The sequence below is a fragment of the Canis lupus genome, chromosome 17 (genome assembly GCF_048164855.1).
Source record: "Canis lupus baileyi chromosome 17, mCanLup2.hap1, whole genome shotgun sequence".
NCBI lineage: Eukaryota > Metazoa > Chordata > Mammalia > Carnivora > Canidae > Canis > Canis lupus.
In genome coordinates, this window is record NC_132854.1 from 21601113 (window position 1) to 21745291 (window position 144179).

Below are 144179 nucleotides of genomic sequence, written 5' to 3' on the forward strand. Positions count from 1 at the left end.
CAAAAATAAAAATTTTTTTTAAAGATTCTGTTTGAGAGAGAGAGAATGTGCACTTGTGAGTGGGGCAGAGAGAGAATCTCAAGCAGACCCCACATGGAGCATGGAGCCCAGCACAGGGCTCTATCTCATGCCCTTGTGATTAAGACCTGAGCTGAAATCAAGTGTCAGACACTTAATCGACTGAGCCACCCAGGTGCCCCAAGAAAATTATTTTATAGAATTTTTTTTTATAAATTTGTATTTATTTATGATAGCCACACAGAGAGAGAGAGAGGCAGAGACACAGGCAGAGGGAGAAGCAGGCTCCATGCACTGGGAGCCCGACGTGGGATTAGATTCCGGGTCTCCAGGATCGCCCCCTGGGTCAAAGGCAGGCGCTAAACCGCTGCACCACCCAGGGATCCCCTATAGAATGTTTTTGTGATGTTCTTATGAGATTTTATGACTCTTGGTTTTAAAGAAGGCACAAACACTCTTTTAAGAATAGTCTTTATATTTACAGATTAAGATAGTGGAAGTATTTTTAAAGAGCCATGAGAACCTGCAATTAAGAAAACCATTTTCCAAGCCTGATTGATACATACTCAAGGGATTTCTAGATACGCTGAAAATGCTTATCAAGTGCCTACTTAGCCCAGAGGAAAATTTGCAATGCACTCCTGTAGTGTTCCAATTTACAGAAGAATGCTTAACATTCTCACTGGCTAAACATTCAGGTGAGTGGTGTTTAATCTTCTATATGTAAAGAGTTAGATATCCTTATGACAACAAAATGATCTGAAGTCTACACTAATTTACTCTAAGAAATTTTTCTTTAAACATTCTTCCTGGACAGAAATTTGAAAAAATAAGGTTCCAATACTGTGTATTCACTATATTCAAACATTTGATTATATGCTGTTCTATAAGCTTCTCTACAAGTGTAGTGTGTTAATCTCTCTCTTGATTTAATTATACCATTTAAGGTGCATTAGCTAATGTAACTGGTAATATCCTCAGTAGTACTTATTTTGGTTCAGAGTATTTTGAAATCTTTAACCCCTTTTACTTGATTGGCTGACACCAAGTGTTCTCTTCTTCACTTGATAATCTAAGTATTAATGATTATAGCAATGAAAAGAAGGTATCAAAGTATTTTAGGTTAATTTGTCTATATTTTTGTATGTTACTTAATTCACAAAGATTAGAATTTAATAAAGTCCTTTTAAATTAAATCCACTTTAATTCACCAAACTTTTAGAGAAACTCAAAGATAAAAACAAATGAAAAACAAAATTCTAATACAAATCCTATAATGCCCAGGTATGTATAGCAGTTTTCAGTTTATTGCCATTTCAATCCAAATTGCTGCCTTTGCAATGAGGTACTTCCATTGGAAAATGATTACTCTTAGTTTCATATTTAAATGTTTGAAGTAATGCCTGGGTATTTATATCTTCAAGAGTTATAATTATGCATGTTGCAAACAAATAATACAGTTTCCATTACACTCATTAATAAGATTACATATTAGAGGTTTTTCTGGTAACATTAACATAGCAAGTAGGAAGATTTTGTAGTCTCCACATATCTTTTCAATCACTTGACCTCATGGCCAGAGAAGTTTAACTAGTTTTCTGAAAGTGTTAAGAATTATACTTCTTCCAGTTTAACTTTTTTCCCCTACATTTCACTCTCTCCAAAAGTACAAAGAACAAATCCTTTCATGGGATTAGCGTTTGAAAGTGCTAATAGGAAACAGGAAGATGTAATGCCTCATACTAAAGTCATTTAAAAAAGAGGCAACACAACCAATGGAATTAAGTTTTAAAATGAAATTCACCTGTGCCCTAAAGTATTGGAACCAATGTATTAAGATAGCTAAAAATTGAACCACTAGAATTTAGAAATACTACTGCAACATTAATTAAGAGACTTCTGTAGAGAACAGTTACTAATGAATGTAGAGAAGTATAGACAGTTACAGAATACACGAATCACTATGTAACATATATAGGAGTTTTGGAATCAAAGAGAACCGCAGAGTAGGAGAACACTGGGTTGGTCTGGTCCCAGGAATACAGCTAGAAATCAAGTCATTCTAAATACTCCAGAAATTAACCTGAAGACGGACAGAACCACCTCCACAACTAAAAGAAAAAGAGGCCACATCAAAGGTAGGAAGGCCAGGGACTTAGTTTAAGAAGCAAATCCCCAGCGCTGCAGAGAGGAGGGAGCTATGGTCACAGAGAAAGGCAGGAGAACCAAGCACACAGTGTAACACACAAGAAGGACATTTTCCCAAATCCAATGGCTTGGAAAACAAGAGGGGCTGAATTTCAAGAATTCTTGTAATGAGCGAGTCTCACATCCTGGAATTTTTTTGTTGTTGTTGTTTTAATTTTTTTAATGATTGTATTTATTTATTCATGGAAGACATCCTGGAGTTTTAAAGTCAGCAAGCTTGGCTGGGATAGAGTCCTGAAAGTACTGCCCTGTTCCTGGAAAGAAAGCAAACCACCTGGGGGCAGATACCTTGGCGAATGGAAACAGCAATCTGAGGAAGGGGGGTTGGGGGGGGTGAGAGGTGGGGGCAGGCAGGGAATTACAGTGGGGAGATTATGCACTCTTCTGGGAGAGTATCCCTGGGATGGAAACTGGCTGGCGCTACTTCCCCTTCTAGACGTCAGTATAAACGCAGAGCCACTTAAGGGAAGCAACGCAGCACCCTGACTGCCTCACTTATTGATGCCAAGCCCCTCCCCCCACACTCCCCTGGAACTTCCCTTCTCAATCAAGCTTACTTCATTCCCAGTGCAGCAGGGCCCTCCCCTATTTGACCATCACAAGCCCCTGCCTACGCCACATCACCCAACCAGAGTTCTGCAGAGCCTCAGTTCTGGGAGAGTTGGTGTCAGGTCTCCTTTCACAAATGGACCAGAGCACAGTTAAAACTCACCACATTCTGGCCAGGGACAAAACACTGTCCATAATACACAATAAGAGCCTCTACAGACAACTGGCCTGAAGGACAAAGCAGCCACAAAACAACAGTAGAGCTCATGCAGCACACACTGGAGATACTCCTTAAAGCACCAGGCCCTGAGAATTTCCTGACCTTGTCTTATAAGGCCATTACTTTCAGAAGCAGGAGACATAACTGGCTTTTCTAACTAAAAAATGCCAAGATGGAGGAAATTACCATAAATAAAAGAACTAGGTAAGGTTATGGCCAGAGATTTAACCAAACAGATATAAGTAACATGCCTGATGGTGAATTTAAAGCAACAATCATAAAGATACTCACTGGGCTTGAGAAAAGAGGACATCAGGAAGACCCTTACCACCGAGATAAGAAATTAAAGAATCAGATGAAGAATGCAATAAAAAAGATTGGAAACAGGCTTGATGTAATGAACAGTGTACTGGAAGAAGCAGAGGAACAAGTTAGTAACCTAGAAGACAAAATAGAAGATAACGAAGGTAACAAAAGAAAGAAAAATTATGGAATATGAGAATATTCTTAGGAAACTCAGTGACTCCATCAAACATAGTAAAATTCATATTATAAATGTTCCAAAAGAAGAGAGAAAAGGCAACAAAATTTATGTCAGGAAATTATAGCACCAGACTTCCCTCATCTGGGGGAAGAGGCAGACATCCAGATCCAGGAGTCAATGAGAACTTCCATCAAAATCAATAAAAGCATGCCAACACCAAGACATACTGTAATTATACTTGCAAAATACAGTAATAATGAAAAAAAAGTCTTAAAATCAGCAAAACAATAGAAATCCTTAACTTACAAAGGAAAATCCATAAGGCTAGCTGGAGATTTTTAAACAGAAAATAGGCAAGCCAGAAGGGGAAGGATATATTCAAAGTGCTTAAAGGGGAAAAAAAAAATCTATAGGCTAGAATACTCTATCCAACAAGGCTGTATAATTCAGAATAAACGAGAGAAGTTTCCCAAATGAAAACTAAAAGGAGTTTAAGATTACTAACCCAGCCCTGCAAAAAATATGTAAAGAGGACTTTGAGTGCAAAGGAGAACAAAAGTGATAGAGGATCAAAAAAAAAAAAAAAAATCCAGCAACAAGAATAAAATTGCAATACATATCAACAATCACTTTAAATGGACTAAATGCTCCAATCAAAAGGTATAGGGTGTCAAAATGGATTAAAAAAAAAAAAACATCTAAATGCTGCCTACAAGAGACTCATTTTAGACCTAAAGACAACTGCAGATTGAGCCCGAGAGGATAGAAAAATATTTGTCACTCAAATGAATGTCAGAAGAATAGCAATACTTAGAGTAGCAATACTTATATTGAACAAACTGGACCTTTTAAATGTTCTTCAATTGTTTTTAATCTGCTTTGGTAGCAGGGTAGTACTAGTAGCCTCATGGAATTATTCTGAATATGTTCCCTCTATTCCATTATTTGTAAGATTTTGATAAATCTTGTCTTTAATATTTGGTAGAATTCACTAATGAAACCATATGGTCTTAGGCTTTTCTACTGTAAGATACTGGATTCCAAATTCAACTTTTTATTATTGGTCTAAGAAGATTTCCTATTTCTCAGATTCAAGATTCAATTGTGGTCTAGGGGGCAAGATGGCGGGGGAGTAGGGTCCCCAAGTCACCTGGCCCCATCGACTTACCTAGATAACTTTCAAACCATCCAAACCATCCTGAACACCTATGAATTGGACCTGAGATTTAAAGAGAGAAGAGCCGGAATGCTACATTGAGAAGAGTTTTTTGCTTCTAACAAGGTAGGAAGGTGGAAAAAAAATAAATAAAAAAGAATCTAGTGTGGGCGGGCCCCAGGAGGAGCCGGGCTAAGGGGGGCGGTGAGAGCCTCCAGGACAGGAAGGCCCAGCCCTGGGGAAGCAGGAACTTTAAAAATCCACACCGGATTCTTCCTGGACAGAAAGGTGCTCAGCAGAGAACTTGGGCAGATTTGCAGGAGGGGCAGTGGAGCCTCCAGTCTCCCAGGGTCACTAACAGAGGAAGGTGTGCCTGGGGGAGAGCAGGCCACACACCGCGGGACCACCTCGGTAAAGGGCTGGAGCGTCCCGCGGGGCCTCTGGAGAAGCCAGTCGGTCAGGCGGGGGCTCCGGGCGGAGGGGGCTGCACCTGCTGCCTTCAGGGGCTGTGGCCCCGGGAGCATGATGCCAGTAGCACAGGCCCAGGATCCCAGGGCACCAGGGGACACAGCCCAGGATCCTGTGCTCCCTTTGGGACAGGTGGCGGTAGGGAGGGCACAGGATAGCGAGGGCTCTCCTCCCGCTGGTCTCCCCCAAGCTGTGCAGATCAGTGTACCCCGGCCCTGGAGCATCTAGGCCAGTGTGAACTGGAGTAGTTACTGGGGGGGCTGACTCCAGAGCTGGAAACCCAGCCACTGCCAGTGTTGTTGTTCCTCCTGGTGTCACCCTGTTCCTGGGACAGAGCAGGCAGCCAAGGAACCGGGGCCTCACGCGGTAAACAGCTCCCACTGAGCCCGACACCCGCTGGGGGGCGGGGCATCTCTCCAGGTGCACACACCTGAAAGTCAGCACAGCAGCCCCTCCCCCAGAAGACCAGCTGGAAGAGCAGGGGAAGAGCAAGTTCTTGACCAAACACCCTGGAAAGTTCCAGGGGGAGGTGAAGGATTTATACTATAAAGAACTAGAGGGTCCCCCCTTTTTCCCTAGTATAACTCGTTTTTGTATCAGACTAAAATTTTCCAATTTTCTCTTTTCCCACCTTAACTACAATATTTTACCAGCTCTTCAGTTTTAAGTTTCTTCCTTTTTGATGCTCATATTTCTACAATTACATGTCTTAGATATATTTTCCACTTATAGATTCCCTTCAACATATTCAATTTAATTTTGGGAGATATACAAGAGAAGTTTTTTTGTTTTGTGTTTTTCTTTTTCTCTGCCTCATTTTGTTCTACAATGGCAAAAGTTAATACTTTCTAAAACATGACCAGCATACACCCTGAATCCAGTGGTATACCATGCTGGTTCATTCTGTGAGGTTATATTCTCTCTTCATTCCCATTCTGCCCCCTCTTTTATCTCATTAATGTTTTGGTGGTCAATGTTGGGGCTTTCTACAAGTATTGCTGGTTTATATAAATTTGGAACTGAGCTGCTTCTAACATACAGAACTTATTGCACTCAGAACCAACAGCATCACCCTCTAGCACCCCTCAGGTAGACTATATTCTCCCTCCACTACAACTTCTTTAACATCACCATCTCCCAGTCTCCCTCCACTTTTTTTTCTTTTTCTTTTATCTTTTTTCCTCTTTACTTTTTCTTTTTTTTCTTTTTTCTTCTTTGAGATTCTTGGCCTTTTATTTTTTACTACTTTGTTTTAAAATTTTTCACTTTATTGTTCCTTTTATTTTCTTCTTACCTTTGACCTTTGGTTTCAATTTCTAGTCTCTGACCTCATCAGAATCATCTAGGGTGAAATTTACTTAGGTCATGGTTGATATTCTTTACTCAGCGCATTCATACAGCCACTCTGCACTGAGCAAAATGACTAGAAGGAAGAATTCACCACAAAAGAAAGAAACAGAAACAGTAATCTCTGCCACAGAGCTACAGAATATGGATTAAAATTTGATGTCACAAATCCAATTCAGAAACACAATTATAAAGCTAATGGTGGCTCTAGAAAAAAGCATAAAGGATTCTAGAGACTTCATGACTGCAGAATTTAGATTTAATCAGGCCAAAATTAAAAATTAATTAAATGAGATGCAATCCAAACTGGATTTCCTAACAAGGGTTAATGAGGTGGAAGAAAGAGGAGCAACATAGAAGACAAGTTGACAGCAAGGAAGGAAACTGAGGGAAAAAGAGAAAAACAATTAAGAGACCATGAGGAAAGGTTAAGATAAATGAATGAGGGGGATCCCTGGGTGGTACAGCAGTATGGTGCCTGCCTTTGACCCAGGGTGCCATCCTGGAGACCCGGGATCAAGTCCCGCATCGGGCTCCCTGCATGGAGCCTGCTTCTCCCTCTGCCTGTGTTTCTGCCTCTGTCTCTCTCTCTCTATTGTGAATAAATAAATAAAATCTTTAAAAAAAAGATAAATAAATGATAGCCTCAGAAGGAAAAATCTACGTATAACTGGGGTTCCAGAAAACACCGAGAGGGACAGAGGGCCAGAAAGCATATTTGAACAAATCATAGCTGAGATCTTCCCTAATTTGGGGATGAAACAGGCATTCAGATCCAGGACATAGGAGTTCCCCCCACCAAAATCAATAGAAACTGTTCAATACCTCGAATTTAAAAGTGAAACTTGCAAATTCCAAAGATAAAGAGAAAATCCTTAAAGCAGCAAGAGACAAGAGATTCTTAACTTATATGGGGAGAAATATCAGACTAACAGCAGACCTCTCCACAGAAACCTGGCAGGCCAGAAAGGGCTGGCAGGATATAGTCAGGGAACTAAATGAGAAGAACCTGCAGCCAAGAATACTTTATCCAGCAAGGCTCTCATTCAGAATAGAAGGAGAGATAAAGAGCTTCTAAGATAGGCACAAACTGAAAGAATCTGTGACCACCAAACCAGCTCTGCAAGAAATATTAAGGGGGACCCTGTAAAAGAATGAGGAAGCCCAAAGAAATAATCCACAAAAACAGGGACTGAATAGGTATTACAATGACACTAAATTCATATATTTCAATAGTTACTCTGAACATGAATGAGCTAAATGATCCCATCAAAATATGCAGGGTTTCAGACCGGATAAAAAAGCACGACTCATCTATTTGCTATCTACCAGAGACTCATTTTAGACATAAGAACACCTCTAGCCTGAAAATGAAAGGTTGGAGAAACATGTACCATTCAAATGATCCTCAGAAGAAAGCTGGGATAGCAAGCAATCCTCATATCAGATAAATTAAAGTTTATCCCAAAAACTGTAGTAAGAGATGAAGAGGGACACTATATTATATGTAAAAGGTCTAGGCAACAAGACGACCTAACAATCATGAATATTTATGCTGCTAATGTGGGAGCTGTCAAGTATATCAATTAATAACCAAAGTAAAGACATACTTAGATAATAATACACTAATAGTAGGAGACTTCAACGCAGCACTTTTATAAATGACAGATCCTCTAAGCACAACATCATCAAAGAAACAAAAAGAAACAAGGGCTTTAAATGATACACTGGGCCAGATGGATTTCACAGATATATACAGAACTTTGCATCCAAACGCAACTGAATACACATTCTTCTCAAGTACATGTGGAGCTTTTTCTCCAGAATAGACCACATACTGGGTCACAAATCAGGTCTTAACCAATACCAAAGATTAGGATGGTCCCCTGCATGTTTTCAGACCATAATGCTTTGAAACTAGAACTCAATCACAAGAAGTTTGGAAGAAACTAAAACACGTGGAGGTTAAAAAGCATCCCGCTAAAAGAGGAATAAGTCAACCAGGAACTTAGAGAAGTATTAAAAAGATTCATGGAAACTAATGAAAATGAAGATACAACCGTTCAAAATCTTTGGGATACAGCAAAAGCAGTCCTGAGAGGGAAATACATCGCAATACAAGCATCCCTCAAAGAATTGGAAAAAACTCAAATACACAAGCAAAACTTGCACCTAAAGGAACTGGAGAAAGAACAGCAAATAAAACCTACATTAAGAAGAAGAAGAGAGTTAATACAGATTCGAGCAGAACTCAATGAAATAGAGACCAGAAGAACTGTGGAATAAATCAACAAAACTAGGAGTTGGTTCTTTGAAAGAATAAGATAAATAAACCATTAGACAGCCTTATTAAACAGGAAAAAGACAAATTAATAAAATCATGACTGAAAGAGGAGAGATCACAACCGATACCAAGGAAATATAAACTATTTTAAAAACGTATTATGAGCAGCTATACACCAATAAATTAGACAATCTAGAAGAAAAAACACATTTCTGGAAAACCACAAATTAACAAAACTGGAACAGAAAGAAATAGAAAACCTGAACAGGCCAATAACCAGGGAGGAAATTGAAGCAGTCATCAAAAACCTCCCAAGACACAAAAGTCCAGGGCCAGATGGCTTCCCTGGGGAATTCTATCAAACTGTTTAAAGAAGAAACAAAACCTATTCTACTAAAGCGTTTCCGAAGGATAGAAAGGGACAGAATACTTCCAAACTTGTTTTGTGAGGCAAGTATCACCTTAATTCCAAAACCAGACAAAGACCCCACCAAAAAGGAGAATTATAGACCAATATCCCTGATGAACATGGATGCAAAAATTCTCAACAAGATACTAGCCAATAGGATCCAACAGTACATTAAGAAGATTATTCACCATGACCAAGTGGGATTTATCTCCCGGGTTGCAAGGTTGGTTCAACACTCATAAAGCAATCAAGGTGATAGATCATATCAACAAGAGAAAAACCAAGAACCATATGATCCTCTCAATAGATGCAGAGAAAGCATTTGACAAAATACAGCATCCATTCCTGATCAAAACTCTTCAGAGTGTAGGGATAGAGGGAACATTCCTCAGCATCTTAAAAGCCATCTGTGAAAAGCCCACAGCAAATATCATTCTCAATGGGGGGACACTGAGAGCCTTTGTCCTAAGATCAGGAACACAACAGGGATGTCCACTCTCACCACTGCTATTCAACATAGTACTAGAGATCCTAGCCTCAGCAATCAGGCAACAAAAAGAAAGAAAAGGCATTCAAATTGGCAAAAAAGAAGTCAAGCTCTCCCTCTTTAACAATGATATGATACTGTACCTAGAAAACCCAAAAGACTTCACCCCAAGATTGCTAGAACTCATACAGTAATTTGGCAATGTGGCAGGATACAAAATCAATGCCCAGAAATCAATGGCATTTCCATACATCAACAATGAGACAAATGAAAGAGAAATTAAGGAGTCAATCCCATTTACAATTGCACCCAAAAGCATAAGATACCTAGGAATAAACCTAACCAGAGAGGTAAAGGATCTATACCCTAAAAAACTCTAGAACACTTCTGAAAGAAAGGAGAAAGACATAAAGAGATGGAAAAGATGGAAAAATATTCCAAACTTATGGAAGAATTAATATTGTGAAAATGTCTATACTACCCAGTGCAATTTGCATGTTCAATGCAACCTCTATCAAAATACTATGGATTTTCTTCAGAGAGTTGGAACAAATCATCTTAAGATTTGTGTGGAATCAGAAAAGACCCCGAATAGCCAGGGGAATATTGGAAAAGAAAAACAGAGCTGGGGGCATCACAATGCCAGATTTCAGGTTGTACTACAAAGCTGTGATCATCAATACAGTGCGGTACTGGCACAAAAACAGACACATAGATCAATGGAACAGAACAGAGAACCCAAAAATGGACCCTCAATTCTATGGTCAACTAATATTCGATAAAGCAGGAAAGACTCTCCACTGGAAAAAGGACAGTCTCTTCAATAAATGGTGCTGAGAAAATTGGACAGCTACATGCAGAAGAATGAAACTAGACCATTCTCTCACACCATACACAAAGATAAAATGGATGAAAGATCTAAATGTGAGACAAGATTCCATCAAAATCCTAGAGGAGAACACAGGCAACACCCTTTTTGAACTCGGCCACAGCAACTTCTTGCAAGATACATCCACGAAGGCAAGAGAAACAAAAGCAAAAATGAAGTATTGGGACTTCATCAAGATAAAAAGCTTCTGCAGAGCAAAAGAAACAGTCAACAAAACTAAAAGACAACCTACAGAATGGGAGAAGATATTTGCAAATGACATATCAGATAAAGGGCTAGTATCCAAGATCTATAAGGAACTTACTAAACTCAACAGCAAAGAAACAAGCTAATTATTAAATGGGTAAAAGACATGAACAGAAATCTCACAGAGGAAGACATAGACATGGCCAACACACACATGAGAAAATGCTTTGCATCACTTGTCATCAGGGAAATACAAATCAACACCACAATGAGATACCACCTCACACCAGTGAGAATGGGGAAAATTAACAAGACAGGAAACAACAAATGTTGGAGAGGATGTGGAGAAAGGGGAACCCTCCTGCACTGTTGGTGGGAATGTGAACTGGTACAGCCACTCCAGAAAACTTTGTGGAGGTTCCTCAAAGAGTTAAAAATAGAGCTACCCTATGACCCAGCAATTAGACTGCTGGGGATTTACCCCAAAGATACAGATGCAGAGAAAAGCCGAAATACCTGCACCCCAATGTTTATAGCAGCAATGTCCACAATAGCCAAACTGTGGAAGGAGCCTCAGTGTCTATCGAAAGATAAATGGATAAAGGAGATGTGGTCTATATATACATTGGAATATTACTCAGCCATAAGAAATGACGAATACCCACCATTTGCTTTGACATGGATGGACCTGGAGGGTGTTATGCTGAGTGAAGTCAATCAGAGAAGGACAATCATTATATGGTCTCACTTGTACAGGGAATATAAAAAATAGTGAAAAGGATTATAGGGGAAAGGAGAGAAAATGAGTGGGAAAAATCAGAGAGGTTGACAAAAGGAGAGACTCCCAACTCTGGGAAACAAACAAGGGGTAGTGGAAGAGGAGGTGGGTGGAGGGATGGGGTGACTGGGTGATGGGCACTGAAGGGGGGGCAGTTGGGATGATCACTGGGTGTTATACTATATGTCAGCAAATTGAACTCCAATTAAAAAGTATACATATAAAAAAAGATTCAATTGTGGCAAGAGCTCTGGGTTTAAGACCAGGTAAGGATTTTTAAAAGCTAAGCAAGTGATTCTGATGCAACCAAGCCAAAGGGACTTCTGAGATTTAATCCCTACTACCTACCTCCCAAGTGAGAGTTCCCTATCTTCCTTAAAGGATTGATAGTGCTAATTTTTTGGAGAGTACAATTTTGATGTGGATTGGCTTATCTGCAATTTGTTGACATAATTTGTTTCAAGTATTAAAGTATACTAATAAATGTTGTAGTTTGGTCTATGGCCACAAGGAGTGCAAACTCCAATTACTTCAAGATTTAAGAAAACAAAGACCCACATAAACCTCTACCCTACTACACAGGGCTTGGAATGTAAAGCTAATAGCTGGTTCTAGGGATCAGCTACTAGGTGACCTTGTCAGACTACAGAGGCTCTCTAATCACATCTATGCTTCTTGGTAAAGTCCATTCTAATCCTCTCTCTAAACTGGTTTCTCTAAGTTTCTCAGTTGATAGTCCCTCATGTAACTTGCCCATATATACAATTTGATTGGTCAAGCTGATTCTTGTATTAGGTCAGTTTCATTAGATCATATGCACAGCTCCAGTGTACTCTACTGGTGGCAAGGCCCACAGCCACCTGGATGTCATGCACATGAGTAGGGAAGATTTCCCCAGAAGCCACCACAGGTGACTCTGTGAGGACACCAAGTTCTCGTAAACATAAGACGGTTGTCCAAGGCTTTCAGAATAGCACTGGATATCCAATTATTTGGATCTTGCTTCATCCCTCCTCCCCCCCCCCCATCATTCTATTGGGTTTCTTGTTCCAGTGTTTTATTAACAATTGGAAACAAACCCAGGAAAACGGAGGTGAGGCCATTCTAGACGCCTGAGTGGTTAAGGAAATAGGTTTATCATTTTGTCCCTTTTTAAAATTCATCTTAGCAAAATATTTTTCTTAAAAATATTCAAACTGCCAAATCTCAGCAGGGAAGAGGGAACCCAGGGAAGCAGTAGGCCTCTGTACCAGCTTTTGCAGGAATAGCTCAAAGGAGCTACCATTGCCCCTTCATATATAGGCAACCAGCAGCCAGAACCCTCCTTCCTGGCCTCAAGACTTCCTTTTGGGTGCCATAAGCTCCCCATACTCCAATTAGGACTTATGAATATGTCAGAACTTCTCGTTTAGGCTTAAAATCTATAGTCTGGGAGCTCTTTATGAGTGTTTACCTGATCACTTTTATTGCATGGCATTAATCACCTGTTTATAATTGGAATAAACTTCTCAAAGTACATATAACACTGGTAAGTGGTCAGTAAAACACCAAGTCCAGCAATAGTTTACTCTTATGCTAGTTTGTGACATGAAGATAAAACTAATTGACCTTTGAAAAAAATGGAGTCATGGGTGCCAATCCCCACATGAAGTCAGAAATCCACATATGACTTCTAACACTCTCCTCCTTCCCCTTGGAAGGAAGAAAAAAAAAAAAAACCAAACTTATAGGCTACTGTTGACTAGAAACCTTACTGATATTCTAACAGCTGTTATATGTATTACCGCATTCTTACAATAAGCTAGAGAAAAATAAAATACAGTAAAAATGTGCATGACTTTATTTGCATCTATGAAAAAACCTATACATTTATGTATAAAGCATACATTTTTTTTTACCTAAAATTTTAAAATTTGTGGTTATTTAGTCCTTTTTGTAGTACAGTGGTAAAAATATTCTATCCACTAGTAAGTCCTAATTCTTAAACTTTTGTTCTTTGGGTGGGGGGAGAGATGCAGGTGGAGTGAGGTGAGGAATAGGGAGGCAGAGTGGGAGAGAGAATCTTAAGCAGACTCCGTATCCATTGTGGAGCCCCTTTCAAGCCCCAGTCTCAAAGTACATATTGTAATCTGAGCCAAAGTCAAGAATTGAATGTTTCAGCAATGTTTGCAATTAACATGACTATTAGTAAAACTGGTTTTACTGGAATATTTTCCATGAGATTACGAGACTGTTGTTTCTTTTGGGAGCATGAATGTAACTGAGTAGTCTGGTCTTCTCCTGAAAGGTGGGAATTTTGTTAATTCAGGTTATTCAATTATGTGCAAAACAAAGGCTGTAAACTGACAGTCGGCAAATCAACTCTGCACATCATCTCCCAAATTTCTGCTTATTTCTGAGAAAAACTCATTCTTAAATCATGAACAATCTTTCTCCTGAGATCTGCACTACCATATCTATAGCATGCACAACCCATAAAATTTCTTACAACTTTATTGTAAATTATTGCCTGCTTCATTATTTTGTACATGTGAATCTTCAACTTTTTCATCTAAAGACCTGCCAGTAGCAGTTACAAGATCCTGAAGTTTAGGAGGACATACTGTCATATTGATGTATCATTTAAGTTTTCCCACTTCACATTAAAGTCTAATATGAAAATAGACTAAATGCAGTTTTTATTTTTTTAAATGCAATCTTTTTAACCATTTAGTTTGAAATTTTTCATTAAGAGATTATATACTGTAATGCTATAATTTTGCCAAGTTGTAGAATTGTCTATTTACCAAATGTCTTTGCAGCGCGATAGTTCCAAGATAATCATTAACTCAATTAAAAAATCATTAAAGTGCTTTAAGTTTAATTACTGATTTACAAGAAATACAGGACACTGAAGAACACATGATAAAGGAGTTTGAATAATCATCAAAATCCAGACAATGGGAAATGGAAAGATAAAGGATTTATTCTTTAACCACACATACACACACACACACACACACAAAATAAAAGGAGAGAAAAAGATCTATAAGATACTTTAAAAAAAAAAAAAGGTTTTATTTATTCATGAGACAGAGAGAGAGGCAGGCAGAGACACAGGCAGAGGGAGAAGCAGGCTCCCCATGGGGAGCCTGATGTGGGACTTGATCCTAGGACCCCAGGATCACGACCTGAACTGAAGGCAGATGCTCAACCACTGAGCCACTCTGGCATCCCCATAAAAGACTTAATAAGCAAGTTTACCAATTTTAATTGATAGACTGCATTTGTACCCTTATTTGAAACAAATTCAAAGTTGTTTAAGATGTGAAAATTCAAAAATTGCATATTTTTTAAACTGCATATTTGAGGATTAATCCAAGTCTATACCTACCTCAAAAATTTTCATCAACATTGATCAAAATTAACATCTTCTTATTTTCCCAAAGGATAAGTTTTAGTATTCAATAAGATCTTACCTAAGAGCTCTGAAATTCCATTACAAAATCAGGTAAGTGATCTAACAGAGGTTTCCTACTACTGTAATATTTGCTAAATGCATCAAACAAGTTACTTCACTAAGTTTGTTTTATCTGCTACTTGGGAAAATTTCTACTCATGTCCAACACCATCTGGTCTGGAAGGTGTTCCAAGCAGTAAACTGCTGCAGGGAGCTACTCATCTTTCCTATGGAGGATATTTTAAAAGACAAGGAAAAAGACAGACATAGTACATAATTTACTAGCTATTTCATGTTTGCAGCCAGCCAGAGTTTCTATACACCTAGATACATATATACATGTATCTAGGTGTATAGAAACAATTATATATATATATATAATTCTTTACCATATAGTTAGGTTATATAGCTCCAATAAAAGGTTCAGCTGAATGTTCTAATGTTTTTAAGCCATAACAAAAGCTATATAGAAATCTGAAAAGAACATCAAAATTCAAACTCTACTCTTTAAAATTCAGAATGGGGATCCAAATTCTAATTTACTTGCCTAGGGTCACAGCCAGGACTAGATTCCAAATTTTAATCCTAGAGCATAATTTTCCAACATGGTGTTGCTTATTTTAAGGCTCTAAATGTGATCTATCATCTGATTTTGGCTAGGAAAGAACAGAGGAAAACAAATTCCAGAACAGCTATGTATTAAATACTATTTCTAGTAAAATGGCACCTGGGTAGCTTTAGAAAGTGCTAGATTTCAAGGGGGGGAGGGGAAGCTAACTTTATATATAACCCATTAACTACCTTGTAAAATCACACAGTTCACTGCCATAAAAATCAGAATAATTAATTACCACAACTCAGTGGTGTTATCTTAACCAGGTCACTACACTTAACCAGGTCACTACACTTCTCTGGGAATCAACTTCATCAAGTTTATAAGATGTACCTTAATCATCTATATGATTCTAGGTCAAACTCTGATTCTGTACTCTATCATTTTTTTTTGTTTGTTTGTTTGTTTTGTTTTTGTTTTTAGGTTATTTTTCATTCTAAGAATTTTTAAATAAAATTCTTCTGTAAACTGCAATACTGCAATACTGCAAGACATAACTGGATTTCTACAACAGCCTTCTCATAAAGCTGCAAGTATGACCTTTTTTTTTTTTGAAATACAATCACACATTTAAAATCTTTCTGTAGTCACCCTACCACCTGTTGAATCAAATCCAAATCCTTTAAGGTCATATGAAATATGGTATCTTAGCTTTCCACCTGCTTGCCTTTACTTTTTGTTCATATGCCACATCATACAAACTGTAATAGCTTACTATCAGTTTACACTGTAAGTAGCCTAAAACAGGTAAAGTTCTTTAGTAGTCTCTGTTAAATATAAGATATAAACAGAGATTATAGGACATAACCTGGAAGTTCACTGTACTTGTGCAATTTAGACTCAAATTTTAGCCTATTTTACTGTTTAAAAAGTAACAAAGCCAATTAGTATTTCCTAAGTAGACAAAATCCTCCCAGTATCCATAAGATCCATTATAGACTAACCTGGAAGGTGAATATAGCTTCTTCCCTTTGTCTAATTGTCATGGTATGGCATTCTTGTGAATTATATATCTTTATATATGGGTTTGTCTTTTCCAAAGATTTAACAGAATACAAGTTCATTAAAAAACAAACAAACAAACAAACAAAAAAAAAAAACTATAGGGATCCCTGGGTGGCTCAGTGGTTTGGCACCTGCCTCTGACTTAGTGCGTGATCCCGGAGATCCGGGATTGAGTCCCATGTCGGGCTCCCTGCATGAAGCCGGTTTCTTCCTCTGGCTGCGTCTCTGCCTCTCTCTCTGGGTCTCTCATGAATAGATAGATAAAATCTTAAAAAAAAAAAATCTATGCTAAATGATGTTCTATGTGTCAAGACAAAGCAGTGAACAAATGTCCCTACCCCATGTGCCCATACTTTGTGGGAGGATATGGACAGTCCATCAATAAATGTATCAGATCAAAGCAAAAAAACAAAACAAAACAGCATAAGGAAGATCGTTATTTCAGAAGTCAGCAAAGGCTTCTGATAAGTTGGTATCTCCTTTTAATGCAGAATGCGGAAGGAGAATGTGGAAGCCGTTTATGTAGATATCTGGAGAAAGATCAGAGAAAAGAGAGCAAAGGCTCTGGGTTTAGGTAAGGTGCTCATTAGGAGAGCAAGAAAGGGGGCTAAGCATGGCCTCAGTGGTGTTGGACAAGCAGAAAGGGCAGGTGAGAGATCAGAGGGAGTGTGGAGATGGGTTTTGGGATAAAAGTAGAGCATATCCTACAGGACTCCACAGCAGTGAGTTTTAAGCAAAGCACCCTATTAAGCGTCTTACATAACTTCTCTTCATAGCAATTCTAGGAAGCAGATATCCTCTATTAGAAAACAAAACAAAACAGGTTAAACAGAAGTTTCAAACCTAGTAAGAGGTGGTACTGAAATTTGGCCTTATGGTCTACAGGACTTCAAGTTATTAAACTGCTCTATAGGTGTCATGTATGTGTACATATTTTCAAAAATCAACCTTAAGCTAATATGCAGGACTAAGACTGATGTACATTTTTAAACCTTGCAAACAACTTGGTTTCTGCTGAATAAGAACTTAGACCTACTACAAAGATAGTGTAGGCCCAGAAATGAAGATTTTAACCAGATAAGGGATAAACTTTCAAAGTTTTTCTATCATGCTATTCTCTACTGTAAAACTGATATTTGGCAAAACTAAAAGTTGAACTTAGGTTTTAGTAAATCAATTAAATGGAGTCTAGTTCATCATGAATTTGCTGGGTGCATTTTTGAAGCACACCACCCTTTTGTTATACTTTTTAGTGAGCTTCTAAAAATGCAGTGGTGCTGTATTTTTAGGCTCCCATTTAAGTATACTCCTTTGTTTTTAGGAGACTTTGGGCAAAGAAGTTACTATTGCCCTTAAGATGGTCTTAAAAGGAAAATATGAACCAGCACAATCTTAAGGAATTATAATTAAACTGCTACTTATAACCTTCCTACCGTTCTAGATAAAATAGAATGTATAAAATGAAAGCATAAGTTCCTGAAGGATATTAAAACTCCGTTTAATGCACCAGTCATAAATTTTAAGTGGATCACTTGGAATTCATCTTTTGTGTTGCAAATATAAGGAGTGCAGTGCACCACAACACTGTTCACTTATAGTGCAATTGTTACATAACCAGCAAACTTAATGTCTTTGCTATGAAAGTACTAATATATACAAAATCATTTACTCTTTATATATATTCCCAATACCAAAAAATATGGGTGATTTACCACTTACCCATTACTATTTTAGTTTCAAATAATCAAAATTGTTTATAATTTTCAAAATATTTAACTGGAGATCTTTTACAAACAAGTACAAAACAAAAGCAATTGTTGCCAGTCATCCAGATATTTTCAATCCAGAAATATTCAATATTTCTTATATATTGCCATCTACTGAAACACATCTTAGAAACATTACTCCATGGTCAATTTTATCCCCATGAAATAAATTTTTGCTTATTATTGGCTGGTGAAGAGTGAGGTAGGTGGGAGTACTACTAACATCTAGTAGGAGATAAGATAGGGATGCTATTAAACATCCTATAAACAGCCCACCCAAAACAAAGAAAGTACCCGATAATGCTGAGGTTTAGAAACTTCAGGTTAACTTGGGAATTGTGCTAGTGCAGCAGGCATAGAGCTAATTACTACAAATACAAAGAACATGGATTTAGGAGTTCCAGGGACCTGGCTTCTTTCCTGGGCTCCATTATTTACTAATAATGCAATCTTAGGCAAATTGCTTAACTGTTCTGTTGCAAAACCACTAATTCCACTTCAGTTATTGTGAGGAACATAGGAGGTATTAACTACATGCAAAGTTGCTAGGGCAGTGACCAGGAATCAACAGATGTAGAACCAAAAGGTTACTGTCACAGTATAGACGGACCAAAGGAGACAGGACAACTTAACATAGTATCTTGGATGGTATCCTGGTACAGAAGGATATTAGGTAAAAGCTGAGAAAATGTAAAGTTATGGGCTTTGGCTAATAGTCATGTAGCAGTATTGGTTAATTTTGATGTACCATACTAATGTACAATGTTAATAAAACTGGTGTGAGGGTCCTGGGTGGCTCAGGTTATGATTCCAGGGTCCTGGGATAGAGTCCAGAGTTGGGCTTCCTGCTCAGTGGGGAGTCGGCTTCTCCTTCTCTCCCTGCCACAACTCCTGCTTATGCTCTGTCAAATCTTTAAACAAGACCAACAAGGAAGAAGTGGTGTGAGATATATGGAACAGAGTATGTACTAACTTCATGCTTCCTAAATCTCAATCTATTCTGAAATTTAAATATGAAAAGTATGATATTTCCTTCTGATCTACATAGTCTTCACCCTCAAGAAATTTTCCCTTTACCAACTCCTACTACTTAGGTAAGGTCAAACTCTGAACAGTATTTAACCAACTAAAGACTATCAGAAGGAGACAAGATGTGACACATTTCAGAGCTTTTAACTCTATCAAAAGCTAAATCCTTGAACATTTAGGATAGAGCAACTTTACGGAAGAATAGTTCTCAAAAGAGGTTCTAAAACATTACAGAATTGTCAAGATAAATGAAAAGGGCCACACTACTGGAGAGTAACCAAAACCTCATGAAAATATATAAGATGTATTGTGGTTGTTGAAACGGAATGCCATGAGTGGGGTGGGGTGGGGGGCTTCCTGTACTACTATCCTAAGACTGTAACACATTTACTGGATATTGTTTTTGCTAGTTCAAACTTCACTTTTCTTTAACACATTAGAGAGTTCAGGCTGGAAAGAGACTGCCTCTGAAGGCTACAGACAAGTATATATATATATAATAAATCTTTCTCAAAACATTACAAAAATTATGTTAGTAAAGGACTGGTCCCTACTTTAATTCATATTAAGGAGATAAAATGTGTGATGTACTATGAATTGACCTAGCTTCACTTTTCCAGGGAGCTCAAGGAATTGGGTGACAATATAAAGGGATAACGTAAGATTTTTCTTATTGTATTTGTCTACATTAAAAAGCCAGTGTCCAAAGTACTGGCTGAAAGTTGGCATATAGACTTTTTTTTTTTTTTTTTAACATTCATTAAATCAGGTCCCTAATCTTTGTAGCCCCTTTAAAGGCAGTTTACAAAATAGAGAAATAAATACAAAGCCACTTGCCAGAATGCACAGAAAAGTAGTGATAGGGGCTTTGAATTGAATTGTGTCAGTGACAAAATAGGTAGCATCCTAACCCCAGGTGCTTGGTATTTGAAATTAGGGTCTTTGAAGATGTGCAAAGTGAGGTCATTATGATGAGCCCTAATCCAATAGGGCTGGTATCCTTACAACAGACACATAGGGAAGAAAGCCACATGACAACTGAGGCAGAAACTAGAAAGACAAATGTACAATTGAAGGAATACCAAGGATTGCCAACAACCACCAGAAGCTAGGAGGAAACAGCTAAGGCTTCCCTTGAGCCTTCAGAGGTAGTGGAGGCCTGCTGACTCTGACTATGGACTGCTGGCTGCCAGCACTGAGACAGCAAGTCTGTTGTTTTAAGCCACTTAGTTTGTGGCACTTTGGCAACTTCTAGGAACGTAACACAGTAAGAAATCCAGAAACATTGGCTGCCATTACTGTGTCACTAGAACCATAAAGGCAGCCAAATATGGAGAAGGGATTAACAAATGCCAACAGGTAAGGAATCCAACTGTAGTAACCAAAAGAAGAGAGAAAGCACAGTGAGCCCCCACTGTACCTGGTGTCCAGAGGAGACTGATCTTTAACTTGGGTTCAAATCTACATGCCAGCACTGCCACAGCTCGGAGATTCATTAACTTAATTTCAAAATACACATTCCCTTACAGCCTCTAGGAACCTGTTCACAAATACCCGCAGCAGCCTAAAATTGATATTTTGGCTTTTAAAGAAGACAGGTGCCATGATTTTCCATCAGGTAAAATCTAGCAATTTCCTTCACTCAGAAAGTGAACCTGAAGACATCAAGACTGTTTCCAATTATCATATGAAAGGTTTTGAATTCTTAAGTATTGAAGTATTTCCCTTCACTCCCCTAAAACATAAGAGGCAAAATTCTGAATTTTGCCATCATGTGCTTATCTGAATTGTTTAAATGGGAAAAGAGTAAGGTCATTATTAGATTCTTCAGTATAAATAAAAAGTGTCCTCTCTCAAAATTTATTAGCATTTTGAATATTAAAAAGAGCATACATTAGTAACAAATACAAGACTGGGGCCACCAAGATGTGTCCACTTGACCTAAGCCATTTACTCATCACTGTACCTAGAGGAGGGAATCACAGTATAACTGGTGGGCATTTTGCAAATGAAAGGCTGTTATTAAATGGAGAACCTAATTCCTAGATCACCCCAAGCTGTAGCTCCAGAAAGGGAGAAGAGTTGCAATTTATTTAAAAGAGAGAGCCAGCTGTTGTCTGGATATCTTAAGTCCTCTCAAGTAAGGGATGGGCAGAGCTAGCTAGGGAGAGATAGGGGGCTATATGATTAGGCATGCAAGGGCTAGGTCTTCAGTCTCACAGAAATCCCAGATGTGGAAAAGAGCTGAGGCACACAAAACCAGAGATAAGGGGATATAATGGGACTAACAAGACTACCTCCTTTGTCTTAAATGTCAGAGATAAGATCTCTAACAGCTACAGCTGGATCACTGAAAATTACCAAACTTCAAAAAGAAAGTAAACATAGTGCTATCAGTGATAGAGATGTCAAGAAGATTTAAGTCTCCCAGTCAATTGTCAATTAAAGACAACCAGTGAAAGCCCATTCCGGAACCCCACCCCCACCCCCCACCCCACCCCCGCCCTCTTGAGAGCCTTTTTCTTTCCTTTCTGGTCTCACCTTCGCTTAATGACCTTTCACTTCACTTCACCTTTTTGTGTCTGGGGAGATTCATTCTTCCACTCGTGAGACAAGAATCCTGCAATCCTGTAACACTATGAATCACCTGTTTATAGAGATGCCAGAAGCAAAACTTTTTAGAACGAATCCTCCAATCCACTCACTAGTTTGCATATCTGAAGAAAGGAAGCGCTCAGGTAAAATGCCCTAATGTGTAACTTTTAGAGGGTTAGCAGAGTCTACGAACTTCTCTCCTAATGGCCTGTTAGTATTAAGATGTCAAAAACTTCTATTTGTTGAAATATTGCTTATCCACACTAAGTGCAGCTAATGTTCTATGCCAAGTTCCTACCCCCTGGAACTTAGGTAACAAATTTCTCATCTTCCCCAGGAAGAGGAGTCTGGGAGAGGAGCTTGGCCCCTGAATCCTAGCAGTGTGGAGAACAAGGTGCGCAAGGGCCGTGCTGGGCCCCTGGCTGCATTGGGGAGCCAAGGCTTATTGTTGAGACGGAAGCAAGTTGCTGTACAAATTCCAGATATTCTTACACTTACCACAAGTAACGCCGAAGACTTCAGCGAGAGTCTGGCACCCAGTGTGAGCAGAGCCAAACGCACGAAGCTGGAGCAGCTTTAGCAAAAGCTGGGCCATGAGAGCAATTGGGCACTGGAAAAGGAACCCTGCCACTGTGTGGCTTCCTGATGTCGCGGCAGTCTAGGCCCCCGGTGGGTACAAACCATGTCTACGCTCCGCCACTCACCCCAGACCCCTGTTCCCTGGCCCGCCCGGGCGGGGTCCTTGGAAGAGGTCAGGAGCACCTGCGCTGGGTCGTGGGAAGGTGGGTTTCAGGGTGGCCACCGTCCCCCAACCAGGGTCAGAGCTGTGGTCGTGCAGCCCATGAGCTAAAACACAGCATCTCTCTCCACTTCACCCCCTCAGGCCGTCAGTTAATAGACCCCGGGGAGGGGCTTCCGCCACGGTCGGGCCCACGGGCTGCACGTGGAGGCCGCATTCGCCTTGGTCACAGATGCACCATGTGCCTGGCACATGAGGCACATGAGGTCTTTGTCTCAGCGCATCCAAGTGAAGCGAGGCCCGCCGAGGTGGAGAGCAGATGCAGGGTGCCTGGGGCGGACAACGTTAGGGCAGGTAGCCAGGTACTTCATGGGGCCCGCACACACCTGGTGTGCATCCCGGTGATGACCATCACCACCCAAGCTCACAGTAAGTGCTTGGCCAGCTCAGACTTCGTGGGTTTAAACGTCATAATCAACTCTGGGACCAGCCAAACTACTTAAGCATAATTAACTGGGACACTGGTTGAACTCCTTGACCATTCTGTGCCTCGATATCCTCTCTCCTGGTGATGTGGAGGTAATGGTAGTTCCCACTTCATAGAATCTTTTCTGGGAATTATACAAACTAACCAGCATTTAGTCACTGAGTCTGGAACATGAGTGCTTAAATGATGTTGTGGTAATAAATGGTGCTATTTTTTCACACATTCCTCCCCATAAAGAGCACATAAATCCTTATCAGACCCACAAGAGCACTATCTAGAGATCACAGTCCATAGGGCTCTAAACCACCACAGGGCTGGCTGCTAAGGAAATCGGTGTGATGTCCCAAAGGAGATGAGACTGGGGGACAGATGAGAGTAAGGGAAGCATCCTAACTGCAGGGAAAATTGAAGGTGAGATACATTGCAGGAGGAGAACCAGAAGTTGGGGTTCTGTCTATAAGGCTCTGAGAGACCAATATGTTGGTCTAAGACACCAATAATCTACTTGCAAGTGGCTTGCTAGCCCATTTTTTCATGGATGAGAACTTTGCAGTCATTTTTAAACAAATATAGTATAATACCTTTTAAAAAAGGATGATGCTTATGTGATTTGCTTATAAATTAGAAAGAGGTGTAAGTGGAAGCTCATTATTTATCTTGTTGCAAAAAAGCTTCTATATGTGGTTGTTTCAGAGAATACATATTAAAAAGCTGTGACCCCAGAGACATGGTAGTGGAGGAAACAGAAATAGTTGTTCCTAACACTGAAAAGTTTGTCACTTAGTAGGTCCTTTAAAAAAAAAAAAGATCATTTCTTCTGGTGGTAGTAAAACGTGACCTCACTTCTGTTCAAGACATTTTCTTCATATTTATGCAGTTGACTACTGCTTACAGAGATAAGATACAACTCAGCGATACATGAGAGCTTGTCTCACAGAGTTGAAAAATGAATCGGACAACATAGACTGAGCAAAGCAGTAGAGGCCTATTAAGAGATACAGAGAAAGTGCTCAGAAATCAGAGGCATCCCTACAGGGTTGCCCATTGAGGGCTTTTATGGTCTCTCTTTTATAGGAAATTGACCAGGGAACTTGGTAAGTTTCTTGTCAATATTAAGGTGGATATTTAGAACAAAGGTGGACTTGTAACTACCATAATAACAAACAAGATATTTTTGTAGAAATCATAAACCCAAACAAGGTGTTCCCTTCTCTCTGATTGGTATCTTTTCCATAATATTTCTCTACATCTGGGATTTCTGTGACTCTAGTAAGGTAGCCCATGGCCTTGAGATTCTTGTGCCTTCTTGGTTTGAGCAGGGACTATTGATAACATCTTAATGATTTATTTCTGTGATTACTTAGTGGTCATTAAAAGGGAGACATTCCCTAACATTTTGGAGCTAGGGAACCAGGTTTATTTTTTCTGTTTTTACTGTCTTAGCTCTGTTTAGTGGGTATGGGTAGGAGCCTGACTTTGGGGCCTTTCCCTTATCTTTTGCTGCCTAGCCCTGTCTCCCCGTAACTCATTCCTACATCATCGGGACCAGTTTCAGTCACCCAACAGACTATTTAATTTTTGTTCCATGCTGCACACTGAATGAATACATGGCGCATCCTCACTATGTGGAAGGAAAAAAAAGCTCCTTTTTTTCTGAAAACAAAGAGTGATATTGGGTTTTTTTGAAAAAACAGATGTCATGTCAGTTCAGGCTGCTCTAACAAAGTGGCACAGAGTGAGTGGCTTATAAACTACTGAAATGTATTTCTCATAGTCCAGGAGGCTGGAAGTCCAACATCACAGCACTGTCCTGGTCAGGCAAGGACTCTTTTCTAGGCTGCAGACTTCCAGTTTAAAGCTCAGATGGCAAAACAAACAAACAAACAAACAAACAAACAAAAAAAGTGTGGCAGTTCTGTTGTATCCTGCACTAATCCAATTCATCAGGTCAGAGCTCAAAGCCCCACTTCATAATGCCATAACATCAGATATTAGGATTTCACCATATGAATTGTGAGGGACACAAATATTCAGACCATGAAAGCAAGTAAGCTTAATGGCCATTTTGATAGTTTATATAACATTTCAAAGAATTTTTCACCAGGCTGTCTTCTCCATCTGTACCTCTGTAGTTCTCTATGTCTCCACACTCTAAGTAACTTGGAGGCCTAAGCAAATCCTGTTTCTTACCTTTATCACTAGATAGATTGTTTTTAAAATATTTTATTTATTTATTCATGAGAGACACACAGAGAGAGAGAGGCAGAGACACAGGCAGAGGGAAAAGCAGGCTCCATGCAGGGAGCCTGACCTGGAACTCGATCCCTGGTCTCCAGGATCACATCCTGGGCTGAACCACTGAGCCACTTGGGCTGCCCAAGCCCATAGTTTGTATTAAGGATTCACACTTAGTCTTGTATAGATCTATGAATCTTGGCAAATGGATAATATCGTATATCCAACATTACAGTATTATACAGAAAAATTTCACTGTCCTAAAAGTTCCTTATGTTCCATGTATTCATTCCATCCAAGCCCTGGTAACCACTGATTTTTAAAAAATATTCTTTATTATTTTGACTTTCCTGTAAGTTAGAATCATAGTATGAGCCTTTAAGATGGACTTCTTTTGCTTAATAGTATGCATTTAAAGTTCCTCCATGTCTTTTCATAGCTTGATAGCTCGTTTCTTTTTAGCACTGAATAATATTCCATTGCATAGATGTACCATAGTTTCCTTAACTATTCACCTTCTAAAGGACAGCTTGGTTAGTTCTAAGTTTTGGTAACTATGAATATATGAGTAGATTTTATATGGCCATAAGCTTTCAACTCCTGTGAGTAAAAACACAATTGCTGGGCCATGTAGTAAGATTATGTTTAGCTTTGTAAGAAACTAAAGAAGTCCAAAATGACTACTCCATTGTGCCTCTCTACCAGCAGTGAATGAAAATTCCTATGGCTCCACATTGTCACCAGTGTTTTGTGTTGTCAGTGTTTTGTATTCTAGCCATTCTAATAGACGTATAATGGTATTGAGTTGTTTTAAGCTGTCATCTCTTAATGACATAAATGTTGGGATCCCTGGGTGGCGCAGCGGTTTGGCGCCTGCCTTTGGCCCAGGGCGTGATCCTGGAGACCCGGGATCGAATCCCACGTCGGGCTCCTGGTGCATGGAGCCTGCTTCTCCCTCTGCCTGTGTCTCTGCCTCTCTCTCTCTGTGTGACTATCATGAATAAATAAATAAAATCTTTAAAAAAAAAATGACATAAATGTTGAATGTCTTCTCATTTGCTTTTTTTTTTTTTTTTCTATCCGTGTGTCTTCTTTGACAGGATGTTTGATCTTTGGTCCTTCTCACTGAGTTTTTAGAGTTTTCTGTATACTTTGGATACAAGTCCTTTTATCAGTTTTTCAAATTTTTTTTCTCAGTGTATGGCTTGTCTTTTCATTTTCTTAACAGTGTCCTTCACAGAGCAGAAGCTTTTCATTTTAACGAAGTCCAATTTTTTTTTCCCATGGAGAGTGCATTTGATATTGTATGTAAACTCAAAAGCATCTAGGCTTTCTCCAGTGCTATCTCCTGGAAGTTTTTAAAGTTTGCATTTTAAATATATGTCTATAATACAATTTGATTTTTTAAGAAGGGTGTGTTATCCATGTCTACATTCTTTGTTCTCCTTGTAGATGTAGAGTCTTTATAGCACCACTGAAAAACCATATTTTCTCCATTTAATTGCTTTTGCTTCTTGATCAAGGACCAGTTGATAATATTTGTGTAGGTCTAATTATGAGCTCCCTATTCTATTTCATTGGTCTATTTGTTCTTTTGCCAATACCACACTATCTCGATAAATGTAGTTTTATGGTAAGTCTTGAATTCCTGTGAAGTGGCCAGGGACCAAATAAAGCAGTGCTTTGTTAACCATAATGAAGAGTTGGAATTTTACTTTAAACATGAAGGAAAGCCATTTAAGAGAGTTAAGTGGAAATTGCCATGATCTAATTTATTTGTTAATATGCTTATTTATCATTTAAAAAAATACTCTGGATAATGTTTGGAGATTGGATAGTGGAGCCAAGAATTTAGAGTCAGACTGGTTAGGAGGCTTTGAAGCAAGTGAGAACTCCTAGAAGAGTCAGATGTCAGATTAGCTAGACATAAATATCTCCTTTCAAATTTCCTCCTGATTCAATAAGCATGGAGTCTGAACTGAAAATAGGAGCTGTGCAGAAAAGATCTGTTCATAAATTCAAGAATCCAAAGGTAAAATCTGACAGGTTCTGATAGTGTAATATTAAGAGGGAGATGTCAGGCTTAGATCATCTCTAATAGCCTGTAGTTTAACCATGTGCTCTCTTCTTTGGTGCATTTACAAGATGCTTGAGCTTAAAGAAATGATCTGAAGTTAGTTGAGGAAGATGAGCATAATTAAATGGCCCTTTTATTCTGGTTTATCCTAAAAGATATTACTGCTCTTTGAATCAAATGTCTAATTAGTTTCTTCCTTGTGTATTTGATAGGCCCGGTAGCAATATCTGCCTATCTAGAAGGTTGAGTCTTTCAATTTTTAGCTAAATTGAAAGCTAAATTAACCTCCTCATGTTTTAGGACAGGTTCTTTATCTACCCTTTCCATGCTGCCTACCCCATTCTTCCCCTACAGTATTTTTAACAACTTAGTTTTACCACAGTTAAAATCATAAAACAAATTGAATAAAACAGGAGACTGAGGAGAAATATGAAAAGTTAAGTTTTGCAAAAAGAACAATAAACGGTAGATTGGTGTTTAAGGATGCAGGGTTGGAAATGGTAGTTTTGTGTTTGAATATCAGCCCCACCAATTGACTGTTGACCTGAACACTTTTATTTTCAGTTATCTTCTTATACATCAATTTCTTTACTGTGTAAAATGATAATAAAACTAACAACTTCATCCTAATGTTGCTTTGGGAATTGAATCCTTCCTACAAATCTCAGTATTCTTTATGCCAAGGAAGGACAAGAAACTGATTATGGGTAATCTCTAGAAGTCTATTCCACAGCAAATGATGTAGAGGTACCTTTAGTTAGATAGGACAGATTTAACAACCATACTAAAGACAATAGGGACTAAGGCCCTCCAAGAGTCTTCCTTAAGAGGAGATGGATGCAAGCAACATTTGGTATGCATGATGCAATCCACATCCTACTAAGTAATGACTTACATGCAGATGTTCTGGAGTTCTTGGAATCATCAAGGCTCTATTGATTTTAAATCTAACCCATCTGGCTACTGTTTACCCTATCCCCACACAACTGCTACCCAGAATCTCCAGACCCCTTTAACTGAATTTAACAGAAGACAGGCAAAGAGACAAGTTCTAAAAGGAGACCTATGCCATGTGGATTTTAAAAGGCTTTTATTTTTTAGGCTTAATATCAATAGGAGTTGACACATCATTCACTAAAGGCTGAGGATGGGAAGTAATTATTCAAGCAAAATCCATAAGGCATTTTTTCCTCCATAAGTTGGAGAAACATTTCATAGACTATAAAGGATTCCTGGTATTTCTGGAGGAATTCTACAAATATTTCCCCCATGCTGATATGATTGTTTTGAGAATGATAACAGTAACACAACAAAAACTATTGGACAATGACAATACATCCAATTTGTGAAGTCCTTTCCCATCCATGTTTAGTACTTGTATTAATTTGCTAGGACTGTTGTAACAAAATGCCATAGACAGGGTGGCTTAAATTTATTTTTTATAGTTCTGAAAGATAGAAGTCTAAGGTGTTGGCAGGTTTGGTTTTTCCCAAGATTTCTCTCCCTGGCTTGCATACAGCCACCTTCTTGCTGGGTCATCAAATGGACTTTACTCTGTATGTGCATGCCCCTTGGTGTTTTTTCTTTTATAATAAGGACATCAATCATAATGGATCAGGGCCCCACCATTAGCTACATTCTGTAGTACCAGGGATTAAGTCTTCAACATATGAATTTTGGGAAGACACAGTCCAGCCCATAAGAGTGCCTAAACATGCCAGCTTGATATGGTGTTGATATGGTATTTTTGCATTGGCCAAGGAACATAATGCCATCAACCAGCCATGTAACAGTGAGTAACAATGAGACCTATCCCTTGAAAATAGCATTTGTTGCCCTGGTAGGAAAGCTGAAGACTAAATCTGCAGTGACTTCAACCTTTAAGGGTAATGGCAGCCCAGAGTTTAGAATACTTGAAAATTAAGGTAAGTGTTCCTCAGAAGCCTCACCTAGGTTGATAATTTAGAGAAGACTCCTTAGTTTCTCTTGGCTCTTGTCTTTCCATCTGAGTTTCATTGTTAGTATTTCTGATTTTATTCCAGAAATCTTAAAGCATGTTTCTGGCCAACTTGAAAAAAGATTCGTAGGAACTGTCTGCAAACTATATCTATTTGAAATGAAATAGCAAAACTAAATGACAGTAAGAATAATTCCCACATTTGCTGCTTGTTCCAAGTATTCTAAGAAAAATACATATTTACCAAGTCATAACAATAATAGATAGCATTTGTTAAGTAACTACTTTGTGTAAGGTTTTCTTTTTCAAGATCCTTACAAGTATTATCTTGTCTTTACAACAGCACTGTGCTTTAGATTGTGTTATTATCTTCATTTTATGATGAGAAAATTGTGTAGGAGAGAGATTTTAAAACTTGCCCAAAAGTAAAGAGTTAGCAAGAGTTAGTGTTGTAATTACCATTCAATCAGATTGGTTAAGAGTCATCATGCGTGGTTCATGCCTCCTTCCTGATTATGAAAGAAGTCATATTTATATTTAAGTTATTCTCATTTAGTTAAATACTAATTGCATGACATAGATTAACAAAAAGAAGCAATGAAAGCAACTTGCCCAAAACACCTCAGAATGTTTAGTATTGAATCTTCAAGAGACTGAGAATTTTGGAGTACAAATACATACTCATGAAAGAAGCTTAACATTTCCCATTTTGAATGCCTGGGATGAAATATGCTTTGAAAACTGGGGGAAAAAGTCAAAGATCTTAAACCAAAGAAATACTGAGGAAATATCTCTATAAAATAAAAAGAACACTGGTATGTTTGTATTTCCCCCTAGACTCCTCTTGTGCTATGGTTATTACTTTAATCTAAATCACCTTCTTCCCCAGCACACTTGTAATGTCAATCGATATGGCTTCCCTTGCTACCAAAAGTCCAGCAGAACTGATTTCCCAATTCCAGTTTTTTAATCTTTCTAGTGATTGGCATAGCAATAGTAGCACAGACTGATTTATATTAAATGAATGTTTGGAGATCATTTTAAATAAGTCTTCCATTTCTGAAAAAAAATAAAAACAAATGAGGAGATGTACAAGTTAATATGGTGAAAACATGTACCCATGTACATGCTTCAAAAGCAAACTCCTCTTAGTTATTTTCTTTTCTGAACTTAGATTAAATTCATGACACTAATGACTGCATCATATTGAAAAGGACACAATTCAGTGGAAGGCACTTGAATTCTATAAAAATCATCAGAAACTGGAATTTTTCCTACATTCACAATATTCCTATAGTAACGAAAATCTTTTTTTATATATACTTTAAAACTAGAAACATTAAAAGGCTCATCCTCTTAAGTGATATGTAGTAGTTATTTTTATGTTTATTCTCAGCAAATTCATATAGGAGAAAAACTGAACCACACATACTAAAGTAGAAAAAATAAGTCAAGCACCAGGCTAAGAAGGCAAAAAGAAATCCTTAGGAGACCTGAGCACATGCAGCAACTACAGAATCATCTTAGAACTAGGAAAGACTTTGAGGTCCTCTATGTGTATGTCCTTCAGTGCTGTGTCCTGTTGTTTTGATTTTTATTATGAACTCCTACTCAGTTGATACAGGTGAAAAACAAACCTGAGTAACCTGATTTGTCATGAGCAAATCGAACTGGCATGACAACACTGGAACTATTTCTCTTAAATGTTTTTAGAAATCCTAAGTAAAATTATTTTGTGTTGCCAATTAATATGTTGCTGATATGCTTATATTCTTTTGTTGTGTTACAATTCCTTCATGTATATAATAGACAGCTGACTCGTGATTTGCTAAGGCCTTTTTCATTAATACTCATCCTCCCATCTCCTTAGAATTTAAGTGTGTCATTCTTCATGAGCCTGCTTTTTGTAAATAATATGATTAGCAGAGCCAGGGTAAGTACAATCCACTTGATACAAACAACATAGCATTAACTGCTGTAAGTTATTATTTATATAGTTTTTCTTTTTATGTATGGTTTTTTATTAATCTTTCATTTTTATTTTTTCCATGACTGTCCCCTCTTCCTTTCCTGAGCCCTCTTCTTTACTAAAAAGGTACCACTCTTTCCTTTGGGTAAATTGTATGTGATACTATATAATATAGTGTGGCTATACTATATTTAGTCTTTTACTTGTTTATTGGCTTTCATCTTTACTTATTTTTCTTTACTATGAATACTTGTTCATTAAATACCTTTGAAAAAAATCTGTATCTATGTGTACTTAATTTCAGGACTTGAGACTTTACCCTCCTTCCAAGCTATCACAAACCTAAAATATTTATTATCTGGCCCTTTATGGAAAAAATTGCTAATTCTTGTTTAGGATCTCATAGTTCGGTTTAAAAAAAAAGTTCTTTTGTTCTTAAAGTGAAATTTGAGATGAAATTAGGTTTTTAAGGTCCAGAATGGCTTTTTTTGGAGGGTTTTTAATGGGGTTCTTGTTATTTTTAGTTATTGCTGGTGTGTGTGTGTGTGTGTGTGTGTGTGAGAGAGAGAGAGAGAGAGAGAGAGAGAGAGAATGCTTTTTTGGTTTGAATTTTAGATCTTAATACTGCTCATTGGTCTCCTTATGTACTCTTTATAGTTTTTTATTTTGTTTTGTTTTTACTCAGTTCTCATTAAACAGTTTAGTTTCACTAAGTGGATATGCTGATTATTCGACTTGATTATCCTTTCTTTAGCTGTTGGGCCTCCGTGGGTAGGCTGTTATTTTTCTTCTAGGCTCCTAGAAACTCAAGTTTGTTTGTGAGAGTGTCTTCTTGCCGTGGAACCCCTGAAAGGACCAAGACAAGAGAGTCTGATTATGTAGGCTTGCATCATGGGGCAGCTGTTAGTGCTCTGCTGAGCCCCCTGAACGAAACCTTGCTGTTCTCCAAAATCCCCATATTCTTATAGTGGCAAAGCAGGAAAGTCTGAGCTCACAAGCTCAACAACTACTTAAGGTTTGTTTTGTTTTTTAATGAGATGTTAAGGCGAAGGAATAGTCACACATATTCCTTTACTTCAGCCTGGGGAACCAAAGGTCAGACTCATTGTTGGATACTCTCTTCCTGCCCATTTCCAACACCTTGAAGCTCTTCTCCACTAGTTTAACCCATGCCTCAGCTGCATGCACCTGTCCAAAGATCATAGTATTTGTTGTAGGATAAAAGTACCATAGAATTGGGATCAGAGGAAAATGGAACCAAGTTCTAGAATCCCTATATATATGTCAAAAGATTTATGTATGTTGTTTCAATTTAATACCTACAGCATTATTTTAGAAAGAAATGTCAGAAAAAAAAAAAAAAGAAATGTCAAGATTTATATAACAAAAACAGAGAAGTTGAGGTTAGAAAATCTAGGACTTTCCCTAGGTATTAATGACAATATAAATAACCCAAGCCCCTTAACAATTTTTTTTAAAGATTTTATTTATTTATTCATGAGAGACACACAGAGAGGCAGAGACACAGGCCGAGGGAGAAGCAGGCTCCATGCAGGAAGCTCGATGTGGGACTCAATCCTGGGACTCCAGGATCACACCCTTAGTCAAAGGCAGATGCTCAACCACTGAGCCACCCAGGCGTCCCACCCCCTAACAATTTATTTTCTACTATGTTACTTCTCACCAAGAGAGATCATTTAGTTTCATACAATCCTTTGCTTCTATAAAAATTCCAGAATCCATTTTCAGAGATTTATTTGTCATTTTTCTTTGTATAGCAGAAGAGCTTGTTTAAATATTGCATCAATTAATATATCAGTTTTGTCATGTATATGAAAAAAGTGAGGAATTACATTTGACATAAAGAATGCAATATGCCAAAAATGGAAATAATGGATTATGTTGATCTAAATTCTTACTTAAGAGAATTAGATTAGTAAGCTTTACTGTTAAGATTAGAATAGAATTTATTTCCAACTAATTCTATCTTCAAGCAACTTTTTTACCAAGGAAGGTAAAGTATGAGTAGAGGGTCTTATACTCTAAAGAGAGAACTCAGTGGAAGAAAATATCAGTTCTCTTTAAGACAGCACCTCCCCTCTGCTATCATGCACAGTATACATTTCATTTTGTGGTTGCACACTTTTAAGCCCAAATAACTTATGTATCAAAATGTAAGCCTGAAATGTTATAAGAATGCCTTTATATGAATTAGATCCATTTTAAGACCAAATACCCAAAGATGGAGAGAGTGAGAAAAAGATCCCATGTAATAGATTTGTCATTTTTATGCTCTAGTTCAAAGCTATATGATTTTCTCTATCGCCATCAATTATCTTTCAAAGGCTGTCAAATATGTTCTCTTTTCCTTCCTGCGCAGCTAGAAAATAGAAATAAGAAATGTGATTTTTAAAGGTAGATAAGTTATCAAAGCAGAAATACCTTTGAATTAGATCATTCTTCCATAGCATAATGAATTTGAAATCTCCAGTGGAGTTTTATAAGAAGCATTTAGCAATACTCAGGGAACGTTAAACATTGGGTATCAGTGGGACTTTTGCTATAGTCCACATTTTATACAGCAGCCCTAATGTTAACTTTGAGGTGAGCAGTTCAGTGTCTGATTACACAGTGAGGAAGGATTTCTGTCTTGATAGTAGGTGAGCACCTCTAGTGGCTGTTCTTTCACATTCATCAAAGGCAACATCATTTTGTCAGGCATAGTTTCAGGCAGGACAGGATACGGCTTTCAGAATCACAGAGGTAATAGCCAGATACTTTAGATACTTTTCTGTTCAGTTTGGATATGTCCAAAGCATCAACTCGCTGGTTAAGTGATTCTACATAGAGAGATTTTACAAAATGTACGAAAGGGATAGAGCGGACTCTTCAACCTTTAATGCATAGAAAACACATTTCCCAATGCAGAGGGAATCAAGCCATGGAAATGATTTTTCTCTATTACATGTCACATATTGTTCCCCAAATGATTTAAGATATCTTACAAGGATGAATAAAATGAAAAGATGAGTGCCATTTCACACACAGAAAAGTGATGTAGGAACAAAGCAGAATAAAAAAATGTCAAAATAACCCACAAGTCTACTGTAGATAAACCACAAAAACAGATCTGACTTATAAATTTAAAAGCTTGTAAGTTACAAAATTTACAACAGCCATGAGATTCAAACAGCAATTGCGAAGGAGAAGTACACTATACTTCATACTTAAATCAGGTAACAGTTTCTCCTGGGGGTCCTCATGAAAAGGACACTGAGATGCAGATGAATCAGATGTACCCAGAATGTCACATTTTGCTCTTAGAGATGAGAGAATTTCTTTGTTACAGAACCTTAAACTTTTTGAGATAAAGCACTATTATGTAATTCATCCCATTTCCTATATAAAAAATTCCCACAGATTATCTTTATGGGAAAATATCTTTATCTGTAGTTAAATATGTAGCTGTATAGTTAAAAGAGATATTGCTAAATCCAATTTTAAAATTAATGTCATATTTAAAAAGCAGGAGGCACATATTACAATAAGATTGGATGTTATTAAATTCCATAATCAGATTTCTTTCTCTTAGGAATTCACCTTTAAATTCAGCCTCTTTTTTGGCCAACACACCCTTTCAGTACCAGTCATGTTTTTTTTTTTTTTTAATATCTCCCATATTATTTCTTATTCCACATAGCCATCAGTACTGCTGCCGTTCACGGTCTCATCATCTATCATGTGGGCCATTCCTCATTCTTACATTCCAGTTTTCCTATGTCTTGTTTATATGCCTTAAGCCAGCTTCCTTTCCACTTCCAGGTTGATTTTTCTAAATTGCTAATATGTTTATGGCCATTCTTTGTTCAATATTTCAGTTCCTATAATGATTTATTTGATTTATTTGACTGTATAATACATTCTTTTGTCTCCTTTTTAGAGCGTTTAGAGTATTAACTCCAAACACTCAGAAACTTTACTTTTTTTTCCAGCAGTCATCCCAAGCTACACGTGCTTCACAAAATTTGGCATTTTTCTTCTCACATTTTCTATGTCTTTGCACATCCTGTTGTCACTGTTTAAAGTGTCTTTCTTCACCTTAATTTCAGTATGATTACCACTTTTCCTGGAATCACTTCCCTGGTGCCAACAATGTGGGTTGGCTTATGTCTAGAGATGTTCTTTTAGTCCTCTGTGTTTTTCATCTCGATAATAACCCTTATCACTATTTAAGCACCTTACTTCTCTATTTCCCATGAGATGGTAAGCTTTCTAAAGGATAATAAGCATAATTTTTCATCCTCTAATTCAATTTCTGATAGATTTACTTATAGTTACTACTAATAAAAACAACTTTGTTGTTCATAGGGGTAGCCTGTGTTATAAAGCTTAGCACATTTAATTATTTCAGGAAATATATAAGATAGATAGTAATGTTATCTCCAGATGATAGGTAACAAAAGGAAAGATTGAGAGCTAGTCAATTTCTCAAAGGTCACCTACCTACTGCATCTAGTACAGAACTAGAACAACAACAAAAAAGGGTAAGAAAACTTAAGTAATTAATTTTTTAAAAAATTCCATATGAAATAAAATACATAATCAAGCTCAAAAACAAACCAAAATCTGAAAGTGGAGTATATTTTAACTATTTAAACAGGGGAGGATTAAATATTTAATTGCCACAAATATTTGCAAATCTGTACAAGCAAGATGAAATCAAACAATAGGAAAAGAAAACCCTCAAAAATGACCAAGGCAGTTAATAATGATATGAAAAATAAGATTGTATCAATAATTTCTTGTTAAAGTTTATTTAATATAGACAGTTCACTTTGCATGGTAAGTACCACATGGTGAAAATGGCCATGTAAGCTAAAACAGTCCAAAGTAATCGTACCCAACGGGAAAGTTTACAGTTCTGTGATCCTTAAATTATGTTGTCAGAACATTAAAAACTTACTGTAAGTTATAAATGTACAGAAAAATCAAATTAGTAAAATTATCATTTACTTAGTACATTGCAATTTAAAACATTGAAACATCGAAATTCATTGTTTTATTTCTTTTAAAAAAATCTACAAGGAGAAATTTGGACCTCATTCTTATCTTCTGCTTCACCTTTTTAAATTTATGATATAGAGTGAGCATCTTTCCGATGCCTTGGCAAATTGTCATTGTACTTTCTAATTTGGGATCAGTTTCCAGTGTTTCATTCTTTTCTCTTTCCATGTTGTGAAATGCCTCTGAGAACTCCTTTAGCATGAAATTTTTTGAGAGTGTTACTTCCTCTGGGAAATCTTCATCTTTGTCGTCCCAACCATTTTGTTCATATATATTAATATTTCTTTTCACTTCATTTACCTTATCATTCTAATTTCACTTAGTGTTCTTTCCATTTGTTTCTACACCTTCATCTTTGTTATCCAGTTTTCTTTTGAATGATCCATTTTTATAAAAGATCACATAGGTTTATTTCTGTGAGACAAGGAGGAAACCTAACTAAATGCTTTGCTTGCTGTTTGTGACCTGGATAACAGATATGTGGGGATCAATTACTGACAGACTTTGGAAGAAGTAATATAATGGCTGCTAATCATGATACACCTCTGTTGTTTCTGTAATGATTTGTGAACTGAAGAATGAGTACTGCAGATGACATCTAATGCAAGTACTCCTGGTTAATATAGCAGGGCAGCTGAAATTTGATCTATGTTCTTAGAGGAAGCTGACGTTATTTAGCTAAACTGTGGTAAATGAAACTATTGCATATCAGAACCATGCAAAATAAGAACTCATCTATTTACTATACTACATCTCATGCATATACAATAAATATTATCATGATAATCGTAAACAGGCACTGTTACAATCCTAATTCTACACATGATGAAACTGTAGCACAGAGCTATAGAATAAATTCATACAAGGTCACATAATTATCCATAATCAGGATTCAAATCCAGGACCTTGTTTTTGGATGCTGAGCTCTTAGTCTTAATACCTTATTACTCCTGGTATTCTAAATTAATGAATGAAATAATAGATATACTTAAAATAGAAAGTTTCCTGTCCTTTGCGATTTTTCACAACAATATTAATTAATGCTCTTTAAAGAGATGAATTGCTTTTAGAGCATCATTACCTGATAATGCTAGACATGAATAAATGCATACATGCACTTTTTTTTCAGAATAGATAAAATATATTAAACAAAACACTCTATAAGAGTGTTATTAATGCAAGTTGAACTTTTAGCATCACTCACTCCAACTGGATATTAAGTTCTTCTACGTGTATATAAACCATGTTGGGGTTTTTTTGTCTTATTTTTTATTTATCTTATTTTGCGGGTTGTTGGAAGTTGTGATGATAGCAAAGAGAAGAATCCCTTTGAAATTCTGATGAATCCATGAATGCTCTTCTCAGAGAGATAGACACACATTTAGTATTTTGTGTGTAATTTAAATGTGTGCATTGACCCCCTGAAATCTGTCCACAGACTTCCAAGGAGATAAGCTTACCTAGATCTTAGTTTTTTAACAGGCCAAAGGTTTATTTCTTTCTTCTGCTGTGTCACTTAGGGAATCTAGGCTGTCAGGGTCTCCAATATACTTGGATGCCATCGTCTCAACATGAGCCTTCACCATTGACCCTGGTGGAACAAAGTGCATGAGCTATCATGTACCATCTCAGACGTGTATTTGGTGCTGTGTTTAGACTCTATAATAAGGGCCTGCACTGATTATCATCCATGAATGCAACTCATGTTTATTGGGTGCAAAAATATATGAGTAATGTGTTCTCACTGCTAAGAATACACCAATAAACAGTTCATAGAAAGGCTCTGTTCTGACGTGTTTCTCAGACTGATGGGGGGAGAGAGACAAAAACAATAAAAATTAGATTCTTAATTCAGTGTGATAGCATGTTCACAGAAATGAATTGAAAGGTGATATAGAGTAGCTTTCAAGAAGAAGAGCCTATTTAGCACCTTTTTTTTGGTAGGGGGAGGGAATCTCTAAGGTCATAATATTTGAGTTGAGACCATACCTTTAGGCATGTGGGATAAAAATATACTAAGTAGAGAAAACAACAATATACTAAGTGAAAAAGGCCCAAAGATTAAGGAAGCTCATTTGCGCATTAGGGAATATCTGCATAAATTGGAAAGAATTAAAAATAATAGTAAAAGGACATTTTAAACCTACAGTCAGATCCTCAGAGATTCTAGAACAGGAATTGACAAAAGATGGTGAAGTAAGCTTACTAAAGTTAGTAAGTAGTTTATGAGATGAAATTAGATAATTATACAGGACATTTGAAACAATTGAAAAGAAGTGATTGATCTAGTAATACCCATATAATAAATCTTACAAACATCACTCTGATGACTTCTGGAAATGTTTAAAGTGACATTGAGGAAGCAGCAGTAATATCACTAGAAGGCTATTTTTTTGCAGTTCAGGGAGCCTACAGTAAGGTAATGGCAATAATGATGAAGGGGTGTGGATGCTCAGAGATTGATTTTGGACAGTCCTATCTGATTTACATTAGAGGAAAGAAAAAGCTGAACTCAAGTTATTGACAAGGTGTATTGATTTAAAATGTATGTGGACCACATTGCTGAAATAATATTCTCTACATTTTTATACTTTATTTTTTCAGATAAACTATGTATGAAAACATAAAGAAATTTCAGTATATATTGTGTTCCTCCAAACTTCGCTGAAATTATCCTTTCTAGGGTTTTAAAAGCTTTTTATGGTATGCTTTTTTTTTTTTTTTCGTTTAATCAGTATTGCTGTTGTCTTAAACATTATATAGTGTTCTGTTTGGAAATAACTTTCTTTACCTGTAATTTTACAGAACATTTCTTACTTTTGAAAGCAAGATACTTTTCTTTTTTTTTATTTTTTTATTTTTTTAAGATACTTTTCTAAATGTCAAATAACTCAGACAGTATTATATTCTTGTAGTTTCTTTAAATTATTGTTTTACCCAATATCTCATTTCTTAGCTTTTGTTTTTTTTTTCCTTACCCAAAAGTCTCACATATTTTATTTGTGCATATTCAGATATGGTTATTTTAAAGTTTTTTTAAAATTATTATTCATGAAAGACACAGAGAGAGAGAGAAAGAGAGAGAGGCAGAGACACAGGCAGTGGAGAAGCAGGGTCCCCTCAGGGAGCCTGAGGCAGGACTCTATCCCTGGACCCTGGGATCATGCCCTGAGCCAAAGACAGATGCTCAACCATTGAGCCACCCAGGTGTCCCAGATATGGTGATTTTAGAGAAATTTTAAATATCTCAGAATTTTTCCTATTTTTTATTCATTTTGACAAATTATAAACATGCCATTAATAAATTTCCCCCAAAATACGTCAGTGAAAAGATGTAAACTGCTTTTCATCTTCTATAAACTAAACCAGCAGTTCAGGCCAGAAATATTTGCCTAACAATTCAGTTCAGAATCTGTGTGACAGGCCCTATGCCAGGTGCCGTGAGAGGCTCCCTGTGCAGTCACTGTCATCTTTAAAATTCAATTTACATCATTAATGTAGGAATGACCTGTATTTTATTTTTTAAAAGCATGTTGATAGTCTATGGGTAAATTGACCTCATAGGATTTCTTTTTCCCAATATCATTTGTCATGGTCTCACCAGTGCCTATGAGTTTCAGTGATTTTTCTTGACTCATCCCAGTTGCTAAGTAACATGGAAAAGTACAGCTGCAGCTTCACTTCCTTCAAACTGCTGCTCCTAAATATGAATAAAACCATAGACATTCTATTTTTGTGTTCAGAACCCACCGCTTTCAAAGCTTCTGTGTCAGATTCTCTGAAGCATAATGGAGAAGGCAGTAAAATTACAGACCGAATAAGACTTCTGAGAAATATTTGCTTCTTTTTTTTTTTTCCAGATGGAATTAGATTATTTTTTCTTCTACCTCTGAGCTTCCATTAAAGTCCCATAATGGACCAATTGAACTAAGAACAAGAGGACTCTGCTTGACCTTGAACAAGTTACAAATTTCTCAAGTTTCTGTTTCTTAATCTGTAATGTATGAAGAGGTTAAATTCAGTGTTCATTTTTCCTCTTCCAACTGGATGATTCTATGAAACAATTCTGTGTTATATAATTAAACTGAATAGCTTTTTAAAAAAATTTTATTTATTTATGATAGTCAGAGAGAGAGAGAGAGAGGCAGAGACATAGGCAGAGGGAGAAGCAGGCTCCATGTACCAGGAGCCCGACGTGGGATTCGATCCCAGGTCTCCAGGATCGCGCCCTGGGCCAAAGGCAGGCGCTAAACCGCTGTGCCACCCAGGGATCCCGAATAGCATTATTTTTAAGTAAATTTTACAAATTGTGTTATTATTTTTGTGGTTCATCTTTAGCTTACACAGGATTAGTACTAAAGGTATTTTATTTTATTTATTTATTTTTTTTTCTAAAGGTATTTTAAAGAGAATTCTACTTCTAGACATTTGACAGTTCTTTGCATTCTCTATGGATAAGTGAAAATATTCACATAAAGATAACATGACATAATGACCCTTTGACAAAGTTCTAGGTCATTTCCCTTGTCAAAAATTCGCATTGTATGTGCCTGAGTTCAGCTTGCAGCTTGGGGAATGAAACAAGAATGTATGTTCCTTGCCTTCTATCTCTCTCAATTCCAAGTTCCTAATTGCTTTAGTAAGACCTCCAGGGGTGGGAAGAGTTTCTTTAGGGTATTTTGAGTTTTTCAGATATAATATATATCTTGTTCCATTGTAACTCTGAGTGCTTGTCTGTCTCCCTCCCTATGCCTTGACCTGCTGCAGAGAGAATGTTTTGTGTTTTTCATCTTTATGGTTCCAGGACCTAGCACAATTCCTGTTGTATTGCAGTTATTAAATACTCTCTTTTAAGCAGCAGAAGTAAAAAGTGCTTTAGGAAACCTCATGTATCCTTTGGCTAGTGAGGATATCGTTAGCAAATTACTTCTTTTCAGAACAAAATTTCATAGAAACTATATATCTAGATTCTGTATCCTCAGAAATAATATAAGAAATATGATTTTATGTGTTTCTATAGAGCTTATCTTCTTCACTCCAACTATAACAGGAAGTGTAAATTTAAAAAAGTAATCACTATCATTTCAGATGCATTGTTTCTGTTTCTGCCATTCATATACTGGGTGCATGGCACTGGGGGTAATTGGGAAGGGAGTTGACTTTTCTCTCCAAAGGATTTTTTATATTAATAGTGGCATTTATAAAAATGTATTTCAGGATAAAAATTACATATTAGAATAATACCTTAAGTTAATTTATAATTAAGTGGACTATTTAATAGTACCCTCTTCCCAAGTATATATGTATATATGTCTAAAAAGAATGAAGGACAAATCAAGAAGCTAGCTCTTAACTATAGAGAACAAACTGGTGGTTCCTAGGAGGGGAAGATGGGTGAAATAGGTGATGAGGATTAAAGAATACACTTAGCATGATGAGCAGTGAGTAATGTATTGAATTATTGAATTACTATATTGCATACCTAAAACTAATATAACACTGTATGTTAACTATACTGCAATTAAAATATAGAACTTAATTTTAAAAATCCTCTGTAAGACCAAAGAAAATAACTAGCATCATATAAAATTTAAACAATTTGCATTTTTTAATGATATCAGCAAAATCCCAGCCTTATTTTTGTCTTAAATTTATTAAATGTAATTTTTGAATGGAGTAGCATAAAAATATATTTTACTAGACAAAATAGGTAAAGGCAAGTACTACTTTATCATTGTACCAGTTAGGCTCAGTATTCAAAAATGTAAATTAAAATGTGAAGACCTAAATAATTTTTCATATTCTCGTTTGCTTATGCAAATCCATTATTATATTGAACAGTAGAATATAGATTTTTACCTGCTTTCATCATAATTGTTCTCTGTATTCCGTGACAACTTAATTAAATAGAGATGCCCCTAAGATTTATTTATTTTCAGTGTTAACTAGTGTCTCCTATAAGTGATTGGTTATTTTAAAATGCAATAATTTATGTAAAGTATTTTTTATATGTAGAAGCTTTTTTTTTTCTTTTTCGCAATTTAAGTATACTTACTAATTATTTTTCTAAGTATAAGTTTAATAGTGTGGAAGGATTTGTGTGAAATATATTACAAAATAGAGTTGATTCCAACCATGAGTCTATGGTCTGAGTTTGGAGGAATTTTTTATATTACTGAGGCCGAAGTATATTAATTGGAAGGAAAGAAAAAAAAAAGGAGTGGAAAGAAGGAAGGAAGGAAAGAATGAAAGAAAAAAAAAAGAAAAAGGAAAAAGAGAAACAAGGGATTTATTTTGAGGGGGAGCTGGGGGAAGAGAGAGAATCTTAAGCAGGCTCCATGCCCAGTGCATAGCCCCACTTGGAGCTTCTTCTCACAGCCCTGAGATCATGACCTGAGCCAAAATCAAGAGTTGGATGCTTAACTGATTCTAGGTGCCCCTATTTATTGTTTTTAGTGTCCAAAATGTGTATGAAGCAAAGCAGTGTGTTATCTTGGACACACATTTAACCTACATAGTATCACTTAACCTAAGGTTCTTGATTGGCTTCAGAAGAAGACATATTTATGAATATGCTGCCAGGAATGTGTCTCAAATTTTACGTTAATGTGCTTCCTACACATATTCTAGCTGCTTTGTCAGTGGGACCACTAAGAGCGGTTTTTTACACCAGCCACAGCTTAATTTGGATGTTTTCCTGTGTCTCGGTTAGCTGGCACATGGGCTGAGAAGTAATAGCTTAGGAGGGTAAATATGGTGTTCTACATCCAATTCCAATGGAGGAGTTCCCCAATACCACCAAACAACTCAGTTCTAACACCAGCTGAAGACAACATCAAATGTCTATGCCAGCTCATAGGTTATGACTGAGTTCTACCACACTGTCCTGCCATCACTCCCCATTTCATCTAGGGAGGGAGGTTATACCACTGAAAGTCCAGGGTATCATCTGTGCTTCTGACTAACTGGGAGGTTCCAACAACCCCTGCCTTGGGTTCAATCCATTTGTTAGAGCAGCTAACAGAAGTCAGAGAAACATTTTACTTACTAGATTGCTGGTTTATTATAAAAGAATATAGCTCAGGAGTAGCCAGAAGAAAGAGATACAGAGAACAAAGTACAAAGAAGGAACACAGGCTTCCATGCTTGCTCCAGGCATGCTATTTTCCCTGAATCTCACATGTTCACCAACTTGGAAGCTCTCCAAACACTATTCTTTTGAGTTTTTAATGGAGGCTTCATGTTATAGGTAAAATTGATTTAATCATTGGCCAACGGCAATTGATTCAGCCTTCCTCCCCAGATGTCAGGGGGTGGACTAAAAGTTCCAACCCTCTAATCATATAGTTGACTATTTTGGAAATCAACCCTAATACTTAGGTGAAGTCAACTGTAACATAGCAGAAGACACATTTATGTCTTTCATTGCTTAGGAGATTCAAGGTTTTTATGAATACCTTGTAAGATGTGAGGAGAAGACCAAATACATATTTCTTCCTATAAAATTGCAATATAGTCTTGACTAAGACAACTCAGTTCTGCTTCACATGGTCCTTTATGAAAACTAGTCTAGACATATTCTCATGGGAAGTGCAGAGGAGCAAGAGAACAGGGAGAAGTAATTGCTTTGTTTCAATGCAGATTATGCTCAGAGACCTTGTCTTTGCCAGCAATTTAACACTGTGTCACTGTGGGAAATTCACAGACCAAGAGTACACAAGATAACATCTCTTAATAAGCCAATAAAGAGCTAATATACTCCAAACCAATGATATATTAATCACACTGTTGTCCCAAGTAAGGGGAAGTGAAAGGAATACAGTCCAAATTTAGTTGAGGTGTACCTTTATGCTAGTTGGTACTCAGGAGAGATGGCTTTACCAACCAAGAGCAGAAATCTAATGGCCAGTGCAAAAGTACAAGTCCCATGTTGCTAGAGCATGCTGTTAGGGAACAAGAGTACAGTTATTGGTAGGAAAGATAATCTTCATGGGGCCTCTGCATGGTTTTTACCACTGCTGAAAATGAGTTGCCTTGTCATGGCAGGAGCTAATGCCCCAAGGTTTTTGAAGGGCTATTTAGACTAGCAAAGTGTAGCCTCGACCAGACTGAACATTAGGATAGTCCTCACAACCTCTGATTACATATAGTCTAAATTTTCCCTTGCCATAGTTGTTTCTTCATAGGTTCTTATCCATAGAAATCAACAATTTTCCTCAGAAATTGAGCTCATGAGTATTTACCAGTAACTACAGATGTTAAAAGACAACATCCTGACACAATAACTTTATTATTATACCAAAACAACTTTAATTATAAATACAAATTTGGTCTTAAAAACAATCTGGACGCCTGAGTGACTCAGTGGTTGAGCGTCTGCCTTCAGCTCAGAGTGTGATCCTGGAGTCTCAGGATCGAGTCCCACATGGGGTTCCCCACGGAGAACCTGTTTCTCTCTCTGCCTGTGTCTCTGTGTCTCTCTATCTCTCATGAATAAAATCTTTTAAAAAATGTTTTATTTTATATAAATTCAAGTTATTTAACATATAGTGTAGTATTGGTTTCATGAGTAGAATTTAGTAATTCATTACTTATGTACAATACCCAATGCTCATCCCAACAAAGTGCCCTCTTTAAAATACCCGTCACCTGGGTGCCTGGTGGCTCAGTGGTTGTGATTCTGGGGTCTTGGGATCTAGTTCTGTATCAGACTCCCTGCAGGGAGCCTGCTTCTGCCTCTGCCTATGTCACTGCCTCTCTCTGTCTCTCTCATCAATCAATAAATAAAATCTTGAAACAATTAAAATAAATAAAAATAATAAGTAAAATACCCATCACCCATTTAACCCATCCCCCAGCCACCTCCCCTCCAGCAACCCTCTGTTCTCTTGACTACAGAATCTCTTGGGGTTTGTATCAACTTAATTTTTGCCAAAAACAAGTACATTTGAATTGTGTCAAACCACTACATAATAATAAGCCAGAACATATCTATCCTCCTGATTGCATCAAGTTTGCTAATATTCTGTTTCCCAAACCAAGTCACGTGGTCAATACCAAAGTCATACTAGAAGTGGATTATAAATTTATAAGAAAAAAATGCATGGCCACAGAAAGATCATTAACTGGCACCATCAATATACTATACTACACCTTACAATGTGGAAGGAGGGCTGCTTTCATTGGAAACAGTAATCTTAGTAACACTTGGATGTTCAACATATTCATAATTATTGGAAAACACCCACATGTCTCCTTTTCAGTTGTTTGGCTTCTTTTCTTTCCTAAGCAATGCTTAGGATTGAATTCTTAAAATTTCCAGGACTCTTATGTCAAATATAATTTTTCTTTCATTTTATAACAGCTACCCACAAAATTAAAAACTTTTTTTTTCCAGACAACTTGTCTTGCACTATAGGATAAGAGGAATTCATTAAAGGTAGAACTAGCAGTGTATTTTTTGTTCTCAATACTTATCTTAACCCCATAATTTGAAGTTCAGAAAATTGAAATCAACTAAGAATTTCAAATCTCTCAATACCAGTGACTCCATCCAAACATCTGCACTGAGATATTTGGCCAAACTCTTGTCATGGCTTCTGGGGCAGCCTACAGTCATGTCCTTGGAATAGTCTAGACCCTCTTACATTTCCACCTGGGAAAGCTCAAGTCTGCCAAAATCATTTGCCGTTTGTTCCAGTCAAAATCTGATAACAGGCCTCTGATATCCCTTTTCTGACAGTATATACTTTGGTTTGTATAAACTTGCAATTAAAAGCCTTTTCTTAGTCCTTTTGGGTTCTGTATGTATCTTCTCAACTCAGGAATATCTTATTCAGTGGCTTGTTAGCCATTGCTTTGAAATATAAATGTCAAGAAGGATAAGGCCCCTTTCTCCTAGTCTTTGTGTAAGAGTAGGAACCTAATTTCTATAAGCACTGGTTAGTAGACATACTAACCTGATCTGAATAAATATGAAAGTCCATGATCAAGGCATTGGTAGATTTACTGCCTTGGGCAGACCCTCTTCTTGGTTTCAAGGTCTTATTATATCCTCATATGGTGGAGGGACAGCAAGATAACTCTTTATGATCCCTCTTATGAGGGCACTAATTCCATTCATGCCACCCTCATGACCTAATTACCTCCCAGAGATCCCACCTCTAATACCATCACAGTGGGTATTAGGATCTCAACATACTAATTTTGGGGAACATAAACATTCAGTCCATTATAACATTCCTGAATGTCTTTCAGTTCTTTCCCCTGAGCATTTTCTAGTGTTTCAGAGCCCTCTTATCTTTACTTCTGGTGAATTGAGTTTGGAGTACACTAAGTTCTCTACTGCTTCAGTAGTGAATAAAACCTGTCCTACCAACTTAAACTAGTACTGGGCTTTGTTTCACTTTGACACAATCCAAGGCAAAGATAAAATTATTAAGGGTATGACCTTTCCACTTGAGTGTACAGTCAAGATTTGAAATTTTTAACTTAGTTCCTTTTGAAATGTGTGCTGATGATTCAAAAAGTGTCTGGATTCTTTCTCATTTGTTTAATTTCTACTTTATTTCTTTAAAATTATTATACATAGCTATTTATATTCTATTTCTAATAATTCAAGTATCTGTGATCATTGCAGGTATGATTTTGTTGCTAATTTTCCTGTTGATTCTCATTTATAAATACTTTTTTAGTACATTTGCTTGTTGTATGTCTCTATTTCTTTTGTATGTCTCTATTTCTGATCTCATGTTTTTTGGAAAGTTGTCTGTAAATAATATCTAACTGATGATGCTTTTCTCTAAGAATGATTTTAGTGTCTTTTTTGTCAAGCACTTGAGTGGATTGCATACCCAAGTTTATGTTAAATTAGAATATTTGACTTTTGGTTGCTTTTTTTCTTTTATTAAGTTTTTAAAATGACTTTCTGTTTTTTTTAAAACTGCAAATACTATATACTCAAACCTGAAATCCATGTGTTAGCTACCCCTTTGCCATGAATTCTTATAGATTTCTTTTAACTTCCTGCCAGAACTGAGGTTGAGACAGTGTTCTCTATTGAATATCACTGCCGGATGTGGGTTTTTTTTTTGTTGTTGTTGTTTCATTTTATTTATTTATTTTTTAATAATAAATTTATTATTTATTGGTGTTCAATTTGCCAACATACAGAATAACACCCAGTGCTCATCCCGTCAAGTGCCCCCCTCAGTGCCCGCCACCCAGTCACCCCCACCCCCCGCCCTCCTCCCCTTCTAAGACCCCTAGTTTGTTTCCCAGAGTTAGGAGTCTCTCATGTTCTGTCTCCCTTTCTGATATTTCCTACCCAATTCTTCTCCCTTCCCCTCTATTCCCTTTCACTATTATTTATATTCCCCAAATGAATGAGACCATATAATGTTGAACAGCTATACACCAATAAATTAGGCAATCTAGAAGAAATGGACGCATTCCTGGAAAGCCACAAACTACCAAAACTGGAACAGGAAGAAATAGAAAACCTGAACAGGCCAATAACCAGGGAGGAAATTGAAGCAGTCGTCAAAAACCTCCCAAGACACAAAAGTCCAGGGCCAGATGGCTTCCCTGGGGAATTCTATAGAATGTTTAAAGAAGAAACCATACCTATTTTACTAAAGCTGTTTGGAAAGATAGAAAGAGATGGAGTACTTCCAAACTTGTTCTAGGAAGCCAGCATCAGCTTAATTCCAAAACCAGACAAAGACCCCACCAAAAAGGAGAATTATAGACCAATAAGCCTGATGAACATGGATGCAAAAATTCTCAACAAGATACTAGCCAATAGGATCCAATAGTACAGTAAGAAGATTATTCACCATGACCAAGTAGGATTTATTCCCGGGACACAAGGCTGGTTCAACACTCGTAAAACAAATCATATCAGCAAGAGAAAAACCAAGAACCATATGATCCTCTCATTAGATGCAGAGAAAGCATTTGACAAAATACAGCATCCATTCCTGACCAAAACTCTTCAGAGTGTAGGGATAGAGGGAACATTCCTCAACATCATAAAAGCCATCTATGAAAAGCCCACATCAAATATCATTCTCAATGGGGAAGCACTGGGACCCTTTCTCCTAAGATCAGGAACACAACAGGGATGTCCACTCTCACCACTGCTATTCAACATAGTACTAGAGATCCTAGCCTCAGAAATCAGGCAACAAAAAGAAAGAAAAGGCATTCAAATTGGCAAAAAAGAAGTCAAACTCTCCCTCTTTACCAATGACATGATACTGTACCTAGAAAACCCAAAAGACTCCACCCCAAGATTGCTAGAACTCATACAGTAATTGGCAATGTGGCAGGATACAAAATCAATGCCCAGAAATCAATGGCATTTCCATACATCAACAATGAGACTGAAGAAAGAGAAATTAAGGAGTCAATCCCATTTACAATTGCACCCAAAAGCATAAGATACCTAGGAATAAACCTAACCAAAGAGGTAAAGGATCTATACCCTAAAAACTATAGAACACTTCTGAAAGAAATCGAGGAAGACACAAAGAGATGGAAAAATATTTCATGCTCATGGATTGGCAGAATTAATATTGTGAAAATGTCAATGTTACCAGGGCAATTTACACGTTTAATGCAATCCCTATCAAAATACCATGGACTTTCTTCAGAGAGAACAAATTATTTTAAGATTTGTGTGGAATCAGAAAAGACCCCGAATAGCCAGGGGAATTAAAAAAAAATGTTTGTTTGTTTTAATTCACCCATTTTGCATTAACTTTTTCTAAGTCCTGTCCCTATGCAGTATGATCTATAGTAAGGCTTCCTATCCTGTGTGCGTTCAAGGATTTTCTTCCATTATCCATCCGTAAACCAAAACTCTAAGTTAAGATAATATATAGATAACAAGAGAATACCTAGTTTTTTAAAATATTTTATTTATTTATTCATGAGAGACACAGGCAGAGGGAGAAGCAAGCTTCATGCAGGGAGCCCGACGTGGGTCTCAATTCTGGGTCTCCAGGATCACACCCTGGGCTGAAGGTAGATGCTCAACCACTGAGCCACCCAGGGATCCCCAAGAATACCTAGTTTTCATGGTTCACTTACTTGCCAGTATTCATGATCATACATTTTGCTGACTTCAGAAATGTTCCTAATTTTCTTTCAATCCATTTTAATGATTTTAATATTTTGCTTTCTCTAACATTATTAGTACTTTGAGCAAGAATCTTCCAATATTTCTAGTTCATAGAAAAACCATAAATGGAGGTTTATTTTGTGTTTAGGAGGAGGGTGTTGGTTAATTTTTGCATAGTGTTTGTGCTGGTTACTTTATTTGCCTTTTCTATTTAGAAATGGAGATCCTTAAATTCTTTAGAAATATCTTCTTTTATTTCCTAGATAACTTACGTTTTTTTCTTTTTATTCTGTTCCCTTCCTTACACTTCTATTATTGAGATACTGGGCCTCTGGATTAATTCTCTTAAACCATGTCATCTAATTTTCATTTGCTTATTTCATCAACTTTATATGCCTTATTATTTGGAAGCAGCTCTATATTCTAATAATTGTATTGATTTTCAAAATTTATATAATAAATAAAAAGGGGGCACCTGGGTTGCTCAGTGGTTAAACTTCTGCCTTTGGCTAAGGTCGCGGTCCTGAGGTCCTGGGATTGAGTCCCACATCGGGCTCCAGCAGGAAGCCTGCTTCTCCTTCTGCCTATGTCTCTGCCTCTCTCTCTCTCTCTCTCTCTCTCTCTGTGTGTCTCTCATTAGTAAATACAAAAAATCTTTAAAAACAAAACAAAAAATTCTGTAATAGTTTTTAAGTGCTCCATCTTATTAATTACATGTTCCTTTTTGTAATATTCAGTTGAATGATACATAAATCCTCTTATTTTTCTTTTACTTCTGAAGATACTAATTAAGCTTTAAAGTTTTTAAATTTTTAAAAATTTTTAAAGACTAGTTCAAATTTCTGCTAAATTTCTTTATATCAATTTGGTTTTGATTCTGCGTTTCTATTAAAGACTTTTCTGTAACCCTTTGTTATTTTTGCTTGTTTGGTTCTATGTAAGAGTAGGACACTAAGGAGCTAGTTAGTATATCTGAATCATACCAGGATGTTTCCAGGTTTGTCTGTACATATTTATGTGACCTTACATTTGTTTGAACTCTCATACATGTACATTATTTGAGATCTCAGCTGATGGTTTTCCTATGGGAAAGATTAGAAATTCCTTCTGGAAGTGTCATGCTCATCTAATAAGGTTCATAGTCTGATTGTACTGATGTGCTAAAATACCTCTAACTTGCAAATCTTTAAGTCTTTTTTCCTCGACTAATTACATTTCCTCATATAAAGTGATATAATCCTGGAAGGCATAAACCATACTGTCAAAATTTGGGGAGTGAAAATGTAAAGGATTCTCAATCAGATCAATTTAATTTATGCTACAGTAAAAATGGTCCCAACATCTAAGTGATTTATACAGATATTTATTTGGATCTCATACTATTTATTCTTTCTTTTCAGATTTTATTTTTATTTATTTGAGAAAGAGAGAGAGGGAGTGAGCATGAGAGGGGGAAAAGGGCAAAGAGAGAAGGAGAGGGAGAAGCAGGCTCCCAACTCAGCAACTCAGCATTGCCACTAACTAGCTACATGACATTCAACAATTTGCTTAACTTCACTAAGATTAAATCCTATCTGAAAACAAGGCTGAGTATATTTAACATCTTAGGAAAGATGTGAAGATCAAATATTATTTATATATTTTTTGTATTTTTCATTATTGGTTCTTGGCACATAATTAGAACCTAATAAATGAAAGTTTTCCTAATATCTGGATACATTAAATCAACATATTTTAAATATAGTACTAAAATGAAAACTATAACAAAAATGTTCATTTATTCAATTAAAAAGTATGTTTGCATATAATACAGAAGTGGAAAGACTGAGATAGCAAAACTCATATGACCACATACCTCAGTCTCCTTTTCTTACCATGTCCGCTGGAAAGTTTTAAATAAAAACATATAGACTTGATTTAGATTTGCTAAAATTTCTCAGAAACAGAGGCAGACCTGGAGAAACCACAACATGATAGTATTACCATTTATTTTAGGCACCTCAAGATGCCATAACAAAATATAGTAGAATGGATAGCTTAAACAACAGGTATTTGTTTACTCTCAGTTCTGGAGGCTGGAAGTTCAAGATCAGGATGCCAGCTGGTCAGTTTCTGGCAAGAGCTGTCTTCCTGGATAGCACATGGCTGTGCCTTCTCATTGTGTGCACACCTGGCACAGAGAGAAAGAGAGGGAGAGCTAGAGAGAGAGGGAGGGAGAGAGAGCACAAGTAAGAAGCTCTCTGGTGTCCATACTTATAAAGGGCATTAATCTCATCAGACCAGGTCCCCATGCTTATGATCTGATTACTTCTTAAAGGCTCCATATTCAAATACTTGGGTGTTGGGGCTTCAACATATGAATTTGGTAGAGGGCACAAACATTCAGCCCATAAGAGCATCCAAGTATCTGGTGATGATGCCAATTTTTATAACCAAAGTCTCAAGATGAAGAGAGTTTAGTTTCCATGGGCTCATATAGAGTATTTTTTTAAGTCAGATTTTGACATACTAATGTATCATTCTTTTAAGAACTGTTAATAGCATTTTTGTGACTACTGTTTTCTCAAGAGCTTTGCAAAAAAGAAATAGAAGCCTATAATTAAACTATTATTTAATGTGAATTTTCAATTTCATGTTTCATTTTACCCTTAAAAATGCAGGTCTTTGTCGATACAAACTTTGGATTTTTTTTTTTCCAGTAATACTCTTATTATAGGGATGCCTGTGTGGCTCAGTGGTTGAACATCTGCCTTTGGCTCAATTCGTGATCCTGGAGTCCTGGGATCGAGTCTGGCATTGGGCTCCCCTAAGGGAGCCTGCTTCTCCCTCTGCCTATGTCTCTGCCTCTCTCTCTGTGTCTCTCATGAATAATAAATAAAATCTTAAAAAAATACTCTCATTATATCCTTGTATTTCAAAGGCTAACTTGAAAATAAAAATAAGGAAATTAATGGAAATAAGGAAATCCAAAATATCCAAAAATTGCTTTTTCTCATTTAACAGCAGCATTTTTTTGAAGGTAGAAGGAGAAAATTTGTCTTGTTTATTTAGAATCCAAAATTTTTTAGATCCTCATATACACACAAATTTGATACTGTATGAAACCACTGTATCATCAGTAGTTCATTAGAAAACATTATCTATAATTAATCTGAAAAATAAGTAATATGAATTCTAAATTAGTTTAAAATGAAAAACCTTTTTCATCTCAATTTATTTTGGTAATGGTATCTGAATATGCCATCAACTTTAATATTTTCGCCAATCCAGAGTTTTTATAATGATAATTTAACATTAGCTTTTTTTATTAAGACAATATGCTGAAAATTATTTTACTATATTTATTCAGACCTGTTTGACCTCTTATTAGCTTAATTTGATTTAATTGTTTTTAAAAACTTTTAGATTTAATTATCTTTTATGTAGGATTATATGGTCAGTATATACTTTGGGAGTTAAAAGTCCTTTTTCAGATTAAATACGTACACTAAAATGACTGATTTCTTTGATAGCAAGTTATATTCTGAATTAAACATTCTTTAAAAATGCTTATACTAATTCTTTTAAAGATTTTATTTATTTATTCATGAGAGACAGAGAGAGAGAGAGAGAGAGAGAGAGAGAGAGAGAGGCAGAAACACAGGCAGAGGGAGAAGCAGGCTCCATGCAGGAAGCCCGACATGGGACTCCATCCTGGGTCTCCAGAATCACGCCCTGGGCCAAAGGCAGGCACTAAACTGCTGAGCCACCCGGGCTACCCAACTTATACTAATTTTTAAAGTTAGTAATGAACAAGTGCACACGGCAATTCTTTTCAATGTCATTTATGCTGTAGTTCTATGTTTCTGTTCTGAAATTAATGTTTTCCTTTTTTTAGAGAAATTTATGATGTTTTTTTTTTAAATTTTTATTTATTTATGATAGTCACAGAGAGAGAGAGAGAGAGAGGCAGAGACACAGGCAGAGGGAGAAGCAGGCTCCATGCACCGGAAGCCCGACGTGAGACTCGATCCCGGGTCTCCAGGATCGCGCCCTGGGCCAAAGGCAGGCGCCAAACCGCTGCGCCACCCAAGGATCCCTAGAGAGAAATTTAAAATGGCACTTGCACATTCCAAAAGCACTACTTAGAATTTAACTAGATGTCTGTATTTATTTCTTGCACACTCTGATATATGGACAAATTAGAAGACAGATTTTTCAAATGAAAAATATCATTTCAAATATATAATTTTTATACAATTTTTAAATCTTTATCTTGTCCTTGTCTTTTCCTTCTCATTCTCCTTCTTCTTCTCTTACTTCTCTCTTTCTCTGTCTATAACCACACACTCACACACAGACAAGCATCCCTAGATTTTCCAGATGGATTGTATCATAACCTAACAGTGAAAATTGTCTTTTTGCATTGGATATGTACTACAGTCTATATAAACCAGTTAATTCTGTGACCTAGGAAAAATCTGTATCTCACGCATAAAGTATATTTTATAAATGTAAAGTCATAAACATGATTTTTATGACATTTAAATTACATGAGATAGTATTTACTGAGCTACCTAGCAATCAGAACATTTTAGCAATAAAACTTGAAATAATTGTTGAACCTGGGAAATTAATATAGTTAATTATACTGTTAGTTATACTGTTGTGCTGACTTGGGCATTTTAGAACATGTCCTAAATAAAAGTAAAAGCAAAAACTTCTAATCCAACAGTTGTATATATCACCAATTATGTTCTCACTTTCTCACTTCTTATATTTGATATGTCTCAAAAAAAAAAAAGTAAGTAGGCATTATCTGTAGTGGGACATGCAATAGGCATGAGAGATAAGGTTTATTCCTAAGTAGATATATGACCCTGAAGAATGACTTACCATTTAGAAATCTTTGTACTCTTATTGAGAATAAGAAAATGAGTAAAATAACTTCCCATAATTCTTCAGGTTAGGAAAATTATATTTATAAATTTTATAAAATTATCTACATTAAAAATATAATAATCCTAATTTAAGTGATATATCTTACAGACATTTCAAATAAAAATTAGTATGGCAAAAGTCCAAGTATAGCTTTTCACTCTAAATCTGTTGTGTGTGCTACATTCCATAATTCAATGAATGGCTCTAGAATGCATCTTTTTTTTTTGAGATTTTATTTATTTATTCACGAGAGACAGAGAGAAAGAGAGGCAGAGACATAGGCAGAGGGAGAAGCAGGCTCCATGCAGGGAGCCTGACGTGGGACTTGATTCCAGGTCTCCAGGATCACGCCCTCCCAGGTCTTCAGGATCACGCCCTGGGCTGAAGGCGGCACTAAACCGCAGAGCCACCCAGGCTGCACCTAGAATGCATCTTTTTATTCAGACCAAAACTCACATGGTCTTCATTAAATTCTGCCTTTCTTTCATGCCCCACATTTCAGTTTTTTGACAGATACATTTGGCTCAAACCATGAAATAATTACCTAAACCCACCCAATCTCACCATAATTACTATTTTCACCTTCACCAGTTTTTTGGTAGGATGTGACGATAGGTTTGATTAGTTTCTCCACCCAATTTCAATCTAATTTTCTCAAGATAAACAATATCATACTTTGAAATATTATATATAATGTAAAGCCTAGGCTCAGAATCCTTCAATGACTTCTCACCATACTTGGAATAAAATAATGTTTTAAATAAAATCTAAGTAATCTGGTCTACAAAGAATTCTTCAGTTTCATCTCTTACTCTTCACTAACAGTACTGCACTGCAGTGCCATGTCGAATACACCCCTGTTTTAAAATCTTTGCACTTCCTCTTCGCCCTGCCAAGCATGTTTTCATAAGGCTTGTTCTCTGGCTTCATTTACAGCTCTTCTGTGGGCCATTTTTTTTCTTTGAGGATTTCCAACTTCCAGAATTAACTGAACGGCCTCACAGGAGATGAAAAGGAAACATTCATGTGGGACAAGTTTTTTTAAAATTATTTATTTATTCATGAGAGATATATAGAGAGAGACAAAGACATAGGCAGAGGGAGAGGCAGGCTCCCTGCAAGGAGCCACATGTTTGGACTTGATCCCTAGACTCTGGGTTTACCACCTGAGCCGAGAGCAGACGCTTAACTGCTGAGCCACCCAGGCATCCCCATGTTGTACAACTTTTTGTCTCTTGTTGGGATAAGTTATTGTAATTTCTTAGGCTATACATAGGCAGTATAGATTATGTGATATTTTGTCTTAAATGCCTAGTCTCTAAACTAGACCACCTGAATGCCTCTATTTTTAATTGCAGACCAAAAAACCTTTTATAAATCTCTTCTGTATTGCTATACAGGTGTCTTTTGGTTGATATGATTTTATATTTCCACACCAGGATTTAAAGGAATTTTGGAAGTGTGGGAATGCCTGGGTGGCTCAGTAGTTTAAGGTCTAACTCTTGATTTCAGCTTAGATCATGATCTTAGGGTCGTGAGATCAAGCCCCACTTTCGGCTCCTCACTCTCTCCCTCTCCCTCTGCCTCTCCCTCCTCATGCGTTCTCTCAAATAAATAAATAAATCTTAAAAAAATTGTATGAAGTGCAAAGCAATGCTACTCTTCTCATTAAAGTATATTATTATTACTAATAAAAATTCTATATTACCTACATAATGAATTTGTTGCTATTTCAATATGTAAAATTATATAACAAATCAAAATGATTAATATGCATAATTAATTAATATTCAATGATTTATTTTAAATAATTACATATTTCTTCCTAAATATAAAATAAATATTCACAGATGTGAGACATGTAGTAAAATTTTTTGAGAGTTCTTAGCAATTTTGCATTGGTTAAAGGTTATATGAGACCAACATTTTTGAGAGTTAACTGCTCTAATATTCTTTCCTTTGGTGTCAAATGAATGACTGTTTAAAATTCACCTCACACAATAAATTTGGGTGTCTACAATAGCCAAACTGTGGAAGGAGCCTTGATGTCCATCGAAAGATGAATGGATAAAGAAGATGTGGTTTATGTATATAATGTAATATTACTCAGCCATTAGAAACAACAAATACCCACCATTTGCTTTGACATGGATAGAACTGGAGGGTATTATGCCGAGTGAAATAAGTCAATCAGAGAAAGACAAACATTATATGGTCTCATTCATTTGGGGGATATAAAAAATAGTGATAGGGAATAAAGGGGGAAGGAGAAAAAAAAGAGTGGGAAATATCAGAATGGGAGACAGAACATGAGAGAGTCTCCTAACTCTGGGAAACGAACTAGGGGTGGTGGAAGGGGAGATGGGCAGGGGGGCTGGGGTGACTGGGTGATGGGCACTGAGGGGGGCACTTGATGGGATGAGCACTGGGTGTTATTCTATATGTTGGCAAATTGAACACCAACAAAAAATAAATTTATAAAAAAAATTTGGGTGTCTAGAAGTGATAAATGTCTCCTCTCACTTTTAAAAGTCCAGAGTATATTTTCTCTTATGTACCTGTTGCCACATACTTAGTATTTGATAACTCTAAACTAGTCCCTGTCAAGGTAGAATGCTCAGTTTAATCAAGGATCATTCTTTATGGTCTGAAAGGGGTTAATCTAACATCATTGTAGAATTTAGTGATTGTGTAGAATTTAGTGATTCAACACTTACAAATGCAACACCCAGCATTCATCACAAGTGCCCTCCTCATCTCCAGCATCCATTTAACCCATCCCACCCCCCACCTCCTCTCCCGCAACCCTCAGTTTGTCCTCTATAGTTGAGAGTCTTAGAATGATGTCTTAAAAGTGCCTGTTGACAGTTAAGTGTCTCTCATGGTAGATTTATATACTAAGTGTAAATATATGTTATAATTAAAACAAAATCAAGGCACATTCAGAAAAAAACAAAAACAAAATTGAGATCGTTTTATATTAGATGGCACACTTCTGAAAATAATATTTTAGCCCAAAAGAACTAATCAGGTTACAATTTAAATGTAAAATAAGTGAAAGAAGAGGAAACATTGAAAAATAAAAACCAGACTCTATTCCTCAGTTATTTGTATGTATCTTTACAGCAGTGCTGCACAGATTTAACAACTATAGGTTCATTTCCAGGTAATGATATTTGGTATTCATCCATCTTTGCTGCTTCTTTTCATATTGATTTTACTATTTGCATTTTTATGAAAATTTAGGATTACCTTGTCTGTTTCCATACAGTCACACACACACACACACACACACACACACACACACACACCAGTATTTCAATTTCCTTGAGTCTATAGATTAATTCCAGTTCTTACATTAATTCCTAAAAAAGGGCAAAACTCATGTAAAAAAATTAACATTTTTAAAGTAATCTTTTAAATACCTATTGCCATTTTATATTGCTGACATTGAACCTCTATTATAATAGACAATAACGTTAACAGTGTTTGTTCCTGTTGACTGTCAGTCAATACAGGAACACTACATTTTCAATAATTATATCATCATTTCTATACCATCAACTGTTAAAACTTGCCTTTTGAAAATTGATTCTTGATATGTCTGGTCTTCATGAAATATTTAGATGTTTTAATCTTCTAAACCTGGACTTTTATCATGCATTTTCCTGTCTTTAGGCTTTATTCTAATTCTCATCTTTGTTGAACTGAAAGGTTGTTTAATTCCTTTTAGAAAACAAACTCATGGTTAATTTGTACCATGAAAAAACAAACTCATGTATATTCTGACTTCTACATGCAGTAGGTTATTGTATGCTTTATATTCTGAAGAAAAATGAATAATTCCTTATAAATTTTTATAATGTTCATATAATAACAATTGCTCTTATTTTTTTTTGTTTCCATTTTTATAGTTTTCTAAACTTGGAATATTGTTCTTTTTTTCAGAAATCAAATAAAAGTAAATTCTAATTTCATTGGTTTACCTAAAATTTGGCCTTTTTAAAGTATTCTTTCAATTTAATGTAACTATTGACATTGCATTAATTCATTATCAGAAGCTTAGATGCATTGTAGAAAACATGAATGAAAGTTTTATTTTCCCAAATATTTTGGATCAATGTAAACATTTTATTAATGACCTCTATTGTAAGGACTTTTTCATCATAAATTAATGTCATCTCAGAAACAATTGTAATTTAATAAGCTTGATCTCACTGTTCGTTCACTGCTTACTAAGACAATATAAACTGGCATCTTAAAGTAATATATATCAGAAAGGGAGACAGAACATAAAGACTCCTAACTCTGGGAAACGAACTAGGGGTGGTGGAAGGGGAGGAGGGCGGGGCGTGGGGGTGAATGGGTGATGGGCACTGAGGGGGGCACTTGACGGGATGAGCACTGGGTGTTATTCTGTATGTTGGCAAATTGAATACCAATATTATATACCTGTCCTGAAGGAACAGTTTTACCACATGCTGGCAAGAAATGTATGCCCTTACCAATGAAGGAATAGTACCCTAAATCTACCAAATTGATATGGTATGGAATTCAATTAATTATTGTCAAAATTTTATTGGGAGGCACATTTAATGTGATAATATATGATGTGTCATTTAAAAATTTTATTTTATCATATATTTTTTTATAGTTAGTGCACAAAGGGAAACGGACAGAAGGAGAGGGAGAGAATCTTAAGCAGATTGTAAGCTGAGTGCTGGGGCTGGCTCTCAGTACCTTGATATCATAACTTGAGCCAAGATCAAGAGTTGGCTGCTTAACCAACTGAGCCACCCAGGCATCCCTATAATTTTAAATTATAGAATAAACATTACATAATTTTAATATATTATAAAATAAATGCACTTCCAGGAAAATACCTTAAAAGCTGCTTTTTATTGAAATTAGAATATGAAAAAACCCTATGGGGGAAAAAAAAGAAAAAACCCTATGATTAGTACTTGAGTTATTTGAAAACAATTCTCAGATAACAGTAAGTCTATTTTTCATATGTTCATAACAATAAGGATGGGCTAAATTATATCAGCAGGAACCAAATCAGGAAGATATATAGTCAATTTAAAAATTTTTAATGAACAATCCCATTTTAAGTTTGTAGACAGCAACTCACTTGGTCCTAATCTTAGAACAATACACAAAGCTATATATTGAAAAGTTTTATCTCACCCCTTTCCTCTTTTAATTATTTTCTCTCCATTTTAGTCTCCCCATGTAACTAATTTTATTTCCTGTCAGTAATTCATTACAAAATATGACTATGTGTTCATATTCACCCTTTATATAAATAAAGCATACCATAAGATTTTCATTGCAGGTTGTATTTTTCACCTGACAATACCAATACACTAGGCAATTTATTCATTAGTATTTTTTTCTCTTTTTGCTTTTTATAGAGGGATAATGGTCATTTGTCTTGGCATATTGTATTGTTGTGAACCAGTTCTGTGTAAATAGGCATTTGTTTTCAGTTTTTGCTGTTACTACAATATGATGAAGAACTCTGTATATATGTAATTTTCTATATCTGCATAAATGCCTAAAGGAAAATTCCCTAAGTGTTTTGGGAGAACCAAGGATAGATCTTTTAGTCGTGATGATAGATATAGCTAGATCATCCTCCATAAGAGTTTTAGCCAATTTTCAGTATCACCTGTAATGTGCTAGAAAGCAGATTTTCCTGTAGCTGCACCAAATGAATATTATGACAAACTCCAGGATTTTTGGCAATCTCAGGGCTGAAAAACAAATACTTTAAAACTGCATTTTTCTTATTAATATGATTAGAAATAATTTGATGCAATAACTTTTTCTTTGTAAATTTATGTCTCACACAATTTTTGTGTTGCTTATAGGTATTTTTTCTTCTCAAATTATAGTGGTTCTGTACATAATAGAGAGAGTAATTCATTGCTTGTGCTATAATATTTCCCAGTGTGTCATTTGTATTTTGACTTCATTTGTGTATTATTTAAGCATACAGATTTTTAAAATACATAAATCATTATAATTTCAATATTGATTTGGAATTTTTCTTGATAAATAGAAAATCCTTGATTTAATTTAATTTATTTATTTTTAAAGATTTTATTTTTTTTATTCATGAGAGACAGAGAGAGAGAGAAGCAGAGACACAAGCACAGGGAGAAGCAAGGTCCATGCAGGGAGCCCGATGTGGGACTCAATACCAGGACTCTGGGATTATGCCTTGAGTCAAATCCGGACGTTCAGCTGCTGAGCCACCCAGGTATCCCAAAAATCCTTAATTTTAATATTAAAAGTCAAGACTCAGTTCAAAATTGAAGATGGAAATTCTTTCACTTAAAGATCGAAAGTCAAGGGATGCCTCGGTGGCTTAATTGGTTGAGTGATTTTTGGTTTTGGCTCAGGTACCGGTCTGCCTAGGACTCTGGGCTCAGCTGAGAGTCTGTTTGGGTTTTTTTCCTCTTGTCTCTATCCCTGCCACACAAACTCTGTCTCTCTCAAATAAATAAATCTTTGAAAAAAAGAAAGATTAGAAGTCAAACTTACTTTAAGAGTAAAGATAATTTACTTTTTTTCATTCCTTTTACAGTTTAGTTTTGTTACATTTAAAACCCTGAGTCACTCATAATTTGTTCTGATATATTATGTGAGAGATGGATGCACATCATTTTTCCCAAATAGCTAATTAGTTATCAAACACTGTTGATTAAAAAATTCATTTTCCCATTATTAACTTGAAATGCCACTTTTATTATATATTAATTCTGTGTGATTTGCATACATTTTTGGATACTCCCTATGAACCATTGGTCTTTTTAACTACTCACAAAGTAGTACCACATTATTCTATTGAGGTTTTGTAATATTTCAAGTAACTCATAGAGCTAGTCTTGATTTATTGCTTTTCCTTTTCAGAGTTTTGTTGGCTAGTTTTGATAATTTATTTTCCTATCTGAACTTTAGCATAAGCATCGTTAGTATCAAAAAATAAAGTGCATATTATATTATTGAATAATCTGGGAAAATTGACAACTTTATGCCAATGGATGCTCTTATTCAGTACCATGAAATTAATTTTTATTTTACATTTTTTTTCCTTCGTGTATGTTTAACATTTTTCCCAAAGCAGGTTTTGTACTTTCTTTTTTGTTAACTTTATTTCTATTTCTCTTAAGTTGCTGTATGTGTGTATTTGTGTTTCTGGCTAATGATATCCAGATAACAATTGCATATGCCAGTTGTAATTTTCTTTGTAGTACTTTTCAATTAACTGATCTGAGTTAATTGAGTACATATTCTTAGTCTCTGTACAAGGATTAGTTTTTATTTTTCCTTTAAAATATTCATCATTTATATTTTTACTTTTGTCTTAATTGTACTGACTGATATGTACAGATAATGCTAAATAGTGATGGAGATAATGGGCATCACTTTTTGTTTCTGATTTCAGTAAGATTATCTAACTACATATGGCTTGTTAAGATAGCATCACTTGATTAAAAAAATTTAAAAAAAAGATAGTATCACTCGATTCCAATTTTCCTGAATTATTTTAAAATGAAATATAGGGGCACTTGGGTTGTTCAGTCAGTTAAGCATCTTCCTTTGGTTCAGCTCATGATCCGAGAGTCCTTGAATCCAACCCTGCATCAGACTCGCTGCTCAGTGAAGATTCTACTTCTCCCTCTCCCTCTGCCCTCCCCATGCTTGTGTGTGTGCACGTGCTGTCTCTCTCTCAAATGAGTAAAAATCTTAAAAATATAATAAAAAATAAAAAATGAAGTATAGGTATTGAATTTTTAAAAGTTCTTATTTAACATCTATGAAAATTATCATGTTATTTTTCTGCTTAGTAACTATGAAATACGTGTGTTGTATTAATAGATTATGTGGTATATTAGAGTATCTATTGTATTTCTAGAATATACTAATGTTATTCATGACACAATATTCTTTAATGAGCTGATAGATTCTGTTTACTAATTAATTCTATTTTTAGAATTATACTATCATATTAAGATACCTCTGGCATCCTTCTGCCCGATGTTTATGAAGTTTTAGTATCTGTCTCATACTGACCTAATAAAATATATTTAGACCTTTACTTTTCTTTCTCTACTTTATGAACAATTTAAACAACTTTGGAATCGTCTGAGTTTTGAAGTTTTGGTAGATTTTCCCTGTAAATTTTCTTTGTATCTTTGAAAAGTATGGTATTTTTTAATCAGACTACTGTCTATATTAATTCCACATTTGTGTATTTACAAATACTGAGCTGTGACACCTTAAGATTATTCTAAGTTTTAAATGTTCATGAGTATTTGGAAAGAAAATATATTTTCTTTTTTAAAAGATTTTATTTATTTATTCATGAGAGACACAGAGAGAAGGGCAGAAACCATTGGCAGACAGAGAAGCAGGCTCCCCATGGGGGGCCTGATGCAAGACTCTATCCCAGGACCCCAGGACCATGACCTGAGTCAAAGTCAGACACTCAACCACTGAGTCACCCAGGTACCCATGAAAATGTCTTTTCTATTATGAAGGTACAGTGTCCAATATATATCCTTAAAGTATGCCTCGTTGATTACTTCATTTTATTTTTCCTCTGTCATCTAATGAATTTATTTTGTTTTTGTATCAGAAAAAAATGACAAAACTATGACTTGTGTCAACATCTAGGTAATTTTTTTTTTACTTTTTTCCATAATAAGAAACATCCCATAAATACATGGTTGTTAATATTTAAAAAAAATGTACCAGTAGTACTTGGAAAATTGGTAATTTTACTCAATTGTAAGAGGTTTATAAAACCTGTATATGGGCACCTGGGTGCCTCAGTCAGTTATGGATCTGTCTTTGGCTCAGATCATGGTCTCAGGGTTCTGGGATCCAGTGCAGCCTTGGACTCTCTGCTCAGTGGGGAATCTACTTATCCCTCTGCCTCTGCCCGTCCCCCTGCTTTTGCTCCGTCTCTGTCTCTCTCTCTCTCTCAAATAAATGAATAAAGATCAAATAGATAATGCTTTTGGTTGTTTATTCATTTGTTTTTTAGATTCCATAGATCAGTGAAATCATAAGGTATTTGTGTTTCTCAGTCTGACTTATTTCACTTAACATACTTCTTTCTGTGTCCACCCATGTTGTCACAAATGGCAAGATCTCATTTTTTATAGCTGTGTAATATTCCATTTTTATATATGACATCTTTCTTATCTATTTATGTACTGATGGGCACTTAGGTTGAGTTGTGTAAGTACTTTATAAATTTAGGGGAATAACCCCTTAGTAGATAAGTCATTTGCAAGTATCTTTTCCCATGTAGTAGGTTGCCTTTCTGTTTTATTGATGTTTTCCTTTGCTGTGCAAAAGCTTTTTATTTTGATGTAGTTCCAATAGTTTATTTTTGCTTTTATTTCCCTTGCCTTAGGAGACATATATAGAAGAATGTTGTTATGGCTTATGTCAAAGAAATTACTATGTTCTCTTTTAGAGGTTTTATGGCTTCAGGTTTCACTTTTTGAGTTAATTTTTGTTTATGGTGTTAAAGAGTACTCCAGTTTCATTCTTTTGCATGTAGCTATCCAATTTTCCCATTCCCATTTATTGAAGAGACTGTCTTTTCTTCATTGTATATTCTTGCTTCCTGGGTCATAGACTAATTGGCCATTTAAGAATGGATTTATTTCTGGCTATCTATTTTATTGATATATGTGTCTATTTATGCGCCAATAACATAGTGTTTTACTTACCATAACTTTGTAGTATATCTTGAAATCCGGGGGCTCCTGGGTGTCTCAGTTGTTTAAGCATCTACCTTTGGCTTGGGTCCTGGATCAAGCTTTGCATCAGGCTCCCTGCTCAGCGGGAAGCCTGCTTCTCCCTCTACCTAATTGTACATTCTCTCTCTCTCTCTCTCTCTCTCTTTTTTTTTTTTCAGAAATTGACCTTTATTTGTTGTACTAAAGTCTGTTTAACTTTTGATACAAAGTAAGGTTTTAGTACAGAAAATCCCAGTCTGTCAGAACAGTACCTGTGCACACTGTACCATCGCAGTCCCCCCCGGGCGGCGGCTCAGAGACGCAGCCCCGGGGGCGCCGAGCAGGCCCCCAGCCAGCCCACCGTCTGTTGGTGATCTGAGCTAGAAGAAGGCGTGTACCTGTGAAATGAAGGGCAGAGCTGAGGACTGACACACATCTCTGTGAACACCTGTGCAAGAAAATAGATCCCTTAAAAAAAAAAAAAAAGTCAGTTACGCTACAATCTAGTGTCTAGAACTACAAAGAATAAAATGAAATCAAAGATTTCTTGCTAGTAAGATGAAATGTTAGGAACAGTATTAAAATATAGGTCCTACCCCAGTGACACACGGAGCCCAGTACAGTACCTATTTATTAACAGGACGCACAGTTTAAGGAGGAACCACATCAAAACTTCAGCCAGAAATACCCAGCATAAGTGAAAAAAAAAAAAAAAAAAAAAAAGAAAGAAAAAGAAAGAAAAAGAAAAAGAAAAAGAAAGAAAAAGAAAAAAAAAAGAAAAAGAAAAAAATCCCCAAAACAAAACCCCGAAGACGTCCTTGTGGGGTACTGTTTATGCCAGGAGTGCTGTCACCGAGACTAAGTAGATCCCCAGCTTCTGAGAGCGGGGACACTCATCATGACACTTCCCCTAAGAGCTCGCAGTTCCCAGTCTGAAACATGAGCATCTTCCCATCAGAGAGAGCTGGTGTGCCTGCCCCCGTCTATGGAGTTTAAGAACTACCCTGCAAAAATTGCACTGAAAAAGGGGTCACTATTTACAGAAGCTAAGGAGGACCCAGTGGCACGTGCCAGCCCTTGGTTAACACCCTGCCTGGGACTAAGGCATGACAGTGACCCCAGGGAGCCCAGGCGGCCCAGGTAGCAGGCGGACGTAACAATCGCAGACTGGACTGCAATTTTTTTTTTTTTGTAGTTTAATGAACATTTATTGTACATTTCAATCAAGTGAAAGGGCCCATCCTAGGCTGAGGGAAATACAAGTGAAAATAAGATTCAGCACCCCCCCCCCCCCATCTTTCCAGAGTAGTGGATACAGGTACAAGCTACTTTGTAAGGCAGGCTTTTTTTTTTTTTATAAGTACCATATTTAATGCACAATTAAAATATTGTGGGAATGGACAGGAGATTCACTCAGAATGAAATTTTTGCCTCAAAGACCATTGCACCTGATTTTCTGATTTATAACTGTCACAGAGCCACAGAAGGATGGTACCCTCCTCAACCTTAGCAGGAACAGAACCGCCTGTCCAAGTGGCTGCCACGTCTCACACCCAAGCACCAGGCAGAAAAAGCACAGGTCAAACTAACCAAACTAACCAGTTGGAGAAAATAGTTTTTTTTTTTTTTTTAATTTATTTATTAATGAGAGATACAGAGGGGACTGGGAAGGGACACAGGCAGAGGGAGAAGCAGGCTCCATGCAGGGAGCCCGATGTGGGACTCATCAGGCCACCACGGCTGCCTGAGAAAATAGTTTTAAATAAATAAAATCTTTAGAGAGAGAGAGAAAGAGAGAGAATATGAGTGGGGGAAGGGACAGAGCGGGAAGGAGAGGGAAGCAACTCCCTACTGAGCATGGAGCCCGACCCATGACTATCCCAGGACCCTGAGATCATGACTTGAGTCAAAGCCAAGAGTGGGATGCTTAACCACCTTAGCCACCCAGGGGCTCCTCCTGGAGGAAAATTTTTTTTTTTTTCAGATGTGCATCAGTGATTTGATTTTAATAAAGAAAAACGTGGTTCTGAGAGGAAATAGCTCGCTCGTGTGTAGTCATTTAAACAAAGCAATGTGAGCTTTAGCTGAGGGTAAGGATTGCAACGGTCGAGAGTCGAGAGCACCTTGTCTTCGGTACAGTTCAGGGTCTCTCCATTCTTAGGCACAGATAAGCCTTGTTCTTGCTTCTTTTTAGGAGGAATATAGCCACTGAGACAGAGGCCAAACTCCGTGTTTTTTTTTTTTTTTTTTAATTTTTATTTATTTATGATAGTCACAGAGAGAGAGAGAGAGAGAGAGAGAGAGAGAGAGAGAGAGAGGCAGAGACATAGGCAGAGGGAGAAGCAGGCTCCATGCACCGGGAGCCCGACATGGGATTCGATCCCGGGTCTCCAGGATCGCGCCCTGGGCCAAAGGCAGGCGCCAAACCGCTGCGCCACCCAGGGATCCCTACATTTGTCTTTTTGACGCATATAGCCCTGGTGGACCTTCCCGTGTCGCCTCGGCCCGCTGGGTGAGGTGAGCTGTTTCCCACGCCTTCATGGGCACACCTGAGCAGCGGCTGGCCGGTGTGCTGGCACTGAGGGATTCTCAGCTGCTGGTGTTTCTTGAAGGCCTCCTTGCAACCTTCAAAAGTGCATACATATTGTTTTTGTTGATTTTCGTGTTTGCGTTCAAAATGTTTGTTCAAGTTTGATTTTGTGTTGAATGTCTGATCGCAGCCACTAGCTGTACAAACAGATGGCTTTTCCCCAGTGTCCATCAGAGTGTGGCGGCTCAGGGATCCCTGGGTGGCACAGCGGTTTGGCGCCTGCCTTTGGCCCAGGGCGCGATCCTGGAGACCCGGGATCGAATCCCACGTCGGGCTCCCGGTGCATGGAGCCTGCTTCTCCCTCTGCCAGTGTCTCTGCCTCCCTCTCTCTCTGTGTGTGTGTGTGACTATCATAAATAAATAAAAATTAAAAAAAAAAAAAAAAAAAAAAAGAATGTGGCGGCTCAGATGGCAGTCCCTGACAAAGGCTTTGCCACAGCCTTCATGGTCACAAACAAATGGTCTGTTACTGGTTTGTCTTCTTTAGGGCTCTATTTGGCCGTGTGCTTTCTCCGTGCTTCCTAAACGTAGCTGCACCTCGGAATCACGTGGGGATCTTTTACAGACTCCAAGCCCAGAGCAGATCCCCGACCAATGAAACCGCAGTTTCTGGAGGTACGAAATAGGAGTCAGAAGTTTGGGGAACGCTCCAGGGATTGCGAGGTGCAGGAAGGCTTGGGAACCATAAATAAATATTTAAAAACCTGTAATATTTTCAGCTTTGTTCTTCTTTCTCAAGATTGTTTTGGTATCTAGGGCCTTTTGTGATTCTTTACAAAATTTAGTATTATTTGTTCTAGTTTTATGAAAAGTGTTATTTTGATAGAGATTGCATTGAATCATAAATTGCTTTGACTATTATCAACATTTTAACAATGTTCTTCCAGTTCATGTGCATGCACTTTCTATTTGTGTTATTTTCAATTTCTTTCATCAATCATCAGTACTTTATAGTTTTCAGAGTGTAATAAGCCTTTACCTCTTTTGTTACACTTATCCCTAGGTTGTTTTCTGTTTGTTTTTCATGCAACAGTAATTTGAGCTGTTCTCTTCATTTATTTTTCTGCTACTTCACTATTATTGTATAGAAACATTATTTCTGGGTATTAATTTTCTATCCTGCAGATTTCCTGAATTCATTTATTGTTTCTGGCTGTTGTTTTGGGGAGTCTGTAAGGTTTTCTATGTATGTTATCTGCACATAATGACTGTTTAACTTCTTTATCAATATGGATGATTCATTTCTTTTTCTTATGTGATTTCTGTGGCTGGGATTTCTAGTATTATGTTGAATAAAAGTGACAAGAGTGGACATTTTTGCCTTGTTCCTGATCTTGGAGGAAAAGCTTTCAGTTTTTCACCATTGAGTATAATGTTAACTGTGGGTTGTGGTTTTGTTTTTGTTTTATTTTACATATGGCCTTTATTTTGATGAGGCATTTCCTTGTAAACCCACTTTGTCGAGAATTTTTATCAAAAATGGACGTCAGATTTTCACAAATACTTTTTCAGCATCTGTTGCCAGGATCATATGATTTACACCCTTCTTTTTGTTGATGTGGTTCATCACATTGGTTGATTTGCAAATATTGAGACATTCTTGCATCTCTGGAATAATTCCCACCTGATTGTGGTGCATAATCCTTGTAATGTTTTGTTAAATATTGTTTTCACTATTTTATTAAGGATTCTTGCATCTGTATTTATCAGGATATTGGCCTGTAGTTTTCTTTTGTGGTGTCTCTCTGGTTTTGGTATTAAAGTAATGGTGGCTTTATAGACTCTATTTGGAAGCTTTCCTTCCACTTATATTTTTTGGAGTAGTTTGTGCTGAATATGCATTAACTCTTCTTTAAATGTTTGATAGAATTCACCTGTAAATCCATTTCGTCCTTGACTTTTACTTTTTTGGTAGTTTTTTGGTTACTGATTTAATTTTGTTACTAGTAATTGTTCTGTTTGGACTTTTTATTTCTTCCTGATTCAGTTTTGGAAGACTGTATATTTCTAGTAATTTATCCATTTATTCTAGGTAATCTAGTTGTTGGCAAATAATTTTTGTAGTATTATCTTATAATCCTTTGTTTTTCTGTGGTATCAGTTGTTAATTCTCTTATTTGTTTCTGATTTTATTTATTTGAGCTTTTTCTCTCTTTTTTTGTGTTCTTGATGAGTCAGGGTGCAAGTTTATTAATTTTATTAATATTGAATGTATTTTAATTGCAAAATTAAATGAGACCAATATTAAACCTATGTCTCAGTTTATTTTCCAAGTTACAGAACTCTGAAACCTGAGTATTATCTTCTACACTAATGATGCTTCAAATTTATGCACTCAACATAAACCTCAGGGGTTATTATCAAGTCTTTTCTATATACTTATCACAAAAACATCATGTTAAGATTTGACTTACCCTGACTAGATAAGATGTGTAATTTCATGCATAATATTTATCCAGTAAGTCAAGTTCATATCAAAACCTGGAACAATTTGAACTGATGTCTTATTAATCCTCAGTAATCTTAAATTTTAAGTAAAAAGACCAATGATAATTAAAATAGTTACTGCTGATAAATGCCATTATTAATTTAACTCCTTATTTTTTGCTTCAGGGCATTTTTACCGAAATATTCCCTGCTAATTTATAGATGCTACTTCATTCATCTACTTTACAAAGACAGACACTCTTAAAATTTTAGCTGTTGTCAGTAAAATCAATTCATATTTTTTTTTCATTTTTTTCTCACCTATTCAGAAAACGTTCTCAACCAAGTATATAAAGACATGTATTTCTGGTTTTTTTTTTTTTTTTTAATTTTAGGACATTTTTCAAAACTTGAATTTTGAGGATCAACTTCCAGAAGTGCTCCTTCTATTAGAAATATGCTTATATTAAATCAGTAAATGTTGAGTTTCAGTTATGTGATTAAGAAAAGATTAGCCAATGGGTATAGCCAATATCAAACTTCTTCCTGGTACAATGACAATGGCCTGTTTTGTTTGTTTGTTCTTTGTTTGTATTTCAGCAACTTAACACTTTAGAATGATCAAGCCCATTACCTAGTAACACTCACCTATGGGAACAAAATCCTGAAAATTCAGTGTTTTTTGTTGTTGTTTGTTTGTTTTTTTAATGTCTTCAGTCTAGTTAAATGCTGTGGTCAGGGGCACCTGGGTGGCTCAGTGGTTGAGCATCTGCCTTTGGCTCAGCTCGTGATCCCGAGGTACTGGGATTCTTTCATCAAGCTCCCTGCGAAGAGCCTGCTTCTTCTCCCTTTGCCTATGTCTCCTCCTCTCTCTGTGTGTCTATCATGAATAAATAAATAAAATTTTTTAAAAAAATAGAAAATATGCTCTAGTCAAAGTTGAGATGTTTCTTGAAAAGTACAGTTCTGCTTTACATTGAATTACTTTTTTACACTTTTTCTTTGTAGAAGAAATTAAACATATATTTTTAATTTAAAAATTAATTGCAGTATAATTTATATACAGTTCTGTTTCCCATGGGAAACACAGTTCTGTGTGCAATGTAGTGATTCAACAATTCTATATATTACTCAGTGCTCATCATGATTAGTATACTCTTAATTTCCTTCATCTGTTTCAATCATCCCTTACCCACCTCCTCTCTACTAACCATCAGTTTATTCTCTATATTTAAGAGTCTGCATTTTTGTCTTTTTCTTTGTTTTACAGATTCCTAAACTCTACATATGAATGAAATCATATGGTATTTCTCATTATCTGACTAAATTCACTTGGCATTATACCCTCTAGATCTAGCCATGTTGTTGCAGATGGCAAGGTTTCATTTTTTATGACTAAGTAATATTCCATTTTATATATGCATGTGCTACCTGTTCTTTATCCATTCATTTATCATGGACACTTGGGTTGCTTCTATACTTTAGCTGTAATAAATAATGCTGCAGTAAACATAGAGGTACATATATCTTTTCAAATTAGAGTTTTCATATTCCTTGTGTAAATACCCAGTAGTAGAATTACTGGACCATGTGGTAATTATATTTTTATGTTTTTGAGGAATCTTCATACTGTTTTCCACAGTAACTGCACCGGTTTGCATTCCTACCAACAGTATATAAGGGTTCCTTTTTCTTCACATCCTTGCCAACACTTTTTCTTGTGCATTTTACTTTAGCTATTCTTACAGGTCTGAAGTCATATCACATTGTGGTTTTGATTTGCATTTCCCTGCTGATGAGTGATGTTGAGCATTTTTTTCCTGTGTCTGTTGGCCATTCATATGTCTTCCTTAGAAAAATATGTTTGTATTTTCTGCTCTTTTTTTTTAAATTGGATTTTATTTTGGTGTTAACTTGTGTTGGTTCTTTATATATTTTGGATACTAACCCTTTATTGGATTGTCATTTTCAAATACTTTCTCCCATCCAGTAGGTTGTCTTTAGTTTTGTTGATTATTTCCTTTGCTGTGCAGAAGCTTTTTATTTTGATGTAGTACCAATAGTTTTATTTCTTCCTTTTGCCTCTCTTGCCTTAGAAGACATGTCTAGAAATATGTTGCTATGGCCAATATAAGAGAAATTACTGCCTGTGCTCTCTTCTAGGATTTTTATGGTTTCAGGTCTCACATTTAGGTCTTAAATCCATTCTGAGTTTCTTTTTGTGTGTGTAGTGTTAGAAAGTGGTGCAGTTTCATTCTTTTGCATATAGCTCAAACATATACTTTTAATTTTAACAATACAAAATCAACCAAGACATAAGAATTGGTGAGTGCTAAGCAAGTTAGAATTTATATAATTTTCAATGTAAGAGGTAGAAATTTCATACCAAATAAAACTGAATGGGAAAGAACAAGCAGATAAATGGTTGTTTTCCCTGAAACTTTTATGAATGTTTCAAAACAAAATTTCAATATAAACTAGTTCTCACTGCTCTAGTAAAGGCATTATAAATAAGAATCTCAATCCATAAGTGCAATTGCTATCTCTGCATTTTTATAGGGCAGGATGTATGGATAGGTGGATTGAATATGACCTATTCAAAAGTGCATCAAACACTTTCCCTATCTGCATTCTCTTTGGAAGATAGTAAATAAACCACTAACTTTTTACATTATTATTCTAAATGAAATTACTTAGTTATTACTCTAAGTGAAGTTAATTGGCCTGAAAAAGAGTAGCTCATGAGGAGCTGCAAAGTCTTTAAGAGGTCAGCATAGTAGGTTTGCTCCATAGCAATAGTAGTGACTATTCAACAAGATATACCTCTCAGTATGTTTCAATGTGATACAATACAGATATGAGCAATAAGCAGTGAGTCACACTCTTGCCTCTTAATACCAGCAAAACAACAAGAGGTTAATTCTAGTTTTCTGTCCACTCTAGTTAATGTTGGCTGGTGAAAATTTGCTAACTAGTTTCAATTTAAATCTGTGGCTAAACTCAGTTGGGCTTTAGTGCTGCTTGAGGTTTCTATCACATATATAAAACATTTGGTCCACTTATTCTTCTGTTCTCCTAAAAATTTATTTCATATCTCTATTCTTTCCAAATCCCCGTTTCTTCAAATTCCCTACTCTCAGCTGAAGAGTTTATTTATTTCACTGGTAAAACAAAAGCCATAAGAAAAGAACTGATGTAGTGTTCTTTTTTTAGTTTTTGTTTTACTAGTGAAATAAGAAGTCTTCAAACTGTGACTGGAGCAATGAGTTTCCCCCCCGACTTTTATATTTTTTAACCTATATAAAAGTCTGTGAGGACAAAGTGCTGAGATGCCATGGAAGCTCCTTAGTAATTACAGAATTGTATTCCTCTTTTCTGCTTTCCTGTTCTTAATAAATGGCTTATACTCTCAAGTTTGACTCTGGGCATTAAATGATTACAAGATTTCCAATGATGATTTCTGAATTCCAAGCAGAAATAGAAAGGACAAAAAGAAAAGTACATATCCCCTACTAAATCAGCTCCCTTTAAAAGAATTTGCAAGAAGCCTACACTCATTCTCTTTACTTATAGTTTATCATCTCTCCATTTCATGGAAGACTGGGCACAGGGTAATGCTCATAACAGAGGGAGTCTATGTCTGTGAAAGATGGGACAATGGATATTGGATTAGCAGCTAGTAATGTCTATGACAGTTACCTGTGTGTCAAAATCTTCACACTTGACCTTAGGCCAAAGTCTGAGAAATAATAAAATCTTGATTTAAAATATGAGGTCACGGGGCAGCCCCAGTGGCTCAGTGGTTTAGTGCCGCCATCAGCCCAGGCATGATCCTGGAGGCCCCAGGCTTGAGGCCACCATCAGGTTCCCTGCATGGAGCCTACTTCTCTCTCTGCCTGTGTCTCTGCCTTTCTCTCTCTGTGTCTCTCATGAATAAATAAATAAAATATTTAAAAACAAAAAAAAAACAAAAACAAAAAACAAAAAACAAAATATGAGGTCACTGAATAATCCTTTCCATCTCATCTGGATGTTGTTTTATATGAGGAGAAGGAAGGTATAAAGTAGAACACAATGTATCTCGTCCCATCACACCCAATATACAATAGTAGAGAATGTACAGGAAAATCAATATCTCTCTCTCTCTCTCTCTCTCACACACACACACACACACACACACACACACACACACACACCTTTCCCAATCAGAAAAGAGGAGAACAGAAAACATGCCAGGCACTGACTCAGAACAATGCTCAAAACCCATTTATGAGGACTAGCTAACATCTCTTACCTTGGTAATAGAATAAGGACTTTGTTTTCCTCTGTACATGTGTCTCTGCATCATAAATAAAATGTTTCTTCACTATTAATTACCTTTGTAATTCATTCTGAGATGCTTATTGAGGAAGAAGGGGTTTTACAGGACATTTCACACTTCAAAGAATAGTATAGTTTTGGGAGTTTATGATTGTTCCGAGGGCTGTATCACATGCAAAGGTAGGTGTGTGTGTGTGTGTGTGTGTGTGTGTGTGTGTGTAAGGGGGTGGTAGACAAGGACAGCCAAGTTTTAAATATTTTTGTAGTTAATATTCTCAAAATCCTATAAGGTTGCCTTTACTTCCTGGGCAATTCCTTGTGTGACTAATTACAACCAAGAAGTTGTCTAGATACAGCTTTTGAAGCACAAAGATTCTCATGTTTTACTTACTGACAATTATGTTCCATTTATCTTCTCAAGCCTCATATTGGCAGTTATCCTGAAACTATATAAAACTATAATTAAGAAGAAAATATTTTAATATGGTCATCATGGGTAAACTCAATCTCAATATATGGCAGGGATTATCAGTGGAAGATGCCTTAAAAAGTCTATTGCATATGGTTTCTCTCCTGGTAAGATTAATTTTCTGCAATAACTGCTTTAAGAGCTCCAGTTTGGGCTACAGAACAGTAACAGTTGGCTTTTTTCCCTGTGCTTGGCTCCAAATTATAGGACTCTCGATGAACTCTGATTGCAGGGCATGGGCAGAGTACATCCCCACTATCAAAACAGTATTTCCAAAAAAAAAAAAAAAAAAAAAAAAACAAAAAACAGTATTTCCTTTCATTTTTGCTTGCAATCTTGATAACTTTATCTGAATTCATGTTTTTCTTGAAGAACTTTACTGAATAAAGCCTAAAGGAGGTATCATATAGAATGCTCTAAACATTTCTTAGCATTTTCTTTAGTTTCAAATTCTCAGTAAGCATGCAGTCTGCTTTTAAATATACACCAAGTAAAGGTTTGACCAAATATTACTTAGTAGTAGTAGTAGTAGTAGTAGTAGTAGTACTAATACATCGACTCTTTCTTGGTTTATACTTATGTGATGCCTCCTCACTACCTTTGTTCAGCCACATTTTACTTTGTGTCACTACAAACCTCTCACAAATTGTGTCTACTAAAAGAATTGTGTTTAGTAAACACCAGAAACATGCATAAATAAGTTAGAAGTTTATTTTTCTTTCTTTCTTTTTTCTTAAAGATTTTTATTTATTTATTCATGAGAGACAGAGAGACAGAGACATAGGCAGAGGGAGAAGCAGACTCCATGCAGGGAGCCCGACATAGGACTCGATTCCGTGTCTCCAGGCTCACGGCTTGGGCTGAAAGTGGCGCTGAACTGCTGAGCCACGCGAGCTGCCCCTTATTTTTCTTTCAAGTAAAACATACCCGGAAGAAGGTAGTCCATGTTTGCTTCTGGTGTCTTCATACTAGAAATGAATGTCTTCTATTCTCTGTATATCAGAGAGACAAGATTCCTGATGAAGATTCAGTCTACTCTTCCTCGTTCTAAGGAAGGAGACAGAAGGATGGGTAAAGGAGAAAAGGCTCTGTTTAACTGATCACAGACCATGAATCATGCTTACTCTCAGTAGCAAAAGCTATTGCAAGAGTGGCTGTGACATTTAACTTTAAAAATATTGTCCAACTCCAGTAATACAAGGATTATTCAATAATTAAGGATTCAAAAGAGTACATAACCCCATCATCACATCTGCATGGATACTCACTCTGCTTTATCTAAATGAATATTTAGGCTCCTCGTGTAATTTTTTGCAATATATTAGCAATATATTTAATGTTTCTGTATGTTGGCTATTTTAAATAATGCTAAAATGAACATGGGAATACATATCCTTTGAATTAGTGTTTTCATTTTCTTCTGACACTCAGAAGCAGAATTGCTGGATTATATGGTAAATTATAGTTCTATTTTTTTAATGTTTTCAGAAACCTCCATACTGCTTTCCATAGTGGCTGCACCATTTTGCATTCCCATTAAAAGTGCACAAGGGTTCCCTTTTTTTCCACACCCTCACCAACACTTGTTATTTTTTGTTTTTGGTTTGTGCTTGTTTTGTTTAATATATAAGGGCCATTCTGACAGATGTGGTGATAACTCATGCAGTTTTGATTTGCATTTCCTTGATGAGTGTCTTTTCATGTACTTGTTGGCTATCTTTATGTCTCTTTTGGAAAAATGTCTATTTAGATTGATTATTGTTGTTTTCTATTTAGTATGAGTTCTTTATATATTTTGGATATTAACTCCTTCTCAGATATAAGATTTGCAGATATTTTCTTCCATTCAGTAGATTGCCTCTTCATTTCATTAATGGTTTCCTTTACTGTGCAGATCTTTTTAGTTTCATGTAGTCCTACTTGCTTATTTTTGCTTTTATTGTCTTTCTTATGGTATCAGTTTCAAAAAAATTATAATCTCCAGGATGATTGCCTAGGTTTTGTTCTAAGAGTTCTGTAGTTTCTGGTCTTATATTAAAATCTTTAATTCATTTTGAATTAATACTTGTGCATAAGTAAGATAGTGCAGTCTCATTCTTTTGCATGTGGCTGACAAATTTTCACAACACCATTTATTGAAGAACCTATCCTTTTCCCATTGTATATTCTGGGCTCCTTGGTCATAAATTAATTAATCATATATGTATGGGTTTATTATTGGTTCTGCATTCTGTTCCATTGATCTATGAATCTGTTTTTATTTCAACACCATACTGTTTTGATTATTATAGCTTTGTAATATTGTTTGAAATTAGGGATTATGGTGCCTCCAGTATGATTTCTACCTTAAAACATTTTTGTTATATACCATTTTCTATTAACTTTGCCTCATTTTTCTTTATGCTGAATTGTTCAATGAGGTTGGCATTAGCTGCAAGTGGCTATTTAAATTTTAATTAAATATAATTAAAATTTAGTTTCTCACTTACACTGTACAAGTATTCAATAAACAGGTACTGCTGATGACTATCACGTTGGATAATACTGATGGTACAACTCCATTATAGAAAATCTATTAGAGAGCTCTATATAATGAAAATAAATAAGCTTTTAGCACTGGAAGATAATAGAATAGTACATCTCAAATCTTGACAGATGCAGCAAATATTCTATGTAAAGGAAATTGTATAGCTTTAAGTGCATAATTAGAATGGAAGAAAGTTGAATGTTAATGAGTTTATAAAAACAAAAATAAATAAATAAATAAAAACAACAAAATATAACCCCAATGTATGTAAAGTATATACTAAGAAAATAAAAAAATGGAAAATAGGCATATAAAGAGGATCAAAAAAGCCAAAAGCTGATTCTTTGAAATTAGTAATGAAATTCATCAACCACTATTCAGGCTTATCTAGGAAAAACAAATGTTACCTAGAAAATAAGTGGAAAAAATTAATACAGGATTAATGATAGATATAACAATGGTTAGGAAGAAAATGTGATTTACTATTCATAATATTGCTCAAATAAATTTAAGCATGGACAAATACAGCAATATCTATCTAGAAAAATGTGATTTACTAGTGCTAAGTCAAGAACAAATAGGCATCCTGAATAATGACATAATTATTAAAATAATTGAAATAGTAGTAAAATACAACATTAGATCAGATTTTATAGACTAGTTCTACCAGATTTTCAGTGTGTAGATCATTCCAATATTATAGTAAACTAGAAAATAGAAAAGAGTAATATTCTGAAACTCATTATGTTCATTCATTAAGATTAATGCCAGAGCAGAAAAGAGTACAAAAAGGAAAATACAGACCAATGAACACATATGAAAGATTTTAAAATATATTAGTAATTGATATTAAATTCAGTAGCATATAAGAGTGATATAACATGAGTAAATAGAATTTATCCTTAAAAAATCTGGGTTGATTTAACAATAGAAATACATGAATACTTTTGCCATATGTACTAATTAAAGGTTATAGAATCATATTTATTGATGCTAAAAAGCTTAAAAATATATAAGAATATATATTTAGTAACCATTTATTATAACTATTCTTAGCAAACTAGAAATTTCAGGTACATCAAGTAAACTCAACAGAACACTCTATAACACACCCTATTATTAATTTTTTTAAAAAGTTGAAATATAGTTGACACATAACGTTACATTAGTTTTAGGTGTATAGCATAATAATTCAACAAGTCTGTAGGTTATGGTAAACCACAAGTGTAGCTACCATCTACCACTGTATGATGCTATTACGGTACCATTGACTATATTCCCTATGCTTTGCCTTTCATCCTTGTGACTTATTCATCCTTGTGAACTAGAAGTCTGTATCTCCTACTCCTTTTCACCCATTTTGCCCATCTCCCAGTCCTCTCCCCTCTAGCAACATCAGTTTTTTTCCATGTATTTATGGATCTGTTTCTGCTTCTTGTTTTTTCTTTTGTTTTTAAGATTCCATGTATAAGTTAGATCCTGTGGTATTTGTCTTTCTCAGTCAAACTTCTTTCATTTGGCATAATACTCTTCAGATTCATCCAAGTTGTCACAAATGTCAAGATCTCATTCATGTATGTATGTGTGTGTGTATATATGTGTGTGTATATGTGTGTATATATATAAACATACATATGTATGTTACATATACACACACACATATATGTTTATACAAACATCTCATCTTCTTTATCTATTCATCTATTGATGGACACTTAGGTTGCTTCCATCCTTGCCTGTTGTAAATAATGCTACAATAAACATAAGGGTGCATGTAGCTTTTCAATGTTTTGTTTTCTTTGGATAAATACCCAGGAGTAAAATTACTGGTTCATATAGTATTTTTTATTTTTAATTTTTGAGGAGCCTCCATACTTTTTCCCATAGTAGCTGCACAAATTTACATTCCCACCAACAGTGCATGTTGGGCTTGAACTCATGACCCTGAGATCAAGACCTGAGCTGAGATCAACAGTTGGATGCTCAACAGACTGAGCCACCCAGGTGCCCCCAAAGTGCATGTTAATGGAGAAGTTTTTAAGTCATTCTGTTTAAAATAAGGAACAAAATATGACTGTCTGTTATTGCCATTTCTGTTCAATATTGAAATGGTTGTACATTGAGAGTAAAAAAATAAATACAAAGGACTTGGTAAGAAAAAGAAACAAAACATTCATTATCTATGAAGCCTATTATACCGTCCCTTTGCATGTTTGTTCTCATCTCTTCCCTGTTCCTGTTCAGCTCTGTTCTGTGTGTCAGCTTTCTCCAATTTCCAGGCTTCTATGAAAATTGGCTTCCTGGTAGGTACAGCCAGTGGAAGCTGTCAGCAGAATCTTGGAGGTTGGGAGGACCATGAAGCTTGCTCTCTCTAAGGTGGTATGTCCAGCAGCAACTCTATTTGTTTGTTTGTTTGTTTGTTTTAAACTACAAAAGACAGTTCCTTTGTGATCACAGTTTCTATAGGGAATCTCCCTATTTCCCACTCTCATTATGGTTCTAGCAGTTTCTGGAAAACCTCAGTTTCTGAGCACGGGTAAAAATTATTTCCTTCTAGGGACACCTGGGTGGCTCAGTGGTTGCACATCTATCTTTGACTCGGTCCTGGGATCAAGTCCCCATCAGGCTCCCTGCGTGGAGCCTGCTTCTCCCTCTGCCTGTGTCTCTGCTTCTCTCTCTCTCTCCCTCTCTCTCTCTCTGTACTCTCATGAATAAATAAATAAAATCTTAAAAAAATGATTTCCTTCCATTGTTTCATCAAAAGTAAGTGGCAGAGGTTTTTGGTTTTTGCTAAATGCTGCTTTTCTCACTTCTCTGGTTGCTCTTCCAGCTTATGTATCCAATCCCTGATGTTAGTATTATTCTCACAGAAATAATTTCTGTGATTTCTCTTAACCTGACCTGAGTCTGAGTAATACAGGTATAGTCCAATAAAGAAGAAAAGGAAGTTCCCAGGACAATGGTAAAGAACTGGAACAGAAAGGAGCTGTAAGCCAAGACAACCAATTGATAAAAATTGAAACCTGAGGATGCAATAAATAGTGAGAAAGGATGTTTTGAGGTATCGTTGGTTTGTTGTTCTTAATTCCACACTAACTCATATATGAAGCTTACTTACCCCTCAGTATTGTTAATTTAAAAGATCCTAAGAGTGGCCATACCCACTTTCATTACATGGCCTAGAATAAACCTTCCTGTTTTTTTTTTTTCTTTTAAAGAATTTAAAAAGTATATTTATTTGAGAGAGAGAGAGAGAGAGAGTAAATCAGGGGGAGGGACAGAAGGAGAGAGAATCCAAAGCAGACTCCCCACTGAGCATGGAGCCCCCAGCCAAGGCTGGACCACAATCGGAGACCATGACCTGAGCCAAGCCAAGAGCCAGGCTTGCAACAGCCTGAGCAACCCAGGTGCCCCTAACATAAACCTTTCTAAATTGATCAATATTCCACATAAATCATACCAGGGATGCAATATCCTTGGCAGGCAATCAGGTAAAGGGGATATGATTCAAGAAGAGATTCATAATACTTTATTTGCAATGGAAAATAAAGTTCCAGCAAGTAAAGGGGAGAGATTTCAAGAGAGAAAAAGAAAATGGAATTGAGAACGTATCTCAAGTAACATGTTTATTTTTCAGGGTTGTCCACAGGAAAAGAACCAATAGGTTATATATAAAGGAATATTAAGGAGATTTATTATAGGAATTGGCTCACCTTGTGACAGAGGCTGAGGAGTCCCACAGTCTGCTATTTGAAAGCTAGAGAACCAGGAAAGCTGATGATACAATTCAGTTTGAATCCAAAGGCCTGAGAAGCAGAGGAACCATTGGTATAATTCTCAGTCTGAGATCAAAGGCCTGAAAACCAGAAGGCTACAGGTGTGAGTCTTAGAGTCTGAAGACCAGAGAATCAGGAGTCCTATGTCCTGGGCAGAAGATGGATATCCCAGATCAGGAAGAGAGAGGAATTTACCTTTTACCTTTCTTCTACTTTTTTGTTCCCTTCTAGTCCCCAAAAGGTAGGATGATGCTCACCCATGTTGGTGAGAGTGGCTCCCTTTACTCAGTCTACTGAATCAAAAGCTAATCTCTTCCAGGAACATCATCACAGACACACTCAGAAATAAAATTTTACCAGTTCTCTGGGCATCTCTTAGCACAGTTGAGCTGACAAATAAAATTAACCATCACAAATAGGGACAGAATTTGAGGAAGGAAGTAGGGGGCTAATACTTGCTGTATGATGCAGGATTACTGCACAGTGGGGATGGAGTTGTTATTGACTTTAAGATTTTGATAAAAGCATCCTTGGACATGATGGACATCAGAACTTGATTGGTTATGTTCCATGGCCAGAATCAATGTGCTTTAGTCTTTGTTTAGGTATCTTGACTAAATATTGGTAACTATTAGTGATGCAAATATTGTAGTCTCACACGCTTACATGCTATGGATTTTAACTCTAACAACAGTCTAAGATGAACTCTTACAGGGTAGTAATAATGTATTCTGCTTGTCATAGAAAAAAAAGATTTTTAAGATTTAATTGTATATGGGAATTAATCTGCTTGTAAATTGATACACATTTGTTAACTTTTTATTTATTCTACAAATACTTTCTGAGCTCATTATGTGTTAGGCACTATCCTAGGTGCTGAGGATATGGCAGTGAATGAACATGTCAGAAAATCCCTGTCCAGAGTTTGTCATATACTATGAGATTTGATTATACATCTAATGAAGTGCCAGTGTGCTTTGGAAAAAAAATCCAATAATACGAACATGTGGGCACCTGAATAGCTCAGTTAGTGGAGCATCCAACTTTTGATTTCAGCTTAAGTCATTATCTCAGGATCCTGATATCCAGCCTTGTGTTGGGTTCTGTCTCAGTGGGAGTCTACTTGAGAATTATCTCCTCTCCCTCTATCCCTCCTCCTACACACTCTTTCTCATGTAAATAAATAAATCTTTAAAAAATAATATAAACATGAAAATTCTGGTACTGTGGTAAGTCCAACTTATAAACAGAGTAGAATAAATCTCCTGGATATCATACATTAACATGTTCAAGTTTTGTATTAGATTATGTAAATGTGGTAGATAATGAATATCAGTTATGGTACCTCTATTATTCTCAATTCAGGGGAAAATATGAGTTGATAACTCATACACAAGTAAACTTCTAGTTCACTTCCACTGAAGTGATAAATATCTCATTCCCAAAACATCACATTTCTTATGATGGCCTTGGTAAATTCACCATTGACTTACTCATAATAATTTTCAGTGCAGTAAAAGAAGCATAAGAAAAATCAAAGAATACTATAATCATATAACTACTAATGAATCCATATCTTTAAAAATAGAGAAGCTTTTATATCTACATGGAAAAAAATCTATCTTTTCGTGTTTTAAATTCCTTTAACAATGTAATGCAAGCTTCTTCTATTTATACTGCATAGTTTACCTTAAGCATTTGAAGGTTCATGCTTTTGTACATCTGCTTAACCTTAGCACCTGGCTTAAAAATGAATTCTTAGAGTTCATTTTGCAAGGAGAGATTTATAATATTAAAAGTATACCTCAGGCTCTCAATATTTTATGCATTAAATTTGGGAAATTTATTATGAAAAACATGACATTGACTCCAATATTATTTTTAAATGTAGTTTTCATTAGTTTTCCAGCATATACTAAAGAAAGGAAAATTATTAGTTTAAATGAATAAGATTTTTAATATTACCCAGTACAGAGCACAGTGAGTAAAATACTCTCTATTAGAAGAAATTGCTTCTCATTGGAGATATTATTAAACTCATTGGAAGGGAGCAAAGATGAATTAGCAGCCTTTGTAACAAATCAGCAGCCACAGAAATCTTGGGAAGAGAATTGCTACTTAAACACACCTTGTATAAGTAATTTCCAGACAGGGAAATTCTATGATGGAAGAGAAAACATAACTTTAAATTTACTAGTTTGCAAGTTCAGGGGAGTAGAGAGTCATTAGAACAATATCCTAAATAAGAAACTGTGAATTTTACAATAATAAATTTATTATTGTAATTATTTATTACAATAATAAATAATTTTATTATTTTTAAATAATAAAATAATTTTATTATTTTCATGATATAATAAATCACAAGTGTAGCATAATTGTAAATGGAGGGGGGGAAACCCCACCAATACAATGATGTTAATAGCTAGTTAAAAGAAGAAGGCATTATTAAAGGATATCCTCGAAGAATATATTTGTTGGCTTTATCCTTCTATCAAAGCGTCTATATCACCAAGCAGGTAACTTACAAAGATCCATGCTTGGTAATACAGATAACTTGATATAAGTATGTAACTTAAGAATGAACCATCACTTTTGTTATATTGTATCATTCATATGAACATTATATGTCATATTACATTATTATTATATTGATTTCTTCCCTTTATCTATATCTACATTGTAAAGAATTTATGTGAGAGCTCTTCCAGTTTTTCCCTCTTCCTACAAATGACTTTGCATCACTGTATTTTCAGTAGATGAGTGTTATTCTAAAATGTTTTAAAATTCTTCAGAGATTCTACAACTTCTTATACCAGTGATAGTATTTAGTATTATCTGATATTGTTTGAAACTGTCAGCTTGACAAATCACTATTACTTTTTTACAATGATTTCACATATAAAAATATTTTATTATATCAATATCACTTTTATTTCTATTTCCTCTACTTAGTTTTTATCAGCAGTATTAAACATCATAATTCATGTCTATTTTCTTTTACCTTTCTCATCACCTTTCTTCTGATATTTTTACCCACTTATATTTTATTTGTTTACTTTCAAACCTTATATAAAGAGTTGGTTGCTTCATTTCCCCCCCAGTAATTTGTTTGTAATGTAATCATCTTACTCAGTGCTGTAAGACAAACACAATTTCTTTAATATGGTCATCAAACAGACTGCCTCTTATAAAGAACTCTACAGCTGCTTTTATGTGGAGGTCTGAGACATAATTCAATTTGGGAAAACAGTATAAAAGAATAGGTTTTTAAATATGCATGGACAAAAGAAAAAGTAACAATAATTTTGATTAATTTTGAGTCTAAAAGTAAAATGCTGGTCAGTAATGAATTTTTAAATTTTAAAGCTAATAATATCTAAAAAGGTGCTTTACCGTGATATATATTATTTATAATGTAATAGTCCTCATTATTATAAAAAGCACAATGGCTTAAGAGTTCAGAAATTGGGGGCGTGTTTCAGATATTTGGCTTGGAAAGTCACCGAATTCCCAAGTCTTCGGCTTTTACAATGGCATGAGCAGGAAGACAGCCTGGATAATGTCTTGGCATCCTTCCAAGGCAATGAGATACTGAGCCTGTCAATGCAAGTGCAATTTGTATTTGCCTATGGAATCCTTGGTTACTTGGATTTAAATTTGGGTAACTCCTTTGTTCTGGAAACTAATAAAATAATGAACTACCATTCTGAAGATCCAGAAAGCTAATCAATCTCCTTCCTGACAAGTATAAAACTTCTCTGTGTAATCTATTTCATGCTTCACATTCATTGTTTGCTTTTCAGACAGTTATAAAGCTTTCCACTAGGAAATGTTCACTTCCAGATTCCCTTTAAACGTAAATTCTGTAAGAATTTTTAAATACCAAGGACTTCTCTGAAGGGCAACAGTTTGATATATTGTAGGATTCATTAAATAAGTAAATCACTCATTTAAAAAATACTTTTACTGGTACTGTTGCAGACGTAAGGGTCGGTTATACAAAGAAACATATGACCTAGCCTCCTACATTATAGTCACTTACATTCTAATGGAGAGAACCTCCAAATATTTAAGCAAGCTTAAAAATCATGAGAGGTTCTGTATAAAAGACAATGTGTGAGTTATCTGAAGGGCAATTACTATATTGTGTTATTAAGATAGAATGATCATTTCAAGAAGAAGATACAGCATGAGCATTGCATATAGAAGTCAAACAAGCACAACACCAGAAGATATATAAATAGCTTTGTATGTCAGGGGCATGAGGATAAGTAAGAACTATCAGAGGAGATGGAGAAGAGGAATTGTTAATGACATTTTGTATCTTGCTAAAGTTATTGGATTTTATCCTGGGGATTTGAGGTGGGGAAGTGACCCTATCAGAAGTATGTTTGAAAAAGATTATTGTATCAGCAGCATGAAGGATAAATCTGACTGGGATCTGAAGCAAGAAGAACATTTAATAGATAGGAGAGATGCAAAGAGCAGCATAGACACATTAGTGAGCCTCAAAAATGTTTATTGAGTTGAAATGAATTGAAGAAGTTTGTTGAAACTTTCCTTTCTCACGTCTTATTTTTAGAAAATGTCAATAGCAGTTATTCACTGGGTTGCTTCAAAGTTCCTCCGCTGAACCTCAAGAGAGGGTGAGATAGTTGAAGTCTGGGTGAGTGACCCATCATCACAGATGCTTCAAAAATGTCATCAAACACTTCTCTACAGATGGTTCTATCGTTCAAAATGGTCTTTATAGGTCCTGAGTCTTATGCTGCTGTTTAATGCACAAAATAGTATCCTCCTTTTTGCAATGGAATCCAATAGGTACCTTAATTATTCCCTTTGCACCTGGGCAAACAACATGTTAGTGACCGCATCCTCTTTGATTGTTATAACCACTCTCCTTGGCTCTTAACTACTCTTATGGTTATTATGTACTCCATTTTCTTTTCTAGGTCATTTTTAGAAAGTTTTGCCAATGAAATAAATCATTTAGCAGTTCCTTGTCAATAATATTGAAAGCTAAGATATACCAAAGAGCAAGCTGCCTACTGATGATTGAAAGCTGACTGCAGCATTTTATTTTTGGAACATATCCAGAATTTTCTAAATGTATCATCATAACACTGTCATATACATGAAAAGAAATATAGCTTTCCTCATTTTACAAATGGATGAGTTAAGATACAAAAGATTGACTTATAAGAAGTTAATAAGAGTGCTTAGTTCAAAAGGAGAAAGCTATCCCACCAGCACATGACAATATTTCAACACCTTTATTATCTATAAGGCAATAATATTTTGTTCATTCACCTTAGACAATGGAAAATATTTTTCCATATTCCATAATATTTTATTCATTCACTTTAGACAATGGAAAATATTTTTCATAAACACACACATGCATGCACATTTTCTTTTTCGTGACATATATATTTTCAAGCTATATATATATATATATATATATATATATATATATATATATATAAAATCTTTGCTAAAAAAGCCTAGAAACAATGACCAACGCAGTAACAGTGAGCACCTTGGGAAACAGATTTGTGGTCTCCTAGATTGTACTTATACATTAAGATAAATTGTGGTCCTCAAATAAATAGCCAAATCTAGATATAGTGCAAAAATGCACAAAATTGGTCTGAAACATTCCAAAAAATCAAGGAATCTATCAAAAGCTAACAGGAACATGTAAAAGGGATTCGGGGTCCAATTCGAAGAGGCTTCTGTTGTTAGAAGAGGCAATTTGAACAGCCAAACAAGTGGAATTAACTGAACAAATTATTGAATTTAATAATTAATAAGATAATAAATTCATGAATTGATAATGTTATGTAACGAAAAACTTATTAGTCACATTTGGTGGATACTGGAAAGCCAAAGTATTCTGAAAACTGAGAAATAAAGGAAAAGACTCAAAGTTTCATCCTAACATTCTTGTACAAACTTCAACTAAATAATTGATGAAGTAATTTTTTTAAATTAAGGATCCCAGCTAATAAAGGAAAAGCAGTATGATAGAATTGGAATATCAACATAATGTAACCACTCATTAAATTATTGAAATAGAAAATTATTGTCTATGACTGCTTAAATTATTAGGAGAGAGGCTGAAAAGGATTGTGCTAACAATATTTGAACTCATTAATCAATATTAACATTTTTTTTTAAAAGGAAGGCATCACACAATATTTCTGTAACAGAAAATATAAAATACTACCTCTGACTCTTTGAGGCCAAAATATAAAATCTGAATTGGATAAAACCAACCAATCTATGAATTTATTTGAAATATAGAAAATAGAAGGAGAAAATAAATGACATCAAGGATGCAAAATCCATTGTGTGAGCATTGGAAGAGGTCATCCAGAAGCTGTAACTGCCAGTTGACCTGTGAGCTGACCCAAGCAATCATAGGATTCCCACTCTCTTTCCTGTCTTTGGAATGTACACTATGTCCACCATTCCCACAGTGAGAGCTGCTATAAGGACAGTCTTGAGAAGTACAGTGTCTTTGAGACCATCTGGACAGTGTATATGACTGAATCCAGCTAAGGCCTCTGTGTAAACTTTTGAAATTTGGCGGGCTGGTGTGGAGATCTCCTTGTCTTGCCGCCACTTAAGACAGGCCTCCTGTGTCAGGTTCCTTGCTTATTAAGCCTGCCACCTACCTATCCAGAGTGGTTTGCCTCTTCCTACCCTCCATGTAAAGGGACCAGTTTCAGATTTCATCCAGCAAGCTCCTAAAGGTGCAAACTAATAGTGAGACACATAGGAACAAATGATTTCGTTTCATCAACAACAAAAAATTTTTAGTTACAAAAAATAAAAGAAGGCAGTGATCCTGTATATTAAAATAGTATTCAGGGATGCCTGGGTGGCTCAGAGGTTGGGTGTCTGCCTTTAGCTCAGGGCGTGATCCCAGGGTCTGGATCAAGTCCTGCATCGGGCTCCTTGTGGGAGCCTGCTTCTCCCTCTGCCTGTGTCTCTGCCTCTCTCTCTCTGTCTCTCTCTCTCTGTGTTGCTCATGAATAAATAAATAAAATCTTTAAAAATAAATAAATAAAAATAAAATAGTATTCAGAAACATGTCAATTCAGTACAGTGTGTATACTTGTTAGGATATGCATGCATACAGAGCAACCTTAAGAAGTAGTAAAGAAAGAATAGGGTAAATGTGAATACTGACTTGATAATTACGGTACTGAGGCATTATTGTTATGTTTTGATGTGATAATGGTATAAAGAATCCTAATCATTTAGAAATGTGTGCTGAACTGTTTATAGATGAATTACATGATTTGGGGCACTTGACTCCAAGTAATCCAACAAGGTAAAGATAAAACTAGATTGCTGATGACGTAAGTAACTGTTGAAGTTGACTGGTAGGTCAGGGCTTCTTTATACTATTCATTCACTTCTGCATATGTTTTAAAGGTTCTAGCAAAAAAAGTTATACAAATAATCTCCTTTAAGTTGTATCTGATCCATAATGGAGCAACTTGTCACTAAAAGTTGTTGTAGAATAATTTAGTTTCTTTCTTTATTGGTAAGACAAACAAAGAGTAGCAAGAGAGAGTTTATCATCCTGAGGAAGGAGGGTGTTAAAGAATTTGGTAGGAGCAGCTGCTTTGGATAGCGACAGTTGTGCTGAGGCTAGTGAATGAAAGTCATACAGACTGTGATTAAATATATTATTTATTTTGAGTTCCAATTAATAGGAACTTTGCTCTGGGTTGTGATGGAAGAGTGTTGAAGTTCACCAGAATTTGGGTAGCACAGTTACTGGGGGAACAGATCAGCTTACTACAGAAAAGTCACAGCATCAAAAAAAAAAAAAAAAAAAAACAATTTGTCTCAATGGGGGAGAAAGATAAGATTAGGTAATTGTCCTATAACTGAATGTGTTAAGAGCTAATTATTTATAAATACGTATACATACAATCTGCAAGCTCTAGTGAATACCATATTATAGGTACTTACTAAATATTCTCAATAGAGAGTAATTGGCTTGGGAACAAAATAATAGAGTTAATTATCTGCTTGTGATGAAGAAAGCAAGAGCCATGGAAATAAAGGAATTTATACAGAATCCAAGTCTTGAGAAATAAGATACCTTGAAGGGAAGGAGTGCTATGTTGCAGGTAGAAAATTGGGGCTCAGTAATTTCCCTCTGGTTATGGCAATAAAGAAATAATGTTGGAGCCCTGGGACTCATATTGGATAACACAAATCTTGGGTCTGGGCATTTGGACAAGGTGCAAAGTCACAGGACAGTTAGTTCTTTGGATATAATTATGATTTCCCATAGTCAGAATGTACTCAGAAGCATGAATGTAATTAAGCCTGAAGCTGAAAAGATTCTTTGGACCAAGATAGCTGGAGCTGCCGAGAGAAAACTGAGGAATTGAAAATATATCACAGACAGATGTTGCAATTCCTCTGTTGCCTCCAGCCAGTCCTGTTACTACATTTGTAAACATTTATTGTGTAAAGGGTGCTAGTTTCTTTTTCTGTCTTAAAAGAATGGTATCTTCTGTTCTCTGCTGAATCAAAGACTTGTTTATTTTAGTGCTCCACCTGAAGTTTATAATAATTCATTTTTTCCTGTGCTTTTAAGCTTTTATTTTAATTTCAGTTGGTTTAACATACAGTGTAAAATAATTAACTTTAACAACAGTTTTTGGAAGCATAGTATGGTGGAATATTAGAAACATAAATATCCATAACATTATATAATTAAGGAATATCAGAGAATAAATAAAGAATATTTATTTGACTTAGCTGTGGTTAAAAACTTTGTGTAGGAATATTTCACTAGAATCTGATTTCCTTTAGTATACCTTGTATTACATAATTACTTTCAATACTTAGGAGGAGTACCTCCTGTGAGAAATATATGTGGTTTCTGAAATATCTTTCATTTAGAAAACAAAACAAAAACTAAACCACTTGGCTAGATTGGCTAAAGGAAGTCATCTGTGCAATTTCTAAAATTAGCAGAAACATGAAATTTATATCAACTTAGCAAAGGAAAATGAATTTTAAAAAATTAAATTAAGTCAGTCACCAAAATTCCATCTTCCCTACATTGCTCCAATATGAATGATTCATCTCTACTGCAATTGCATTGAAGAAAAAGAACTGGTAGAGCTTCTCCTTTTTAGAATTCACTGAAGATAGAAATTCAGACAAATAATGATCAGATATTATTTGACCAAAATTATTGTTAATATAGCACAAGATAAAATATGTAAAAGTTTCAATTTTATAAGATTGAAAATTTTTAATTTAAATGTTCATAATTTAGAATGTGTACTCTATTTTCTCCTTAAGAGGAAAGTCTTGTTCGGATATAGGTAACTGTTGTTGCATAGAACATAAGTCTGTGCCTTTAGCAGCAGAAGAGGGTGGGAAACAAAGTTCCTTGCTTATACGTTGGAGAAAAAGAACTTATACTGTAGTTAACTCCCCAATAAAGGGAAGCATGTTTAAGATATTAGCAAGTCATGAAGCATGGGTGTGTTACTAGCACTAATCCAAGGAAACTGACCAATCTCTAAAATTGTAATAGATACTTGAGAGCAATCTGAGGATACAGGTAATACGCAATTACAATTTTATTGAAAACTTTGTCTTTCTGCTCTATCTATAGCAGTTTCTGGAAGCCATTGCTCAGTGCAGTGGTGCTGATCATGTCTCTGACCAGGGCAACATTAGTAGGGTCACAGCTTTGATGCCTTAGGTAGATTCCCTGAGAAGCAGATTTTGATAGGGAGATATACCAGCCAAAATTTACTGGGAGTGGGGTGCTTTGAGCAACCATAGTTTTAAAAGAGTGAAAGATGCAGAATTGGAGAGAAGGAGAAGTTGAATTGCCATAAAATTCAATCAGAACTCTGGGCTTATCCCACGGGGCACTCTAGAGTTGAAGTACCAATTCAGATATTTTCCAAATTGAAATAAGGGGGCTAGGCTTTGTATACCATTTATGTCTTTGGATATGGGTTACTTCTAAAGTGAGGTACAAATTTAGGTGAGACAGCTACCTTTGTCTAAGGTATTTCCTTGAGATGGACTCATCTTTCAGCCTTCAGCATCCAAGGATAGTAATATCCTGTTCTTTAGAGGGGAAGATCTAAGCAATGTATGGAGCAGTGTTTGGATGTCCTTCCTGGCTGTGCAACCTTCAAATGCATCTTTCTGGTCCTCCTAGAGATGGTGAGAGTTAAGGCACTTAATCATGTTACTTTTACTTTGTAATTTAAATAGATTATGTTGTATACTAGTAATAGTCCTGACTGATATATAATTCTGTATATACTTAGATTATTCTAAATTCGTATATGAGATATTTAATGCCCATGTTAACTGAAACTTAGAATGTATCATCTTTTCCTGCAAAATCCGTTCAAGATTTTCTAAGAGTTTTTGATGGGAAGTTGAGGAGTAACAGGAATCAGTCTTTACATGTATATTTCCATCTCTCTTTACATTACAGCTTATAAATGAAGACAAGATACTACAGAGGCATTGAGAGCTTGTTGTAGACATGACATGCTGGTCAACTCCACTTATGCTACAACAGGCTCCATCTTAACCAGCACTAACAGAAGTTAAGAAAACCACAGTGGGATGCATTAGTTAAGTCTTCACAAAAAAGAAAAGAGAAATAAGATATCCAAATGAAGCAGCTGGGATGAAATTGGGATACTTGTTTTTGTTTTGCCATTTTTTCATAGGAGACAAATATAAATTGGGTATAACTAAGCCAGTATCTGCTGATACCATGATTTCAGATATAAATATTCAATGCAGTCTTTTCCCTTCACTATTTCCTGTTTTTTTCACTTATGTTGTTTCCTTATAGCTTTATCATCTCTTCTATTCTGAAAAATAAGGCAATAAGAAGAGTGTTTATAAGGTGTCTGCATCTATTTAACATTCAGTTGGAATTTTAATCATTTTTAACCTTCTGTGCTATTTTATTCCAATATTAAATTTCTCTGTTGGGTAAAACTTGGAAAAGTTAAAAAACAAAAACAATAAAAAAAAAAAAAACCCAAACATTTATGGGCTCCCAATAAGACACAGAAACATTTTAATTGGTCTGCAAAATTAAAAAAAAAAAAAAAGTAAAGTGAATCAGGTGAATATTTTAAGCTAGATTTATTCCATTTTGCTCATTATTTTCTTTAATCTAGTAGCCTTCAATTCTAATGTGTGACTGTTGTTAAGATAGCAAGAATCAACTCTTGGCCAGATGAACACAGTGTGTGGGAGCCAGGGAAGAAAAATAAAAAGAAAATGGTATTAAAAAAAAATCCTGACATGTAGAAGAGTATTCTGGAGAACCTTGAGAGGAATTTGAGTAGTCATTGTAGAGGAAGCACTGGCAGGAAGCTTGAGGCTCAGGAAGGCTTGTGAAGTGTAGAAAGCCCTCCTGATTTTCAAGTGATGCGGGTTGCTGATAGGACTATTAAGCCTATGAAGAAAAACTAAGCAGCCCCTGCTGTTAATCCATCTGCAGAAAGTTTCATATGCCAGTTTTCTTAATTAGAGTGGACAGAGAGGGGCATCCTGTTGAGATTAAGTCCATAGCACAATAAAGGAAGAAACTGTTTTTACTTATTGGGCTGCTACCAAGAAATGTGCTAATTACCAAGATAGGAGAACATTTTGTATATGTGATAAGTGAAATTCTTAACAAATAAAAAGATTGGAGGTGAGCTTTGAAAATTTTATTCAACAAGGAAGAATGCAGCCTACTGAGAATGCTGATTGAACTAACTGTTCTAAGTATGTTTACTTCATCTCTAACCCCAATTTACATAGAATTCCACTGTGCTAAAGTGTGTGATGGACCTTTTCCATCCTAGAAGGGGACTTCATATTATTTTCAACAAGGCAAAGATATGTTTTATAATTTCATTTTTCAAGAATTGTGAATGTCATTTATGCTTATGCTAGAAACTGAAGAACATTTTGCAATATAGGAAGATCTACATGAAACACAAGAAATGTTTGATAGCATGGTATCAGATATAAATCTCCAACATTTCCTTTCATTATTTCCCATTTTCTTCACCCATGTTGGTTCCCGGTAGTTTTATAATCTCTTCCATTCTGAAAAATAAGCCAATATGAATAATGTTTGTAAGGTGTGTTCATCTCTCTGACATTCAATTGGCACTTAAATTACTTTAAATCTTTTGTATTATTTTTTTCCAATACTAAATATCTCCATTGGCTTTTGTAATTACATTGTCTGCCTTTGTGATTTAAGTAAATATGCAGAGATTTTCTTTTTTGGGGTATTATATATATATATAATTATATATATATAATTGTTTATATATATATAATTTTGTTTATTTACCTCAGTCTTAGTCCTTTTGCGGCAATACCACCACTTTTGAGTAAGTAATATTACTAACTCAATCATATTTACTTGATTTAAGTAAATATGCAGAGATTTTCTTTTTTGGGTTATTATATATATATATAATTGTTTATATATATATATACTTTTGTATATTTACCTCAGTCTTAGTCCTTTTGTGGCAATACCACCACTTTTGAGAATTCATGATCTACTCCAGTAAGATTTTAAGCAAGTGGGATTTTTGAAAAGGACTGGATTCTAAGGAGATTGGAGAAATAAGAAATACCCAGATATCATGGAAGCCTATGAGTTATTCTAAGGGTTTTAAAACTGCATGTGTAAAGACTAAATAGTAGAAAGTGATAGCATACTTAGGAAACAGGAAATAACTTAGTTGAAAAATGTAGGTAACAGAAAAACAGAAGAAGAAAATAGGAAGGGAAGTTTGAAAAATAATTTTTACCATATTACGGGGGAGCAGAATATTAGAGAAAGATTCAATTAATTTTCAGTCAAACTCCTAACTCTGGGAAATGAACTAGGGGTGGTGGAAGGGGAGGTGGGCGGGGGGTGGGGGTGACTGGGTGACGGGACTGAGGGGGGCACTTGATGGGATGAGCACTGGGTATGTTGGGAAATTGAACACCAATAAAAAATAAATTTATAAAAAATAAAAATAATAATAATTTTCAGTCGAAGAAGCACACTTCTTTGATTCATCTTGACTTTATATTCTAGACCTATGGAAATGTTTAATTTACATAGGATATATGTGTGTGTGTGTCTCTGTGTGTGTGTGTGTATTTACTTGTGTGTGTGTGTGTGTATATATATATATATATATATTGTATATATAATGATTATAATGATTTATTCATTTTCAGGGCATTCAACAATTATATGGAATAGGATATTAACATGAGCTGCCACATAGTGAATTCCTCCTAAATTACTCTTCCTTGCCTTTCTAAAATAAGCCACTGGCTGTTCAAGGAACTCAGTCAAATATGGGGTAACAAAACACACTTCTTTCAGTGTGTGTTTATGAATACTTCCTAGCCTATTCTATTGTCTTTATTCATGTCATAATAATATACTTTATGTAGATTTTACCCCAATGATGAAAATTACTTGCATGTCAATCATTTTGTAATTATAAAATATTTCAGATAAAGAATCAGCAAATGACAATAAACAAAATTTATTTTTCTCAACACAGTAGCAATTATTTTCTCATCCTCATTCTTATAATGGCATTATGATAGATTTTGATTTCTAGGCACATGTCCAGACTTTACCAATCCCTGATAGTAATGAACAAGTCTTTCAACATGCTTCAGTAGCATTTTCTGAAATAACAATGTATAAAAGGTAATGACCTAGATTGCATGTTTCATTTTCACTGGATAATTTCAGATTTCAGAATTTCTCAAAATACAGTAGGTGTGCTTAGACCCACCTGAGACAAGTTCATATCTGGGGCTAGTTGGTCCCCAGTTGCTAGAGGCTTAGGCTATACAAATAAGCAGTACCGGCAGCTAGACCAACCTGGGATACTTTACTCTGTAATTATGATGAAAATGCATATTGTTGCAGTCAAGAGACAGAGGCTCTCTCTGATAATTTTGTTTGTTCTTAGTTTAAAATACACAGTATAAGGGATGGCTGGGTGGCTCAGAGGTTGAGTGTCTGCCCTTGGCTCAGGGTGTGATCCTGGTCCGGGGATAGAGGCCCACGTCGGGCTCCCTGTGAGGCTCCTGCTTCTCCCTCTGCCTATGTCTCTGCCTCTCTCTGTTTGTCTCTCATGAATAAATAAATAAAATCTTTAAAAAAAATACACAGTATGGATTTTCCAAGAGACATGGAGAAGCTGGGAATAAGCCCATGAATGTGTTTCTTTTTCTTATCAGGTCCCATGACATTTTAATTGTGGAGAGAAATTAGTCACAGAGAAAAGTAAATAAGGATGGTACTGACAGTATCAACAATTAAAATTACTCAGAACAGGTGTGGTGGGGGGAGAGAAAGGATGTGCCTGTAGGTACAAATTGCTTTATTACATAAGCACAGATATTTTAAGACTAATTATAATCTCCTGATGGAAAAAAAAAATCTAGTATCTATATTTTGTTTAAGCTATATGTTTCCTTTTTTATAATGGAAGATTTATTTCTTACATAATTTTACAAGAATATTTAGTGTTCATAACAAATTCTTAGTGAAACCTGTCAGTTTGATTTAAATTGGAGTTAATGGAGTTCTGTGTTTGTTACATAAGATAGCAATTGTTTCTGCAGCAGGTTTCTGTCAAGTTTTTCCCTTTTTAAATTGTGATCTACTGTTCTACATAATGGTCATTTATTCAATCAGTGCCACCAATTTAATGTGTTGAAAAGAAATTTCAAAATTACATATCTTAATAATTTCAAATTGATTGCTACTAAGCCTATAAGTATAAAAACGCGTATCACTTATTGCAATGAATTAATTACAGCAGATTTAGGAACATTTTGTTGTATTCCTGTTCCCTTTGGTCCTTTCCAATCTAATTTGCCCATCATGTTTTCTTTCTTTGTTAATGTCTCTGCCTTCCTTTCCCACTGGAATTTATTTTCCCTTCCTTTACAGGATCCTCTTATCTCTTCAGGATTCACTACTTCTTTCCTTTTTCCTTCTCATCACTATGTAGTTATTTCTTCCCTATTGTGCATTTTCTATTCCTCATGTTTTCTTCTACTTCTCTATCACATTCATTGAATACTCTCCTCTCTTCTTCCTCCATTCTTCATTCTTTTCTCTAGTAAAAGTGAAAGACCTTAGGTCAAGAGCATTGATTTTTAAATTTGCATTTTCTACGCTTAGCAAAAATTTTTGGCACACACACACTGATAAATACTGACTAACATTTGTTCTTTCTTTTGACAGTGTACTTTTTTAAAATTTTGGAAAGGAGGTTTATTTAATATCTTTTTTAGGTCAGCTCTTGTGCAAGATACTAAAGACAATACAGTGAATTAGATCTATTCCTTCCCCATAAGGAGTTACTAGCATAAAATTATAACATGGTTTTGCTAACACAAGTATCTCCACTCTGTATATTTCACCATTGTTTGAATACATTCCAGCTGCAAAGCTTAGTCATGAGAATTTTATGTCTCCCTAGTTCAATTGCCTGGATCTTCTCTGAAATTTAATTCAGAAAAACTGGTTAGAAACTTGATTTTCAATTGGTTCCTCTGTCAAAACATCAGCTTTGATACTACTAACTGCTACCCTGTATGTGTCTCCTGAATTTATACTTGCTTAGTGTGAACACCAATTTTCCAATAATCCAGGAGCTCTGTTCTGTGCATAGAAGTCTTATTAAGATTATCATGGTTAAGGACTTATGTGCCTAATAGGAACCTTCCCCTACAAGGATACTTGAAGAAGAGCTTACAGAGAGAAAGAATAAAATGTTTAGGCCGAGGAAAAAACTCAAGTAAAGGTATGATAAGAAAATATTCTTTAATCTTATGGTCAAAGCCAGTTGACCTCATATTACAAAATGCAGGCCTTTAACTCACATGTTTGATTTTACATGAAAGAAAATAGGCATTGCCAGATCTGTGTAGCAGTACTCAACAGCATTTCCTTAGTCAATTAAAAAGAACAACATAATACAGGAACAACTGGATATGAACAGTCAAATGTGTGACAAAGGTATATTTTTAGCATCTCTTTGGTGTCTATTGTCTACCACCTCCCTTTCCTATATGTTTCTTAGCATGCAGTATAAAGAAGCACAATGGACAAAAACAGTTGTTGCCAGGTTGATTTTTTAAATAGGTATTAGTCATGACATCAAGAGAATGAATTAATTAATAGGTAAAATGCCACAGAAAGGATTTTTCATAAACTGTATTCCAACAGCTGGAGCTGTGTTCTAAAATGACAAGCTATGACTAGGCCTGTTTTAATTAAGGGGGATTGGAACAGAGAGAAATGTGTTGGACTATGAACTTACCCAGCCATTGACATATGACATGCAATGTGAAATAGACCTAGTTTCAGGACTTAAGAACAATTTGTGTTTATCCATAACCTCATGGTATTTACCACATTGTATCAAATATGTTATATTTCAAGCAAGTTACAGTTCAATCAAACCATCAATGATTCAATACCAAGTAAAGGAAATTGCCAGCATTATGCAGAAAAAAATATGTAGATGAAAGAGGTTGGTAGCTCTGGAAATAGCAGAAAAAAATACAGAATTATGTCAGTTTACTTTTAAATAACAGTGAAGGATCATCTAATCTTTCAGTGCCAAGATGTATTTAAGGTCCTAATGGCAGAGTAAAGTAGTGCAGAGGACATATTATCCAAATAGGGATGTAGAAAAAGAGTAAAACAGAAACATGTTTTAACAGCAAGAACGAATCCAAGCATGAATCTAAAATGAAGTAATACGCACAATTAAAACTGTGATAATAATATTACTAATGCTTAAGATACTGGATTCAAAATAACTAAACCACACCATGTGTTATGGGCTGAATTTTATTCCAGCAAATTCATATGTTGTAGTCCTAACCCCAGGTACCTCAGAATGTAACTATGATTGGATATTAGTGTCTCTGAAGAGGCATTTAAGTTAAAATGAGGTCATTAAGGTAGTTTGTAATTCAATATGGCTGCTGTGCTTATAAAAAGAGACTGGATCACAAACATGTAAAGATGGAAGACCATATGAAGATATAGGGAAAAGACAACCTTCTACAAACCAAGGATATAGAATCCCAGAAGAAATCAACCTTGCCAACACCTTGGTTTCAGACTTCTAAACCTTCAAAATTGCGAGAAAATAAATATCTGTTGTTTATGCCATCTAGTCTGTAGTATTTTTTATGGCAGCCCTGGTAAAAAGTTATCATAAGCCAAAGAAATGAAAGCAAGATTACCTTATATGTAGTAGTTAAAATGTTCCAATTTGCAGAAAAGCTAAACTGTAGAAAAATAATTCTCTCTTGGGCAAAATAATTATCTTTCATTTCCAGAGAACTACTTTTTTTTAAAGATTTTATTTATTTATTCATGAGACAGAGAGAGAGAGAGAGAGAGAGAGAGAGAGGCAGAGACACAGGCAGAGGGAGAAGCAGGCTCCATGCAGGGAGCCCGACGTGGGACTGGATCCCAGGTCTCCAGGATCAGGCCCTGGGCTGAAGGCGGCGCTAAACCGCTGAGCCACCCGGGCTGCCCAGAGAGGACTACTTTTTAACATCTCTGGATTTTATTGTCTAGCAGTTCCCCTATCTATGTCCTTTAGTGTGCAAGAGTATGTATGAAATGGTTCCCCAGGTAATTCTAATATATGCTCATCATCACCCCCACTGATCACCACACCTGCTTTAGAACTACTGTTCCAAATTAAAATGGTAAGGGTTGGAATGAGAACTGGAGTCATAATTGTCTGGCCCCTGGACAATCTACTTAAAATTCCCCATTTTTCCTGCTCCCGTTCCTCTAGTCATTATGATCCATCCAAATTCTACTATGCCATGTTTTACCTCCTTGACTGCTTTGTACATCAACATCCAGCTATTATCTGTCTTCATATTTTCTGGGTGTCATATCTCAAATGCCAGATTAGCTATTCAAACATTGCTTATTAGCTTATTATTGGTTCCACTTCCAATGGACCTTATTATGGACTTCATTTTGACCTCAATAAAATAAGTCATTCATAAAAATCAAATGTATTTCCAATTTAACTGAGGGATTAATTTCTTAGGAAAAATACATTTGCTTTTGCTTGGTTTTTATTTTGGAGCATCAAATTACATATATGTAACAACTTGGGATATTTATACTTATAAATATCTATATACAATATATTATTTCCATATTTACATGAACAAAATAATTAAAATATAAATACACTACAAACATGTTGAATTTTTACTGACTTTAAAGATTCTATTTCTAATCTTTTTTAAAATATTTTATTTATTTATTCATGAGACACACACACAAACACACACACACAGAGGCAGAGACACAGGCAGAGGGCGAAGCAGGCTTCCTGTGGGGAGCCCGATGTGGGACTCAATCCCAAACCCCAGGATCATGCCCTGAGCCAAAGGCAGATGCTCAACCACTGAGCCACCCAGGCATCCCTCTATTTCTAATTTTTACAGTTTGTGTGACAGAAGTAAATTTGAAGACTAAGTTAAAAACTAAACCACAAGGGCACCCCGGTGGCTCAGTGGTTTAGCGCCGCCTTCAGCTCAGGGTCTGATCCTGGAGACCCAGGATCGAGTCCCATGTCGGGCTCCCTGCATGGAGCCTGCTTCTCCCTCTGCCTCTCTCTCTCTCTCTGTCTCATGAATAAATAAATAAAATCTTAAAAAAAAAAAAAAAAACTAAACCACATATGGCAAAGCAAAATCTTCATTCTGCTTCAACAACTCTTTTCCTGTTTCTGCTTGACTTAGTGAAGAGTGAAGAAACATACTCCAGGAGAATAATTCATTCAAGTGTTGCTGTCAGTGTGGTCAACATTCCAAAGGAAATGGTTTGTTTATTTTTTTTTAAAGCTGTACTTTATAGAGTATGGAAGTTGAAATAACACAATGGGACAGGGTAAAAAATACTGTTGCCAGTCGTCCAAGGTGATACCAAGATGATGATGCCCTCCAATGAAGCAGAATAATTACTGCCCATGAAGCCAGAGGAGTGACCAAGATGTCAAAGACCTCAGGGTATAGCAGTAAGGTATCTGGGGGAAGGCAGAGGAGATAAAAGACTAAAGGAGAGAAAATAGGGTAAGGCAATGGAAGAACAGACTCTGATAGAGACATCAAGGCTGGGCAAATAGCATATAATTGGGAAAAAAGTATTTTTCACATTTTTTTTCTGGAGTCTGTACACATTAGAGACCTTTTAATATACAACTTTTCTTTTGAATAATGGAGTGTATATACTCTCCCATATTATGCTGTTTTAGCTACAGAATTGGTGATTCATACAAAACTGAAAACAAAATTCAAATTAAATTTTGTGTAATAACTGTGCATGATGGATGTATTAATGGTCCAAGGATCTTGTATGTGTATTCTCAGCCTGAATAAATCCTTTAGCCTTACTTTCTTATATTAATTGAGAAAATGGCACTGCCTTCCATCTCTGTAGAGGTTACAACCATACATTAAAGTATAAAAAGCTTTGTAATGAATGCCAGTCATTTGTGAGTTCCTGTTATTAACATAAATACAAAGAAATAAAGACTGCATGGCATGCCTTAAAGATAAAGAAGGTAATTTCTAAAATCACCATCCCAGTGTCACTATTACAATTTGCAATACAAATATGCATCATTTTACAGAATGATGTATTCCTGAAAAGTCATGTATATTTTTGCATCCAAAGAAATTGGACTATGTATTAAATTTATTTAGGAAAGCTGTTACTTCAATTCCAAAGTGAAATATTGTGCAAGGTAAATAATTTTATGTTAAAGTAAATATTAACGTGAAAAATTAACATTTTTAAAGCTTAATTTCTATGTACTAAATCTGCTTTAAAAAGAAAAAAAAGGGGCTCCTGGGTGGCTCAGTGGATTAAGCATCTAACTTGGGCTCAGATCATGATCTCAGTGTCCTGGGATCAAGCCCTGAGTCTGGCTCCCTGCTCAACAGAGTCTGCTTCTCATTCTTCTTCTGCCCACAACCCTCCTCCATGCACATGAGCACACATGCACACGTGGGTACTTTCTCTCTCTCAAATAAATAAAATATTTAAAACATAAAAAGTAAAAATTAAAAAAAAAAAAGTAAAGTCCTAGACAAGACAAATTGATATACTTCTCAGTAGTCTTCATGCTCGATACAGCTATATGACACCAACCTACAACTCTAAAAAGTGGAGAGAAGAAGGCAGACCAGCTAGGGTCTTTGTAATTGAAAAGCAACATGGCAGTGAGTTCACTGGCTTTTCTTTCTGCCTCATTTATTCTAGACTGGGTGCTGGATAGGCCTACAACCTACACCAAAGAATCATACTAAAAACCAAACAAACCCCCCCACCACCACCAACACACACACACACACACACACACACACACACACACACATGCAAAAGAAAGGAAAAAGAAAAGTTCTTTCTCTCTACCCAAAGGACTGGGAAAGGGACAGCCTAGCACAACAGAAAACTTAGATATTTCTTTAATCTATCCAAACACATGGGAAAAATTTGACCCCACACTACACACATCAACAGAGGCTATGTGGGAAGCCAACTTCTACCACTGCCTGGCTGTAAGAAATACCCTCTCCCTCCCTAGTGGGGTGGCATGAGAAGAGGCCTAAAAGCAAGCCAGAGCTTTCACTACCACCCGGCAGTAAAGACACCCCCCTCACACCTCCATTTCCACCCTTCAGCTTCCAGCCCTTCCTCCCAGCAAAGCCATAAGGGCAGTATGGACCTCTACACCAACCTTGTGGTAATGCAGTTCCCTTTCTGTTTCTCTCTGATGCGGTGTCCTAGGAGGCTAAAAGGGAAGACAGGACTGGTAGCCCTTTCTGTAGATTAAGGGTACATGAGACCCCTGTGTTCTAATTTGGCAACTCCTCATGAATATGTAATTACTTAAATGTTTTAAAAAGGAGAAATGTTGGGATGCCTGGGTGGCTCTGTGATTTAGCACCTGCCTTTGGCCCAGGGCATAATCCTGGAGTCTCAGGATCAAGTCCCACATCGGGTACCCTGCATAGAGCCTGCTTCTCCTTCTGCCTGTGTCTCTGCCTCTCTCTCTCTCTCTCTCTCTCTCTCTTTCTGTCTCTCATGAATAAATAAATACATTTTAAAAAAAAGGAGAAATGCATTCATCAAAAAATTGTAATGGTTGCTTCAACTTGATTTTCAATAAACTCCTTCACTTTTTAAATGAAATGAAGACCGAAGTGCAGAAAATATCTTCAAAATTGCAAGGTCCCTAATTCTATTAGCTGCCTCACCACACATTAATCTCTCCTTTTTTAAGAGACCACAGTTATATCTCAAAGGAACAATGAAGATCTAAACCAACCACATTTACATAAATAGGACAATCAGTAGAGGGGAGATAACAATACATTTCTGGAAGATAAAAAGCGGCTGGAAAAGACATAACTGATAATTCAGGAAAGAGAGAATGTCAGCCTGACTCTTCTGGTCCTTGTACCATATGAGGAGGAATCCATTCTGTGTGTCAGACACCCAAAAAGCCCAGGGTTTAAAAATTCTGAGACAGATATTTGGAAAAAGGATAGTTCAGAAAATTTGGAACTATCCTTGAAAACATAGAAACATTTTGGAATAATAAAGACATACAATGTGAAGAAAATGAAAAGGTTGTAAGGATTTAAGGATAGAACAAAAATGAAATGGCAAATTTGGAGCAAAACTTTGCTTAGAAATACCACTTTATCTCTTCACAAATATGTATTGAGAACAAAAAAGACAAAATGTCTGAACTCAAGAGTGCTTTTCTTAAGATGGGAGGAAAGAGATCACAAAAATTGATTCACAATTTTTATTTACATTACTTAAAAAAATAAGACCTATTTTTCCTTTCAGTTTTATGAGTATTTGCTTCATACTTGTTGATACTCGATTATTAAGTAATATACATTTAGGACTGGTACGCTTTGTTGATGAATTTACTGCTTTCATATTGGGAAATATCCCTCTCTATCTCTAGAAATATTTCTTGGCCTACTATTTCAGTTTGCTTTTTCTTTGTCTTGCCATGATATATCATTTTTCCCTAACACTTTGCTTACCATGTCCAGAACAGCTTTGCTTTATTTGATACTTGCTACTAAGATATGATGCTTCTGAGAATCCTTTCCATTGTATGATAAGGTTTCTCCACACTAGCTTATGGAAATGCAAAACTATTCTCAGCCCTGTGGAAGTTCCAGGAACTGTTGGTCTCCTGGGTGCCTCATGGTTTGACTTGTCCTTGTCTTGGGGAATTTCCACTCACACAAGTGTAGATCATTTCTCAGCAAGACAGAAGGGTATTCCTTAGTACACTCCTGGAACACTTTTTCTCTATGCAGCTTCCTCTTCTTGGGTACTCTGCCCAACAAATTCCAGCCACCTTTGTCTTCCTGAACTTACTGTCATTATCTTCTCAGTTCAGCATGACTATAGGGTTCTTTCTAGAGTCTCTCTACCTGTACTGCAGCCTGGCAACCCCCTACAAACAGTAAACTAGAATGTCTTCTAATGTTTAAGACACATCTGAGAATAATTGAAAAGCAGAAAAAGAAGAGCAATGCTAGAGGGATGCATTCATAAGTCATGTTTTGTGATGGGTAGTCTGATAATGAGATTAATATAGGAAACATTGAAACTAGTTTCAATATAGTCCCTATTTTGTATGTTAAATGAGTCAGCTTTTTGAGAATTACAAATAATAAAACTATTAAAAATGTTATACCAATTCCCCATTCTGTTTTTTGGACAATGGACTCTTTTAGTCAATTACTAGGTTATTATTTGTTCTTCTACTATTACAGCTGTAAAAGCAGTCTACCAACCCAAAATGGGAGCTAAAGAACCACCAGGAGTATGGCCCTTTAGCTGATTCACACTAGAAGAGAAACTAAAGTTTTTCAGGGGGAAAAATGTTGTATTGCAGGTACTTTTACCTACTCTCACATGCATTTTTTTTCACTTTGATAAGAGACCAGGTCTCTAGAATTACAAACCATTTTCCCTAGCATTTAGGGGAAAAAATCACATTTGGTTAAGTATATTATTCCCTTAATAATGATGAATAATTTAAAATACTTGCATAGCATTTCTCATTTACCAGGCACAGTTTTAAGTGCACTGCAAACAATAGTTTCTTTAATCCATACCGTTCTTCCTATTTGGTAAGAATCATATTATTCTTGCTTGTAAAATGAGGAAACAGACTGAGAGACTTCACTGATGTGATCATGATCAAGAATCATACTATTATTGCTTATATAATAAGGAAACAGACTTCACTGACATGATCATGATTACAGGCGTGATATCAGAATTCAAGTCCAGGCAGCCTGGCTCCAGAATTTATAGCTGAAACACTTCACAGGCTAGCACTAGAGCTAGGTTTGCTTTTGATACTGTGTATTCTTTTCTAATTTTATTGGATCTTTTTTGAACTATTTTCTTCATTTCTCTGACTCTTTGAACATCCCTACAACTGATACAGGTGATTTTCATTATTGTTGATAGTTATGTTTTAAATGTTTACTTTGAAGACAACAAATACCGACCACTGCTCTTAGAGGGGAATACAGGGTAGGTTCCTGTGAGCCTCTGGTCACATTTTCATAAAGCAACCAATACATAACCTTGTTTTATGTGAGTTTTCATTTAAAAACACCTTATTTAATATAAAATATACTAATTCATTAACATTCAACTCACTGCCATCATCACTGTAATTCGTGACTGAATGAAGCTTATCTAACCCATTTATTTTTTTCTAAGTTATAGCATAGCCTTTCTGCATTTAGGAAAACAAAACAGTATGTAAACACTATTCCTGGCCCATCTTAAACAGTGTAATCACCAGCAAAAAATACAAAATTGTAAACAAAAAGAAAAAAAAAAGACACTAAATAGACCATGGAAGGGACTCTGATTTATAGTAGAACTGAAACAAGAAGGCAGAGTTTTGCCTTGCTTGACTTCAGTTGGGAAGGTGTGCAATAGTGACTCTGTTTGCACCACTCGACACTCTCCCATGAATAATCATGAAGGTGCCACTAGTATTGATTTTGAGGTTACAAATAAATTTTAGCAAGTAGACAAATCTACAAATATGGAATACATGAAAAATGGAGATCAACTATTAAGAAAAATTAAGTAAAATGAAATTGGGTCTCAAATCTGCATAGTACGGATATAAAACCAAAAAAAAAAAAAATGAGGTGGTTTCCATTTTGAAACTGAGAATGCATAGTAAAAATATTGAGAAGGAAATATTTGATTTATGATTTTGATCAAGCTAAATAAAATGCTTTTTCTTCTGTTTGTAGGCACTGCTCATAAGCCAGGGGTAGCATCATCTAAAAGAAAGAGTTTTCTCTAATAAACCATCCTCCTTTCTTTTTACAATAAGACATTTATCTCTCCACTCAAAACTAAAAAATTACATAATTTTATTTTATTTATTTATTTATTTATTTTTTTAAATTACATAATTTTAAAATGATTCACAAAGGTGTAATATATTTCCCTGAAATGACAAGACCCCATAACTGAATGAAAAATGAGATTAGTTGATGAGGAGAGTATTAATCAAGATAAACTAATAACTATTTGTCCAGTATCTAGAAATTAAAGTTAATAGGCAAACAGAGTGAATGGTACATAAGACTTTACTGACAAAATTGGTACCTGTGTTATTTTACATTCAAAAGTACTTAACAATTCTATGAAACAGTTGCTGCTCAATTAGAACCCAATTATATGTTAAATGAACTAAATGCCATTTCATTTGCACAGAGGAATCTTTAATAATGATTAATGGAAATTTAATCAAATATGAGTTGAGACTGCAATGTGTTCAGCAATAGAATAAGAATGAGTCATATTGGTACTAACCAGATCCATTATCTAGATCATGATGCTATTGAGGTCAAGTTTGAGGGTTTGATCCTTATACAGCACATCAAGCAAAAAGAATATTACATAGAGTTAACAGATGGCATTTCATAATTGGCTCTTCACTTTACAAATGTATCCCTTTGGCTACAATAGACAAAGTGATTATGAATAAGGAAAATCACTCAAAGTAGCTCAAAAATATGTCAGTCAGTAGTTTTGTTAGAAAATGCAAACAGCAACTATTGAAAGGATTAGTAAATAAGTTCTTGAATATTAGCATATAAGGCCCACACATCCAAAGAATTACATTTAGTAATTCTCCTAAAAGGGAGAGTGAGATCTTTGTTCCTCTTTCTTCATTGTCCATATCTAGCATCCACCCATTATCCCAAAGCTTGGATAATGATATAATATTCTGATAATAGGGAATAATAAATGGTTTATTAGATGCATATTTCAGTCCAAATGGAAATAAATTTTAATTTAATTATTTAAAATATGAAGTGTTTTTTGGCTTTTTTTTTATGTGTGAACCCTGAGTTCAACTTAAAAAGCAAATATATGCTACATATTTTATGTAGCACATTATTGTATTCTTTGGCATATTTTATTCAGAGTCTATTAGTTTTGGTTTGGAGATTATACTATTATAAATAATTATGCACCGTGTTATTTTCTAACACTTGTGAAAAACTGAAATGTTTACAAATGTGTTCTTATCATCTTTCTTCTAAATTAGTTTTGTTGTGCTAAAAGAGTCACAGTCCTGTTCCCCCTATCTTTTAATTCTAATACTGACCCTCCAATTTATCTGTGTAATTATACTGAATTCCTAGCATCCTAGCATTATTAGGGGAGCAGGAAGTATAATTCATTTACCTCATTACCTGATGTTTTATGAATACCTTTAGCTTCATTAAAAATATTCTGGCTGTATGAGCATTTGCCTTTTAGTCTTATAAGTTGTACAGAGTCCACTAAAAAATAAATTGTTTTTGATTATTAGATTGCTATGAAAATGAATGGAAGCTACCGCCTATTTTTTATTTATAAGCATATTGAATATGCTGTACTAGTGAGTGAGACAGGTATTCAAAATAATGCTTACACAGTATCACAATGCCCCTTTGGCAATTCTACCGCTATGGGGGGATAATCACTGTTAAATTTAGTTTGGTACCACACAGATCTCAGCATAGTGACATGCTTCATGTAATGTATAAATTCAGATTTTACCTTTATGGACAAGATACAGGTACAGAGTTATTAAGGTCTCATTGAAGACACCCAATGAGAAAACTGCCTGCTATTCAATTTAACTATCTCAAAGAAATAACAAGAGAGACTTAGTTGTTGAAACGTATGCCTATGAATCAAAGAATGTGAGTGATGCATAGTGGGTTTCAAGCTGAAGAGAAATGGTATTATTAATTCATGTGAACTATTCTTTCATTAGCAGTTCCAGTTTGCAAAACACTCTCCTTGCGCTAGGTACTCTTTTCAGCTTCATGTTTTACAACTGAGACTACTAGGTTTTTAGACTTTGAAGCACTGTTTTAAAAAATGTCATGTCGGGGATCCCTGGGTGGCGCAACGGTTTGGCGCCTGCCTTTGGCCCAGGGCGTGATCCTGGAGACCCGGGATCGAATCCCACATCGGGCTCCCGGTGCATGGAGCCTGCTTCTCCCTCTGCCTGTGTCTCTGCCTCTCTCTCTTTCTCTGTGACTATCATAAATAAATAAAAATTAAAAAAAAAAAAAAGATGTCATGTCAAATAGTCCTAATCTAGCTATGTGATAATACCTGTTACATTTTTAACATTTAGCTTCAAATGTGTATTCAGAGGATCTAAAAGATCATGTAAATAGAGTTTATAGTGTTACATGCACTATAAATTCTCTTGAAAATGTATAATTAGTAAAAGTATGTTACTGGAATGAACATTTATGACTATCCGGTAGGATTATTTTTAAAAGATAGATATAGTTCAATAATTTTCTTTAAAACCTACTAAGTTAGTCTGGGTGGCTCAGTGGTTGAGCGTCTGCTTTCGGCTCAGGGCGTGATCCCAGAGTCCCGGAATTGAGTTCCACATCAGGCTCCCTGCATGGATTCTGCTTCTCCCTCTGCTTATGTCCCTGCCTGCCTCTCTGTGTCTCCCATGAATAAATAAATAAACTGTTTAAATAAAAATAAAACTTACTAAGTTAAATGTCTATGACAAATTAACTCAACTTATGTAAAATAATGAAGTATCTAAAAGAAGTATACAATATATAAGACATTCGCTTTCTTCATTTATAAACTATTTGATTTAAATTCCATAAATCAGGCAGCTCAGTTTTTTTTTTTTTTTTTTTACCATTTCATTTATTGGTGTTCGATTTGCCAACATACAGAATAACACCCAGTGCTCATCCCGTCAAGTGCCCCCCTCAGTGCCCGTCACCCATTCACCCCCACCCCCACCTTCCTCCTCTTCCACCACCCCTAGTTCGTTTCCCAGAGTTAGGCGTCTTTATGTTCTGTCTCCCTTTCTGATATTTCCCACACATTTCTTCTCCCTTCCCTTATATTCCCTTTCACTATTATTTATATTCCCCAAATGAATGAGACCATATAATGTTTGTCCTTCTCCGATTGACTTATTTCACTCAGCATAATACCCTCCAGTTCCATCCACTTTGAAGCAAATGGTGGGTATTTGTCATTTCTAATGGCTGAATTTAAGCACTGCCTTCAGCCCAGGGTGTGATCCTGGAGACCGGGGATCGAGTCCCATGTCGGGGTCCCTGTGTGGAGCCTGCTTCTCCCTCTGCCTGTATCTCTGCCTCTCTGTGTGTGTCTCTCATGAATAAATAAATAAAACCTTTATAAATAAATAAATAAATTCCGTATATCTTTGTTGCTCTTTCTCAGCCACCCATATTTTCAATAAACACAAATATTTAGATAAACACAAGAATGTCACATATATACTGTTTCTCCCTCCCCCCTCCATATGTCATGACTTCCATTACAGAGATGAAATTCTCTTTTTTCTAACCCCCTATATTCACCCCACCACCCTGGCATCAGCCACTGTACTAGAATCACAGAGAAAAGGAAGAACTGTCTGTCCTCTGCCAAATGAGGACTGTGTGTATGCCATCCTCTACCTCAGCCTGACACATTTCTGTTAATACCACTTTACAATCTTTCATATATTTAAGAGTTAGCTACAATTGTTTCTAGTATTCAGCTCACCTTATATATTTAAACTTATCTCAGAATAAGCTTCTCTCATTCCTTCTCTTTGTCCTCCTTCTTTTGTTCATTCCACTGAAGAGCCAAAGAAAAGCAGACAAAAACAAATGAAGAAATTCCAAAAAAAAACCCAAACGTTTAAATAATGGCTGAAAAGTCAAGGTAAATATGAGCATTTAGTAAATAAAAAATGGATGAAATCCCATTTTTTTAGGGTAAATTAGACATAGTATACAGTTATTCTTTTCAGTGGCTTAAAATACTCATTCTATCTATTTTCCCAATTTGGTATTTACTTCCAGTTATTTCCAAGATTTAAATGGTTCTCTAAATTCACAAGGGTGAAGAAGCGTGGGGAAAGACTGTGTCAGGGAAAGCTCTGATAAGCGAAGCCATGATGGATGCCATAGGTTTTCTACACGATGGCATACCAAATCAAACACACCTGCCTATGGAGTAGTCAAGTGATTAGCAGAGTTATGTTTCTCCCAGAAGTTACTGGTGGAGTTGTACTAATATTGCTTTATTTTAATTCTCATGACGTTGCAGAAATACTTCAGGAAGTGATGTTTTTCTTTTTAATTTCAGGTTATCTTATACTGTCTGTACAATAGTGGCAAGAACTTCCATAAAGTCTCTATTTGAAGATAGACTCCAGGGTCTCTAACATGCATCCAACCTTTCCCATGTGTTCACATGCTTTTGCACAAATCATGTATTTTGATAAGTAACAGTATAAGGCGTATCAAGTGAGGAAAATGACAGATGCATGAGCTCATATCACTATATTTCTAAGGAAACACTAATCATATGTCTTAATGGCTTTTATGTTTAAAAGGACCTTTTAATTTTTATTTTGGAACATGGATTATAGGATCATTTTGTCAGATATTTGGTTTTTGGATGTACCAGCTTGAAAAGTTTGACCTTGGGCAAATGAGTTAAAACCATGTTTCCTTGTATATGAAAACAATTCCTACAAAAACTAATATATATTAAACATTTTTTATTGAAATCTAGGATTCATTGAGTATCCAATATTAGTATAGGATCAAATATGTTTTCATTAATTTTAATTTATGCCTTATCCATTAATCCCGGTTATCTCTCCATAATCATAGAGAATAAATATAACACTTTTACATATGGGAATCCTTGAAATATTTAGAATGTGCCACCATGGTCCAAAAATCTTTATTTGTTTATGCTAAATCTTGTGATTTTATAAATTATTATGACAGGGACGCCTGGGTGGCTTAGCAGTTGAGCCTCTGCCTTTGGCTCGGGTCATGATCCTGAGGTCTAGGATGGAGTGCCACATCAGGCTCCCTGCGTTCCTCACAATTGACCCTCTAGGTCACCATTTTCTGGATATTTATTAATAAACATTCCTTTTCCAAGTGAAACCCTGAACCAAATTATTATATGTTAGATATATCTTTATTAAAGATCCAAAGATTGATTATTTTTCAACTTTTTAGCCATCATTATACATATAATTGATGGCCTTTAAGATTGTTTTGGCCTCTATCTCTTCTTGTTATTTTTCTCTTTCAAAGCCACTTTATTTCTCCTTCCTTTCTTTCCATCAGCTATTTTTATCTTAGAACAAAGTATGCATCTAAATTGGAGATGGGGGAGGCAGTATTCCAGAGGAGACATCAGGAAAGTGGGAGAGAATGGAGAAGGATGCTGTGGGAGCATATTTAGTGTGAGATATTCCAGCTCAGTCACTGTGAGAAGGGTATCTGAGCAGTATGTTAGGCCAAAGCAGGGTAAGGAGTGTTTTTACAAGGGGTGGATTAGGAAGGTGTTCACACACCTAGGCAGTTTTGTAGAGAGCAGAGATGGGAGAAGGCACTACCCAGTGCAGACTGTCAGAGACAATGGTGGGTAGGAAAGTTTTGGAGTGGAGAAGGAATTGGCAAACAACATGGGAATTCAGAGTTTGAGTGCAGCCTACACATGGAAGATGTACAATCTGGTATAGTATATAAGAAATAAAGCAGGAAAAAAAAAAGAAATCAAGCAGGATAAGATGGACATTCTATGAGGGACCATTTGGAGTGAAGTGTTCAAGTCCAACCAGGTTAGGAAGGGAATCCTTGAAGGGAGTGGCCAACACATTGTATCGAAATCGGAGCACAGTATGCAGGATGCCCATGCAGGGGAAGAGACATAAGTGCAGAGGGGATGGAATATATGAATACTGAATGTGTTCTTTGTTTTTATGAGGTCACTGCTCCCAGGATTTGTCTGCATACATACTAGAGAATACAAATGTAGCCAGATGCATGAGTATGTACCCATAAACACACTCATGCATATACACAGTTGTAGATATATATGAATACATATGTATTTAGTTATTTCTTTAACCTGACATTTCTACTTCTGATCCAAAACACATTTTCTCCCCTTTATATTATTGCAGATTGCTTCTTTAATAGGAGGAAAGCCTAGGTCCTATGTTTGCCTATTTCAACTCTCTGTGTGTCTGTATGGTGTATGTGACTTATAACATTATTTAAACCAAGTGTTAACGTTTGTCAAGTGAAACTATATATTATTATTGATCAGCCTTAACATCCAATATAATACTCAGGTCATGATCCTGAGGTCTGGAATGGAGTACCACATCAGGCTCCCTGCGTTCCTCACAATTGACCCTCTAGGTCACCATTTTCTGCATATTTATTAATAAACATTCCTTTTCCAAGTGAAACTCTCAACCAAGTGAAACAATATTTTATTGTATACTTGAAATTTGCTAAGAGAGTAAATCGTAAGTATTCTCACTATATGAAGGAAGGAAGGAAAGAAGGAAGGAAAGAAGGAAGGAAGGAAACCCCAGAATATGTTGGTTTTGTTATTTATCTGTTAGTATAGTAGCTATATTTATTGTACCCGTTATTGTAAGGCAACTGTGTGTCTGAACTGTTGGAGATTGGCAAACATGTCTTCATTTAAAACTACACCTATTTTTATTTTAAAATCACATTTTTTTAATTTTAAAATCACATTCACATACTCAGGGAATATGGAAAATATTGCAAATTACCAGTAGTTGTAATAACATTAAGTTTCAATTATACAAGATGAAAAAGTTCTGAAGATCTGATGTGCAGCATGGTGACTAGTAAACAATATTTTATTGTATACTTGAAATTTGCTAAGAGAGTATATCTTAAGTATTCTCACTATATGAAGGAAGGAAGGAAGGAAGGAAGGAAAGAAAGAAAGAAAGAAAGAAAGAAAAAGAAAGAAAGAAAGAAGGAAGGAAGGAAGGAAGGAAGGAAGGAAGGAAGGAAGGAAGGAAGGAAGAAGGAAGGAAGAAAAAAAAGAAAAAGAAGAAGAAAGAGAAAGAAAGAAGAAAGAAAGAAAGAAAGAAAGAAAGAAAGAAAGAAAGAAAGAAAAAGAAAGAAAGAAAAAGAAAGAAAGGAAGAAAGAAAAAGAAAAGAAAGAAAGAAGAAGGAAGGAAGGAAGAAAGGCAACAATGTGAGGTAATGGATGTTAATTACATTGATTGTGGTGATCATTTCACAATGCATACACACATCAAAACATCAAGTTGTGTATTATATGTATTTTTTTTTTATTATACCTCAGTAAAGCTGAAAAATCATTTTACACCAAGACTACCTAGTAGTTTAGAAATGTTTTCAATGTTATTTGGGAAAAATAAAAGATTACAAAGAGTACAATATCACTCCAAAATTGTAAAAGAAAAAAATGGATATCTGCACATAAAAATAAGCTGGGAGGATATATAACCCCCCAAATAAATATAATAAACATAATAAAAGTAATACAAGCATATGGTAAGAAATCCATATAGTAATAAACAGTATAAAAGAAAAAGGAAAAGTCATTCCTCCCTCCACATTGAACTCCTGTTCTTTCAGAAGTAAACTGTTATAACATTTAAGATACTAGATTTTTATCATAGCTATTATCCCATTTTGAAGTACATACTACATTTAAATTTTTATTTCTTCAAATAGGAACATAAAATAATCTGTGTTGAGTCCCCAAACCGACTGTGAAATTTGAAGAGTATAGCTTGATTCCCCTCTCACAAGATTTTGGTCTTAAAACCCCAGAACGTGTTGGTTTTGTTATTTATCTGTTAGTATAGTAGCTACATTTATTGTACCCATTATTGTAAGGCAACTGTGTGTCTGAACTGTTGGAAATTGGCAAACATGTCTTCATTTGAAATTACACCTATTTTTATTTTAAAATCACATTTTTTGTGTGTGTTTTCATTAGTTAATTGAAGAGAAATAATGCCTTTGAATTTTAGGTAGAAGAGTTGTTTTAAGTAGATACCCCTTTAAGACACAATTTCAGACCTGGAAGACTAATTTATAAGGATCAGGATGTGCCTTTTCTTGGGGAAATATAGTATTTGGTTGAGTTAGTAGAGATAGGCTCAGTTATCAAGAGCAGATTATTAGACATCAGAAAGATTCCTGTTACTACAGTGTCTGCTTTCTCTGTCAGAAGGCTTAATGCAATCAGGAGGGTTTTGAACGTTATCTGGGTATTATATTTGATAGAGAAAAAAGGCCATGAAACAGTTGTGACTTAGTTCTGTCTTTAGAATTTAATTTATTTTTAACTTATTTTAGTGAAATATAGTACTGCTTAGGCCAAAAACAGAAACAAGAAATAATTAATATGCATTCATTTTAATAAATTAGTTTCTTAATCACACGATTTATTTTAGAGAATTATCTACCATGTTTTGCTGTGTATTTTAACTTCCATATTTTTTCTAAACTAGCAATACTTATACTATTAATATACTATATACTTGAAATATATATGATATAGCAATGTGTTGATATATAATGCATAACAATATATAGTTTATAAAATGAATTAATATATAATAATGTATATAATTTTTTGTGGTAGGTGAAGAAGAATATATGGAAACAATCTGCTCAAAAAATTTCAGAACCTTTCGTTTTGCTTTCACTCCCAGCTGATAGTTTTATGGGAAATAAAAATTCCAGATTAAAGGTATTTTCAATCCTCTTAACAATTCATTTTTTTTTTTAATTTTTATTTATTTATGATAGTCACAGAGAGAGAGAGAGAGAGAGAGAGAGAGGCAGAGACACAGGCAGAGGGAGAAGCAGGCTCCATGCACCGGGAGCCTGACGTGGGATTCGATCCCGGGTCTCCAGGATCGCGCCCTGGGCCAAAGGCAGGCGCTAAACCACTGCGCCACCCAGGGATCCCCCTCTTAACAATTCAAACATATTTTCCATTTTTTTTCTAATATCATGTGTTAGTAATAAGTAGCCTGATGCCAATCTAATTTTATTTTATGTAGGTTTTTTTTTTTTATTTTTATTTTTATTTTTTTTTTTTTTTACCTCCTTGGGACATTTTAAATTTCCTATTTGCTTTCATTGGGGTAAAATTTTACTTGTCATGTAAAAGTAGGATACCAACTGTAAAAGCTATAACCATTCCTTGAAATAATCAACTTGGCTCCTATTTCACTTGCTACCATATCTGAAACTGCCTTATCTCTAAGACTAAATTTGGAAATTCTTGACCAAAGAATGAAGGGTTACCATTTGTAATACTGCCTTTTTAATGGTCTTTCTAACTGTGGTTTACATGGTATATATTCCTATCTACTTAGCCTTCCCCATAATGTCTCTTCTCTGCATGATTCTTTTATGTGTGTGTGTGTGCGTGTGTGTGTGTGTTAGCTTGTATATGTGTATATTTGTGTAAACATTTCTTTAGCATTGTTTCATTGGGTCATTCATGTGCTCATCATAAATATCCTAAACGGTACAAGAGAATATTTTTTAACTTCCTAAAATGGAATGACTTTAGAACTAAGATTTCTCATTAAAGGAAAATCTAGCCCTTTGAAACTGATCAAATTTTCTTTAAATATTAAATTAATGTAAAACGTTATTTCTTTAAATTAACTTTAATTTGAAGTTAATAAGTTGACTTATTTTAAGTCTTCCACTTAAACAGCCAATAGTAAGATTCATTATCTATAAAAGCATTTGTTATTAACTCATCCGTAGAAGGAAATTTAGGCTTTATATTCCTTATAATTTTATACTAAACCGCCATCTAGTGATGTGTGGAGTTCTTTAAAAAGTGGCACTATATGGGGACGCCTGGGTGGCTCATCGGTTGAGCATCTGCCTTTGGCTCAGAGCATGATTCCAGGGCCCTGGGATTGAGTCCCACATCAGGCTTCCTGCATGGAGCCTGCTTCTCTCTCTGCCTATGTCTCTGTCTCTGTCTCTCTCTCTGTCTCTCATGAATAAATAAAATCTTAAAAAATAAAATAAAAAATAAAAGGTGACAATATATAATACATTTATATATAGCATGTATTGAATTTCTTTTGTGTGCTAAATGCTATTGTATTTACTAAATATACAGAAATAAACACCTTAGTGTCATGGAGCTTCTGTGCTATGTATGACCAGCTTCTGTGCTATGTAAGCTCTTATATCAGTAGTGAAATCAATGCACTTATCTGACATCTACTTGAGAGATAAGAAGCACTTAGTGAGACTAGTCGTGATGTGGGCAGCTATGGGGAAATGTAGGTAATAGGAAGAAATTACCTAAAATGTCTCTCTAAGTGACTTAGGAACTCTGAAATATTGCCTTTCTACCCTTACCTCACTGAAGATCTCTGAACAGTATGAAACCCAAACATAACTCAGAAAACATCACGACACCATGGGAAAAAAGTTGTCTGGAATTTAGTTTAGCTAAATTTTGAAGCTTATTCCTGCCATTCACAAGCTCTATATTCTCTGCCCGTACCAAAAACAAAACAAAACAAAACAAACAAAAAACCTACAGTTTTGACTGTTCAATATAAGAATTAGTTATATAGATCCTGTCAATGAAAAAAAAATAGTTTTAGTGGCTCAAACAGAGGTAACAGCTTTTATTCAGTTGTTGAACATCAGGGAAAATCTGAAAATCAGGTAATTCCCTAAGGCATAGCAGAATTAGAAATTTTATATAAGTTAAGGAGAAAGAAGGATACAGGCCCAGGTCACTGTTTTCTTCATTTGTAACTGCCATTAAATCTGTGGTCAGAATGACTGGAGATTCTTCCATTTTTCCATGTCTCTTATTCATTCTCAGTCTCATTCTGGAAACTGTCAGAATATTTCTTTCCAGAGCTGCTTTTATCAAACTGTTGAGAGACCAGGTACTATTTGCACTCGGAATTATACAGAGTTTGTACAAATTTATACAGGTTTGGGAGTGAAGGGGTTTATGATAGATAGATGATAGATAGATAGATAGATAGATAGATAGATAGATAGATAGATGATATATATTATATGCACCTATGAAAGTAGGTGCATACATAGGGGATAGGGAGGGAAAAAGGTTATTTCATATGGATCTTATAAAGCTCAAATTTTATATCACTTCAAAGTGCCCTGATCTTCTACTATCTTAAAAAGTTGAGAATTGTGAGCATGATGGTTAAATGGCATTGCTTTATTATGCAAAATGTAAAAGTAACTGAAATGGTTGTTATATACACTTGAGAGTATCTCCAAACCTGCTTTATGTGGCGAGTATCTTAGAAAAGTGCTATAAACAGTAAATGGAAATATTTGAATGTGCCTTAATTTAGAAACTTAAAAAATACTGTGCACATTATTCTGGGTATATCCTCTTCAGTAGTTACATGAGAATCGATGGCCTAATTTTCCTGTGCAACCTAGTGAAAAAAATATTCAAAGAAGTAAATATAATTTTTAAGAGATGATTCCTAAAAAGAATAATCCAAACTTTCTTGATTGTATTCAATAAGCAGGAAGCTATTTTAAATGAAGGACTAGCACATACTTGTAAGATATCTTTGAACTACATGAAGGTTTAGCAACAGGTGTGTTTCAGTAATCACTCATTTTCTTTAATATGCTGATCTTTAGAAGGCTTTTCTATAAATAGAGTCTAAGTATTGAATTTTTAATCCCCTTTCAGTAGAACAATGGGAAAACTTAGGTAGTGTCAATGTACTTTGCATTTGAACACTTTTGAAAAGTATTCAGACTTGCCAGAGTTAATTTTTAACTTTGTCCTCTTGATCACTGTATTTGGCTATAATAAAGTTACTAAGAGATATTGCAGTGTTTATTGTTTATTTATTTATATAAAGAACATGTTAGCTACTTTTTCTTAAAATTATCAAACAATTAAACATGTTTGTGGTATGGAAATATGTTTGGTATGTACAGACAAAACATTAAGAATATGAATGTGCTATTACCATTAGAAAAAATCTATCATAGAGTTTGCTAACATATGTCAGTAGAAAGCATAAAACTGTCAGAATTTTATTACTTCTTTGGGATGAGGCAAAGACGGTTAATTCACTAATTTTTATTTTCTCTGTGTTCAATCCTAAAACCAATAGATCAAAGATATGTCCAAGAATTAAATATGTACTTAGAGCTAACACAAAATCAGCATTTTAGTAACTTGACTCTGTTGAAATTATTACTGGCTTAAATATTTACCCTTGGAGGTCTTGGATGTGCTTTTTGACTTCATATTTTTTATAAGCTACACCATGTGCAGATTTAAAATCATGTGTATTTCATTTGCCAAGTAGGCCAATCTATATCCCAAAGTCTTATTAACCAGAGATTCTCACTGCTTACATCATGCCTTTTAGACCTTTTCTGTTCTCCATTCTGAGGTGCTATGAAGACATCATGAGAAAGTTACAGGACATGTTTTAGATCAATACTGTTGCCAAAATCGTTAATACAATCGGAAAAATCTAAATACCAAATAACTACCTTCTTCTTTTAAATTGAATGCAGTACTTTACTTAGCAAACAGCTTCTCACCTAAGTTTTCTTTCCCAGTGATTGGCAGCACCATAAATTTATTTGCCAGTGTCTGAGATCAGACTATACCCATTTATATCTCTTGTCTTTCTTTATCCATCACTAAATCTGATTGACTCCATCTTTTATATTCTCAGCTTGTCTGTTTCTTCCTGCAATCTGCGTTCTCACATATATGGTACAGACAACTAATAATTCTAATTTGGGTAAGGGACAGTCTTCATTCATTTCCCTGAAAGCAATCCAGGTGAATTTTCCAAAACAAATTGTCACCACCCTCAACTGAATTCATATTAATTTAAGTTGAAATCCAAGTGCTTCAATGATGCCTATAGATTCTTTATTATGTAAATGTAGTCTAGCCAGACTTGCTATCTTTCTGTTTCTGACCCAGTCATATAAAATTGATCTGTGATTGGGCTGCCTGGGTGGCTCAGTGGTTTAGCGCCTGCCTTCAGCCCAGGGTGTGATCCTGGAGATCCAGGATCGAGTCCCACGTCGGGCTCCCTGCATGGACCCTGCTTCTCCCTCTGTCTGTGTCTCTGCCTCTCTCTCTCTCTCTCTCCTCTCTCTCTCTCTCTCTCTCTCTCTCTGTGTGTTTTTCATGAATAAATAAATGAAATCTTAAAAAAAAATTGATCTGTGATTGATTGTTTCCCCCTCACTTATAGACTTTCAAACATCTTTCTGGTTAAAATGCTGGTCTCTTTCCTATTGCCCTATTATCTATTCACCAAATCCTCATAATCTGGGATTCAGCTTTTTCAGTCTTTCCTGATGCCTGAGTTTATTGTTTCTTCTGTGGGCTACTGTTGCTTATTCACATACCCACATTCTCTGCCCCAATTAATGGTCAGCACACTTTGTGCACTCTCATGGGCACAACCATATCTATCTAGTTCAGTGCCAGATGCATGATGAACATTTGATATAAATATTTTGAATGAATCAATGAATGACAATTAAGAGAAATAGAAATATAGAATTATTTGTGTAGCTGTACTATAAAATAAATGCACTTACATTACTGGGTTTTGTGTTGGATTAATTAATTAATTGATTGATTGATTTAAGAGGGAGCGTATCAGTGTACCGACATCTGTAATGTGTTACTCAGCCTCCTTTAATTCTATGTCCTTTTGAGAAAATGACCAAGTGGAAGGTTTTGAGGAAGTCAGAGGTGAAAGCTCTAGATAGTAGTAGATAGGGGAGGTCATAGGTGCATATCTCTTCACTAGTAAATGAAAGAGAAAATGATGAAATTTAAATGTAGAAGGGAATTTCGATTTTTCAGAATGGTTGATTTTATACAACAATGAAGAAGGACAGCAGCAGAGGAAAAAGAGAAGCTTCCTCTTTGAAGTTGCTATTTTAGTAGATGCTCACCAGGATCATCCTTAAAAACAAAAGAGAGAATTTTAATCTAATAATGTTGAGCTTAGAATTTAATAGGGACATTTTATAATTTATACACATTGATTGTGACAGAATCTAGAACCATTGCTAACGAGTAAGACTGAATTTATATTTGTTACCACTGACTGTATTTCTTGGCATAATTTTAAAATTAGGATTCTTATAAGAATTATTAGGGAAAACAATGACAGTGAAAACTTCAAATATACTGTGTTCATTGTTTTATGAAATCCACTGCAGGAGAAACAAAAGCCTTCGTATTATTCTGATAGTCACAGAGATTATTGAGGAAAACTAAAATTTATTCCTTTAGTGTAAAAAGAGCTTAATGAATGAATCATAAAGGTAAGTAATATGGCCAAACAAGGAAATACTTTCTTTTTCCTTTTACATTTCAGAGGAAATTTCTCCAGTTGCACATGGAGATACAGTCACTTTATTTTTTTCTAGAACTATCCCATTAATATTACTACTGTATGGTATTTTGTTTTATTTTATCTTATTTTATTTATTTTTGGAAATGGGGAATTCTAAGCAGACTCCATGTTCAGTGCAGAGCCTGATGTAGGGCTCAGTCTCACACCTTGAGATCAAGACCAGAGCTGAAATCAAGAGTTGAATGCTTAACTGATTGAGCCATTCAGGTGCCCCTACTCTGCGGTATTTTGATGTCATATGAATTCATTAATTAAAATTAAATTATTAAAAGCATATTGTATACAAACTTAAACTTTAAAAAAGAATTTTTTGCCTTATCTCCTATGGTATAGTTTGACATATTTTTAAATTTTTCCCTTTTTTCCCTTTGTCTTATAAGCTCTTTCCCAAAGTCCAACTCATTCATCTCATTAGGCTGACTTTCTTCCTCAGTTAGAAGATGGTACGGCACTTCCACTATTACTTTTTGCTTTGGTTTGGTTTTCTGGGTTTTTTGTTTGTTTTTACATTTTTTTCTAGCTGTATTGAGATATAATTGACCTACAACATGGTATAAGTCTAAGGTGTACAATGTGTTGATTTGCTATTTGTTATAAAACGATTAAGATTGTAGCATTAACAAACACCTCCAACATATCACATAATTACTGTTTCTAGTTTTACAGTGAGAAAATTCAAGATTTACTCCCTTATCAACTTCCATGTATATAAGTGGGATTAATTATAACCACCATGCTGTAATTAGGTCCCCAGAACTTATTTATCTTATAAGTAGAAGCTTGTACCTCTTGGCCATCATCTTCCCATTTTTCCCATTTCCTCACCCCAGCCCCTGATAACTCTTGTTCTATTCTAAGTAAGTTTATTTAAGTTCAGCTAATTTATTTATTTATTTATTTATTTATTTATTTATTTATTTAGGAACAATGTTATATTTTTTGTCAAGAATTAAACCAAATTATGTGTAAAAGAGCTATCTTCTCTTTCGTTGGTAACATAGAGGGAGCTATCTCTTCCCCAATTCCCACATCCATCTGGCTCCAAACTTTCTTTTTTTTTAATTTTTTTTTTTTATTGGAGTTCCATTTGCCAACATAGCATAACACCCAGTGATCATCCCACCAATTGCCCCTATCAGTGCCCATCACCCAGTCACCCCAACCTCCTGCCCACCTCCCTTTCCACTACCCCTTGTTTGTTTCCCAGAGTTAGGCGTCTCTCATGTTTTGTCACCTTCACTGATATTGTCACTCATTTTCTCTCCTTTCCCCTTTATTCACTTTCACTAATTTTTATATTCCCCAAATGAATGAGACCATATAATGTTTGTCCTTCTCCGATTGACATATTTCACTCAGCCTAATACCCTCCAGTTCCATCCACATGGACGCAAATGGTGGGTATTTGTCATTTTTAATGGCTGAGTAATATTTCATTGTAAACATATACCACATCTTCTTTATCCATTCATCTTTCAATGGACACCGAGGCTCTTTCCACAGTTTGGCTATAGTGGACATTGCTGCTATAAACATTGGGGTGCAGGTGTCTCCTGCGTTTCACTGCATCTGTATTTTTGGGCTAAATACCCAGCAGTGCAATTGCTGGGTCATAGGGCAGATCTATGTTTAACTCTTTGAGGAACCTCCACAGTTTTCCAGAGTGGCTGTAACAGTTCACATTCCCACCAACAGTGCAAGAGAGTTCCCCTTTCTCCACATCCTCTCCAACATTTGTTGTTTCCTGTCTTGTTAATTTTCACCATTCTAACTGATGTGAGGTGGTATCTCATGGTGGTTTTGATTTGTATTTCCCTGATGGTCAGTGATGCGGAGCATTTTCTCATGTGCTTGTTGGCCATGTCTATGTCTTCCTCTGTGATATTTCTGTTCATGTCTTTTTCCCATTTCATGATTGGATTGTTTGTTTCTTTGCTGTGGAGTTTCATAAGTTCTTTTTTTTTAATTTTTATTTATTTATGATAGTCACAGAGAGAGAGAGAGAGAGAGAGAGAGAGGCAGAGACACAGGCAGAGGGAGAAGCAGGCTCCATGCACCGGGAGCCCGACGTGGGATTCGATCCTGGGTCTCCAGGATCAGGCCCTGGGCCAAAGGCAGGCGCCAAACCGCTGCGCCACCCAAGGATCCCTCATAAGTTCTTTATATATCTTGGATACTAGTCCTTTATCTGATAGGTCATTTGCAAATATCTTCTCCCATTCTGTAGGATGTAGTTTAGTTTTGTATTTTGTTTTTTATAGAAGTTCAGCTATTTAGATTCCACATATAAGTGATATGATACTGTATTTGTCTTCCCTTTTCTGACTTACATCACTTAGCATAATGTCCGTGTTGTTTCAAATGGCAAGATTTCCTTCTTCCTCTTCAGTCTTATCCCTTATTATATATCACATATATATGTATTATTACTATATGTTATAACAGTATAATATAATTATATGATATATATCATATGGTTTAACTCATATGCAGAATATAAGAAATAGTATAGAATACCATAAGGGAAGGAGGAGAAACTGAATTGGAAAAAAATATCAGAGAGGGAGATAAACCATGAGAGACTCTTAACTCTGGGTAACAAACTGAGGGTTTCTGAATGGGAGGTTGGCAGTGGGATGGGGTAACCAGATAATGAGCATTAAGGAGAACATGTGATGTGATGAGCACTGGGTGTTATATGCAACTGATAAATTATTGAATACTACATCTGAAACTAATGATATACTATATGTTGGCTAATTAAATTTAAATTAAAAATATATATATATACAAATATATCTGCACACATGTACACATACACATACCCAAAACACATCTTATCCATTCAGTAATCCAGTCAGGCAATCTAACTCCTGGATGTATATCCAAAGAAATCAGGACCCCAAAGAGATATCTGCACTCCTGTGTTTATTGCAGCTTTATTCACAATAGTGGAAATATGAAAACAACCTAAGTATTTCCACTGTTTTAATTGTGGTGCTTCTCTGAAGCACTAGCACATAGAGCAGAATTAGGTGACGTAGAAAAGTAGACAATTTCCTATCATCTATGTTTTAATCTCTCATTCGTTTCCTCTTTCATTTTAAGTTGCCCTTAGGTTTCCAGGACAACCTACTGAATCTCTAATGTTTTATGAAAATCTGTCCAACATTTATTCTTATCTGCTGAGCATACCTTAATCTGAGATCTGTGCTCTTTTCAATGTGACAAATAACTAATCTTAAAACTTAATTGCTAATTGTGTGTAAAAGGAGTATTCATTATTTATATGCTCATAAGAGGTTAAGGCTATGCTTTTACAAGTAACTTTTTGCATAAAAAATGTTAGTAGTATAAAATAGAATAAAAACTAAATTATCTTCATCTAAAATGACTATTTTAAACCTGTTTTTATTTTTTTAGATTTTTATTTATTTATTCATGAGAATACACAAGGAGGAGAGAGAGAGAGAGAGAGGCAGAGACACAGGCAGAGGGAGAAGCAGTTTCCATGCAGGGACCCCGACGTGAGACTCGATCCCAGGTCTCCAATATCAGCCCCGGATATTTGCATTGAGTTCAAATGAATGAGAGTAGGGAAGACATATGGAGGTGTTTTTTTTCTGGAAGATGCAGAAGCTGGGAACATTCTCAGCTTTTTCTGATAGAGTTTTGATAATAATAAGAGAAATGGTGATTATTAAATCATGGTTGGAGTCACTGGAGGAGAACAGCAGCTATCTTGGTGAGTTAAATTTAGGGAGCTTGAAACTGTTGGTGAAAACCACACCACAACATTTCTCTTTGTGAGGAAGGCTCACAAAAGGGACATTATGAAGACATGTTGTAATAGAATAAATATCGTATCTATACCTTTGGATCATATATATCTAAAGCTATAAAGTTTCTTTCTCTCCCTTATACCTCCCATAGATTGGGGTGATTGTTCTCCTTCCAAAACCACAAAATCACTGCTTCCCATTCTAGTAGCAGAGCTTCACCCTGAGAGTAGGACAAAAGTTTGATTTAATTAATTTCCTGGCAGCAGTCTTGGGCAATTGCCTCATATGATTTTGCCTCTCTTACTGCATACGAATGGGTCAGCTTCTGGTAAGAGTCATTATTTGGCATAGAGTTGTGTACTCCACATCAGAACAATAGCGTCCTTTATTTATGTCCAGTGAATGTATTTCCACATCTGATTGGATGATAGATCCAGCCAGCAACAGTGAGAGTTGTGAGGTGCAGACTTGATCAGTGGCTGGATTGCCATTGATCACATCAGAGAACAGCCCTTACCACAAATACTACTCATTTGTCATCTGTTATTTCATAAAGGAATTTGTCTTTCTTAGAGAAATCTCCCCAGTAGGGCTAAAGAGCAGCTTTATAACAGTCAGGACCAACAGCAAAAAATCTCTGAGATAATCCCTGTCTTCAAATGGACTAAGGTTGGCTTGACATGCATTAAAGGGAAGGTGGACTGTAAAGTTGTTCAGGTGATATAATTATCCCTTAATAAACATTATGTACTCATTTTCTTCACCCAAGTGAACTATCCAAAGTTTCTTCAGTGATTCATCTGGTTTTGCATATAGCAGTTGCAAATTTATTATCATGCTTAGTATAGGTGCACATCTCTGTTAGTTTTACCTGAAAGGGATCAGTAATTTCTGCCCACCCAGGAGGACCGAAGTCTGACTGCCATAGTGATAACAAAGTCCACATGCCCAGAGAATGGTTAGCAATAACTATGGTACCGCTGGAGCAGCTGCCTTTTAATCTGCTTTCTCATTCCCTCAAATTCTGTTAATCAAGCCCACCAGGACTAATCTTTCCTCTTCCTGAAAGCCATGTCTCTGTCAGCAGCCCATCCTCATTGCCAAGCTTCAGGAACTGTGAAGGGTCTGGGGGCAGCCCGGGTGGCTCAGTAGTTTGGTGCTGCCTTCTGCCCAGGGCCTGATCCTGGAGATCTGGGATCGAGTCCCAGGTTGGGCACTTCTCCCTCTGCCTGTGTCTCTGCCTCTGTGTGTGTGTGTGTGTGTCTCTCATGAATAAATAAATAAAATCTTAAAAAAAAAAAGAACTGTGAAGGGTGTGAGATGTTAGCTACCCTATATGAAAGCTTAAACATTAGCCTCTTACTTTGTCATAGATGCTGGCAGAAGATATGACCCTCCTAGAACAGAGACAAAGGAATTAGTCATTTCAGTAGCAATAGTCACAGTGTCATGTTCTTATTGCACCTGTACTATAAGCTCATATTTCTAAAAGGTGATGCAAAAAGAGGCAAGTGACTTTTGCATACACAATGGGTTGATTTACAGAAGAGAAATTTTTTTCTTAAGAAATTTGATTTTTTTATAGTGGACAGTAAACATACCTGTTATTTGCTTTGGAGGAAAATATCTTCGAAGGCTGTTTGCTATACACACAACCTTGAAAATATAGTCTAGAAATAAGGCAATCTGTACCTCTACTGAATGGTTGTGTAGAAGGGAAGCAACCCATGGAGAATTGTCTCCAAATATGCAAAAGTGGAGTAAGGGGAATTAAGGGAACAGAGAATAAGTTTCTGTTGTATATCTATATCTATCTATCTATCTATCTATCTATCTATCTATCATCTATCTATCTATAAAACCTGAAATGATTTTATCTGACCTTGTCTTATGCATGGATGAAATTGTCCTCAAGACCCACTTTACAAGACCTCCCCCCCCATTACAAAAAGGTCTGTAATAAAACTAGATTACAGCATAATCCAGTTAGAGAAATGCAAGGCCTGCTTTTGGAGGCGTAGCCTAGACACTGAAACTGTTAAGTTGGCAAAATTGTATTGGAGAGAAATCTGCCATTAGATTTTCTTGAATAACTGAGACATAACTTACCCAACCATCACTTTTTGAACAATAGAACACAGGCAGGACCTAGAAGCCCTTCCCCAACTGCAAAGTTGGGAAACAATTTTAAGCAGAGCACAGCCTCACTGAATTAAGGAGACAGAAATAAAAGTTCAAAGTTACAAGGGGCTTGTAACATAAACTTCTTTGCATTGTATTTCTATAGTTTCACTTAATTGCCATTTCCCCATATTCCTAGGGTTTCGTTTAGCATACTATGCATTATTTTTACATTTGCTCTAGTTCTCTTTCAATATGTAGTAAAAAGAAGACCATGCTAAAGTTATAAATTTATGATTGCTGGAGAGTTGAGTCTTGCCAGGGACCTAAGATACGAGGGCTTAGTCCAAGAAGATTGTTTCAAATGAAAGCATTCAATATTATCCTGAGTGTGTCTGTCTGCCTGTCTGTCTGTCTCTTTTCTTTCCCAATGTAATAAAGTTTCACTTTATATATTATCAGGTTTTATGTCCGTCTTTTATGAATGAAAACCGATATATAGTTTAACAGTATTTCTTCAAAATTTATAAAGGAATTTAGCAGTTTTTCCAATATTTTAACTAAGAGATCATGTCTACACAAATCTATTCTTTGAAATAGTTGACTAATTTATGTTTTTTAAAATAGAGACTGATCTTTTTAATAATTGGTCTTTTGGTATGATCACTAGTGATAGTCAATATATGAACTCACTTCTATCCTTGTTTTTGCTGCATTTCTTCAGTATTTGAGACTATTTTTGCCTGAACATTTTAGTATTTGTACTTTCCAGTTTTAAAAATTCTATACATTTAAATATATAACATATATATGTTTATATGTTTCATGACAAAGTATGTATTTATTAGGATACAATGTCCCTCTATATGAAAATAATTTAAAATGATAACTATACTATTTTATCAACCTCTTAATCTTGTGTAAGTGAATACATTATTCTGTACCTCGTATAATGTTCTCTTTTGAACTCATAGATTTTTATAAACTCAAATGACCCAAATTACCATTTTAATTTAAAAAAATATTTTATTTATTTATTCATGAGAGACACAGAGATAGAGACATGGGCATAAGGAGAAGCAGGCTCCCTGCAGGGAACCCAATGCAGGACATAATCCCAGGACCCCAGGATCACAACCTGAGCCAAAGGCAGACCCTCAACCAGGTGCCCATCATAATAATTTTTAATATTTAATTGTCTATTTAATTATTACAACTTGGCCAGTGAGAGACCCTTTAAGATAACTATAACACATCCTGAATGTATTGTATTGTACTTTATTTATTTATTTATTTATTTTTCTGAATGTATTTTTAATGTTAGATAGTGCCAAGAGAGTTCATACCAAGCCTATTTGTTTTTTTCCTACTCAAAGCCCTGAAATCAAGGATCCTCCAAGGAGCCCTAGTAACTTTTAGTAGAGATTAATAACAAGTGAAAATAACATCTGAATTATTTTGTAAGGATGTTCATGAAAATTTTTCATGGACTAAATTGTTGAAGTTATTCTATTAAAATACTTTTAGAAAAAAATACTTTTAGAGATTATAGAGCTGGAAGGTATTTCTTTTTGTAACTGATTTCCAACTAATTTTTCCATTATAACACACCTTTCTTACACTGTGAGGCTTTGTAGATGCCAAGGACATTTTCATGCCTTGATATATGTCCTCTCTTCCTTTTCAACTTCAAGGGTGTTATACTTTTAGTGCACTGAATTTCTGTGTCAATTAGCAATTTAAATTTCTGTCAATTTCGAATTATAGATAAATGACACGATATTAATGAGGAACAGCAATGGTATGGATTTTATAAGAAATGAGCAACATCTTATAAAGATATAATTGTTTTCAATCTCTTCATTCTAACTGAAATTTCAGTGTAGAGCAGCCAAACTCAATGTATCACAGAGTAAATCAGGCTTTCCAGGCTTACTTACTACAATTCCTCAGGCATACATTTTAAAGGAACATGAGTTGACATTTTCATCTCCCAGCCTGAGCTTCCAATGCTACAATTCTTGAAATCATTCTTTCTCCCCCATTACCTTTATCCCTCACATCCAATTTATTGTCAAGTTCTGTTACTTATACTTCCTGGATCTTGTAGAATCCATCCTCTCTTCAAGGTCATCACTGTCACTGTCTATGATAAAGCTAATAGCATTTCTCCTTTCATTTATTGAATTAGCCTCTAACTTGTCTCTGTTCCTCCAGTTTTGACCCTTTCCTGCAATTCCTTTTTTAGGCTGCTGTCATTAATTTTTATAAAATGAACATTTGATATTGTTTTATTTCTTAAAAAGCTTCCATGGTTTTCTGCCACATTTAGAACAAAACTCAAACACCCAGGCATAGGAAACATTTCATTCCTTTGATAATCTCTTCAGGCTTTCATGACACCTAAACTTGCTAAACTGAAGACATTTTTTCAGAACTGCCATTCCTTTTTTTCTGACTCATAAAACCTCTCCCTGAAATGTTCTTGCTAAACTAATTTTTCTCCCTCTGGGGAAATCTTACTTATTCTTTAAAGTTTGTCTTAGATATATGCTTTGGTTAAGCAGCTTACCTGCTGTATCCCTGGTGGATGGAATAATGCTCCCTTACCTTGGAGATGTCCAAACCCTGATCTCCAGGCATATGTTATCTAAAATGGCAGAAGAACTTACAGATGTGATTAAGGCTGAGAACATTAAGGTAGGGAGATTTTCTTGCAGTACCTGGGTGGGCCCAATCAAATCATGAGTCCCTAAAAGTGGAGAAGAAAGGTAGAAGAATGAATCAGAAGATACAATGTGAGAAGGACTCAACCTGCAACTGTTAGTTTTGAGGAGAAAAGGAGAATAAGAGCCAAGAAATGTGACAGCCTCTCGAAGTTGGGAATGGTCCTTAGTTTTGTTTGTTTGTTTGTTTGTTTGTTTGGTTTGGGTTTTTTTGTTGTTGTTGTTTAGTTTTTTTCGTTTCTTTTTTTTTTTTTTTCTTGGTTTTACAGCCAGCGAGAGAACAGAGGCCTTAGTCCAAGTCCAACAGATGCAAGGAGCTGAATTCTGATGATAATAGAATTGAGCAAGGAGGTGGATTTTGTTCTAGTAGCCCCTGGAAGGAACACAGCCCTATAGATTTTGTTCTAGGAGCCCCCAGAAAGGAACAGAGCCCTGTGGACTTTTTGATGACCCATACAGGACTTCTTTGACCTACAGAACTATAAGGATGTCCTTTTTATATACTTTAATAGCAGCTGGGATTCTCTTTATTAAAACATTCATAACACGGTAATACAATATCCATTGACTTATCAATGTTCCCAGTGGACTGTGTGTTCCTCGTTGGATTCCTGGATTCCTGTCAACCTTCAGAATGCCTTGAACATAGCAAATATTCAATAAAAAATCATGGATGGATTAAAGTATAAATATGGCACTATTCATACATTTATATTTTGTGCTTTGTTATAAATAAAATATCCTATATTTCATTTTTGATTTTTAAAGTGTCTCCCTCCCCTTCATTTTTTCTCTTTTATCTTCTTTTAATTATCTCCATTCTTCTTCTTTTTTTCATTCTTCCTTTCTCTTATTTCATCTGCCTGTTTCCATAAAAAATTCAGTATCTCCCAAATATCAATAGATTTGGCTATTGAATGAAACGTTTTTTCATGAATACAAAAAACCCAACAGAATTCAATGCAAGTATATTAAATTTGACAATTTGGTACAACTTACAACCAAATTATATCTTATTTATTATAAGCTATTAAGAAATAGATTATATTGGGCAAAATAATTATTGGGCTAAGCAGGGTGCTATCACATTTCTATTTGAAATTAGATAATGATAAATGGAGGAGTATCAATAGATTATGTGGAAAGTGACAACTGCACAGTATTTCATTGCAACTACTTATAAAGGTTTAAAATTTATTTTTTTCAAGATTTTTATTTATTTATTCATGAGAAACAGAGAGAGAGAGAGAGAGAGAGAGAGAGAGAGGCAGAGGGAGAAGCAGGCTCCATACAAGGAGCCCGACATGGGACTCGATCCCTGATCTCCACTATCAGGCGTTGGGCGGAAGGTGGCGCTAAACTGCTGAGCCACCTGGGCTGCCCAAGTTTTAAAATTTCTTAAGAACTTTAAGAGTTTGCAAATAAACCCTAGTAGCATTGGTTAATAACTTAGCAGCATTATATTGATTATAGTTCATATATATGAACATTATGTTTATTATATGAATAATATAAACATTATTTTTAGTAAACAGGAGTTCATTGCATATTCATTTAATATTAGTTTAATTGATTAATTTAAGAGCCTTAGAAACTGGCATGGCTTTGATCTTTACTCATAACACGAATACTTTTAAATGCAAATTGATCTAGGAAAAGAGATGGTGAGAAAAGCATGGTATAAATAATAAAATTTGTCTATCTTGACAACATGGAGAGGAATCATTATAATACATCCATCCCAAATTGTGCATTTGTCCTCTGATTTCCCATTTCTTAAAATCCTATAAAATCAGGGTAGAAGAGAGGTGTTTTTGTTTTGTTTTTGTTTTGTTTTGTTTTGTTTTACATCTAACAAAATGGTGTTCACTTTGGCAGGGAATTCTAACAGAATGGATTATAATATTTGTTTTTATTCTCCCTTTGGATAACACATTACCATTTCTTTCCAAACAGTTTGACAATGGTGGAAGATTTGATAAACTGGTATTTAGAGGAGTAAGTTTTAGTTGCGAGTAGGCCACAAATAACTGTGGAAAGAGAATGGAAATAAATTATCTGGACTGTATTCCTTGCTAAATGAAGATGGGTAAGTGTGGGGCAGCCCGGGTGGCTCAGCGGTTTAGCGCCACCTTCAGCCCAGGGCGTGATCCTGGAGACCCTGGATCGAGTCCCACGTCGGGCTCCCTGCGTGGAGCCTGCTTCTCCCTCTGCCTGTGTCTCTGCCTATCTCTCTCTCTCTCTCTCTCTCTCTCTCTCTGTGTGTCTCTCATGAATAAATAAAATCTTTAAAAAAAAAAAAAAAAAGAAGATGGGTAAGTGAAGAATTTTTCAGTTCTGATCCTTAGATTTGCAGTAGAGATTTTGGAAAGCCTCACAAGCCAACTTGGGACAGCCAAAATCAGGATCTAGCTTTCAGGAAATTGGACTATCTTCACCTCAGAGTTGATTCACCTTTTTTTTTTTTTTTTTCATATCAGGTACTAAGATTCTGTGAAATATTTATGTGAAACTTTAATAATACTTCTATGTTTAAACTGCTGAATTATAGTATTTCAGTTATGTAGTCTAAATCTAGAATTCTACATCTTGAAGAAATTTAAGAAAGATTTATGAGAGGGAGAGTCAGAATCTGTTTTGAGTCAGGGTGGTTTCACTTTTCATGTTCATTCTTCTACACATGAGTTAGCTTATTATTTATCTCAGCTAGGAATTATAATTCCAAACAATCTTTCATTTTTCTCTTAGAATTCCTTAAGACATAGCAGTGTATTTTCCAGAATTAAAGAGTAGGACAAAAATCTTTGTACATTGTAATTTTAATTACTGTTCTAAACTGCTGTTGCCTGATACCAGCAGGACAGCTTGATTTGTCATAACTAATATATTTTTTGCCAAAAAAAAAGGGAAAAACAATCACTTAAGATATTAATTCTTTGAGAGTAGAGGCCTGCCTTTCAGGCTGACAGATGTATTCTCAAAGCTGAATGCAATGACTAGGGTAGCAGGTCCTCCATAAATGTGTACTTAGTAGGTGAATCTGCTTTTGTTAGATTGGTTTCTTTTTTGTACATATTCGGTACACATTTACCTAGATTTTGTAATTGATAAAAATTAACTATAATGTAGTAACAGTACATAGAATAGGCAACAATAATCTAGTCCACTAGAAAATGAACATTTTAGTGGTATAAGTCGCGCCTCAGTTAACAGAACATGTTTACTTCTTTTCTGTATGTTTGATCACACAGTAAAACTACTGAAATTGAGTTCCCACTATAATTCTTTTTTTTTTTAAGATTTTATTTATTTATTTGAGGGGGGGCAATTTGAGAAATGGGAGAGGTAAAAGGAGAGGGAGAAGCAGACTCCCCATTGAACAGGGAACCTGATGCGGGGCTCCATCCCAGGACTCCAGGATCATGGCCTGAGCCAAAGGGAGACACTCAAATGACTGAGCCACCCAGGTGCACTCCCCCACCTTTAAGTCTGTTTAACTTCCAATCTCTTGTCAAGGAGGAGGTTTATATCTTATGCAATTTCAAAGTTAATGTTTATCACACAGTTTGATAGGTTTTTTCCCTTTCTGTCCTATTATTCATATTTTACTGTATTGCATTTTGTGCCACTTAGATTTTCCCTGTGATTAGAGGATTTCTTTGTCTATAAATAAATTCTTATTGAACTAATATTTACTCAAATACCATGATCTCTGTAAATAATACACGTTTCAAAGTTTGTTTTCCTTTTTTCCTAAAATTAACCTTACTTTAAGTTGTCCCAATAAGATATTTCTTTAAAAACAAACAAACAATAGGATACTTCTTTTTTAAGGACTCACTAACAAAAAATGTTTACAGTTTTCCAATGATTCACACTTGAAGTCTTATATATATATATATATAATTTACTCAAATACCATTATCTCTGTAAATTACATATGTTTGAAAGGTTATTTTCTTTCTTTTTTTCCCTAAAATGAATCTTATTTTAAGCTGTCCCAATAAGATACTTCCTTTTTAAGGACTCACTAACATAAAATGTTTACAGTTTTCCAATGATTCACACTAGAAGTACTACGTATATATTTATCAAATATTTTTACATTAGCTAAAAAAAGATAAAGCTGTTTTGAATTTATCTCATAAATAGTAATTATTTGGGTTAATCATTTTTTCTTTATGTCTAAATAGAAGTAATCAATTATATTGGACCCTTTACTAATCAATTACTACTATTTTTTTTTTTTTTTTTTTTTTTTAATAAGGGCACCTGGCTGGCTCAGCTGGAAGAACATATGGCTTTTGATCTCAGGGTCATGCATGAGTTCAAGCCCCACATAAAGCATACATAAAAAATAATATTTCTAAGAGTAGTCTTTTATCTAAACAAATAACAAAATAGCATATGTTAATTCTAAAATAGATGTGTAAATGTACATGTTATAAGTTCCTTTATATTAACTTTCTCACCATTATAAAATTAGTTTCCTACCATTTCTCCAAGCCTGTATTTTTTAGATATATTTTTAATCATTTGGCATACAATTAGAAAAAATTTTTTTGATAAAATTAAAGTAAATTTGCCCTCAATTTATATTTTGTATTTTTAAATTCCAATTCTGTATTTCTAATAAATAATTTCCAATTCTAAATTTCTAAATACAATTTAAATTTTGTATTTCTAAACTCGAATTCTAAATTTCTAAATGAAGGACAAATGTTCCCTCAATTTATATTTTGTATTTCTAAATTCCAAGTCATCAGCTTTGTACAAAACTGGTACTTTTTTAATCATTGCATTTACAAGGAATATTCAACTTATGGTAGATCGTACTTCTTTTAGCAGGCCAGTTTCTTTTTTTTAAATATTTTATTTTATTTATTAGTGAGACAGAACCAGAAAAAGAGAGAGCCCAAGCAGGAGGAGCAGCAGAGGGAGAGAGAGAAGCAGCTCCCCTCTGAGCAGGAATTTGGGGCTGGATTCCAGGACCCTGGGATCATGACCTGAGCTGAAGGCAGATGCTTAACTGACTGAGCCACCCAGGTTCCCCAGCAAGCCAGTATAATATTTTCACATTTGAACATGATAAAGTTTTGATGATAGCTTTCTAGCTTGATGTTAAAATACATTTAATAATAATGTAGTTTTTCAAATGTTTATTTTTGATAAAAAATACTGAAGTAGCCGAAGGTAGTAGGCTATGTTTTGACAACTGTTCTTCAAGCCTAATCAAATGCATTTTAAAAGTACTATTTAAAAAATAGGGGATCCCTGGGTGGCGCAGAGGTTTAGCGCCTGCCTTTGGCCCAGGGCGTGATCCTGGAGACCCGGGATCGAATCCCAGGTCAGGTTCCTGGTGCATGGAGCCTGCTTCTCCCTCTGCCTGTGTCTCTGCCTCTCTCTTCTCTCTCTCTCTCTCTGTGTGACTATCATAAATAAATAAAATTAAAAAAAATAAAATAAATAAAAAATAGTACTTTCCCAAAATATTGCAGTATTAGTAATTCAATCAAAATGAAAATAATGTTAAATAAGATATAGTTTCTATTATCTTTAAATGTGATAAAGCAATTTAAAGAAGATAAAGGATAGATTTTCTGAGACTTAAACAGGCTTCTGACATTTTCAAAGGTTTAGACTGATAGTACTGGCTCTTTTTTTAAGCCTCACTTAATTTCAAATGGCATGGGCATTCCATTCCTATCACTGAAATGGAAGAATTGGTGACTGACAGTAATGTTTACAGTGGTTTTCTGTTTTACAATATAAGGAAAATATTTTCTCCTTAACGTCTGAGAAAATTTATCTGAAAACAACTTTATTTACCCTCGCATATTGCCATTACCATAGCTTCATGAAGCTCACAGTTTTCTTGTTTGTTTTTATTTTATTTTTTGTCTGATTACTTAACAAGAGATCTACTCTCCTAACAATTTTTAAGTGTCTAATAAGATATTGTTAACTACAGGCACTGTATGGTATAGCACATCTCTAGAACTTATTCATCTTCCATCCAAACTTTATATCCGTTGAACAACTCCTCATTTCCCTCTTCCTTGTTTCATTTGTGTTCTGCATTACTATCTAGACTATAAGCAATTGAAATTATTCAAACTCCTGGCTTTCTAAAGCCAACCTGTTCATATACTACTGAAAACTAAAATGATTGAAATTCCTCATAATGTTGTTGCTAAATTAACAAAGTCCAAACTTGTTATTGAGTATTTCCTTCATGTTGTTGGGTTTAGACTCAGCTGCAGACTTTCTGAGTTTTTATAGGAATATGAAAGGCTTTACCATTATTTAATTACCCTAGTGATTGTCAAATATTTCCTCGATCCTATAAATGGCAATCAAGAATAGAATATTAGTGGACACTGGTGTTAAAGACCATGTGACCTACAGAATGATGTGGGAAGTTTCAGCTCCTTCCCTACAGCACTAAAGTGAAGTGTAATTTGATTATTTGAATGTCAATTACCAACCAGACTACAGGACTACGGATTACCTGAGTAAATAGTTGTGAATGAAATCAGAAAGGAAATGAAAATAATATATTAAAGATGATGTGTTAACTCATCAGCAAGAGACTTGGTCTTATCCGAGAGACTGTTTGTGATATTTATAAATGGCCAATTGTATATTTGTATTTCTATTAAGCCATTTTATTAGTACAAGCTATCACTTCTGGTACCAGAAGACAAAATATTTGTATATTTATAGAAATATAAATATATTACTATAAATATTTGTATACATATAAATATACAAATATAAGTATATATTTGTTTCCTTACTTATCCTGCAGCTGAAGAATTATAATTATACATGTTGAGCATAAGCAGCCTGTTTTGGATATATTTGATGTATGTATAACTTTTGGTTACTAAAAAAGTAAGTAATGGAAAACTCTTTCTAAAAATCTGCTGTAAAAATGATTTTTTCATTCTTGAATGTATTTAGTAAGGATATCACAAAAGGGAAATTTATTAAAAATAAAAATGAGCTTGAATTTGGAGCAATGTTATTTTTTCATAAAAATCAGGATTAAATGTTTATTTTGCAGGGTTTGAGCACAAATTAAATAGTGCCGTCTATTACATATAATTCTGTCTCTTATCTTATACATCCATTTGATAAGCAGGTACTAAAAAAAAATAAAAACAAAAAAATGATAAGCAGGTACTAGAGTAGGAATCAATACATTTAAAGGAAAACTAATATTTTAGATTACTTATTTATTAAGAATTATAAGGATAATTTTTTTCTATACTTCTTTCATTTTTAAATTAAATTAATATATAATGTATTATTAGTTTCAGAGGTAGAATTCAGGGATTCATCAGTCTTCTATAATACCCAGTGCCATTACATCATATGCCCTCCTTAATGCCAATCACCCAGTTACTACATCCCCCTACACCCCTCCTCCAACAACCCTGTTTGTTTCCTATGATTAGGAGTCTCTTATGATTTATCTCCCTCTCTGATTTTGTCTTGTTTGATTTTTCCTTCCATTCCCCTATGATCCTGTTTTATTTCTTAAGTTCCACATATGAGTGAGATCATACGATAATTTTCTTTCTCTGATTGATTTATTTTGTTTAGTATAATACCCTCTAGTTCCATCCACATTATTGCAAATGGTTAGATTTCACCTTTTTGATGGCTGAGTAGTATTACATTGTGTGTATATACCACATCTTCTTTATCCACTCATCTGTCTATGGACATCTGGGCCCCTTCCATAGTTTGGCTATTGTGGACATTGCTACTAGAAACAGTGGGGTGCAGGTGCCCCTTTGGATCACTACACTTAAATCTTTGGAGCAAATGCCTAGAGTGCAATTGCTGGGTCATAGGGTAGTTCTATTTTCAGCTTTTTGAGGAACCTCCATACTGCTTTCCAGAGTGGCTGCACCAGCTTGCATTCCTACCAACAATGTAAGAGGGTTCCCCTTTCTCTGCATCCTCGCCAACATCTGTCATTTCCTGACTTGTTTGTTTTAGCCATTCTGACTGGTGTGAGGTGATATCTCACTGTGGTTTTGATTTGCATTTCCCTAACGCTGAGTGATATTGCACAATTTTTCATGTGTCTATTGGCCATTTGTATGTTTTCTTTGGAGAAATGTCTGTCATGTCTTCTGGCCATTTCTTGACTGGATTATTTGGGTGTTGAGTTTGATCAGTTCCTTTTTAAAAAAAAGATTTTATTTATTTATTCATAAGAGGCACAGAGAGAAGGCAGAGACACAGGCAGAGGAAGAAGCAGGCTCCATGCAGGGAGCCTGATGAGGGACTCGATCCCAGGACTCCGGGATCACACCCTGAGCCAAAGGCAGATGCTCACCACTGAACCACCCAGGTGTCCCTGATAGTTCTTTATAGATTTTAGGTACTAGCTCTTTATCTGATAAGACAGTTGTAAATATCTTCTCCCATTTTATCAGTTATCTTTCAGTTTTACTGACTCCTTAGCTGTGCAAAAGCTTTTTATCTTGATGGAGTCCAATAGTTCATTTTTGTTTTTGTTTCTCTTGGAGATGTGTCTGGCAAAAAGTTGCATGGCAGAGGTCAAAAAGGCTGCTGCCTGTTTCTCCTCTAGGATTTTGATGAATTCCTGTCTCACATTTAGATCTTTCTTCCATTTTGAGTCTATTCTTCGGTGTGATGTAAGAAAATGGTCCAGTTTCATTCTTATGCATGTGGCTGTCCAGTTTTCCTAACGCCATTTATTGAAGAGACTGTCTTTTTTCCATAGGATATTCTTTCCTGTTTTATTGAAGATGTGTTGCCCATAGAGTTGAGGTTTCATTTCTGGGTTCTCGATTCTGTTCCATTGATCTGCGTGTCTGTTTTTGTGCCAGGACCATGCTGTCTTGATGATTATAGCTTCGTAATATAACATAAAGTCCAGAATTGTGATGCTCCCAGCTTTGGATTTCTTTTTCAACATTATTTTGGCTATTTGGGGTCTTTTTTGGTTCCATACAAATTTTAGGATTATTTGTTCCAGCTCTGTGAAAAGAGTTGATGGTAGTTTTTTAAAGATTTTATTTATTCATGAGAGACACAGAGAGAAAGAGAGGCAGGGACACAGGCAGAGGGAGAAGCAGGCTCCATGCAGGGAGCCCAATGAGGGACTCAATCCCAGGACTCCAGGATCACGCCCTGGTCCGAAGGCAGGTGCTAAACCGCTGAGCCACCCAGATCCCTGAGTTGATGGTATTTTGATAGAGATTGCATTGTATGTATAGATGGCTTTGAGTAGTATAGACATTTTAACAATATTTGTTCTTCAATCCATGAGTATGGAAAACTTTTCCATTTTTTTTGTATCTTCCTCAATATCTTTCATGAGTGTACTCTAGTTTTCTGAGTGCAGATCCTTTGCCTCTTTTGTTAGGTTTATTCCTAGGTATCTTATGGGTTTTGGTGCAATTGCAAATGGGATCAACTCCTTAATGTTTCTTTCTTCTGTCTCATTGTTAGTGTATAGAAATGCAATGTGTCTTTTGTGCATTAATTTTATATCCTGCCTTTTTGCTGCTTTCCTGAATAAGTTCTAGAAATTTTGGGTTGGAGTCTTTAGGATTTTCTGCAGAGTATCATGTCATCTGTGAAGAGTGAGAGTTTGACTTCTTGCTGCCAATTCAAATGCCTTTTATTTCTTTTTGTTGTCTGTTCTGAGGCTAAGACTTCTAAGACGAGTGATAGTGATATCATTTGTAGTGATGGTACAAATCCTTGTCGTGTTCCTGACCTTAGGGGAAAAGCTATCAGTTTTTCCCCATTGAGAATGATATTTGCTGTGGGATTTTCATATATGGCTTTTATGATATTGAGGTATGTTCCCTCTATCCCTACACTGTGAAGAGTTTTAATCAAGAAAGGACTTTGTCAAATGCTTAGGAAAATTAATTTAATGACATAAAGCTGGTCAAAATTACTCAAGAATATATACACCACAGAGAACAAGAAAAGACATAGGTTCCTGAAATGTAGATTTTTAAAAAAATGATAAATATAATACTAAAATACAGAGTAAATCAAGAAACCTAAAAAATACCTAAGTATTTTTCAGACAATTCATTTCTCTCTAAGAATTGACAAAATAGACAATATATAATGACATTGATGACATGATGAGCAAAGAAAGGAGTTAAAAATGGAGAAGACAATTAAGTGGCTATCACATTAGGAGATGAAGCAGCTATGGGAGAACACAAATAGAAAGAGACATAAGAGGAACAAAGAAAGCACGTAAAAAAGCAACTGGTGAACTCAGAAGGAATAATATTTAAACTCTAAATTAAGTAATGGAACTCTCATTCATAACACTTAATTGTTCTCAGATTTAAAATCCAGAATACTCAATATGACCCAAAAGTCCCTACAAAGTCTGTATCTTTTATCCCTTTTTACTTTATATGCTTTGTACTCACCTTCAAACTCTCCATCTTCATCTCCCTTCCCCTTGACTCCTACTCCTATTCTACACACACACTGCTATGTCTGTTTTTCAATCATACCCATAATTAATGTCTCAGAGATTTCAGTCATTACAAGGATCTAAACACTGAGACAGAATGAGATTTTATCAACTCCTACTCACACCACATCTAAATTCTTCACATACAAGAACACAGGAAATTCCAACTGTGTTAAGAACATTCTCATCTCTCCATGATGACCAACTGAAAAGGTTATCCTCAGGGATTGATATTTTACCCAATAGAAGAGCTCATTGAACACTAGTCTATATTAAATGAGACCTACATAGATAGTGACGTTGTCCATTCATACATAGCCATGTCAAATTGAATGCATGGTTATACAGCATGGTCATTTATAATATTTAAAGGGCAGTATCATATCTGATATTATTGTCAGAGGCTCTGTTGCCTTTACAGATGAATCTTATATACTAGAATTCTACTGTCTTGACCATGTTTGAATCCCTTCTTGCATAAGCAGCCTGTCTACAACATCATCATCCCCCAAATAGCTTCATTGCGTCTCAGATGTTAACATGTGGCCATATATATAATTCTCCTTAATTAAATACTCACAGATTTTTGTAAATCTCTGAATTCTGTAAATCATTAAATGTTTAGTGTGAAAATTATTTATCAAATGCTGAACTGAAGACAGTCCTTTCCTGCTTGTTGGTAGGTATTTGAAAAGGTATTACCTTTGGATCATCTATATATCTATCCATCTGTCTGTCTATCCATTTATCCCCATAGACCTGCACTATTACATATTAATGATTAAAAGTATGAACCCCAGGGCACCTGAGCTCAAGGGCTGGCTTTATCGTATATAATTTTTATGACATTTGGATTATTTGGATTATTTTGTAAGTTTCTCAGACCCCAGGCTTCCTTATCTATAAGAAGAATGTTAATGTAATGTTCAGACTTATAGTGAATATGAACTGATATAAGGTATACAAAGCACTTAACCCTTTCCTGTCCATATGTGTTCTACAAAAATGCTATTTCGTTATTTTTACTACTGCTGCCATTGCTGTTGCTGTTACTTCTGTTACTTAAATACTAACACATTACTAAAGTATGTTCTTGACTAAATATTTGCTGCTAATTTACCTGTTTTCTATCACTCAGGATACTATTTGGTGATACTGCATCACACTAATGTAATTAAAGGCAATAGAAAAATGAATCAAGAAATGATCAACATGAACAGCCTTGCAGAAGTAAATTACTTTAAGAATCATTTGCTCATTTTACATCATTTATCCACCCATTCATTCAAGTGAGAGACATTACATGAGTCTAAGTATACAAAAATTAATAAGGACTGATGGCTAATTTAAGAAGCTTATGTCAGATTTCTTTGATTCACTAATTATTGTTGGAGCCTTTGGAATATAAATAAGTCATATTTTGGAATTATTAGTGGGAAAGGCTGATTCTTACTGGGTTCTTATATTTTTCTAATGATAAAATTGCACAGCTTAATTTGGGCTAAAAAATGAAATTTACATTTTGTTTATGGGCTAATTTATGTACTAATTTTAAGCATTCAATTTATTGTCAAGGGTTATAGTGATAATATACTCAGATCTATAGAAATGTGGTTTATTCTCCATTAAAAATTCTGAAAAATGTCTTTTACAAAACTGTAAATTCATGTTCACAATATTATTTTTTCACTCTATCCCTGGCCCAACATAAATAATACATGATGACATAGTTCCTGTAGAGTAAAAAAATAAAGGAGAAATTTAGGGAACAATTTAGGGAACAATTTTCCAATGTTTTTGACAAAGGTAGTGAAAGTATCACTTGTTCTTAGTTACAATGATACCTTTTCTAATAATGGCCCCTGGCAAAATTATTTTTTGTTACAATTATTGCTGATTGAAAGAAAACTCACATGATATCAGTCACATGTGTTTATAAAAATAAATGTTTTCTTGACCATGTTTGAAATGTTTAATCATTTATCACATAGGCAAGATATGTGTGCAGATGTATGTGTGTGTAAGTAAATAGAAAACTTGGAATTTTTCATATTTATACATATATCTTCATGAATATAATGTTTACATAAGCAGAGTAATTTTGAAAAATAAACAAGATCTATGATAAATATTATAATCTCACCTTGGTATTTTTATGAACTAGCCTTCTAAATTTATAGCCAAAAAAGTCATTTCATAAGTGCTTAATTGTTATTAAAAATATTGCATGAGTGCTTAATTGTTATTAAAAAATATTGCTCACTTGAAGCATAATTTACAAGGGTACATTTGATCACTCTAAATTATTGACAGCATTTAAGAGATGAATGTGACATGAGAGTGACCATTTGTTTAGATTATAACCAACACTGGATCCCTCATCATCAGTAAAGATAAAGAGTCTGTATACGTATGAATGTTTTATTTATCAAAGTATATCATACTTATTGACTGAAGAATGTGAAAGTCTTTTATCTGTAATGTAAAATCTAAATATATAATTTTCACCAAGATAAAGACTCCTATAAACTGAAATGTCAGATATTATACTTTATGCACTCGTATTGGTTAAATCATCAAAAGGAAAAAAAAATCATCAAAAGGAAGAAAAGACAGTTTTGTAAAAGGATTATTGCACCTTCCTACATTCTGAAAATTGACAGATAAAATAAAGAGATGACAAAATTAATATGTTGGGAAAGTTAGAATAGAATATAAAATAGCTGTCATGTTGGATATTAGTAGCAGTGGTAGAGATCTGGCAGTTGAGAACATGCATACCTAAAATAAGAAAAAAGAAATTAGAAAGCCCAGATGCCTAATGAGACCAAGAATCTTTGAAACCACAAGGACATCAGTAAATTTATGAGAGGTAAAAGTCTTTGAAATCTCAAGAATGCAAACTACTGTGCCAACCCTAACTCTGTATCTACAGAGGGAGACAAGACAAAAAAACTACAAATACTTGAACATTCATCAAATAAAGCATCAGAATCTGAAATTATAAATTATTCAAAAATCATAATAATGTAGATGTTTAATTTCACATATAATATAGCACCATTTTATTATTACAACATAATAAAACTGTATTCAGGAAGACATCCTCATTTAACAATCTCAACTAACTTTAGAAAATATATCAAAGCATGCCTATGGATAATGCAATAATTACTATACCAATTTATTTGTAAAAATATTTTCCTCTATCTACAATTTTGGTGATGCTTTTATCATTTTAAATCATTCTTCATTAGATAATTAAACATTGCTGGAAAACACTCAAAATCAGTTAAGTTAAAAAAAAATAGAATCAGTTAAGTTGTGGAAAAATGTAGGTTTAAAGTTGTAATTTTGAATCATTGATTAAGAAATTTCTATTATGTCTGTTTCTATTACATTACTGAATAATTTTACATTAATAATAAAAAGTGGTCTGTTTTTATAGGCTTTTCAAAACTAAAGAAAAAAAAATAGGTAAAATGCCTCAGGTGAATTAGAGTATGAAGAAAGTTTGAAGACCTCTGTCTATGACCATGATGGAGTAGTAGGTATCCGACTTGCTCTTCTTCCAATTAAATCTTGATACATTAGTTAAAACTATTGTACCAGACGATCAAACAGTGTGAATAGCTTGAAAAGAAGATCATAAATTGTGACCCATATCCATATAGCTGTTTCCTTGAGGACAGTGTCCATACTGCAGCAGAGTAAAATAGAACTGTGCAAAAAACGAAGGTGAAATAAAGATGTTTTTAACCTCCCCACAAAAATTTAAAGTAATTCAAAGCTATAACCTTTCCTATGAAAAAAATAATCTGATGAAGTCAAGCAACTTCAAGAAATAAGTAAAAGTACAGCAGGCAGTAAATAGATGTGTAAATAGAAATCAGTGTGATGTTAATAGTACATATTGTGGAATCGGTAACATGTAAAATAAAATATGCTATTATAATAGCAAAAGTGGAATAAATAATGTTGACCTACTGGAAGTTTCTTGCCTTTAGGGCAAGTGACAAGTACTAATTTAAAGTAGATTGCAATATATCATTGATGCATGTTGAAATTGGTATTATAACTGCTAAAAGAATAAAAGAACATAGCATCTATAAATCTAATAGAGAATAATCAAATAACATAAGGTACAACTAAATAATAATATATGATTCAAGGCAAAAGAAAAGCTTAATATGGGACAAAACCTGAATTATCCAAGAGAAAGCAAAGGAGTAAAATATAAATACAAAAGCAGATAAAACTTAGAAAATAAATTGCGAGATGATAGACTAAAGCTTATTATGCAGTGTGCTTACTAAGTAGAAGTATTCTGTCCAGCAAAACCCAAAGCCAGTGTTCTCTTTAGGATTTTTATGGTTTCAGGTCTCACAGTTAGGTTTTAATCGGTTTTGAGTTGATTTTTATGTGTGACATTAAAAAGTGCTCCAGTTTCATTCTTTTACGTGTAGCTGTCCAGTTTTCTTAGTATCATTTATTGAAGAGACTTTCTCCTAATTGTATACTTTTGCCTCCTGTGTCATAGATTAATTGACCATATAAGCATGGGTTTTTTTTCTGGAATCTTTATTTTGTTCTATTCTTTATTTCTTTTTTTGTGTATGCCAGTACCATACTGTTTTGATCACTACAGCTTTATAATATCTCTTGAAATCTGAAATTGTGAGGCCTCAGCTTTTTCTTTCTCAATATTGCTTTGGCTCTTCATGGTCTTTTGTGATTCCATAGAAAATTTGGTATTATTTATTCTAGTTTTGTGAGAAATGGTGTTGGTATTTTGATAGGAATTTCATTGAATCTGTAGACTGTTTTAACAGTCTTAATTCTTTCAACCCATGAGTATGGAATATATTTCCATTTGTTTGAAATTTTTTCATCAATGTTTTAGTTTTCAGAGTACAGATCTTTTATTCCTTGAGTAATTTTTTCTTTTGGTGTGATAGCAAATGGTGCAGGGAGGGACAAAGGAAGAGAGAAAATCCCAGGCAGATTCCTCACTTAGCCTGACGCAGATCTCATGATCCTGAGTTTCTCAACTAACTGAGCCAGTCAGGCACCCCAACCTAAAACTTTTCTAATAAGTAAATTCATTTAATAAAAACAGAATCGGGCATCCCAGGTGGTTCAGCATTTTAGCGCCACCTTCAGCCCAGGGCCTGATTCTGTAGACCCCGGATTGAGTCCCACATCAGGCTCCCTGAGTGGAGACTGCTTCTCCCTCTGCCTGTGTGTCTGCCCCCCACTCCCTTTCTCTCTCTCTCTCTCTCTCTCTTTCTCTCTCACTGTGTGTCTCTCAAAAATAAATAAATTAAAAAAAAAACAGAATCAATGATGTAAACTCCACTCTAAGAACCATATATAATAAATATATAAATACATAAATAAATATATAAACAGTAGAGCAAAACTAATTAATGAAAATAATAAAAATGAAGGCAAAAACCAGTAACATAGCAGTCAGACATGTAATAGAAAATCTCAAAATATTTTTTTTGGAAAATAAAGTAAAAAGAAAATCTTTAACAAAACTGGTAAAGTAATACAGAAAACTAAGATTACAAATATTATGAATAAAAAAGGAAACACTACATCAGATTCTACAAAAATATAGAGAATAATTATAGCATTTACAATAACTTA

At 35.4% G+C, this 144179-nt stretch overlaps 1 long non-coding RNA gene across 1 annotated transcript; it reads left to right on the plus strand.

Annotated features, from left to right (window-relative positions):
* The first annotated feature begins 23184 nt into the window (after positions 1 to 23184).
* On the plus strand, positions 23185 to 91248 carry LOC140607954 (uncharacterized). Its single transcript, XR_012009877.1, has 3 exons — positions 23185 to 23248; positions 84966 to 85049; positions 90894 to 91248. It is a non-coding gene; the product is annotated as an uncharacterized lncRNA (long non-coding RNA).
* Positions 91249 to 144179: the final 52931 nt, after the last annotated feature.